This window comes from Artemia sp. Qi Xiang Cuo, chromosome 11 (genome assembly GCF_049724085.1).
Source record: "Artemia sp. Qi Xiang Cuo chromosome 11, ASM4972408v1, whole genome shotgun sequence".
NCBI lineage: Eukaryota > Metazoa > Arthropoda > Branchiopoda > Anostraca > Artemiidae > Artemia > Artemia sp. Qi Xiang Cuo.
Window position 1 is genome coordinate 63266008 of NC_142804.1, and position 144179 is coordinate 63410186.

The window sequence follows — 144179 nt, forward strand, 5'->3', positions numbered from 1 at the left end:
TTTTTATTTACAGTTAGGAAAGGAGGCTGTATCCAAAGACTTGTTTGTAGGGAAACTATAATCGTCTTTAACAACTTTATAAAGAGCTAATAAATTAAATTGAATATTTGGTGTATAATCATATTAATTGCTGAAAGCTAATCAGTTCAAAATGCTACTATAATTTTAATGTTTATTTTCACTTTTAAGTACAAAAGAAAATATTTGTCATAAAATTGGTTTTCAGTAAAGCGCCAATGACGCAAAAATCAAGTATTCATCTAAGTATCAAAACTGACATCAAAGTAACAATACCAAAGTGAAAAAATGGGTTTGTGTCAACCTCGGGGCTTTTATTATCTGATGTTTAAACTATTTTTTAACAGAATTACTATCTCAAAATTTTTATCGGATGGGTTTGGGGGGCGTGGGGGGACTATATTAAGCTTTGGTCTCTTTTGACTCTTTAAAAGTGAACTAGAACTTTCTATTTTCAATCAAATTAGCCCGTTCTGAAGTTTATACGAGCATCCCTTCTGTAAGAACCATATATATCCCCAGAGTATAACTTACAACGCCTGTCCCTGGGCCCTGGGGATTTGTGTCGACCCTGTAGTTTCAATACCTGATGGTTGAACTACTTTTAACAAAATGGTCACCTGAAATTTTTATCGGATGGGTTTGTCCATCCGATACACCCAAGGGCATGGAGGGCGGGAAGGGCTAGTTGCCCTCCGATATTTTTTCACTCTGAGAAAATGAACTTAAATTCCATTCAAATGAACCCTCTCTGAAGTTTATACGAGCATACCTTCCATAAGAACCAAATATGCCCCCAGAGCAATACTTACAAAGCCTGCCCCGGCGCTGGGGGGGGTGTCGACACAGGAGTTTTCTTATCTGACCTTTGAACTATTTTTAACGAAATGACCATACGTAAAGGAGTTTTTGTTATATGATCTTTGAACTATTTTTAACAAAATGGCTACCTCTTATTGGGGAGGCCAGTTGCCCTCTGATCACTTTTGACTCTTAAAAAGGGCATTAGAACTCTCGATTTCAAATCGAATGAGGCTACTTTGAAGTTTATACAACAACTCCTTGTATATGAAGTGTCTCTGGGAAAAAAAATAAATAGAGTGTAACGAGAGGTTAGCTGCCCTCCAATCACTTTTGACTCTTAAAAAGTGAATTACAACTTTCAATTCCAAATCAAATGAGTCCTCTAGGAAGTCTATACGATCATCCCTTCCATAACAACCATATATACCCCCAGGGCATAACTTACACCGCCTACCCCCGGGCTCTGGGGGGCTGTGTCGACACCGGAGTTTTTTCTTAACATAACTTTGAACTATTTTTAACAAAATTTCTATCTCAAAATTTATATCTGATGCATTTAGGGCTTGGTGGAGGGGGGGGGCTAGTTACCCTCCGATCTCTTTTGACTCTCAAAATGTGAACAAGAACTTTCAATTTCCAATCAAATGAGTGCTCTCCGACGTTTATACTAGCATCCCTTCCATAAGAACTATATATGCCCCTAGAGCATTACTCATAACGCCTGCCTCCGGGCCCTGGCGGGTTACGTATTTTTCTTATTTTCGACATAACACCTTTAAATTAGGTGTTGTTTTCCTAGAACACACAACCGTTCTATGACGAACAAATAAACTTTCAAATGGGGATAAATCCATTTATATAGACAGTGAAAAAAACAAAAGTCCAGATATTTCGGTCACATATACATCGACTGTCTTCAGTAGAAATACTAAAATAATAAAATTGAAACTAACATGTTTATATGCAACAAAATAAATAACTTTTCGGGTCATTCACAAAATAATAAAATTTTCGGATTATTCACTAGATTATTTTCAGAGAGAGTTCATTGACATAGTTCATTCAAAGTTCTTGATGTAAATTTTCTTCTTTAATCTTGCCCTAACGTAAAACAGATTTCCAATGAAAGTGGCAAAGCTTTCCATGTCTTCTAATTGCAAACCAAATGTTGAGTTTATAGATGTTTACTGGGTTGGTCTAATTTCCCCATATATACGACGAATTTTCGACATAACACCTTTACATTAGGTGTTGTTTTCTTAGACCACACTGCCCTTCTAAGACGAACAAATAAACTTTCAAATGGGGATAAATCCATTTATTTAGACAGTGAAAAAACAGGTACAAAAGTCCAGATATTTCGGTCACATATACAGCGACTGTCTTCAGTGGAAATACCAAAATAATAAAATTGAAACTAACATATTTATATGTTATATCATATTTATATGTTATATATATATATACATATACATATATATATATATATATATATATATATATATATATATATATATATATATATATATATATATATATATATATATATATATATATATATATATATATATATATATATATATATATATATATATATATATATATATATATATATATATATATATATATATATATATATATATATATATTTTATTGCATGTAAATATGTTAGTTTCAATTTTATTATTTTAGTATTTCTAGAAATGAGACCAACCCAGTAACTTACTTACTTACTTACTCCGAAAAAAATCATTTGGAAATTTTTTGTTACAGAATTTGTCCACGGATTAATTTTGCCAATTTTTAGGATAAATAAATTTCACAGAAATTGATTTTAGTTTGTCATAAGAGAGACTTGTCACAAGGCTGTCAAAAAAAAAGAAAAAAACAAATAAGAAAATTCTTCACCATATTTGAATACTTTGTATATGCGTGTTTAAAATATCAAACTTCTTAGAAACCGTGAGATTCGTCATTAGTGTATTGTTTAGATATAGACTCGCCGACAAAGGAATGGAGGGGAATAAATGATTGGAAACTCTCTTTCTCTCTCATCTATCAATAAAACTTACTCCCTAACTGCTAATAGAGCTATGTAATCCGATATATTTGTCAGAAGTTTTCCAGGGCTCATTCGTTGGCTATTCTTAGAAAAGGTGGAGCCTGGTGCCGTTGCAAAATGTATCAAACAATAGCTATATGTGCTATCAACTGAATCTTGTAATAATGCGCTGTGTCTATAGTAATAAATACGTCTAAATTGAATAACGCCCATATTGAAAGGGAAGGGGCTACTGTTCCCTGCAAAGTCCAAATAGTACATTTTCAATATCAAATTATGTACCAACGGAAATGAATATAACACCCTACTGACAAAAATATTTTTTAACTCTCCATGAAAAATATCCTGTGGTATGCCCCCTCCCCATGGCCGTACCCAGGGGGTTGGAATTTTTAACCCCCTCCCCTGAAATGTCTGTCCGACTCGTAAAAACGTAACAAAAATTCGTACAGACAAATTTTTGAAGCATTTTTTAAACTTGTTTGTATCCACCCCCTCCCCGGAAAAAATCATGGATACAGCCCTGTCCCTCCCTGTTCTTATGAAAATTCCAAGGTTCTGTTAGAACCATACCTAAGGCTAAAAGGAACTTTAGGACGAGCTTTGAAACTCCTCAAAAGCATACCCAATGTTATTATTTTTCACAGTTTCTAAACAATTCTAAATTCTTGACAAAGTGCTTAAATATGTTCCTTAAATGAAAGATTTTCATTCGAAATAGTCCCAAATATTTAACTGAAGTATTTTTTTTTTAACAAATTTGATGCATACCAAAAACTAAAGAGCCTCCATGAGTAGGCCTATACCAAAATTTTGTAAGGAATTTTCCGCAAAAAAAGGAGAGTTCTTGAAATTCAGAATAAATTGAAACTCTTCTAAACGTTTTGTCTCGTCATCTAAACCCCCTCAAAATAATCTCTATTATAGGGTAGCCATTATTTTATTTGTGGGATATTACTTCAGGGATCCATTTTCTAAGAAAACAAGTCAATTCAAACAGAAAAAAAATAATGGGATTGCGTGTAAGTAGTGTCTTTGTGCCAATTTTGGAGAGGAGCCCCTCATATCTGTTATCGTTGCAGAGGTATGCAAATAAATATAGCCAAGGGTGCCCCTTCCCCAATGACTTGGGCAGGTGAGCCTGAAAAAAGTTTGTAATTTTTTTTTTAAATTTATTTGTAAATTTTTGAAATTTTAAAAAATTGTGGACTTTTTCGTATTTTAGGTTTCTCTGCGGGACAGAAAACCCTCTTGGCCTCTTTTTTCTCATTGAATTTAATCTTCCATCTTTGACTCAGTGGCGGATCCAGGGGAGGGGCGAGAGGGGCAGCCCCCCCTAACATAGTCTAAAGTAGGGTAATTTACTTAATTAACGCAAATTTGCGTTAATTCAACTTGCTCCTAACACTATTTTATCGGATCAACCTATTCCCCCCCCCCTAAGAAAATCCTGGATCCGCCACTGGTTTGGCTACAAATATTTCCCAAATAAGAGAAGAACCATCACCACCAATCAGCTCAAAATCTAAGCCGTTAATCAAATTCATTCCTACAAATAAAAGAAGCTTGGATGATTGATGACTTTTGAAAGTTCGACCAGCCCCCTCACTCCAAGAATCTCTTAAGCAAATCTGAAAAAAGAAAAAAGAGAGCCACTTAAATACATATCTACAAATTAAAAAAGCTTGGGCGATTAATCACTTTTGTAGCTTTGACCATAGAGAATGGGGCCAATTTGGTTAAGAATCCTCTTAGCCATATCCGAAAAGCCAAAGAGGAAAATTGAGTCAATTAAATATATTGTTGCAATTTAATAAGTTTTGGGGACTAATTACTTTCGAAACTTCACTCTACCTCTCCACCCCCACCCCCTGAAGAATCCTCAATTAACTCGACAATAAGAGTTCAGGTTTAACCAAATATGAAAAGGGAGATAGCCTACTCTCTTTTTCGTAGAAATGTCAATTCAAAATGTCATAGAATGTCAATTCAAAGAAAATTCATAGGAAAAAATTAGTTGTCGGAGAATATATATAAAAAAAGGTTTTGTGTAGAATAATTTAACAACCCAACTAGGTTCAAATTGTTTGTATTCGACAAAGATCATAAAGGACAGAAATAAATAAACAAATGACAACAAAGGACAACAAAGGATCAACAAAGGACAGAAAGAAATAAAGCAAGATCATTGCCCTATACTTCAGTTTGAAAAAGTCAACTTTAATTCCACCGGCTTATTTTTGTGAAGTCGATTGCCACTGTTTTTAAGCCAATCCAATTATTATTATTACTGAATGCGCTATATATCATAAAAAGAAGCGATTTAACCCTGCCTTTTTTACCTCTTGGTTACGTATTTAATAGTGTGTGGTACTTGTGTCTTAAAGCCACCACACTCAAATTCTCTCGAGATTTTGTATCGCGAACATGAGACAATAACCGGTTTTCATGGTCTTTATATTTATACCGGACAATATTAGTTTCGGCTTGGTGGGAAACTGCATTGTAGCTTTGTTTTAATTAATTATCTAGTTGGTATTTTGGTTTTGTTAGGTTAGTTTAGGTCGTATTTAATGTAATGCGGTCATGGCGTCCTCCCTCCATAATTCTTTATTGTAGTTTACATAATTTTATTACTAAACTATTATATTTTTAGCATATTTTGGTAGCCTATATTTCATTATGATTAACCTAAACTCAATTCTTTAGCTTGTACTAGCTAACAAGGAAGTACCAAATATCACCCCCTGAAACCATCTTAGGGGGTAATTCATACCTAAAAACTGTGATTTTCTGTGATAACCTGTGCTTATTAATTTAACGGCAAAAGGCAAACAAGTGACGGGATAAAAAGATTCGATCTATTGAAAATACAATGAGTATATATGTTTTGGTAAATATTTACCAAATCATACTATTGAGTTAGAAATAAAGTGAATACACCATTCGATGCCTTTTTTATGCTGATTACGAATATAATAACATTTCAGAAATGAATTTCAGCCCCCCCTCTTAACCTAACCTAACCCCCATCCCCATATGTGCAAATACATATCCTGAATTGACATATATATGGGGGGGGGGGGGCTAAATTTCATTTCCGATAGAACTGATTTTTATATTCGTAATCAGCATAAAAAAAAGGCATCGAATGGTGTATTCACTTTATTTGAAACTCAATAATAGGATTTGGTAAATATTTACCTTTGTTTTGGGCTATATACTTGTCTGACAGGGGGGGGGTAATGTTTAGCGGTCCATATTTTGGACTTCTATGAGTAAGTATTTTTAACTGTTTTAATGTAGTTTCCAGAATATTACAGTGTTTCCTTATGGAAGGTGGAAATGCTAAACTAATACCTGAATATTTTTAGTACAATTATTTTCCAGGAATTTATTCCAGAGTACCTGTCCCTCTCTGTATTTATAATATTTCCCTAAATTCTATTTAACACGGATATTTCTCGCTAATACAAAAACAAACTCCTATTGGTCAATTACGTCAGAGGATCAATGATGCTCTTCATAGCCCTGCCTCTTCAAATGAAGCTCCGCCTATATTCCGAAAGCAAGTGACTTCACCATTTAGTCTTCTGTCCGCGAGACAGGTGTAAATATGGTTTTGGAGTAGGATGATGAACGATACTGCTGCACTGTTGTCAAGTATGCTGCCACCCTACGCTGATGCACTTGGATTATATGACCCTAATGCTGGTGTCCCTCATCATCACCACCCTCCTAAACCGGCATTAATGTATAGAGTTCCCAGGGTTGTTGCTGATCAAAAGTCTAAGTTTGAGTCCGATGAATTGTTCCGACGGCTTGGCAGAGAAAGTGAGGTAGGAATATCTTGCTATTAAATGAAATTGGGTAAATTTTTGAAAAGCGGCTCTCTCGAAGGGGACATGCTGAAATGAAAGGCATTTTTAGATTGCGAACTTCATGCTCTTTTTGGTACTTACACATTATATGGGTCCTTCTAAAAAGCAATTTTGGTTAATGCTAACAAAATAAAGTAGGATGAATATATAATAATTTATAAACAAATTTGGGCTATATATTTGCACATCAGGGGGGGGGGGGTAAAGCATAGCATATATTTAATACATAACCTAACCTAGGTACCTCCCCCCCCTAAACCCCAAAAAAGAAAAGTTTAAATATCGTAACCGCAATGAAAACCACGCTTTTGCATTGCATTACTCTATAGCGGTCTCTTGAATTAACCCGTCTGGCGGGTTTTTCGTGACGGTTTCTTGTAAAGGCCCAAATAATGTGTTAATACCCTCTTTTTTAATGGTTAAAGTCGCATTTGTGGTAATCCCTCCTCCCCCCCCCCAATATAGCATTAGACTATATACAAAATTAACGCAAAATAAAAATGCTACCACTAGATTCCTTATTTTATGTCCCTTATTATTCTTTGTCCCTTATTATTCTATCTATTATTCTATGTCCCTAATTATTCATAATATTCTTTATTCTAACAATACACCTTCACCTGATAGATACATATAGCCCTAGTTATCCAAAATAACGTTAACAACGGATATTAGTGGCTCTTCAAGGTAATTTCCTTTAGTTTCCGCTCTTTCCCAATACTATATTCGTGTTTCTGACAAAGCATCCCTACCTCCCTTGATGCAGTAACAGTTCTAAGCCTCCTAAACAGGGGGGGGGGGCAAGGTATACAAAAATTGGTGAATTTTTTATATTGACTTACAAATAAAATAAACATACTACTCGATGCCTTTTTTATGAACTTTCCCAATATAATAATCACTTTTGCCGCAAATGAATTTAACCCCCACCCCTATATATACCAATTCAGGATATGTATTTGCACATTAGGGGAGGGGATGGAAGCAAAGTTCATTTCTGATGCAAATGAGAGGTAAGTTTAAACTGTACCAAGGCAGCTGCCCCTCCTGCCCAGGCCTAGAACCATCACTGCCTTAATGCTCCGAGATATAGCCCAAAATAATATATTTTTCCGCTATTTTGCATCTCTCGATGCTTCGCATTTCTTTGTTAAAAATTTTTGACCTGTCAAAAGTATTTGCCCCATCTACAATTACAGAAGAATTCAAGCTCTGTTATATATCAAATATTATTTAAAAATGATTTTAAGTTGTTATTAAGAATGGAAGAAACATGATAATTAGGAAAAGGAATCAGGAAGTAGGAAGGAAAAATGATTTTAATATATGAATAAGAATGGAAGGAAACGTGACAATCTGATTAATAGAAATGTATTGCGTATTATAAAATAAAAATTTCAAAGTTTTAGCGATTTATTTTAGTTTTGTATATATTCCCAGGTCTATATGGAACCATAAGGGGGGGGGGGAGTGTCCAATGTCTGAAAAGAGACTATGATATTTGGAAAGATAATAAAACAGCGATCTAATGGTACTACTTTTTTCAACATGATTCATTCTGAGGAGCTATTAATATGCCCATTACCAAAATTATGCCATGAGAAGGAAAATTTCAAGCTTCCTATCTCAACTCCTTCCCTATTTCTTAGATTTAAAGAATTGCAAAGAACAGAGAATATAATAAGACTTATTCTTAACTTTACAAAAAAAAACATGTTTTGGCTAAATCTTGGTTGAACCTACTTTTTTTTCCTCTAGCTTTTGAAAACACAATTCCAGTCACTTGAGTAAGATATTGTCATTTAATTGTTTTTAATTTGAGACACACTTTTGCAAATTCTTTAAAACCTTGTAAATCAGGATTTAGCAGAATTGTGAGACTCGAAACCCTTTCTTTAGACCTAATTTGTGCTTAGATCTACTTCTGAAAGTTTGATTATTATGCTACAAAGTTTATTTAAGTTCATCAAAGACTAGGCCCTTCAGAGGGGGCTGAGGTAGATGCTTTAAGAGACCTTTCAAGGACATAATTTAGTCGAATTTAGGCTCTTGGTCCATTCCCTAAAGTTCCTTTCGCCTAATTCAGCTACTTTCTACGATAACAAGAAGCCCCTCATCTAGAACTTCTTTCAGTGTTCGTGACGGGGCTATGTCTGGATATGTTTAACCCATTTGGAGTATGCGTAAAGTGGGTTTTTGTTGTAAATGCCCCTCCTAAGGGAGCGGCATTGATTCCACACAAAAAAAATAATTTTATAACATTGTCCTAGCAATAAAACTAAGGAAAAATACTAGTTCTAGACAAAAGACGAATACATTTTTAATCATAGTTTGCCAAGTTACGCCAGGTACAATTCCTAAACCCATTTTTTTCAAAACTGTAGGACATGGATTCTACTCTCCCCCTCATCTCCTGCTAAAAAGAACAAAGGATTTTTACTAATACTAGACACGATAAACATGCCCTGATTTGGTTGGAATACAAACAAACTAGCCTTTTTGAAGTGAAGGTAAAGAGTCACATCAAAAATTAAGCATAATTATGAATTTCACATAATAGCTGAAATCACCGAGTGTAATCATTCTTTTTTTCATGGCCAATCTAGATCATGCTATTAAGATTAGATGTATAAATTTAACCTTCGTAATGTTTTATAAATTTGGCCACTATATCAAAATAGGATTCCTTTGATTCATATGCTGTTATCAAATTCCCTTGCTTATCGTTCATTTTGATTTAGCTTCAATTACACAAAAAGTGAAAAATTTCCAACGGAGGAAATATATATATATATATATATATATATATATATATATATATATATATATATATATATATATATATATATATATATATATATATATATATAGAGAGAGATTTCAAAAAATATATAAAAGATAATTTCAAAAAAATTCTTTAGGGACATTAAATTACACCAAATATTGTTAAATCAAAAATGAGTCAGACATTCAGCAGTGTCAGATGGATTCGAAATCAATCCACTAAGTACATAATTTACAAAAAGTGTCTGATTTTCACCTGAGCCTGCCGACTACAAATCTGACCCTAATAATCAAATATTAAGTCCAAAATTATAAGACGTCAATATTTTTCAGCAATGGTGGGCAAGTCATGCCTTGCGGGAACCTGAGTCACACAAGGATGTCCGATCTGTATGACCAGTAGTGGTGTCAATTTACGAAAATTTAGGCGGGGGATGGAATGTATTTTCATTATCTGGAGGGATAAATTATCATTTTTTTATCAATGAAAATAACACAACAAGACATTTTCCAACGGAAATACACCAAAAAAGGTAGTTTTCTAAATATACAGGGAGTAAAAAATTTAGGAGGGCCCTAGATCCCCCCCCATTTACGTAACTGATTACTGAACGACCGAAATCAGATCGGTAGACTTATTTCCAACAATCATCTTCAGTCACATTAGCATATAGTGAATCGTATAAGATCATGATGATAGTGATAAATTCAGCAATGTCTGACTGATTAATACTCATTGTCATTGTTAATCTCTGTATAGTCGTATTTTATGTTTAACGGTGGATAATGAGAAGAAACTAATTTCTAACTTAAGGAAAAGTTAGATTTTTTAATATATATTTCGAAAATTGCCTTTATCATATTAATGTACAGCAAAGTTTATGAAGTCATAATGATTGTAAGGAATTTAGAACTGTCAGACGAATTAATTCCAACTCCCCCTTCTCCCTTAATTGACATCATTAGCATCTGAATAATTTTTGCAGTTGTTTTTTACATTTAATGGAAGATTAAATGTAAATGGTAGATAGGAGAAAACAGATATTATAATTTTAAAAAAAAAGTCTAAATATTTGTGTAGGCTAATAATGTTTCTTGATTAGTTGCATCAATTTCATGAATATTTAGGAGGGAGACAAAATCTAGTTTTGATATCTAGAGGGGATAATTTGCAATTGCTTTAATTTTTTTCAGGGAAATACTGAAGACATTTTTCAATGAAAGGGCCCCAAAAATATATTTTGTCAGAATCTAGGGAGCAACTGAAATTAGAGGGCACAGGCCCTTGCGCCCAATTGACGCCACTGATAGTGACTTATTCAGCGCTGTCAGCAGCGGTGTCCATTGGAGGGAGTAGGAGGGAGTTTTTCTATCCCATCGTTTTTGTAAACACACTTTTTTTGTATTTTGATGGAAAAAAACTAAAAAAAAACAACAAAATTGCCGCCACTAGGATTTTGAAAAATATATTTTGCCCTCTCCACTTTCTCTTGAATTGACGCCCCCGACTGTCAGAGTCAGACAGCTATAATTTATGTTAATCCCCTCCCCCCATGACACCACGTTTATCTACAAAATATATATAGTAATTCTTGCGTTTAACAGTAGGCTACATAGTGGGAGCAAATATTTCTAAATTAAAAAACTGTTCAAAAATTTCGTTTTTTTAAGTTCATGAATTATGGTGACTAAAATGTTTGAATTATTTGTTACTATATTTTATAAAAATAAGTAATATCTTGTGATTTCATTCATATGCTTTGTTTACATTGTAACTACAGGAATGTCACAAGGAAAACAAACACATTGGCGCTTGGTGTTTACATTGCAAAAATCGTAAATCAGTGCCGACTACAAACAGGTTGAATACCATCTGGTCCCGTATCCCGTAATGGGGGCTAGTTTTATTGTTTTATAACCACTGAGTGATTTTAAATGACACCATCTAGGATTACGATAAGACCCACCCGGAAGCTTTGTCTTTTAACTGACCATGCGCATACCAATGAAGGGCCGGAGTAGAAAGGAGCCTTTTCATCAAGCGCAGAAAAAAAAAAACAGCGCTCGGAATTTGATCAATTTTAATCACTTTTCCATGGTACCGACTTTCGCAAGGATTTATTTTGGAGGCAAGCCAATATTTCAGAGAATGGTAGGGAGGGGTGGATGATACAAATGTAAGGTGAATTATACAGAAAAAAATGGGAAATTTAAGAGGAATTCGTAAAATATAGATATTTTATGAGACAATGCCCCCAAAAAAATCAAGCCTACGTACTTATCAGTCAAAAGATACAACAATTGGTGCGTATTACACATTAGATATGTAGTGTGGGTTGTCATGTGCGGCATGGAGTGCTGCCATGTGGAAATGTGCCATGCGTGGTGGAATACAGGGTGTTGCAAGAAGTTTACTAGGTGACGAAGATGAGCAGGCCCTTGGTGCCTGTTTCTGAACAAAACTCACATCATTAAGATGTGTGTTTTGTTTATTGTTTTTTGTTTCCTTTGCTTCATATGATATATTTTTAATATAGCTTAATTGTTTTTTTCTTTACGTTGATAAAGGCTTCCGGGCGTAAAGCCGAAATATTCGGATTTCTTTATTATTTAAAGTTTGCTTTTTTTTGTTTTTTTTTCACTGCTTTGTAAAATATTATAGCTTGCCCGTTTTCTCTTTATTTCATTTGTTAAATTCTGTAAATGGAATGGGCGTGGTCTAAAAAATTATTTGCCTGTTCATATAGGCCTGTTTCTGGAAAACATTTAAAAACATTTTTCAAAAAAAGTTTTTTAAGAAGTGTAAATAGCCATGTTAAGACCTAAAAGGAGCAGAAATAAAGTCATGTAATTAATCAAAAACTAAAAGAAATGAATAATTGAAACACAAAACGGACAGAAATTACTATGAATAAGTAAATGTAACCAAAACCGAACATAAATTAAAAGGAATAATCAAGTCAAACTTAAAACGAGCAGAAACTATCACAAATAAGAGTAGGGCTACCCCTTTTAAGCTATCTTAAAGCCATAGCGTCATTTGCGCTTTACTGAAGACGATTTGTATTTCGAAGAGTGTGGTTTTATTTGTCATATGAAACCGCTGTATAAGGATAACATAATTTTATTATTTATATAGAGTGTATGAAACTAATAATAATAATAATAAGAATTTATTTATTAGCCACTATAAAAAAGAAGCGGAGTACATCAAGAACAAAAAAAAAACAAACAAGAAAAAAAAAACAACAAACAAGCAAACTCGCACACTTAACAATTATTTACATAAAACGACGTAAATTATGGTGCGCAGTAAGACCTGCAGATAACGACAGCTTTCCCGCAAGCACAGTCACTTTTTCCCGTAAATCAGGGAGGCCGAATCGCCATATTAGATGTCGGTTCCGGAATCGCGGAGGGAGGCACAAACGGTACCGAGAAAATTTAAAATAATAAGTCAGCCAATGGAAAAGCATGAAGACGAAGAACAAGCAAATAATAAAAAAAAATGAAAATCTAACCTTTCGAAGTTTTTTTTTGTTTTTATTTTTATTTTTTGTTTAGCACTGAGGACAACTTGGTGGAGGTCCTTGTCGAAATATTTGCTTGTTTTTCGTCTTCATGTTTTGCCACTGGCTGACAAAATCCTCGTTTTCTTACCTTTTTTTATTTTATTTTTCATTAATTGTTTTCTTTCCTCTCTTAGTTTCATATGTCATGTATAGCCAGTGTGGTCTTAGAATGTATTTACGTTTTATTAGTCATAACAACGCAGCATTAAAATTATGTGATGAGGCTAATCACAAACAAGGGCTCACAAATAAGGGCTATTGTTAACAAGTATTGTTAACAATAGCCTCCTCCTTAAACCCTTGGATAGGATTGAGTGTCAAAGGCACCCGAAGAAGATTTTTATTTTGAACTGAAGAAGATATTTATTTATTTTGAATAGTTTTGGTTTTGTTTGTCAAAAATCAACAATAACAAAAGAAAGTTACGATAAAAATCCGGATTGCATGAAAGAAAAAATGTTTTTAGAATTAGTACATTTGTGACTTTCAGTTTAATTTTCCTATCACTTTTTTTAGCTTCGTTTTTCTATTTCAGTTGCATGCTCGTTTTCTTTGTTTTCTCCTAAAAAAAATCCTGTTCTATAATTTAAACTTGATGAAACACACGACTGGACTGTTGAACAAATGTAAATAAGCAACTAGAACAAGAGGTCTTAGATTTGAGTTCGAGTCACCAGTTGTCATCACTAAGCGTCCCTTTTTTGCTCATTTCGACACTTCTGCTCCCAGATAATTTTGACAACCCTGCTTTAGACAGTTTCAGAAACATCATTTTTGACATGTCATTTTAAGGTCACGCCAATGAAGTCTGCTTGAAGCAAACGCTATTTCAGAAACCTTTCTATTAAAGGCTCTTATCCGTAAACCCAGACTTGCACAAATGTTAGAGAAGGGAAATCGTAGTTTTAAAAGTTACTTTTCTCGGAATTTACATACGTAAATGAACGGTGCACACTGGTGCTTTTACATGAATAGGATAAGGGTCAGCATAAGGAAAACTTGTAAAATTGTTGATAAAAGCATTTTTTTTAGGCCATTGAAAAACCCCAGCCCCCTCCCCTCAAATCGGAGGATTAGACCTTTGCGGACCTATAGGGTTAAACCTTATAGTAAGCGTAAGAGGGTGGGGGCTCTTTGATATCCCTATGAAGAAACCAAATTATACTAGCTATTGTTCGTTTTGCAACAGAGGTATATTATGGGGCTCTAAGTGTCCATCTCATGGGCTTTGTAATGAATTGGATAAACCAGTTCATGAGCCAGCGACTTGTGCAAGGGAGCTCTCCCTCCCCCCAGAAATTGTAAATTCTCCTAGGTTTCTGGACCTTTTTTATTCAAACTATAAAATAAAAATATTTTGGAGGAGCTACCCGAAAAAATTCTGCTGACATGTCTTCTTTAGCAAATCACAACGCACGTCAAAATCTAGGTTTAAGACACAACTCTGTTTCGTATGATTTCATTGCAACTTTTTCAACCCCTCTTCTCAAAGTATTTTGTCCCTCCGTCTGAACCGGGGCCTCCCGCAGGGGCACTTTCAGCCATTTGCAGAAAAATTAATTCATGGTGACGGTTAGAGTTGAACCTGAGTATAGGGCCATATCCAGATTTTGTTTTTTTTGGGGGGGAGGGGGGGTTGTAGAAAAGGATTTTTTTCGGGGAGGGGCGTCACAAATAAAACAGAAAACGCATCCAAAATTTATTTATATTAATTTTGTCACGTTTTTACGAGTTGGACGAAAATTTTCTTGGGGGGGTCAAATCTCCTCCCCCCCGTCCCCCGCCCCCCGGATATGGTCTTGCCTGAGTGCCATCGAATTAGACGCCTGGTCCGATACACGGGTAAAAAATGGTCTCCTTGCAACCCACGGGGTTGCATTTCGTAAAGCGGGAACAAATTAAGATACGTTTACATTTAAAGCTAAAAAGACAGAAAAATGCAGAGCTAGTCATTCAGTTTGTCCGCCATGATTTTCTTCGACACTAAAAGGAAGAGAAAACAGACAAAACAGAAAAAAAAGAAATATGTAATTCGAAAGAAGTTTTTCAGCCTTTTTGCATAAAATAAAAACTCAATCACAAAAAGTAATGCTGCTATTACTACTACTACCAACTCACTGCAGCATAAAGCAACATAAGCCCAACACATCTGTGAATGCTCTTCCTCCATCCCAATCTATTCAAAGCTTCCCTCTTTCCAGGCGTCCCAAGAGGTCCAGGGGCGGATCTCCAGCATTTTTATTTGAGGGGGGGGGGGGCGAGAAGGTTCCATGTCCGGATATTCAAGGGGCATGGGATATATAATAATTTTTTCTCCACATTATTTGGGGGGGGGGGCAATTACCCCCGACGCCTTAGAAAAAGTCCTAATTTTGTTAAAATCCTTTCTTATGACTTCTTCCCATCCACTGGGGAACGAATGGGGTGGGCAAAAGAGTCCCAAAGGACAAAACCAAAAAGAATCACAGGTAATCATTAAATTTCGGTCGTAAGAAATTTCAACATTGAAGGCAAATCGAGTAGTTTGTTAATTGGATACTAGGAACGCATATGAGATGTCATCTGGCCAGTACCTCCCACCCTCCAAAAGTATCAAGATTTTATAATTTTCCCTATAATTTCTTGCGCAGTAATTTCTACATATTTTACCTCTTTTTGAATTTCTGTCACTCCCCCACCCCTCGAACTAAAAATGAATTTCTTCCTACACACCAGTTAGACATTATTATTGTTTTTACCTTAAATAGCTTATTAGTAGGTATAGTAGATGTGTTACATGTAGCAGATAGCAGATACAGTAGATATATACTCTATAACTAATATTGATTATTTTTAGACTCGGTATGTTGGATTCCGTGATAGGCCCATAGAAGAAAGACAGGCCCGATTCATAAACGGATGTAAAGAAGGACATACAGAGATAGTAAGTTTTATTAACTTCTCAGGGGTGCATGCAAGCTTTAGGGGTACATGCAAAGTTTGGGGTGTAAACCACTCCCGACTCTTCGTGCTACCGTAATTTAAATATGGATAAAACGGGACAGTTTGCCACCTGACGTCGTTTGTCAAAGATTTTGTGGTGCAGTGCCCTTTAAAAATTTATGTCCTACTGAAATATCAGTAAATTAAACCACATTGACCTGCCATAAAAAGACAAATTAAAGAAATGAAGAGCGAGAATTGGTTTTTAAAACCAGCGAAAATACTGGACGAAAAAAGCGAATATTTCGGGAGGACAATATCAGTAGTTGGAATATCAGTAAACAAAGGAGATTTTTTGGTACTGGTGCATTATGCGGGCCCACGAAGAAGTCAAGTTTAGTTAATGCTAATGAAATAAAATAAGATGAATATATAATAGTTTGGAAACAAATTTAGGCTATATTTTTGCACATTAGCCTAGTGGGGGGTGGTGGATAAAACATAGCATTCATTAAATATGTAACCTAACCTAGGTACCTTTTTCCCTCCCTAAAGCCAAAAAAAAAATCGTTTAAATATTGTAACTCATTGAGAAACCACAGCTTTGCAATCATTTATCTATAGCGGTCTCTTGCAAATAGCCCGTTTGACGGGTTTCATGACTGGTTTCCTTGATACAGTCTATAGCGGTGGCCCACATAATTCACCAGTACCGATGTTTCTCTACACTCAAATTCTTGATCAGAACCTCTCGTAGTTGTTTGGAAGTCTCTAAATTCTCGTACGTGGTGTGGGTCGGTCTAGTATTTTTTGAATAAAACAAGCAGGCTTCGATGATTTAATTTAAGTTGGTTCAGACAAAGCAGCTAACAAACCAACTAATTAAATTACTTATTCATTTGGTATCATTTATTGAGTTTGATGGAATTTTAAGCGGCCATATCTGTATTCATTCATCAATCTTCGCACTTACCTTTAATGGTGTACTTACGAACTTATCATTAATTGCTTCATGCTATTGTGTTAACTATGTCTTACATTTGTCGTATTCAAAGTTTAAATTAGGAATAAATATCAAAACACTCCATATACTTAGCTCTAGTGAAGCAGTGGAGGCTCCAGGGGAGCAAGGGGGTTCCCCCCTAACGTCGTCTAAAGTAGTGTAATTTATTTCCACTAATTAAACTTGCTCCTAACGCAAGCTCATCGGATCGACCTATCTTGCGCCCCCCCTCCCATAAAAAAGGTCCGGAATCCGCCCCTGTCGGGAAGGCTTTGATCCTACTAACATGGCCAACCCGAATAAGGGTTTTGGGGAGCAATTTAGGGTGCGACGCAAATATAAGATATAATGAACAGATTACGCAGTTAAAGCTACAAAAAACTCTTCCGTGTCACCAAACCATCTGAACTTACCATTAGGCTAGTTACTTCCAGTCATTTATTTATTATATAATGTGCTTATCGTATTAAAAGTTTACATTAGGTATCGGCAGCACCGTATCTAGACGGGGATGGAAACTCGGTTTGACCCCACCCCACCCCCTCCCCCCCCCCGCCCCAAAATTTGTGTCCGATTTTCTCAGCTTGTATAAAAATAAGAAAAACACGCGTCACTTGTTGCGTTTTTTAAGATTTTTTGGTACCCCTCCTCCCCGCCCCAAAAAATCCCCCCTCTTTGAACGAAAATCCTGAATACGGCCTTGGGTATAAGTATAAAAATACTTCATCACTCAATGTACTTGTGAAAGCGTGATATCACCAATATGCTTGATTAAGTATTTTGCCTTTATAATCAATAACTGGATTTTCTAAATCCAGTATCTGCCTCTTACTGACATAAAAAAAATACTCCAAAGACAACAAATTTTAACATCAGACACCGTTACATCAGTATTGCTAGGGTTGCCAAGACTTTAAACTTCCTAAACCGCAACGAATTCACATGTGTAAAACCGCAAATTTCAAAAGGGCTATTCATTTTTTATCACTGCTATTACCTAAACTTTCCTGAATTTTTGGTGAGAAATACTGTCCTTCTTGTTAAATATCTTACTTTAGCAACTTGGGTGTATCTAAGGGGCGGGGAGTATTGACATTATAGTTTTAAGGGCCCTTAGCAAGGCCGTATCCAGGGGGGGGGGTTACCCGGTTTGAACCCCCTTCCCACGAAACTTTTGACCGAGTCGAAAATTAGTCGAAAATTAGTAAAACCTTAGTAAAAATTTTTATTTTTATTTTAAAAATTTGTATTTTTTATACTTATATCCAAGGCCGTATTCAGGATTTTCGTTCAGAGAGGGGGGATTTTTTAGTGCGGGGATACCAAAAAATCTTAAAAAACGCAACAAGTGACGCGTGTTTTTCTTATTTTTATTTTAAAAATTTGTATTTTTATACTTATATCCAAGGCCGTATTCAGGATTTTCGTTCAAAGAGGGGGGATTTTTTAGGGCGGGGGGGGGGGGGGGTTACCAAAAAATCTTAAAAAACGCAACAAGTGACGCGCGTTTTTCTTATTTTTATACGAGTTGAGAAAATCGGACACAAATTTTGGGGCGGGGGGGGGGGGTCAAACGGAAAATTAGTAAAACCTTAGTAAAAATTAGTAAAATTAGTCAAAAACCGAGTCGAAAATTAGTACCCCCCCCCCCCCCCGAACAAAAATCCTGGATCCGCTCCTGGCCCTTAGTACCTATCTAATGGTATCTTTAACCATTTAACTAGCGCAAATTGTGTATATTTGGTTTCCACGCGGCCAGTGAATTTAGGACAACCATAGTGATGACCTTCGTGTGATGGACCAAAGCAATGTTAACCAAAAAGCAAATTTTTGTGTCTGTTTCATTTTTTACACCCTTCACCAGAACACTCATCTCAAATTTATTTTGGAACATTAATTAGCATATGTTAACCAAGCCCATTTTTTCAATAAGGTACCTATTCATTGTTCATCACGTCTTGAAAGGAGATTAAGTTAAAGTATATAAATTGATCAATTATTCATTTTGGATTGATTAAAGATTCAAAATGGCTCTCTTCCAGCCATTCCAAGCCTTAGAAATACTTAAAAGCTCCTCCCAGAATCTCCCCTTACGTCTACTAAACAATTCCAAGAGATGCGCAGACTTGAAAGATATCGTTACACGAAACTTATTGATCAGGCCTGCTGTTCCGGAACTTTAAGAGGGGGATAACAGCTCCTGAATAGGGGGTATTTAATGATTCCTAGCCCCCTTCAACCCAGGGGTGATGATATGTTTGACAATCTAAAGTTTGATGTTGCTACTTTAGAAAAGGCAACAAGTAGACTCACATCTGGCGTAATGACCCTAATGATGGAAGTGTTTTCACAGTCATCCATGAAAGGATGTTTATATTCGAAGTCGAGCTAATAAATCAGCATTAATTGATGAAGAGGTATTAAAATAAATATATTAAATTAAATTAAATTAAAAATATATATTAAAATAAATAGTAAAGCGATGTAAATGTTTCAAATGAGCATCTTCGGTGATTTATTAGGTTTCATAAGCGGGGGGGGGAATGACACGGAACTATTGTTTGGCCGAGAGGCACTGTAATTCTGAAGGGGGGACGAGTTATTAAGAAGCTTTATTTGAAGAAATTCTAGCATTTTGACAACTATCCTTAAATTTAAAACTCAAAGGGGCGAAACTACTTCTGTGTATTTTGTCCCCTTCAAGTTTTATTTTTCGATGTTCTCGTAAGCTTGAGAGAAAGTACTAAATTTATTCATAAATTAATTTAGTCGTCGCCATCATCACATTCATTAATTTGTTGATAGGTGATGATATTATCAAATAAACATTTTAGATGTTCAGTATATTAGTTAGATAGCCTATAACCTAGAGAACTCATTAATTTAACAATAGCTTAGTGCATCACATCCTTACACAATATTAAATAAAAAAAACAAGTTTTTTAAACTGAAAGTAAGGAGCGACATTAAAAATTAAAACGAAAATAAATTATTCCGTATATTAAATAGGCTGTCCCCTCCTCAACGCCTCTCTCTTTACCCTAAATTTTTTTATTGTTTTAAAAAATTAAGTTATGAGACAGAGTCTAACTGTAACGTAAAGAACAATACGTTGATGAGGGGACAGTCTCTTTTATGTACGGAATAATATCTGTTCGTTTTAAATTTTAATGTTGCTCCTCACTTTCAGTTAAAAAAACTTGTTTTTTTATTTAATTTCTGATCATTTATTAGTTAATGCAGCTTTTATTTTGGCTAACCGTCATTGAATAAGTAAACAAAATTTGCATAAAAATTTTACTTTTCTTTTGCTAAATGGATGTCTTTACAAATTAACTTAATAAACGAACTTCTATATTCGTATATTTTTCTTCTGGCAAAAAATACAAAGTTGCAGATTTTTGTAGATATGAGCTTGAAACCTATGTAATAGGGCTTTCTGATACGCTGAATCTGACGGTGTGATTTTCATTAAAATTCTTTCACTTGTAGGGGATGTTTCCCCCCCCCCTTTCATAGGGGATGGTTCTCCCCTTAGTCAATACCACGCTCTTTACGTTAAAAGTTAAAAAAAAATTTGATTCACAAACCCCTTAATTACAAAGGCCGTTGAATAAGAATAGATAACTGTTTTGAAAGCACTAAAAAAAAATGTAGAATAAAGACCGAGGTATTGACTTGGGGGAGAACCCCCTCAAATGAGTTATAATTTCTGTTCGCTTTAAGTTCTAAAGTTCATTCTTACTTTCAGTTGAAAAAACTTGTTTTTTTTTTTAATTTAATTTCTGATCGTTTTTTAAAAAATGTTTGGAAATCCGGCGCCCTCTTCTTAGAAATGTCCCTTACCCCAAAGAAACATACTCCACAGAAAGATACTCCAGAGTAACCCACTCCTCTAGCCCCCCCCCCCTCCAGAAAAAAATCCTTCCTGAAAATGTCTGTATACTTCCCAATAACCAATAAATAATGCTGGCAAGTCCGGCGCCCCCTTCATGGAAATTTTCCTTCCCCCATGAAAACTTCCTTCATGGACAGATCCTCCAACATAACCCCCAACCCACACTTCCCTCCCACTACCAGAAAAAAAACCCTCCTGAAAACTTCTGTATACTTCCCAATAACCAATACTATATGTTAACATTGGGTAAAGTTCATAACTTTTAGCCCTCTCCCGGGGGTTTCGGGGAATTAAGTCATCCTAAAAGACATATTTATCATATTTTCGACCATGCTGAACCAAATGCCTATCTCAAAATTTTGATCGGGTGACTTTGAGAAAAAAATAAGCGTGGGAGGGGGCCTAGTTGCCCTCCATTCTTTTTGGTCACTTAAAAAGGACACTAGAACTTTTAATTTACGTTCGAATGAGACCTCTCACGATATTCTAGGACCACTGAGTCGATACGATCACCCTTGGGGGAAAAAAAAACAAAACAAATAAACACGCATCCGTGATTTTTCTTCTGGGAAAAAATGCAGAATTCCACATTTTTGCAGATACGTGCTTGAAACCTCTTCACTAGGGTTCTCTGATGCGCTGAATCTAATGGTATGATTTTCATTAAGGTTCTATAGCTTTTAGGGTGTCTTTCTTCCTTTTTTTTGAAAATCAGCCAAATTTTCTTAGGCGCGTAGATTTTGATAGGTAGGACTAAACTTGATGAAAATTATATATTTGAATTCAGCATTGAAATTTGATTCTTTTGATGTATCTATTGGTATCAAAAACCCGTTTTCTAGAGTTTCGGTGACCATTGAGCCCTGTCGCTCCCTACTTAAAGTTCGTTACACGAACTGTTGGATGACAGAAGGGAGATAGAAACCAGAAACCAGAAAAAACAATATTGGATGGCTTTCATATATATATATATATATATATATATATATATATATATATATATATATATATATATATATATATATATATATATATATATATATATATATATATATATATATATATATATATATATATATATATATATATATATATATATATATATATATATATATATATATATATATATATATATATATATATATATATATATATATATATATATATATATATATATATATATATATATATTACTTGAGTAAATATAATTGATAAAAATTAAGGAGAGGATTAGTGGCTACAGTAGACAACTGGTAAGTTGGCTACTAGTTTCTGACTTGCTTGTGCGATTTACAAGTAATATTTGACTAATTTTAAGGAGAAAAGAACTGCCGAAAACTCTAAAAAAGAATGTACCACGATCTTCATCTCTTGAATGATATGGAAAATAGGTTTTTTTAAACCTCTTGAGATAGCCATAAATATATTGCTATCTCAAAATTTTGATTGGATGTGATTGGGGAAATGGTGGGCTTCAGAGGGCGTTAGTTGCCCGCCAATCTCTTTCGACTATTAAAAATGGCGTTAGCAGTAGTATGCGCCTTCTGGATTTGCTTGCGCCCCTAGGAATTTCTACGTTATTCTATAGAAGCTCTACACCTTTTCAAAGAGAGTGACTATCCCCATGTAAATAGGTAATACTTCTACAGGGCATTACACTTTTTCAAAGAGAGCGAGTATAACTTGATAGGTGATTGGGATTTGAATAAAAGGACTAGTTTTCTTTACAATTCATATTAGTAAGAGAATTGAATTCAAAGAGAATAGTTTATTTGAAAAGATATTACTAGAGAAAAATGTGTGGTGCATTTATATTATTGGAGATTATTGATGGATCTGACAACAGCATCAACGATATACGAATACACAATGGGGCTGTGGAAATGACAACTGGTTGTAGACTATGTTTTGAATGGGACGCTATTCACGCTAGATACGTGATATCATTAATCAAACTTAAGCAGGAGGAGCAGCTATGTTGGAAAAGTGAATTTTCTCGATATAAATAAATTTCAATCAGCATTAGATGTCCGTTCAAAATATATTTATGAAAACAGAATGCATCTGTGGTTATTATTATCGTAATCATGATCAATATAACTTTTTCTAAGTCGAAGACATTTTTTTTTCTTTCTACGATAGACTAGCGTATATTTTTTAGAGTAGAAAAAAGAAATTCCGGTTAGTCTGAAGTTGGTTGTGAGAGAGTTAGGACTCTAAAAAATGGATAGATTCGAGAAAGAGTGAATCATGAGGAATCTAGTTCTTATGGAAAAACGTTTGATTCTAGATGACAATTTTCTAGAGCTGTCTATTCATAGGAAGATATTTTCTCGGGGAATGCTTGTCGATATAATGAAAACTGATTCTCCAATAAATAATTCTTATACCTTTTAAAATAGCTTTACGGGGTTTGAGGGACTCTGTTGTTTTATTCTATGTGATTTTTTCTTTACTTGATAGTCATTCAAAAAGCGAGGATTTCTTTTCAAAAAATAATTACTATCAAAATTATCTGGTTCCGATGGTTTATGAGGAACTATAATGATATAGTGCTTTTGATTTTTTCTTTACAGGTTGGTTATCCAAAAATTAAGGATTTCTCCTGAAAGAATAGTTATTATATTCTGTATGTTCTATTTACGGCGAGTATGTCTGTTAAATAAATAATTCTTATACCTTTTAAAATAGATTTACGGGGTTTGAGGGACTCAGTTGTTTTATTCAGTGTGATTTTTTCTTTACTTGGTGTTCATTCAAAAAGCAAGGATTTCTGTTAAATAAATTATTCTTATACCTTTTGAAATAGCTTTACGGGGTTTGAGGGACTCTGTTGTTTTATTCCGTGTGTTTTTTTCTTTACTTGGTGTTCATTCAGAAAGCGAGGATTTCTGTTAAATAAATAATTCTTATACCTTTTAAAATAGCTTTACAGGGTTTGAAGGACTCAGCTGTTTTATTCCTTCTGATTTTTTCTTTACTTGGTGTTCATTCAAAAAGCGAGGATTTATGTTAAATAAATAATTCTTAGACCTTTTAAAATAGCTTTGCGGGGTTTGAGGGACTCTGTTGTTTTATTCCATGTGATTTTTTCTATACTTGGTGTTTATTCAAAAAGCGAGGATTTCTGTTAAATAAATAATTCTTATATTTTTTCCGTTCAATTGAAAGCAAGGATTTCTGTTAAATAAATAATTCTTATACCTTTTAAAATAGCTTTACGGGGTTTGAGGGACTCTGTTGTTTTATTCCGTGTGATTTTTTCTTTACTTGATGTTCATTCAAAAAGCGAGAATTCCTGTTTAACAAATTTTTTTTATACCTATTAAAATTGCTTTACGGGGTTTGAGGTACTCCATTGTTATATTCCTTTTGATGTTTTCTTTAATTGTTGGTCATCCAAAAAGAGAAGATTCCTGTTAAATAAATAATTCTTATATTTTTTCCGTTCAATTGAAAGCAAGGATTTCTGTTAAATAAATAATTCTTATACCTTTTAAAATAGCTTTACGGGGTTTGAGGGACTCTGTTGTTTTATTCGGTGTGATTTTTTTCTTTACTTAGTGTTCATTCAAAAAGCTATGATTTCTGTTAAATAAATAATTCCTATACCTTTTAAAATATATTTATGGGGTTTGAGGGACTCCGTTGTTTTATTCCATGTGATTTTTTCTTTACTTGTTAGTCATTCAAAAAGCAAGGATTTCTGTTAAATAAAGAATTCTTTAACCATTTAAAATGGCTTTATTGGGTTTGAGGGACTCAGTTGTTTTATTCCATGTGATTTTTTCTTTACTTGATGGTCATTCAAAAAGCAAGGATTTCTGTTAAATAAATAAATAATTCTTATACCTTTTAAAATAGCTTTACGGGGTTTGAGGGACTCCGTTGTTTTATTCCATTTGATTTTTTCTTTACTTGGTGTTCATTCAAAAAGCGAGGATTTCTGTTAAATAAATAATTCTTATATTTTTTCCGTTCAATTGAAAGCAAGGATTTCTGTTAAATAAATAATTCTTATACCTTTTAAAATAGCTTTACGGGGTTTGAGGGACTCTGTTGTTTTATTCAGTGTGATTTTTTTCTTTACTTAGTGTTCATTCAAAAAGCGAGGATTTCTGTTAAATAAATAATTCTTATACCTTTTAAAATAGCTTTACGGGGTTTGAGAGACTCCGTTTTTTTATTCCTTGTGATTTTTTGTTTACTTGTTGTTCATTAAAAAAGCGAGGATTTCTATTAAATAAATAATTCTTATACCTTTTAAAATATCTTTTCGGGGTTTGAGGGAATCTGCTTTTTTATTCCATATAATTTTCTCTTTTATTGTTGGTAATTCAAAAAGCGAGGATCTCTGTTAAACAATTATGATTTATACATTTTAAAATATATTTACGGTGCTTGAGGGACTATGATGTTTTATTACATGAGAAGTTTTCTTTACTTGGTGTTCATTCAAAAAGCGAGGATTTCTGTTAAATAAATAATTCTTATATTTTTTCGGTTCAATTGAAAGCAAGGATTTCTGTTAAATAAATAATTCTTATACCTTTTAAAATAGCTTTACGGGGTTTGAGGGACTCTGTTGTTTTATTCCATGTGATTTTTTTCTTTACTTAGTGTTCATTCAAAAAGCGAGGATTTCTGTTAAATAAATAATTTTTATACCTTTTAAAATGGCTTTACGGGGTTTGAGAGACTCTGTTGTTTTAGTCCATGTGATTTTTCTTTACTTGATGGTCATTCAAAAAGCGAGGATTTCTGTTAAATAAATAATTCTTATACCTTTTAAAATAGCTTTACGGGGTTTGAGGGACTCTGTTGTTTTATTCCATGTGATTTTTTCTTTACTTGATAGTAATTCAAAAATCGAGGATTTCTGTTAAATAAATAATTACTACAAATTTTAAAAAATATTTAATGGGTTTGAGTGAGTATGTTGTTTTCTTCCATGTGATTTTTTTTTTACTTGGTGTTCATTCAAAAAGCGAGGATTTCTGTTAAATAAATAATTCTTATATTTTTTGCTTTAATGTGAAAGCGAGGATGTATTTCATATAAATTATTGGTCTACCATATTAAATAGCATGACGTGATTTGATTGTCTAAATTTTTTTAGTACTTTCAATTTTTTTCTTTATTTATTTGTGATAAAAAATCCGAAGATTTATGTAAAAAATATAAAACTAATTAAATTATAAAAAGATTTAAGAGGTTTGAAAGACACTGTTGTTTTCTTCCATGTATTTTTTTCTTTACATGATGGTCATTCAAAAAGCGAGGATTTATGTTAAATAAATAATTCTTATACCTTTTAAAATAGCTTTACGGGGTTTGAGGGACTCTGTTGTTTTACTCTTTGTGATTTTTTCTTTACTTGTTGTTCATTCAAAAAGCGAGGATTTCTGTTAAATAAATAATTCTTATACCTTTTAAGATTGATTTACGGGGTTTGAGGGAGTCTGTTGTTTTATTCCGTGTGATTTTTTCTTTACTTGATAGTCATTCAAAAAGCGAGTATTTCTTTTAAATAAATAATTCTTATACCTTTTAAAATAGCTTTACGGGGTATGAGTGACTCTGTTGTTTTATTCCCTGTGATTTTTTATTTAATTTATGGTCATACAAAAATAGATGATTTCTGTTAAATAAATAATTCTTATACCTTTTAAAATGGCTTTACGGGATTTGAGGGACTCTGTTGTTTTATTCCGTGTTATTTTTTCTTTACTTAGTGTTCATTCAAAAAGCGAGGATTTCTGTTAAATAAATAATTCTTATACCTTTTAAAATAGCTTTACGGGGTTTGAGGGACTCCGTTGTTTTATTCCATGTGATTTTTTCTTTACTTGATGGTCATTCAAAAAGCGAGGATTTCTGTTAAATAAATAATTCTTACACCTTTTAAAATGGCTTATATTTTTTCCGTTCAATTATTTTCAGTGTAAGCCAATATAATGCAAGGGGGAGTCAAAAGGGTAGTTATGTATTACCCGGTAAACAGATGACTTAATATGCTTCATTAGAAGGAGGTTATTGCTAATGATACCTCCTCGAAAGAAATTTTTACGGTTCTAACAATTGTACTCTATGCTTGCCCAGAGACACAATGTGGCTCTCCAGTTATTGTTCTATAGCCAGTTATCGAAACTAACTATTTTATTGCATGTACTAAATCAGTATTTTTTACACAGTGGAACGATAAACACGTAACTAATATCTCTAAAAAAGCGAAGATGAAGCATTTTAAGAAAGTGTGTTCACATGATAGTGTTATTGTAGCATTGAATGCTGACAAGGAGAAGTATTTAAACTATGAAACATGTACAAATGGTAACACTATCGGAAACGTATGCGTGCCTTGTCATGACAGTAAGGAATTAAATTTCTTTGGAGTACCAAAAAAATTCCACTCTTATGATGGTGGATATGTGAGATTGAGATTTCCGGAGATGATTGCACTCAAAGAGAATGCCAACATAAATATAGTAGTTGATAAAGAGGGGTAGCTTCTTGCTAGTGCTTGTGGTAACATGTTACCCAATGTTAAACCATATCGTCAGCTTTCGGGTATTAGCATTCAAATGAAAGCAAAGACGAAAAGAAAGGCCTACTCTTCTACTAATATCATAAACCATATTCTGTCTACATGCCTGTACTGTTACCTGTGTAAAAATAGTGTGATAATAGACAGTGAAATTGCAAGAAAAATAAAAAGGGCATTGACAGAAAATATCACCAAGTAATATAAAAATGAATCGATGAAAAATAAAATACCAGCGAACGTTACTGGCATTGATAAAACAGTCAATGAACCAAATAATATCAAAGACAAAAATTATATTGACCCTGTCGATGAAACACCTATTAAAATTGCGTTTAAGTCAAAATGGAATCACGATCATTCTACTGATTACGAAATAAGAGAAGACAATAGCTATAGTATCAAGAGAGAACATGGTGAACCATTTTATGGAACAGATTCATATTAATAATGTATAATAATATATATTTTTTGTATTAATATTCTACATGACATTATTATATTAAAAATACATTATGCCTTACATTGTTATGTATTCATTATTTTTAGAGTAAGCTAGCATATCGAACGTTTAGAATGTCTATTACAACATCGGAGATGTAAGAAAAGGAATTCACATACATCATATATCGGATAGATAGGTTAACATAGAGAAAATCTAAGTATAAGAATGAATAAATTCTCTATCAACATCTATTGACAGATACTTGGGATAGCATTGACAAAATCAAAGTATCGTAAGTAGCAAACTTTTTCTTGAATTCAACTCATGGGATTTCTCGAATTAAATATCAAAACAATAAAGAGTTTATTACTTACTTGCGATTTTATCATGATTTCTCGAATTAAATATCTGTATTGTGTCCAGGAAGCGAATCCAAGAAAGCGATTGTTACTTACAATTTCTTCACAATTTAATGAAAAGAATAGAACTATTCTAAAGAATAAAGACGGGTTAAGCTTAAAGATATTTATTGCTTAAACGTATTAACAGAATTTTTTTTGATAAAAAAAAAACACAACAACAAATGTTTACATAAAAATAGTACTTAGAGCTCATTCTTAAACATCCACAAACGATGGTCCCATGATATAGAATAGTTTTTACCATGTCTTATGGATTTAACATGACCGGGTATGTTCTTAGGTATCCACTGTGCGAAGAACCTAACCTCGTCTTCAGGACGGTGATAACCCCCTTCAAATTTAGGACACTTAAACTCTTCTAGATTGAAAAGTGGAATCCTAGGGTCACACTTTTGAATTAAAACTTAATCTGTAGGCACATTGCCCTTTACGTAGAGTGCTTCAACCCCGAAAAAACTGCAAATTTCACTTACTTCCTCCTGAACATTTCTCAGTTCCTGACCAGCATTATTATGTGGTGTAATCACTCTATCGTAGAATCCCAGTCTGTTTATATGACGTAATGTAGTACTCCACAAGCTTTTATCATACTCAAACATGTTATAGTTCACTATCCAATGATAACAGTCAATTTCTTCGAGTTCAATAGACAATAATAAAAATGCACATTCAAATATAACACCACAAGATGATTTTTTCAAACTGATTAATTCTGTGTCATACAGTCCTATCATCTTGGAAGTTATTAATGTAGTTGTTAAGTAGAAAAATACTTCATCAAACTTTTATACCTTCGCTCAAGGTTGAATGGAGTTATGGCTAGGGGAATGAGTCATAAAACCATCTGAATTCATTGTGGGGAGGAGTCATAAAACCCTTGGAAGTCATCGTGGGGAGGAGTCATTGAACTATTGATATCTATTGTATGTAAATGAGTCTAGAAATTTCAATAGCAGAACAACTGTTTTTTTTCTCTGTATCACAAACAGTTTTCACTTTGCTAAACGAGGTAGAAATTTAATTCAAGAAATTATAAAAAATTCTCAGTAAGTAACAATTTCTTTCTTGAAGTCAACTCTTGGATACACAATACGGAAATTTCATTCAAGAAATTATGAAAATATTTGTAAGTAAGTAACAAGCTCTTTATTGATTTCACTAATTGAATATACAGTACAGATACTTCATTCAAGAAACGTGATTGAACACGTTTTGAAACTAAATGATATTTGCTTGCCTTTCCATGCCACCTTTCCTAACGAGTGGGGATTCCCCACTGGTTTCTAAACATTGCAAAAAAGCGAGCAGTACGAAAACTCAACGTTTTGAACCAGACTGTTTTTTTTTCTCTTTATCACAAACAATTTTCACTTAGCTACACGATGTAGAAATTTAATTCAAGAAATTATGAAAAAATTCTAAGTAAGTAACAATTTCTTTCTTGACGTCAACTTTTGGATACAAAATACGGAAATTTCATTCAAGAAATTATGAAAATATTTTTAAGTAAGTAACAAGCTCTTTATTGATTTCACCTCTTGAATATACAGTACAGATACTTCATTCAAGAAACGTGATTAAACACGTTTTGAAACTACATGCTAATTGCTTGCCTTTCCTTGGCACCTTTCCAAACGAGCGGGGATTCCCCACTGGTTCCTACACATTGCAAAAAAGTGAGCAGTACGAAAACTCCACGTTTTCAACCAGACTGGTTTTTTAGACAACACCCATTTTTAGGGACCAATCAGAGACAGCGGAGGTTGCTCAATATACAATAACTTGATTGGTGATTGGTTACACACCGCGACGGCGCATACATAGTGAGAGAGACATGCAAAGTCGACATAGCTTTATTTCATTTTTTTTAGCAATAACGGGAAAGCCACATTGTGTCTCTGGGCAAGTATAGTGTACAATTGTTAGAGCCATTAAAATATCTTTCGAGGAGGTATGATTAGCAATAACCTACTTCTAATGAAGCATATCAAGTCATCTGTTTACCGGGTACTAAATAACTACCGTTTTTACTCCCCCTAGCATTATATTGGCTTACATTGAAAATAATTGAATGGAAAAAATATAAGCCATTTTAAAAGGTGTAAGAATTCTTTATTTAACATAAATCCTTACTTTTTTAATGACTATCAAGTAAAGAAAAAATAACATGGAATAAAACAACGGAGTTACACAAACCACTCAAAGGTATTATAAAAGTTATAGGACTTAATTAATTATAATACAACATCACCTTTTGAATGAACAACAATTAAAGGAAAAATCACATTGAATATAACAACAAAGCCCACCAAGTCCCGTATGGACATTTTAAAAGGTATAGCACTTATTTATTTAACGTAGCCCATTTCTTTTTGAGTGATTGACACTAAAAGAAAAAATTATGTGGACTAAAACAACGGACTCTCTCAAACCCCGTAAAGCTATTTTAAGAGGTATAATAATTATTCATTTAACGTAAGTCCTTGATTTTTGAAAGAACAATGAGTAAAGAAAAAATCCAATGGACTAAGACAACAGAGTCCCCCAAACATATTAAAGGTCTATTAAAAGATATAACACTTATTAGTTTATCAGTAAAAATCGGTTACATAGTTAAAATAAATAAAGGAAAAAATAACATGGAATAAAACAACTGAGTCACTCAAACCCCGTAAAGCTATTTTAAAAGTTATAAAAATTATTGATTTAACAGAAATCCTCGCTTTTTGAATGAACACCAAGTAAAGAAAAAATCACACGGAATAAAACAACAGAGTCCCTCAAACCCCGTAAAGCTATTTTAACAGGTATAAGAATTATTTATTTAACAGAAATCCTCGCTTTCGATTGAACGGAAAAAATATAAGAATTATTTATTTAACAGAAATCCTCGCTTTTTAAACGAGCTCGCTTTTTGGATGTGCTCTTTGAATATCCAATCGAATGAGCGGTTTTTGAAGTTTCTACGATAACGCTTCTCTGCTCCCAGGGCATAACTTACAACCCATGCCCTGAGGGCTGTGGGGGAGTTTTATCCTCAAAGACATAATTTCTGGACCTTTCAACTACGTTGAACAAAATGTCTATCTCAAAATTATGATTGAATGTGTTTAGAGAAATGGTGGGTGTGAGGGGGGGGTTGTTAGTTGCCCTCCAATCACTTTCGACTAGTAAAAAACCACTAGCCCTTTGAATTTCCAATGGAATGAACCCTTTTTGAAGTTTTTACGACAACCCTTTCTATAAAAAACCTTATATGCCCCCAGGGCATAACTTATAACTCTTGCCTTGAGGTCTGTGGGGGGAGTCTCCTCGTAAAAAAAAACATAATTTCTAGATGTTTCAACTACGTTGAACAAAATTTTCATCTCAACATTTTGATTGGATGTGCTTGTGGAAATGGTGAGCGTGAGAGGGGGGCTACCTGCCTTCCAATCACTTTTGACCATTAAAAAGGCCAGTAGCCTTTTAAATTTTTGATTGGGTGTGTTTGGGGAAACGGTGGGCGTGAGAAGGGTGCTAGTTACTGTCCAATTACTTTCGACTATTAAAAAGGGCACTAGTCCTTTCAATTTCCAATTGAATGAGCTTTTTTTTGAAGTTTGTACGGCAACGCTTTCTATAAAAACCTTATATGCCCCCAGGGCATAAATTACAACCATAGCCTTAAGGGCTCTGGGGGGTTATCATCCGCAAAGACCTAATTTCCACAACTTTTAACTACGTTGAACAAAATGGATATCTCAAAGTTTTGATTGCACGTGTTTGGGGAAGTGGTGGCCGTCAGAGGGGGTTAAGTTGCCCTCCAAATACGGTCAACTATTCAAAAAGGCACTAGCCCTTTCAATTTCCAAACAAGTGAGCCCTTTTTTGAATTTTTTACCATAACACTTTCTATAAAAACCCTATATGCCCCCAAGGTATAACTTACAACCCTTCCCTAAGGGCTGGAGGGAGTGTCATCCTCAGACATAATTTCCGCACATTTGAACTACGTCGAACAGAATGTCTATCTCAAAATTTTGATTAGATGTGTTTGGGGAAATGGTGGGTGTGACAGGGGGTTTAGTTGCCCTCCAATCACTTTCTACTATTAAAAAGGCCACTAGCCCTTTGAATTTTCAATTGAATGAGCCCTTTTTGAAGTTTCTACGACAAAATTTTCTATAAAAACCTTATCTGCTCCCAGGGCTTAATTTACAACCTTTGCCCTGAGGGCTGTGGGGGGAGTCTCACCCTCAAAGGCGTAATTTTCGGACCTTTCAACTAAGTTGAACAAAATGTATACCTCAAAATTTTCATTGGATGTGTTTGGGGAAATGGTGGGCGTGAGAGGGGGGTTAGATGCCGTCCAATCACTTTCGACTATTAAAAAGGACACTAGCCCTTTGAATTTCCAATCCAATGAGTCCTTTCTAAAGTTTCTGCAACATCGCATTCTATAAAAACCTTATATGCCCCCAGGTCATAACTTAAAACCCTTACCCTGAGGGCTGCGGGGGATTGTCCGCTTCAAAAACATAATTTCTATGTGGAAATCTACTACGCTGAACAAAATGGCTACCTCAAAATTTGTAGTGGATGTGTTTGGGGAAATGGTCGGCGTGGAAGGGGTGTTAATTGCCTTCCAATCACTTTCGACTACTATAAAGGGCACTAGCCACTCCAATTTCCAATCGAATAGGCCCTTTTCAAAGTTTCTACGACAACTCCTTCGATACGAGGTGCCCTGGCCAACCCCGCCCCCCCCCAAAAAAAAAAAACAAAATAATACATTGTGCCAACATCGTTCTTTACTTAGGCAGCGCTATTCCGCTGCCTATGATGAGGCAAAGTTTACGATTTGCATAGGTCAAGAGTCACAAAATTAACTTGAAGGACGTTTGCCGTTTTTTTATATTCTTATCTGAAAACAAAATTCAAGAAACCGGACACAATTTTGAAACTCAAGAAACCGTACACAATTGTCGGGTGGGAGAAGGGCTGGCCCCAAGCCATCTCCTTGGCATACGTCTCTGAAGATATTGCTTGCCGTTTCTTATAAATTCTTATCTGAAAACAAAATTCAAGAAACTGGACACAATTTTGAAAGTTTGTCAAGCTTCAAAAAAACTTCGAAGAATACAGGAAGAATACACTAAGATTAATGCAGTAGAGGCCACAACAATGAATGCCAAAGGGAAGTTTTAGGTAAACAATTGATTAACCTCATTTCGAATAATGAACTGCACAAAATATTGTTTTGGCCCACTTTCTAGGTCTATAATGCAAGAAAGATTCTGGGGGTTAAGTCACGTTTTACAGATGGAGAACAATAGGTAACTAAAAATCAGTATCCTTGGCAATCCTGCCAGGGCCATACAAAAACCATGACATCCTCGAGGACGTGGGACGATATCATTTTACAGTTGAAGAACGATAGGTTACCAAAATACTGTTCCTTGGCAATCCTGCCTGGGCCAAACGAAACCCAGGATATCCTCAACAACGTTGGGAGAGGGCGTTTTACAGTTGAAGAATGATAGGCTGCCAAAACCCCTGTTCCTTGGCAATCCTGCCAGGGCCAAACAAAAATGAGGACGTCCTCAACCACGTCGGACAACATGATTTTAAAGTGAAAGAACGACAGGTTGCAAAAATCATGTTCCTTGTCAATGCTGCCAGGGTCAAACAAAAACCACGACGTTTTCGATAACGTTGCGGTTGACAATGTTTTACAGTTAGTGATAGGTTGCCAAAAATCCTGTTCCTTGGCAATCCTGCCAGAGCCAAAAAAAAACGAGGACGTCCTCGACCACGTCGGACAACATGATTTTATAGTGAAAGAACGATAGGTTGCAAAAAATAAGTTCCTTGTCAATGCTGCCAGGGCCGAACAAAAACCAGGACGTCTGCGACAACGTTGCGGGTGACGACGCTTTACACTTAAAAAAATGATAGGTTGCCAAAAATCCTGTTCCTTAGCAATCCTGCCAGGACCAAACAAAAACCAGGACGACCTAGACCACGTCGGACAACATGATTTTATAATGAAAGAACGATAAGTTGCAAAAATCATGTTCCTTGTCAATGCTGCCAAACAGAACCCAGGACGTCTTCGACAATGTTGCGGGTGACGACGTATTACAGTTGAATAATGATAGGTTGTCAAAAATCATATTCCTTGGCAATCCTGCCAGGGCCAAACAAAACCAGGACATCTTCGACAATGTTGTGGGTGACGACGTTTTACAGTTAAAGAATGATAGGTTGCCAAAAGTCCTGTTCCTCGGGAATCCCGCCAGGGCCAAAACCATGGCATCCTCATGGATGTTGAGGTCCTCGAGGACGTCAGACGATATAGTTTTACAGTTGAAGAACGATAGGTTGCCAAAAATCCTGTTCCTTGACAATTCTGCCAGGGCCAAACAAAAACCAGGATATCTTCGACAATGTTGCGGGTGACGACGTTTTACAGTTAAAGAATGATAGGTTGCCAAAAACCCTGTTCCTTGGCAATCAAGCCAGGGCCAAACAAAAACCAGGATATCTTCGATAACGTTGCGGGTGACGACGTTTTACAGTTAAAGAATGATAGTTTGCTAAAAGTCCTGTTCCTTGGTAATCCCGCCAGGGCCAAAAGCATGACATCCTCGAGGATGTCGGACGATATAATTTTACAGTTGGTGAACGATAGGCTACCAAAAATCCTGTTCCGTGGCAATCTTGCCTGGGTAAAACGAAACCCAGGACATCCATAACAACGTTGGGAGACGACGTTTTACAGTTGAAGAATGATAGGTTACCAAAAATCCTGTTCCTTGGCAATCCTGCCAGGGCCGTACAAAAACCAGGATGTCCTCGACCACGTCGGACAACATGATTTTATAGTGAAAGAACGATATGTTGCAAACCAGGACGTCTTCGACAACGTTGCGGATGACGACGTTTTACAGTTAAAGAATGATAGGTTGCCAAAAATCATGTTTCTTGGCAATCCTATCAGGGTCGGACGAAAACAAGGACGTCTTCGATGACATCGGATGACCTCGTTTCACACTTGGAGAACAATACGTTACCGAAAATCATGTTTCTTGGCAGTCTTGCCCAGCTAAGCCTTCGTTAAGCCTTAAGGAAGACCAATACCTCCTCAAATGGACTCAAGAGGTAACAAAAAAGGATTAAAGGGAGCACAGTCTTCTCGGGAGGGAGCGGAGTAAAGCTTTGTGCAGATTGGGGCTACTGAAAAGCATGTGTAGGTCTGTTAGCCTAAAATGGATTGGTAGTGTGATAAGTTGTCAGTAGTAGCATTAATAGTAACGTAGCTATGAAATTACAGCACCGTGCAAAACTAATCGTCTGTGCTAGGTAAATCATATTAGTGAAAGGAGATTTCGTTTCCTCTGGTGGTGGTGGTGGTGGGGTATATAAGGGGTCTCTCCTCCAATTCGATTAAAAACAACATCTTTAACCTTATCTTCAACATCGTCAATTCTTAAGTATCTTTGGTGAAAATATTGAGAGATATGAAAATAAAAACTGCAAAATTACTTCGTGGCGTGGCAATTTGTCATGCAATGCAAAAGACGTAGTAATTTATGAGCCGGCCAATAACTAAGTTTGTATCTTATATCTGGGTTTTTCATAATTTTTCTTGGCCCCAGGGTGCATCAGGGAGTCTAATAGTCCTTTGCAGATGTCCTAACTAAACAGTTCTCTGATGTTTAATTACTATTACAAAAAAGCTATATCTCATAGATATTGATTGATTTACCTAAGCAAACTTACCTATAAAAAAGCTATTTCTTATAGATATTGATTGAATTACCTAAACAATGCTGAAAGAAAAGTTAGCTTATAGTAATTAGATTTTATTTATCAAAATATTTATTTATTTATTTCTAGGCTGTAGTTGCGACTGGCACAAATTTTCTGGCACAAAATTTCAAAAGTTATCTTATAATGATTAGACTTTATTTATCAAAATATTTATTTATTTATTTCTAGGCCGTAGTTGCGACTGGCACAAATTTTCAACTTGTCTTTTCACCTCTAAGTATTGGCTACTCGTCCAGTGAAAATTTAGATACCTGTGATTTCAGCAAAGAACCAGGAAAGGTAATAGCTAACATTGCAACCTTTTATGTACAACGCTTTGGATTCCTCAAGTGCCCCTCTCCTCTATCTCTCTTCTCCCTTTTTCTCTCGTTCTTTTTTCTCTCTTCCATCCTTTCGCCTCCTCTATACCCGTTTGTTTATTATAATTTTGGTGATTAATTTTTATCTAATCAAATTTTGTAAAATTGAGAACAGATAAGGCAAGGCTAGATCAAGACTGAGATGGACTGGTACTGCCCTGATGTTGAAGAATGTTGGAAATGCAAAACTTCAATTTTGAGCCACGTATCCATGGGCGTCCATATGGGGGGGCTCCAGCCCCCCCTCCCTGTCTGAATGATGCTGCCTTGTATTTTTGTTTTGAGATTTCTATTATACAGCATTGGAAGTGCCTGATTAGACCAGCTAAGTTCCCCTCCCCCCCCCCAATGCATGTATCCCTCCTAACATTTTCTACCACAATCTCGTGGAGTAGCCAAAAGTAAGATGGATGCAACCTTATTACGATATATTATGTAAATATTTAGTCTGTATCAAGAAGTATTTTATAGATATTTTTTTACTACCTAGATTAAGCCAGAGTAGGGATGTACATATTTGTCTTTAATTGCCTGAATATAATTATATTTACTTTTATTTTCTAAATTATTCCCTTTTTTAGCTTCTCATCTTATTATTACTGTTTTTGGTGTCTTGCTGTTTCTGCTTCCGTTCTCCAGGTTCTCACTTACACTGGAGACGCCCTATTTAATGTATTTGCGATATTTTTTGTTCGTTTCTTGTCTTTTTCTTTGGTGTCTAAATTTTGTTAAAATGTTTCTTTTGTTTTCTGCCACCGGACTATAAAAGAAAAACAACAGAGAAACAGAAAGTTTCCTTGTAAAAATACTGTGACTCAAAAGCTTATCCCTTATTTAAATACCAACCCAATTAGTGTTTTAAAAGTGGCAAATTTCCTCTTAAAATTGCAAAATTGAAGGGTTTAGATTTCAAACTTAAAAACGGAAATTGGGGGACAAATTTCAAAAGCCATAACCTCAGATTCTAAGCACTCCATCGCCTGAATTGCTTCGTGAATATGAGCTGTAGCTGTTTTTCTTCGTTGATTGTTTTTTAATTTTTCAATATATCTGAATTTTATGACCTGAAGAGCCGTGCTTCACCAGCAGGATTTCCAGAATCTAGGATTCAACACTATAGTTTGACGTCTTGGATACAGCGCATCTGGAATATAAAGCCTATCCAGTAGTACATCCAAATAATAAAAAAACAGGATTTTTGAACTTATAGGTTTCCGGAATTTTTAATCATACTATGAAAACTAATGAAAAGAAAGAAGAAAATGGAAAAAAGATTGTAGAAATCCTATTGATTATCCTTCTATAGTAAAAATCGATGGTTAATGGTGCGCGTGCGGCGTAGCCGTACGCGCAAAAAAATTTTTTGAGCATTTAGTAAAAACAGATGCGATGTAGTAAATTTTTTCTCTCAGGTTTAGTAAATTTTTGCAGGCCAGGGTGGCAACCCTGTTGGACAACCTAATGTCTTCTTCAACAATCCAATTTCATGACATTAATTCTCATACAGGCAAGTACGCCGATTCTTGGAGGGGGGAGGATAATTAAAAGACGAATTTCATTTGATAATTTGAATAGGAAGTGCCCAAAAATTCAGAAAAATTACATTTCAGGTGGCCAATGCTCCGAGGTCTTCCCCTGTGCACGTTCCTATTTTATCAAAACATTTAACAAGGAACATTATTGATTGCGTCAAATTCAAACAACCTATTTTAGATGTTTAAAATAGTAAATGAACCCGATATCCAATAGGCATAAAAATAAATGTAGACCTACTTTCTCTCGCTAGGGATAAACAATCAGCAAACCTAATTTTGTTATAATTTTGTTATTAGCCATAAAAAACTTCAGTAGTGTCCATTCACGAAATCGTGGGGGGGGGGGGAAGACGTACTAAAAAAGAGATATAACACCGGATTTTTTTTTTCAAATTTAGACAGTTTTATAGAAGGATGTAGCCTACTGCGATTCTTTAATAAGATGTAGTAAAGTATCGCTTGATACTTCAGTGCAGAGGATTTTAGTTTTGGTACTCAAATCTAAATCTTCCATGTGGCACTGTCATAATCACCATGTGGCAGGGTGTTGTACCATCTAATTCTTCCGAAAAAGGGCAGAATTAATTCTTGCGTGGCGTGCGCGACTCCTAATAAATGATTTGCAGCCCACTCTAGTCTCCAGTAAACAGATGAATACCAACCATTGAGAGTTAAATAAGGTCTGAGATAGGTTTGAAGAAATCCCCCCCTCCCGTTAATTTTCGTGCATTTACGAACGTTAGTTTTCGAAGGGGTTTCGGACAACCCAATTCCCTATCACGGAGAGTTGAGTTTCCACAAACAAATTAATTCAATAAAATTCAGGGGGCGGAGCAAATTTCTTTTTTTTTCATTTTTTTTTCAATGAAAATACTAGAAAAGGTCTTTTTCAGTGAAAAATATCCGAATGTTTTCAAAAGCTAGGGAGGCAAAAAATCTATTAGGGGTATTGAATGGTGGCACTCTATTTAATCGTCATTCTTACTCTTGTTTCACTGATATCAGCTTTTTAAATCATAATAAATAGCCATTACTAGGATCTCAAGCCAATTACATTAACGAACAGCCTTTAAACAAAAAAAAATGATTGTTGAAAATCACAAAGTATGAAAAAAAAACAGCATTAGTTTGTGTCACAGTATTATTTCATGAATTACCTCTTCCGAAAAGTCGAACTACCTTAATGAAGGATAATTCAGAACGGAAAATAAAAATCCGACTCAAGTTTTAAGCTACATAAGCACTAGACTAGATGAATCGTTGTTTTGCATGTTTCTAATTGTCGCTTACAGCGATTGGGACACCGAAATTGGGTATGACCGGCGCCTCTTGGGAGTAAACGGTCTATTTTTCAGATTTTCCTTATACATAGATAATTTCTTGCGTTTTCTTGTTTTCAAGTCTATCCATGCCGTCAAAGCTTAATTGCCTTGTCAATTGCTTAAGTTTTACTTTGATGAGTTAAAGAAATAATTTTTTTTTACGTACGTCACCGAAATAACTTTGAAATTTTAATAAAGCGTTGAAGCAAGACTTTGGCAGTTTTTTTTTATTTCTTAGTTTTCTCTGTAATATTTAAACTCAGTTTGCAATAAGCTGATTTTCAAAGTTTCATTAATTTGTGTTTTCTTGTTTTCAATTCTATGCCTTCAAAGCTTAATTGCCTTTTCAATTGCTTAAGTTTTACTTTGGTGAATTCAAGTAGAAGTTTATTTTTTGAGTTTTTAATCGAAATAAGTTTGAAATTTTACTATAGCCATGAAACTGGACTTGGACAGGTATCTTTTCCTTAAAAATTTCTTAGTTTTTTCTCAAAAATTTAAATTCAGTTTGCAACAAGCTGATTTTCAAACTTTCGTTAATTTGTGTTTTATTGTTTTCAATTCTATGCCGTCAAAGCTTAATTGCCTTGTCAAATGGTTAAGTTTTACTTTGGTGAATTCAAGAAGTGGTTTACTTTTTACGTACTTCACCGAAAAAATTTGAAATAATAGTATAACCATGAATCTAGACTTAAACCGTTTTTTTTTCTCCTTAAAAAAGTCTTACTTTTCTCTCTAAGACTTAAATTCAGTTTGCAATAAACTGATTTTCAGATTCTTTCTAATTTGTGTTTTCTTGTTTTCAATTCTGTGCCGCCAAAGCTTAATTGCCTTGTCAGTTGCTTAAGTTTTATTTTGTTAATTTTAAGAAGTGGTTTACTTTTTACGTACTTCACTGATATAACTTTGAAATTTTACTAAAGTCATGAAACTAGACTTGGGCAGTTTCTTCTTTAAAAATTTCTTAGTTTTCTCTCTAAGATTTAAATTCAGTTTGCAATAAGTTGATTTTCAGATTTTTGTTATACATAGACAATTTCTTGTGTTTTTCTTTTTTTAGTCTATCCTTGCTTTCAAATCTTAAATACATTTTCAAGCGTTTAACTTTTACTTTAGTAAATTCTAGAATGGGTTTACATTTTACGCGAGCTAAGAGAGTGGAAACTGTCGACGTCAGATTATATTTGCTAGGGCCGAAGGTATGAGGGAGAAGAGGGGGGTTAGCATTACTAGAATTTGTTATTTCTTTTAGCAAAACTGAGAAAGAAATATAACAGAATGATTATAAATAAAACTATAGGCTTCAAAGAAGATAAAGATTTAACCAGCTGTTACAATGATTAAACTGAAAACGTCAATGACGAAGGTTAGTTTTGGACTGAATTTAAATTTCCAAACGATATCCTGCAACACATAAATAATCCAAACTGTTCCACTGTTTTAACCATGCTTATAGTTAAAGTAATAAAATTATTCTGGTTGATTTACTCCTAATTTAAAATTATTTCAAGTTTCCCCTGTGTGCTTCAAATTACATCCATGAAAATTTTCATTATTCAATGAGAAGTAATTGAGCATATCGGATGAGCTGCTTGCTCTGGAGGAAGTCAAAAGTCTGGGAATTACTTTGATAAGGATTCATGCGACTCTCTTATCTCCCTGTAATTTAATACCGAAACCACAAAAGTGACAAGCTTTCGACTGTTTCTAAAAGATCGTTTTCCAGTAGGAACATTTGCATGGTCCCAGAACTCTGGATCCAAGTAATAAATACTATGCCTCTTAAGTCAAAACACATATCTCGTAAACAAGTTAGTATCTTCATTTCCAAATTTCTATTTAAAAACTACCTACCCCCCAAATTTCGTGCCCTACTCTATGTAAATTGTAGCTTATGTCCCTTTGTACAATCCTGTCCATTTGTGGGAATCTTGGCTTTGTATTTCTTATGGTATCCCCCTTCGAAATTTCTGTCCGACTCGTAAAAACGTAACAAATATGTATACAAACAAACTCTTGATGCATTTTTTTGGGTATGATTTACTCACAACAGATCCATAGACGACCACAACCTACTCCCAAAATATTCTTAATGTAGGCATTTTTATAGATGTTACATATACCTGGTAAAAGGGTGATATCAACACTTCCGCTTGAGAATCTTCTGCCTCCCTTACCTTACAAAATTGTAGGTGTCATTGGTGCCATTGGGCACAATTTGACTAATTTTACAGACAAGGTTGTATCCCCCCCCCCCGAACAAAAAATTCTGCTGAATTGTAAAAAATTAACATAAATGGATATAATCATATTTTTGATGCGTTTTTTAAAGTTTTTGAACACCACCCCCACCCCTGATTGCATATTAGGCAGTGTTTATCTGTAATATAAGTATTACCTGACTAAGACATTTTGGTACTGTTCTATTAGCTGGTACCCACTCGAGAAGTCAAGTTTTGTTAATGCTAATGAAATAAAACAAAATACTATGAAAATATAATAGTTTATAAACCAATTTGGGCTATATATTTACACATAAGGGGGTGGGGATAAAGCTTAGCATATATTAAATGCGTAGCCTAACCTAGGTACCTTTCCCCCCTAAACCCCCCAAAAACAATAGTTTAAATGTTGTAAACGCAATTGCAAACCACGGTTTGTGATCCAATACTCTATTGACAGATTGACCCGTTTGACTAGTTTCCTTTATCATCTTCCTATACAGTATATCCCGTGGGTACCAGCTAATAGAACAGTGCCGAAATTTTTTAAATGATGTATCTAAATAGGATTGGACAGGTCCTATTTGACCTATTAAAAAACGTATCTCTAATGAGGATTGGTACTTTTATATTGGGGGTGCCTCTGGATTGCCATGTTCAGAAAGTTTTTATTTCTAACAGGTGTTATTTTGTCACAACTGGGCATCCATTTCTCTAAGCATCAAACTAATACCCATGATATCAATCTTTTGCTGTTCCAACGATATGTTTGTCCTGAAATTTAGCCAAGGCTAATTTAGCCTTGGTAACCTCTTTCCCCCAACAAAAAGACACTATGTGAACTAGTAAATGACTTTTTTTTAATTTTACTTACAATTACAACAGAATCTTGACCGCTACCACCACCACCACCACCCCCCTGCCACGGCGACTGCGTCAGCTTGCCTGTCCACCTCATTTTTAGTGTCCCTGTCTCGAAGGTCTGTATTTTCTGAAAACTTGCTTTTTGATTTAGGTTATTTTGATACTTGATATGTAAAAAAGAAAAAAATTGTCAAAAGGAAAGCAATCGTTGCGCCTTTTAGCGTTTGAATTATAAATTTTGCATAAAATACTGTTCGATTTTAGATTCTCTTGATATTACTCTAACAAAAGGAAATTTACCAGCTACCTCTGCATACATTGATTTTTAATAAATAAATAATGATTATTTATAAATAAATATAAATATATTTATGAAATGTACATTATTATGAAATATAGGCCTATATTATGAAATAAAATATATAAATATATTATGAAATATTCATGAAATATATATTTATAAATATAAATAAATATAAATATAATAAATAATGACTATTTATAAATATAAATAATAAATCAATAATTGACTTTTAATTAATAAATAATGACTAACTAATTAATTAAAATTCAAGAAATATATACTACTGCAAGTTTGAGGTTTGAAGGGCCTATGGAGGTTTGAGAAGCTACATTTTGTACATGAATAATAGTGCCATCTAATTGGTAGAGGTCTCTCGATGAACTACATAGCAAAATCTCGAAAATAGTGTTAAAAGATGCTAGATGGTTTAAAGAGTGTTAAAGATGGTTTAAAGTTGCACCGCCAAAAAAAGTGCAAGTGCGCCGAAAGCTCCATTTTTCTAGTGAAAATACACCACCGCCAAACGATTTTTCAGTGAAAACGATTTTACCCCCAACAAATGCCCAATTTGAAAATGACAATGCCCAACCGTCTCAAAAATCACCAAAATGGCTTATATGCGCCCCATCTCGCCAATCTGCCCCAAAATAATGCCGGTGCTGCATTGATTACTAGTCATAAAAACGCCAATAAGACAGTACACCTGAAATGATGGCCCTCGGTCAACATGAACATCACCTCACATGGAGCACAGAATTAGATTTTGTTATTTGTGTTTTTCTTTGTTCATGTTACTCTAATGTTTATGTGATGTCAATTCCTTGAAAGTGAATTTTCTTTTTGTTTTGTATTACCATGGCCTTGGTTCTTTTAGCGCAATAAAAATTACTCACAAAAAACTTTAAGAAACCGTCAAAAATATGTTTATACGTATTTCTGTTACGTTTTTATCGAGTCGGACAAACATTTCGGGCGGGAGGTTCAAAAACCCCAACCACCTGGCAGGCACGTACGCAGGAATTTGTTTCGGAGGGGGCCCAAATACTTCAAATCCCTTACTTTTGTGAGAAGTATCAGAAAATTACGGGAAATTAAAAAAATCGTAAGATTTCGGGGGGCGGGCCCAGAGGCCCTCCCTGCGTACATGCCTGGCTTGTGAGGTTTTGCCCTATTAGGTCACCGGTACTGGTACATTATGCGGGCACCGCTATATACTGTATGTGGAATTTCGAACGGGAAATGCTACAGTCAAACGGGAGAGACAGATACCCGGTACTAAAACAGTTGTTAGAGTAAAATTGATCTAATATTAATGTTAAAATTACAATTTGGGATTTGCCAAAGACAAAAAAGAGGCAGTTGAATTTTTACAGGATAAGGGGTTATTGCCCAAGAGAAAAGAGTGTGAAAATGAACACACCATGACTTTATATTTGTATGAGAAGCATATTGGACAATATTGGAGGTGTTGTGTACGGCAATGTAAGCAAAAAGATGGTTTGCCTAACCTAACATTTCACATACAGCATATAGCGGTGCCCGCATAATGTACCAGTACCAGGTCAGTTCTTATTTCAATACTTATCATCGTGCTGATTAGTATTTTAGTTTCTGGCAGAAATATTTATTGCCTTGCTTTATAATCTAATTGGTAGAGGTCTCCCGATGAACTACGTAGCAGCAACCACTAAAACCCCAAATCTAAAATACTGCCTATGCTGCATTGATAACTGATCACAAAAACGTCAATAAGATAATACACCCGAAATGATGACCCCCAGTAACATAAGCATCACCTCACAAAAAGAACAAAATGTAACGTATAGCAGAATTAGAAAGATAAAGATTAACTTCTCTCAGGTATAAAACTACGTCCTTGGCTTCTTCTTATCATGACGGGTATGCATGAAGACCAAATCAATTTGCCTACAATAAAGTCATTGAAGAAACCATATGCCTAAAATATGTTGTGCCGGTATCATAAAAGACATCAGGTTTATGACCATTCTATTTTAAATTCAAGTTTACAACCACCATTGAAGCCCATATAGTTCTGGTAGTTTATATACAAAATTGGCGCGTCGAATAGTGCCTCCTTTGATGGATCTATCTTGAGGCGTCTTTTATTGATGAAGTTTAATAGTTCATCTGCTTTTCTGGAGTTTTGGATTCCCAAGTTAGATCAAACACTGGGCGTAGCTTTGGGGTAGAGGGAGACAGCGCCTCATAGAAAACTTATTCATCCAAGAATATTCTCATAAGCGAGTTTAAATTTACTCTCCCTAGCCATGTGATTAGCATACTAGACTTGAGACCCTTTTTCCTGGAGGACAGGGGTTCAAGTCCTGCTGTTGCTGGTTATTTGGTTTGAACGGGAGTCATTGGCGTAACTCTATAAGCTCTGGTAGAGTCGACCCAGCTCTAAATGAGTACCTTGGGAAACCTGGGGAAGGTAAACAGGAAGGCCGTGCGAAAAAACAGGATGGCTGGCCCCTAGCCCCCTCCCAGTGCACTTCCTGGCTAAAGAGCCATGAAACGGAGATAAGCACCGCCAGTAGTGGTTGTAAATACGGTGCCATATTCTTTACCTTTTTACCTCCTTTCTCTTGCAGGCCAATCCTATTTTAGATCGTTTTTCCAATAGAAAATTCCAAGCTATTTCCATGGGCGCAATCCTGGGAACATTTTCAGTGTTATTTCATTGTCGTTTTAGGTGGCTTAAAGATAAAACTAATAAAAAAAGTGGAATACTCATGGACAACAGGATTGTAAGCAAAAGATTTTGAAGAAGTAAAAGAAACAAAATAGTGAGACTCAGAGTTACCACATAGTTACCTTAGATTTATGCTTAATACAACTAACTATTAATTAGTTAAATAGTTAGCTGTGATAACTTAGAAGACATTATATTACGCAACATGAGAAATTCCAGTATCCCCAAGTTTTTCGGAATTTCTCCGAAATTTCACGAAAAAAATGGGTTTTCGGATATCTCCTCGTAAAATTGAAAATCGTAAATTTACGAAGGGACTGAGTAAAAATCGTTAGTTTTCATTCAACTTAAATTCCGACAGTTTTCAAAGTCAATTATCTTTCGGGACACTGGAATTTGAAGATTCTGAAGCACTGCGCAACATAAACGTCGAAAAATGGAAAAATTTAAAAAGAATTTTAGTGTATTTTTACTGTCACCAGTGGTCAACTACTTGCAAAAATTAGAACAAGGTTCTAATTCAGAACCTTATCACGTCAAAGAATCTTAGAAATATTCCATACAAATTAGGAATAAAATATGCCAAGTAAAAAATTAGAACAAGGTTGTTAAAAATACGGCAAAGCCAATTTGACACTATTAACGTTTTTCTACCGTTTTTGGGAAAAACCTTGATCTAACTTCGCAAAAGCGGCTTATAGCAGAAGAAAGACCAAGGGTGCTTTCAAAATCACATTTTTAAGGGAAATATTGCTTTATGTTTCTTGATCTTCCGCAGCTGAATTCTACTCTTATAATTCAAAATGTGCTATGGAACAGAAGTTTCACAAGAGAGATTAATAATTGGAAATATATAAATAATTGTTTATTTTTTTATTAAGGACCCGGTCTTTATACAGGGAAACATATGTTGAGTATTCAAGATGTGGCTGAAAATTTTTTGGTCCTAATCTCCATCTTCCCAAATATTTCTGTGAATAGGCAAGGAGAACACGACCGATTTTTAAAGAAACACAAACTACTAAGTATCATGACGATAGAATAATATGTATTGGACAGGGGCGGATCTAGAGAAAAATCTAGGGGGGGGTGTGACAAGGGTGCCAATAAGCAAAATCTTAGGGGGGGGACAATGTAACAAGGGCGTCAATAATTGACCAAATTGACAAACTTATTTAAAAAGAGTGAAATACAGAAAAAAAAACAAGGAATGAGGGCGCCATAGGAATATTGGGGGACTGAGGTCTCCCCGAACCCCTTGGTTCCACCACTGATTAGATTATAAAACTGAAACCCTGTGTGTAATTAAAATTAAATTATATCCTTCTCGATTTTAGAATTGCCAAGTAAACGTTATTAAAGATTTATAGCCCTTTTAAAGATATTTCCTTATACAAATAATTTCTAAAACTTGCGCAAAAACAGAACATAAGTTTTTGAATTGATTTTTTGAATTGCTTGAATTAGAATTGCTTATTCACTGATTAAAGATTAAAAACCAAAACTTTTCAATTTTCGGCAAAATTAAAGCATTGCAAACTTTACGCTTAAGCTAACAAGTTCAAACTTTTCCAGGTTATTTTACACCTTAATAGGTCATTTTTTATATTCTTCAGTATGTGTAAAAAAAAAACTGTTTTGCGATAAAAATTAATACTATGCAGAAAATCGTTAAAGTTGTAAAATAATTTAAATAGTAAACATTCATTGTGTTGTAAGCAAAATCATGCTAATCAGCTTAAACTGGTTTATTGTAAATTATCATATTTATTATTTATGTTTAAGCAGAGATAAAATAAAATTCAACTTTCTTCACATTTGATATTCAGCTGAAAAAATGCTTTAGAATGGTTATGTCAGCTTAGAATGTTGCTAAAAGCAGTTGAATTAATAAGAAACGTTAGGACTGTCTATTTCAAATCAGCAGTGTTATTTGGAGGAGGGGACAGGAATGTTCGAGCTCCCAGATGTTTACCCCCCACCTAGGAGTGAAAATTGCTGTTTGAGAGGGGGATAGGGAAATGTTCATTGGAAAATGGCTTCTTTTGGTATTTTAGTTGAATAAATAGAAAAAAACAAATTGCCCCCCCCCCGTAAATTTGAAGAATAAATTTTTCCTCCTCTCCCTGAATCATTGTGAATTTACGCCACTATCTTAAATACCAAAAACACCGTCATGCAACATTTAAACAAAATAATATGCGCCCTACTCCGTTTACTTTTCAAATATTGTCAACACATCATTAAACTTAACAATTCCCTAAAATTTATTTGCGAAAAATGGTTTGGACGGAAGTTTTAAATTGATAATTTTTGGTGGTGTTGTTTAAATGTATACTTCTCCAAAAATCCCAAACTCAATATTGAATTTTCTATATCGTGGGGGGGGGGGAGAGAGGAAGATCCAGAAGATAGACAATCAGCTTCGTTTTTGTCTATTGAAATTTTATAAGTGGCGTCAATTCACGTAAATTAGTGGGGAGGCAAAAATGTATCTTACAAAATCTAGAGGGGATTTTTTTTTAATCAAAGTGCAAAAAGCCATTTTCAATGAAAATACCGAAAAAGGCATTTTCAATATCTACTGGAAAAAATATTGCTGGTAATGATGACCCCTCCCCCCTCAATTGAAGCCCCTAAACTTTATATCTAATCTTTCCTGACCTGATTGAGATACCTGGCGCATTGATGCAAAGTCAGCAGTCCATCTTCTTGTGGAATTATCTCCTTTGTTTATGTTATGGACTTAATTGACCTGAGAACAGCAAAAAATAAGGATTCGTAAAAACAGCAACATATCGGATCAACTCATAGAACATGATAGGGGGCTTAAGAAACTTTAAAACAATTATATTATATTATTTTTTAGTTTTATTAAACAAAGGGTTTTTTCTAACGGCTTCTTTCAAAGGCTCCAAAGTCTTTTTTCCAAAGGCTACGTTAAAAGCACCAACTAGGTGTGTAATTAGGCTAAACTAATTGGGCCATTCATCCAGAAGAGACTGCAACCAAAGAAGATCTCCCAGATGCAAGGCCGTATCCAGGGGGGGATACGACCCGTTTTGACCCCTCCCCCTCGAAATTTTTGCCCGAGTCGAAAATAAGTCGAAAATTAGTAAAAACTAGGTAAAATCAGTAAAATTAGTCGAAAACAGAGTCAAAAATTAGTAACCTCCCCTCCCCCGAAAAAAAAAATCCTTGATCCGCCCTTGCCCAGATGTACCAATTGGAGGAGAGGACAATTATACTCCCCACCATATTTAGGAAAAATATCTTGTCTGTTTTTGTTGAAAAAATTACCCCTGCCCCTTTAAATTTTGATTTTTTTTTTGTATTTACAATGAAAAAAAACGAAATTACCCCCTCTAAATAAAAAAAACCACCTATTTGGTATATCTATTTTTAGAAAAAAGAAAAAGAGTTTTAGTCTCCCCCCTTCCCTACACTTTTGTGAACTGGTGTCCCTGCGATTCTTGAGAAAAATGTCACTGAGTCACGTCAAAGAATCTTAGAAATATTCCATACAAATTAGGAATAAAATATGCCAAGTAAAAATGATAATTAATTTCGTCAATTTAATCTAATTTAATACTTGTTCTTGCCACATACGCATAAGAGGCTGCAATTTCTATAGCGAGACTAATTTTAATCATATTCGTATGTTACGTACCTGTTACAGGCAGACTGCCATTTCACTGGCGCTATCTTATTGGTGTTTTTGATCATTAGTTACTTATAAATTATCGTTAATGTTTTGGGTAGTTTTTATTCGTCAACAGCAGCTGCTTCTCTAAATCAATGAAAGACTCAGTCAACAGGAAACCATAGAAATATTTTTTTAAATCCCTAATAAGGCTTTCGTAGAATACTTGAACAAACTAACCATTTTCTTGTTGAGTTTGCATACTCCAACAAGGTTTACACCTCACAGAGCAAATACTTTTAATATTTTTCCATTCTTAAAAATCAAAAACCTTAAACTTTGAGTTACAGTTCAAGGACTTAGACAGGGCGGGGGGGCTATCCTCCCAAAATTCGAAATTTTTACAAAGTTTTTGCCATTTTTTATTCAAATTATCGAAAAAATTGTTTTTTTTACCATTTGACTCTCCTTCAAAAAAAAGTGTATGTGCCTGTGTCCATTCCACTGGAAATTCAGGAAGCATATACCATTGTGAATTACATCAAATCCTCAACTCCTCTCTGCTAAGTTTAGATAATGTGCCATACTCAATTTAACTAATAATCGAAATCATATAGGATTTGGGGCTTAGAGATGGAATCGGGAAAAAATACGGCAGGAAAATGGATCCTTATAAAGAAAAATCATTGTCCTTTTTCAAAAAAAAAAAATCCAACTTCTAAGTTTTATTGAGCAAACTTTATTCTTGATCGTGTTATAATTTTTTTTAGTTTACCTTTTGTCTCATGTTGTAGCCATGGGTAGTTGCTCAAATCCATCCTTATTCGTTCTAGAATTAGACTTAAGAAGACTTAGAAATGTCTATTTGAAATGTCAACAAAGCCTTCGTGCATCATTTGAACAAAGTAATGTTTTCCTTGTTCAGTTTGCTTACTCGTATTATTCACACCTCACGAAACTAATTATTTTAATGTTTATCTATCCCAGTACTCGTGAGAAATTCCTATGGGAATCAACTGTCGTTTGTAATGACTTTAAATCCAATTTCCTATTGCAATAACTGACCAGTGTATTGTATAATATACTTCTTCAACGTCAGCTAATATACAGAGGAGGTAAATAGTTTTTGCCAGTGACATCACTAGCAACCATGGGCGCCCATAAGCTCAATTCCAGGGGGGGGGGCAAACCTCGTCTAATTGGCACTATTAATGCTATATAATAGAAATCTCAGAACAAAAATATAAAAATAAGGCAGCATCATTCAGCCAGGGAGGGGCGGGCGCCCCCCCCTTATGGGCGTCCATGCTAGCAACAACTTGGGGGGCTTCATAGCCGGGAGTCATCAAGACCCATTGCTTGAGGGACTGAGCCCCCACTGAATAAGCTTGAAAGGGTTCTGCATAATTAAGAAATCCTTAGAGTTAATAGGTTACGGCTTGAACGACATGTAAAGAGGTGTTTCTTAGCCCCTCCTGAAAATAAAAACGTGGCGCATTTGTATCTACATTCAGGAAGGGAATCCCTTCCAAGATCCGTCGGAAGCAGTCCCTTGCAAAGGTGTTGATTTCATGAAGGTCAATTTTACTGTTAACTGGGAGGTTGTGTCACAAAAAATTCACAAAAAAATTGACTGTTATCAAACTTCGGTTTTTTTATATGCGTTTTATATAGTTCCGGTATACACAGTTGCCGAGTGAGTTAGTTATATAAACATTTGTGAAAATTCAATATGTGGTAAAGTATTTTGAGACTCGAAGCCTCACCCTTTTTCCCGCCGACGTCTTGACACTTGCCCTGTTTCCCAGAATATTCTATCTTGTCACAAGAAAGCCAGGGGCGTAGTAAGCGTTTAGCATCAAGGGGCAATGTCAGTCTTATCTTTATAAAACCATCTAACTGGCACCCCAAGACTGCTGCACCCAGGTACAACCCCCCCCCCCTAACACACCTCTAGCTAAACTACTAAAGATTGCCTGTTCTTCCTCAACATGTAAATTTAATGTTGCGTTACGCATTTCAGGCGCTATTTTTTTCGTAAACCACATAGTCAAAACCTAAACTCAAGAACGACAGCAAACAATTCATTCAACTATTGCAAATAGTAATTCTAAAATAATGCTAGCATTAATTCAAATAATACTTTGGTCAACCAAAATTAAAACCCGTCACACGTGTTTTCAATACTTTTGATTCTTATGTGCGACATACTTATCTACACCTTGCATCGATTGATGAAGTCTTAGACACCCAATAAACAGCTATTGACTTTTTTCCTACTTTAAAATCAGGAGGCCAGTAGAAAGGCCTCATGAGCTCGTGTCCCTCACCCCTGCTGCCACCTACAACTTTTTTTTACATAACTTATTCAAGGATTATCGATCGAGTCTAATGGGGGTCAAGGTCAATCAATCTGTTGTTGTTTGGCCACGTGTAATGACATGAGGGTGATTTACATAATCGGCGGGGGAATTATTGATTCACGAAAGGGGAATTAAGAAAACAACATGGCTTCTTTGTTGTTTGGCATAGAGTCCCTAGGGGAGATGGATTTCTGAGAAATTGATTGCGTAATCAAAGTGTGTCAATGACCTAAATTTTCAAGGTCTATTTGTTTGTTGTTCGTCTAGGTGTAATAACTCCGGGACAAAGGTTGCACATGCGCAATGAATTCTAACGGGAACAATTTTATTGATCTAGGACTCGAGGGGGAATTGAATTTCCGAGAACTTGATTGCATAATTGAAGGGAAAATGGATTTCCGAGAACTTGATTGCGTAATCGAGGGGACGTGGATTTATGAGGAATTGATTGCGAAATCGAAGGGGAAGTGGATTTCTGAGAAATTGATCCGATAACGGGAAACAGTTAGATCACGTGCTTTCTTCTCAGCCAATCAGCGAGTCGGATACATCTTCCTTCTCAGCCAATCAGAGGGCTGGTTACAATAATAGCGGCAGAGGGAATATGAGTAAAGTATTTTTACTATAGTTTTATTAGTCTGTGAATAGAATTCAAAGGAGTGAGAACAATTTTGACTTTACTCATTTGGATATATATTTGTGTGTTGATGATGACGAGTGGAATGTTTACACTCCTAGAAGTTGATAGTGGAGTTGAAGGTAATAATAAAAGAGCACCAAACATTGCGGTGGAAATCACGAAAGGATCACGGCTTTGTCTGGAATGGGATGTAGTATATGCAAGATATGTGTTACCCCTTAGCAAATTTAAAATGGAAGATCATTTATGTTTCGCTGCAAAAGTTGATATAGCATATGTTAATTGACGTCAATGTGCTTTAAGTGCATTAGTGAAACATATCGAAGGCAATAAACTGTCTCGATAATTGTACATGCATAATATTATTGATGTCGTAATTATTCAATAAAATTGTTTCGAAATCGAAAATGTTCCCTTTCTTTTCTGGTTAGGTTAGGCTAGCGAATCAGGGTCAGTCTAGAGTCAGCAGTCAGAGTGAAAGGATTGAAAAATGAATAGATTTGAGAAAGAGAGAATTAGATCAAATCTAGTGTTTATGGAAAAACATTTGATTTTGGATGATGATTTTCTCAAGTTATCTCTTCAACGCAGGATATTCTCTTGTCGGGGAACACTTGACAATATAATGAGGAGTGATTCTCCCTCATTGGACTATTGTATGAAACTTTTAAAATGTGATTCAAATGCTTATAGTCAATTTATTGATATATTAATTGGAACAAAGCAGAATCATATCGTGGATATACTTTTGAAAACATTGCCAATGGATTCAATGTAGATGGCTCCCCCGTCATTCGAAAGAAGTAACGTCACAGAGTTACTCCTCTTCCCCATTCCTCCACCTTGAATTTATGGAGTGAGGACGCTTAGTTTCGTTTTAGCTGTGAGTGAGTCAAGTGACATTGGAAACCAAAAAAAAAAAAATGTTCTATATATGCCCATTGTGCATTTACACTCTTGGCAGTTGGAATCAATGTGAGAATTTTACAATTATTTATGAATATATTTAAAAGTGCAAATTATGTAATCCATGTAAATTACATAGAGGCTATGCAGTACAAATTAAAGGATGTAATTCATGTCTTGAGGAGGTGTGTGACTCTCACCCTAGAGGGCACCTGTGCTCCAATTGTCACTATCATAAATGTGATCAGTGGGAGAATACTTACCCCGCTATGATTGGAAACAATCCTAAACGTGATTTCAGTTTATTTCTACGAGATTGGTATCGTTGTGGATTTAAATTATTCCGGGAGGAGGAATCTGGTCTATGATTCAACTGTTGGGCTAACAAGACAATTTGGTTTCTACTTCATCGTTGTGACGACACTGCCTACTATGAGTATAAACCAAGTTAATTTTATTTGGCAGTTAACGAATGTGATTCACCATTTGAAAACACTATATGTGATATTGCTTCAAATAGTTAAATTGAAACTCGTGAATTTCATAATATGAAAGCAAATAGTTTCATTGACTATACAAAGAGAAATGACAAGAGTGAAGTTACATTGTGCTGTAAAAAATGTGACCCTGACTTTGCATTTAGTCAAGATCAATATAAAGTGAATCCAAATGATTTAAAGGCATTAGTGGTTCACGACAGTTGCCTATACACCGAAGAAGAAATCTAAAGTGAAGATTTAAAGACATTGTTGTATATATATGCATTTTATTAATTATCAAATTCACAAACATTTTTTAAGCGCTTTACTCTTACGATATTGAAAACAATACTAAAGAGGCCCGACAGGATATTTTCCACTAGAAAGTCATTCAGACGAGGATTGTCACCATAAATGTGGAATAACTGCTTCTAAGTATAGTTGTGGAAACCGAACATAAAATACATTAGTCAATGGAAACTGAAGCTTTTAGTCGTCAGATCCTGCACCCTCTTCAGATTTTGAATAATAGTTTTCCCACTGCTCTCAATATAGTTGCTGATGTGGTGTGTGTAGAATGTATAGGGTAAGAGACCACTATACATAAATGACTGCAACCTTCCACTTCCGTTCATAATTTCTCAAAGACATAAAAAATTTAAAGTTCAGTTCTAAATTTTTCTGTAGAAGATAGGAAAAGTTATACTATGATTGTGATTATTTTCCAGTGAAGATAAAAAGTTTCACTTTAATTCTAATTTTCTTAAATTCAGTTCCGATTTTTTGCAAAGAGAGGAAAAATTTAAAGTTCTGTTCCAAATTTTTCATAGAAGATATAAAAAGTTATACATTGATTTTGAATCTTCGACATGAAGATAAGGTGCATCACTTTAATTCTGAGTTTTCTCGAAGAGGTTCAAAATGTTCAAGTTCTCTTCTGAATTTTCATAAAGAAGATAAAAAAGTTAGCTCAATTCTGAATTTTACCAATGAAAATGAAAAAAGCTTCCACTTCAGTTCTTAATTTCTCAAAGACATACAAAATTCAAGGTTCTCTTCTAATTTTTCCAAGAAAATAAAAAGGTTCCACTTCAGTTCTGGTTTTTTCTCAAAGAGATGAAAAATTTAAAGTTCTATTCTAATTTTAAATTAAATTTTAGCTCCTTTGTCTTATGGATTTACCCCTCAAATTTTTAAATTAGAAAATGAGTGACTCGTTCTGAATAGGATCGTGGACTGAATGCCCACATAAATTCGAGATGTTTGGACTTTCATCTCTTGTGTGTAAAGTAAACGGTATCCCACTCTACAATCTATCTTTTGATAAATCCTATAGAACATCGTACGACTTGACCATGCAAACCCTAGATCATGAGTCTCAACTATTTGAAAATGGTATAACCGAAGATATGTTTGCTAAAACACATGGTATCACTGTACTGGATTTGTCTGGCACACAGGATATGAGTATAGTACGTACGGGGAGTGTGCGTTTAGATTGTACATTTGCCGATCCATTGGCTGAGAGTATTGCACTAATCTCACTAAATAAATATGAAACCTATTGGGAAATCACTCCCGAAGGCAGTGTTCTACTAGACTTGGCGCCATGAACACCAGCCAAATAATCAATGTATTTAATATGGACCCCTACATGTCCCAGTACAAATCCTATTGACTACCCTCGGACTTTCTAAGAAAAATTCAAAGTGTCAACAATACCTTGATTATTGTTAATTGCAGTCCGTCGACTGTGCTGACGGGTCATTGGCTGTGCATCTTTCAAACAATGAAGACGATTGAATTTTTTGATCCTCTTGGTCTACCCTATACATTTTACACACCTCACATCAACAACTATATTGAAAGCAGTGGGAAAACTATTATTCAAAATCGGAAGAGGGTGCAGGATCTAACGACTAAAAGCTGTGGTTCCATGGACTACTATATTTTGTGTTCCGATGTCGCGACTATACTTACAAGCAGTTTCTCCACATTTATAGTGACAATCCATGTCTGAACAACTTTCTAGTGGAAAATATCCTCTCAGACCTATACAGTATTGATTTCAGTGCCCTAAGAGTAAAGTGCTTAAAAAATGTTTGTGAATTTGATAATTAATAAAATGCTTGTATATACAACAACGCCTTTAAATCTTCACTTTAGATTTCTTCTTCGATATGTAGGCAACTGTCGTGAACCACTAATGCCGGTAAATCATTTGGATTCACTGTATATTGATCTTGATTGACTGCAAATTCAGGGTCACATTTTCTACAGGACAATGTAACTTCACTCTAGTCATATCTCTTTGTATAGTCAATGATACTATTTGCATTCATATTATGAAATTCACGAGTTTCAGTTTGTCTATTTGAAGCAGTATCACATACAGTGTTTTCGAATGGTGAATCACATTCGGTAACTGCCAAATAAAAATCACTTGGTTTATAGTCATAATAGGCAGTGTCGTCACAACGATGACGTAGAAACCAAATTGTCTTGTTAGCCCAACAGTTGAATCGTAGACCAGATTCCTCTTCCCAGAATAATTTAAATCCACAACGATACCAATCTCGTAGAAATAAACTAAAATCACGTTTAGGATTCTTTCCAATCATAGCGGGGTAAGTATTCCCTCACTGATCACATTTATCATAGTGACAATTGGAGAACAGGTGCCCTCTAGGGTGAGAGTCACACACCTCTTCAAGACATGAATTACATCCTTTATTTTGTACTGCATAGGCTCTATTTAATTTACATGGATTACATAATTTGCACTTTTTAATATAGTCATCAATAATTGTAAAGTTCTCACAATGAGTCCAACTGCCAAGAGTGTACAAGCACAATGGGCAAAAATAGAACATTTTTTTTTTTTTTGGTTTCCAATGTCACTTGACTCAATCACAGGTAAAACGAAACTGAGCGTCCTCGCTCCATAAATTCAAGGTGGAGGAATGGAGAAGAGGAGTAACTCTGGGATGTTACTTCTTTCAAATAGCGGGGGAGCCATCTACATTGAATCCATTGGCAATGTTTTCAAAAGTATATCCACGATATGATTCTGGTTTGTTCCAATTAATATATCAATAAATTGACTATAAGCATTTGAATCACATTTTAAAAGTTTCATATAATAGTCCAATGGGGGAGAATCACTCCTCATTATATTGTCAAGTGTTCCCTGACAAGAGAATATCCTGCGTTTAAGAGATAACTTGAGAAAATCGTCATCCAAAATCAAATGTTTTTCCATAAACACTAGATTCGATCTAATTCTCTCTTTCTCAAATCTATTCATTTTTCAATCCTTTCACTCTGACTGCTGACTCTAGACTGACCCTGATTCGCTAGCCTAACCTGACCAGAAAAGAAAGGGAACATTTTCGATTTCGAAACAATTTTATTGAATAATTACAACAACAATACTAAGCATGTACAATTAGCGATAGAGTTTATTGTCTTCGATATGTTTCACCAATGCACTTAAAGCACATTGAAGTCTATTCACATGTGCTATATCAACTTTTGCGGCGAAACATAATTGATCCTCCATTTTAAATTTGCTCAAGGATATCACTTATCTTGCATATACTACATCCCATTCCAGACAAAGCCGTGATCCTTTCGTGATTTCCACCGCAATGTTTGGTGATCTTGTATTATTACCATCAACTCCACTATCAACTTCTAATAGGGTAAACATTCCACTCGTCATCATCAACACCCAAATATATATCCAAATGAGTAAAGTCAAAACTGTTCTCACTCCTTTGAATTCCATTCACAGACTAATAAAACTATAGCAAAAATCCTTTCCTCATATTCCCTCCGCTGCTAATATGTAAGCAGCCCTCTGATTGGCTGAGAAGGAAGATGTATCCGACTCGCTGATTGGCTGAGAAGAAAGCACGTGATCTAACTGTTTCCCGTTATCGGATCAATTTCTCGGAAATCCACTTCCCCTTCGATTTCGCAATCAATTCCTCATAAATCCACTTCCCCTCGATTACGCAATCAAGTTCTCGGAAATCCATTTCCCCTTCGATTACGCAATCAAGTTCTCGAAAATTCAATTCCCCCTCGAGTCCTAGATCAATAATATTGTTCCCGTTAGAATTCATTGCGCATGTGCAACCTTTGTCCCGGAGTTATTACACCTAGACGAACAAAAAACAAATAGACCTTGAAAATTTAGGTCATTGACACACTTTGATTACTCAATCAATTTCTCAGAAATCCATCTCCCCTATGGACTCTATGCCAAACAATGATGAAGCCATGTTTGTTTCTTAAGTCCCCTTTCGTAAATCAATAAGTTCCCCGCCGATTAGGTAAATCACCCTCATGTCATTAGACGCGGCCAAACAACAACAGATGGATTGACCTTGACCCCCATTATACTCGATAGATAATCCTTGAATAAACTATGTAAAAAAAAGCTGTAGGTGGCAGCAGGGGTGAGGGACACGAGCTCATGAGGCCTTTCTACTTAGGCCTATATACAATCACATTCCATGAAACCTTGTTGCTTCAGACTGCTACTCCAAAAACCCTTTTAGAAAGTATAGTAGAAAGTGATTGCCAAAATTTGATGTAAAGACATAGTAAGCGGAAAAAAAGATTAAAGGAAAAGAATTTTAATACAGTTAAACATTTTATATAGTAAGCATTTACATATATAGCAAGTCCTGGTCATCCCCATGGAATGTTTTGGGGCTACAATTCCTGTCAACTCATACGCAAAATCTTGGTATATCACCCTATTTGATTGTGTGTGTGATAACTAGGCTATCTTGTAGTAGTCGAATGTCTCCGCAGTAGAAGTGACCCTAAAGCCCCCACGAGAACACCCTGCTGCCACCTACAACTTTTTTTAATACCATATATGAGCACGAGAACCACGTGGTTTATGGTTTTTTGTCAATGAGAATGAAAAAACAGGAATTTTGTCACATTTATGTATGTTTTCTTGGATGGTTATGTGTGTTGGTCGATTTATTTGATGTTTTTAATGGATGTTTATTGGTTTTTGTCAGTGAGAATGAAAAAACAGGAACTTTGTCACATTTTTGGATGTCAAAAGGCAGTTCATGTCTGGCTTATGGTTTTCTCAGTGAGAATGAAAAAACAGGACTTTTTTCAATTGGGAAAATAGGAATTTTCTCACATTTATGTCTGTTTTTATGGATGGTTATGTGTGTTGTTCGATTTATTTGATGTTTTATCGGATGTCAGCTTCGAATTATGGATGTATTATGGTTTTTGTCGGTGAGAATTTGAAGAACAGGAACTTTCTCACATTTATGTCTGTTTTCATTGATGGTTATGTGTGTTGTTCGATTTATTTGATATTTTTCATGTCTGTTATATGGATGATTTATGTCTGTTCGTTGTCAGTGAGAATGGACATGCTCGACGCGAATGCTATGAGATTGTTTGGATAACCTAACCTGAGAACTTGATTTACATAATCACTAGGGGAAATTATTGATTCACGAAGGGGAGAATTAAGACACATTAAGGCTTCTTTAATCTTAGGTCTGAGGGATAAACGTTCTTTAGGTCAGAGAGAAAAATTAATATTCTATTTTTAAATAGGGCTTCATTGATCTTTAGTGTCAGGAATTATAATTGACATCACTTGTTATCTTGGAATTATGCGGGAGTCTAAAGAGATAGAAATTCTATTTTTAAATACGGCTTCACGGAGCTTTAAGTCGGAGAGATAAATTGATATTCTAACGAAACCCTAATAGTTTAGCTAGGAAAATTTATGAGATGAAGAGATTAACGTAGGAAAGGGTTTCCTAGAAATTTGAAATGCGTTAGCGCAGAGATGCCAAACAAAAGGAACACGCTGAAATTACGTTTAGGGATTATTTGGGCGAAACCGTTTTATCCATTTTATGGGATTATTTCGGCGAAACAGTTAGAGACATTTTGAAAGAAGATTTTAGGAAAGGTTTTAGAAAAGAATTTGAGGGTGAAACTCTGTGATCGTTATAATACACAAGTTCCATTTGAACAGTGTTGTGAGGTCCTCTACCCCAACCCCAAAGGGTTCCGATCCCCCACCACAACCCCGAAGGAAGCCCCCGGGACGCAAAGGTCCCCCCAGCTCCCAAAGAGCCCCCCCCCCCAAACGCCCGCCTCAGACCCTCAAAGGCCCTCCTCTGGTCCTCAAAGGGCCCCCGGACCCCCAATGGGCACCCCGGACCCCAAAGGTCCTCCCCCGGTCCTCAAAGGTCCCCCGGGCTCCCAAAGAGCCACCGGCGCCCCCAAAGGCCCACCCAGACCCCCAAAGGCCATCCCCGGGCCCCCCAAAGGCCCATCGAGCTCCCAAAGGACCAACGGGGTCCGAAAGGCCCTACACCGGTCCTCAAATGTCCCCCAGGCCCCCAACTGTCCCCCCGGACCCCCAAAGGCCCTCCCCCGGCCCCCAAAGGGCCAACCGGCTCCCAAAGGACCAATGGGTCCTCAAGTGTCCCCCAGACTCCCAAAGGCCCCCCTGTGCCCCAAAGGCCCTCCCCCGGTCCCCAAAGGTCCCCCGGGCCAGAGAAGCGCCGCCGGGATGCACCATGGGCCAGGAAAGCGCCACAGGATTTGCCGCAGGGATGCGCCGCGGGTCAGGAAAGCGCCGCGGGGGATGCGCCGCAGGGGGGCACCGCAGGAAAGCGCCGCAGGATGCGCCGCAGGGATGCGCCGCAAAAAAAAAGTAAACTAAAAATTTCAAAATGTTATCCCCAAAACTCCCTCCTCAGACCCCCAAAGGCCCTCCCCTGGTCCTCAAAGGTCCCCCGGGCTCCCAAAGGGCCAACCGGCCCCCCAAGGGTCCCCCAAACCCCCTCCCTGTGCCCCCCCAAGCGTCCCCTCTCCATTTGTTTTAATACTTTTTTATGGCTTTATTATATCTTTTCTGAACAAGTTCCATTCATAATGTCATTCCTAAACCCATTTTCCAACCTCAAAGAGTCCCCTCCCCAATTCATAAATACTTTCTTGAATTTTTTAACATGGTATTTTTCTAACTTTTTTACGCATCTTAAAATGACATGAAATATGCTTACGGCTCTACCAATCGTACTCTGTGCTTGTTCATGGCCACGACACGGCTTTTCCACTGGTACTCTATGGCAGGTTATCGACACTACCGAGTTTATTGCATGCATTAAATCAGTATTTTTTACGCAGTGGAAGGATCAACACACAATTCATATCCGTAAAAAGTGAAGATGAATTATTCAACGAAAGTATGTACACATGAAAAAATCATAGTCGTGTTGAACGCTGACAAGGAGAAATACCTGAACTAAGAAACGAGTGCAAGCGGTAACACTATTTGAAATGTATGCATGCGTTGTCATGACAGCGAGAAGTTAGATTTCTTTGGACTATCGAAATCATTCAAATTTGCTCAAGGTGGATATGCGAGAGTGAGAGCACCAGAGATGATAGTGCTAAAGGAGAATGCCAACTTAAAAATAATTGTCGATGATCGGGGACAACTTCTAGCTAATGGTTCTGGTAGCACGATACCTATTGATATATCCTATTTCCATCGTTCTGGTATTACTATTCAAATGAAAGCAAAGAAGAAAAGAAAGGCCTACTGCTGCACTAGCGTAATAAATCATATCATGTCTACCTGCCAGAACTGCTATCTATGCAAAAATAATGTGAGAATAGACAGTGAAATCGCAGGCAGAATAAAAAGGACATTAGCAGACAATATCATCAATGAATATAAAGATGAATTGACGGAAAGTGAAGCGCAAGCGTACTAATAATGTATAATAATGTATTTAACATATTTTTATATCAATATTCTACATGTCCTTATTTCATTAAAAATATCTTATGCATTATTTTGTTAAGTGTTCACGATTTTTAGGGTATGCTAGAACGTCAAACGTTCAGAATATCTATTAAAAAGGTCAGAGATGTAAGAAAAAGAATTTTAGAGATAATAATACTACTAGCAGGCTCAATGTTTCATAGAAGATAGAAAAGTTCAAGATCTCTTCTAAATTTTATCAAAGAACACAATTCAATCCTAATTTCACCAGAGAAAATAAAAATCTTTCACTTAAGTTCATTATTTCACAAAGACATAAAGAATTTAAAGTTCACTTCTAATTTTTTACGTAGAAGATAGGAAAAGTTATACTATGATAGTGATTATTTTCCATGGAGATAAAAAGTTTCACTTTAATTCTAAATTTTCTTAAATTCAATTCCAACCTTTCTCAAAGAGTCAAATTTAAAGTTCTATTCCAAATATTGTCCCCGGGACAAGAATAGTCCCAAGACATAAAAAATTTAAAGTTCACTTCTAAATTTTTCCGTAGAAGATATGAAAAGCTATACTATGATTTTGATTATTTTCTATGAAGATAAAAAATTTCGCTTTAATTTTAAATTTTCATAAATTCAGTTCTGACCATTCTCAAAGAGATGAAAAAATTTAAAGTTCTATTCCATATATTTCCCCGGAAGAAGAAAAGTTCAACTTCGATTCTGAATTTTCTCAATGAAAATGAAATAGGTTATTGATCAATTCTATTTTCCCAAAATAAGATAAAATTTACCACTTCAATTCAGATTTTTTTCTCAAAGAGATGAAAAAATTTAAAATATTGTTCCAAATTTTTCTTAGAAGATAGAAAAGATCAAGTTCTAATCTGAATTTTACCAGAGAACACACTTCAATTCTAATTTATCCAGAGTAAATAAAAAGCTTCCACTTCAGTTTTAAGTTTACCAATACATTAAAAAATTTAAAATTCAGTTCTAAATTTTTCCTTAGAAGATAGGAATAGTTATAATTTGTTTGTGATTATTTTCTATGAAGATAAAAAGTTTCACTTTAATTCTAAATTTTCTTAAATTCAGTTCCGACCTTTCTCAAAGAGATGAAAAAATTTAAAGTTCTGTTCAATATATTTTCTCGGAAGAAGAAAAGTTCAACTTCGATTCTGAATTTTCTCATTGAAAATTAAATAAGCTATTGATCAATTCTATTTTCACAAAATAATATAAAAATTTTCCACTTCACTTCGGATTTTTCTCAAAGAGATGAAAAATTAAAAATACTATTCCAAATTTTTCATAGAAGATAGAAAAGTTCAAGTTCTCTTCTGAATTTTACCAACAAACACAATTCAATTCCAATTTCTACAGAGAAAATAAAAAGCTACCACTTCAGTTTTAAGTTCACCATGACATAAAAAATTTAAAGTTCTGTTCTAAATTTTTCTGTAGAAAATAGGAAAAGTTATACTATGCTAGTGATTATTTTCCATGAAGATAAAAAGTTTCACTTTAATTGTAAATTTTCTTAAATTCAGTTCCGACCTTTCTCAAAGAGATGAAAAAAATTTAAAGTTCTGATCCAAATTTTTCATAGAATATTGGAAAAGTTATACTTTGATCGTGAATATTCAAGTTCTCTTCTGAATTTCACCAAAGAACACACTTCAATTCTAATTTCTCAAGAGAAAACAAAAATCTTCCACTTCAGTTCATTATTTCACAAAGACATAAAGAAATTTAAAGTTCAATTCTAATTTTTCAGTGGAAGATGGAAAAAGTAATACCATACTTGTGAATATTTTCACGGAAGATAAAAAGTTCTAGTTCAATTTAAAATTTTCTCAACGAAGTCAAGGAAAGTTCAAGTTCTCTTCTGAATTTTCTCAATGAAAAAGAAATTAGTCATTGATCAATTCTATTTTTTTCAAAATAATATAAAAATTTTCCACTTTAGTTCAGATCTGTCTCGAAGAGATGAAAAATTTAAATACTGTTCCAAATTTTTCACAAAAGATAAAAAAGTTCAAGTTCTCGTCGGAATTTTAGCAAAGAACACACTTCAATTCTAATTTCTCCAGAGAAAATAAAAATCTTCCACTTCAGTTCTTTATTTCACAAAGACATAAAGAAATTTAAAGTTCAATTCTAATTTTTCGGTGGAAGATAGAAAAAGTAATAGCATACTTGTGAATATTTTCCTGGAAGATAAAAAGTTCTAGCTCAATTTAAAATTTTCTCAACGAAGTGAAGAAAAGTTCAAGTTCTCTTCTGAACTTTACCAAAGAACACTCTTCAATTCTAATTTCTCCAGAGAAAACAAAAATCTTCCACTTCAGTTCTTTATTTCACAAAAACATAAAGAAATTTAAAGTTCAATTCTAATTTTTCAGTGGAAGATAGAAAAATTAATAACATACTTGTGAATATTTTCACGGAAGATAAAAAGTTCTAGTTGAATTTAAAATTTTCTCAAAGAAGTCAAGGAAAGTTCAAGTTCTCTTCTGAACTTTACCAAAGAACACACGTCAATTCTAATTTCTCCAGAGAAAACAAAATCTTCCACTTCAGTTCTTTATTTCACAAAGACATACAGAAATTTAAAGTTGAATTCTAAATTTTTCAGTAGAAGATAGAAAAATTAATTCCATACTTGTGATTATTTTCACGGAAGATAAAAAGTTCTAGTTCAATTTTAAATTTTCTCAATGAAGTGAAGAAAAGTTCATGTTCTTTACTGAATTTTACCAAAGAACACAATTCAATTCTAATTTCTACAGAGAAAATAAAAATCTCCCACTTAAGTTCTTTATTTCACAAATACATAATGAAATTTAAAGTTCAATTGTAAATTTTTCGGTGGAAGATAAAAAAAGTAATACCGTACTTGTGAATATTTTCCCGGAAGATAAAAAGTTCTAGTTCAACTTAAAATATTCTCAACAAAGTGAAGAAAATTCCAAGTTCTCTCCTGAATTTTACTAAGGAACAAACTTCTATTATAATTTCACCAGATACAATAAAAATTTAAAACTTCAGTTCTTTATTTCCCAATAGACATTAGGAAATTTCAAGTACAATTATAAATTTTTCGGTAGAAGATAGAAAAAGTAATATCATACTTGTGAATATTTTAAAATAAGATAAGAAGTTCTAATTCAATTTAAAATGTTCTCAACTAAGTGAAGAAAAGTTCAAGTTCTCTTCTGAACTTTACAAAAGAACACACTTCAATTCTAATTTCTCCAGAAAAAATAAAAATCTTCCACTTCAGTTTTAAGTTCCCCAATGATATAAAGAAATTGAAAGTTTTACTCTAAATTTTTAGACGGAAGATAGAAAAAGTAATGGAATGACAGCGATTGTTTTCCATGAAGATCAAAAGTTTCACTTTATTTATAATTTTTCTTAAATTCAGTTATGATTTTTCTCAAAGAGATTAAAAATTTAAATTTCATTTCTAAATTTTTCTCTAGAAGATATGAAAAGTTATACTACGAGTGTGATTATTTTTCAGTGAAGATAAAAAGTTTCACTTTAATTCTAATTTTCTTAAGTTCACTTTCCGATTTTTTGCAAAGAGATGAAAAATTTAAAGTTCTGTTCCAAATTTTTCATAGAAGATAGAAAAAGTTATACATTGATTTGAATATTTGACATGAAGATAAGGAGCATCACTTTAATTCTGATTCTTCTCGAAGAAGTGCAAAATGTTCATGTTCTCTCCTGAATTTTCTTAAAGAAGTAAAAAAATTTAGGTAAATTCTGAATTTTACCAATGAAAATTAAAAAAAGCTTCCACTTCAGGTTTTAAGTCCACAAAGACATAAAAAATTCAATGTTCTTTTCTGAATTTTACCAAAAAATATAATTAAATTATAATTTCTCCAGAGAAAATAAAAAGCTTCCACGTCAGTTTTAAGTTCACCAAGACATAAAAAATTTAAAGTTCAGTTCTAAATTTTTCCATAGAAGATAAGAAAAGTTATACTATGATTTTGATTATTTTCATGAAGATAAAAAGTTTCACTTTAATTCTAAATTTTCTTAAATTCAATTCTGACCTTTCTCAAAGAGATGAAAAAATTTAAAGTTCTGTTCCAAATATTTTTTCGGAAGAAGAAAAGTTCAATTTCGATTCTGAATTTTCTCAATGAAAATGAAATAAGTTATTGATCAATTTTATTTTCCTAAAATAATATAAAATTTTCCAATTCAATTCAGAGTTTTCTCAAATAGATGAAAAAATTTAAAACATTGTTACAAATCTTTCATAGAAGATAGGAAAAGTTATACTTTGATTGTGAATATTCTTCATGAAGATATGGAGCTCCACTTTAATTCTGAGTTTTCTCGAAGAAGTGCAAAATGTACAAGTTCTCTTCTGAATTTTCTTAGAGAAGAGAAAAAAGTTAGCTCAATTCTGAAATTTACCATTGAAAAGGAAAAGCTTCCATTTCAGTTCCTAATTTCTCAAAGACATAAGAAATTTAAAGTTAAATTCTAAATTTTTCCATATAAGATAGGAATGGATATACAATGATTGTGACTATTTACCATGAAGATAAAAAGTTTCACTTTATTTCTAATTTTTCTTAAATTTAGTTCATTCATCTAACCACCAAAAACAATAGGTTAGATTAGGTTAGGTATAAATAAATATTAATAAATAATTAGAAACATTTCTCCATGTTTAAGTTAGGTTAGGTTAGGTAAACTTATCACGAGCGCTCATGATAAGCTAACCTAACCTAACTTAAACATGGTAAAAAGATTAAATTAGGTTAGGCTAGATTAAGTTAGGTTAGGTTAAGTTAGGTTAGGTTAGCCTACGTACGCGCGCGTACGTAGGCTAAACTAACCTAACCTAACTTAACCTAACCTAACTTAATCTAGCCTAACCTAACCTAATTTAATCTTTTTACCATGTTTAAGTTAGGTTAGGTTAGCTTATCATGAGCACTCGTGATAAGTTTACCTAACCTAACCTAACTTAAACATGGAGAAATGTTTCTAATTATTTATTAATATTTATTTATACCTAACCTAACCTATTGTTTTTGGTGGTTAGATGAATGAACTGAATTTAAGAAAAATTAGAAATAAAGTGAAACTTTTTATCTTCATGGTAAATAGTCACAATCATAGTATAGCCATTCCTATCTTCTATGGAAAAATTTAGAATTGAACTTTAAATTTTTTATGTCTTTGAGAAATTAGGAACTGAAATGGAAGCTTTTTCATTTTCAATGGTAATTTTCAGAATTGAGCTAACTTTTTTTTTTCTTCTCTAAGAAAATTCAGAAGAGAACTTGTACATTTTGCACTTCTTCGAGAAAACTCAGAATTAAAGTGGAGTTCCATATCTTCATGAAGAATATTCACAATCAAAGTATAACTTTTCCTATATTCTATGAAAAATTTGGAACAATGTTTTAAATTTTTTCATCTCTTTGAGAAAAATCTGAATTGAAGTGGAAAATTTTATATTATTTTAGGAAAATAGAATTGATCAATAACTTATTTCATTTTCATTGAGAAAATTCAGAATCAAAATTGAACTTTTCTTCTTCCAGAAAAATATTTGGAACAGAACTTTAAATTTTTTCATCTCTTTGAGACAGGTCGGACTTGAGTTTAAGAAAATTTATAATTAAAGTGAAACTTTTCATCTTCATGAAAATAATCACAATCATAGTATAACTTTTCTTATCTTCTATGGAAAAATTTAGAAGTGAACTTTAAATTTTTTATGTCTTGGTGAACTTAAAACTGACGTGGAAGCTTTTTATTTTCTCTGGAGAAATTAGAATTGAATTATGTTCTTTGGTAAAATTCAGAAGAGAACTTTGAATTTGTATGTATTTTATGAATTAAGAACTGAAGGTGAAGCTTTTCTTTGTTTTCATTTTTCAAAAACATAATTGATCCAACTTTTTTTACTTCTTTAAGAAAATTTAGAAGAGAGCTTGAATATCTTTCCATTATTCGAGATAACGCAGAATTAAATTGATCGGATTATCTTCATGTCGAATATTCAAATCAATGTATAACTTTTTCTATCTTCTATGAAAAATTTGGAACAGAACTTTAAATTTTTCATCTCTTTGCAAAAAATCGGAAAGTGAACTTAAGAAAATTAGAATTAAAGTGAAACTTTTTATCTTCACTGAAAAATAATCACAATCGTAGTATAACTTTTCCTATCTTCTAGAGAAAAATTTAGAAATGAAATTTAAATTTTTCATCTCTTTGAGAAAAATCAGTACTGAATTTAAGAAAAATTATAAATAAAGTGAAACTTTTGATCTTCATGGAAAACAATCGCTGTCATTCCATTACTTTTTCTATCTTCCGTCTAAAAATTTAGAGTAGAACTTTCAATTTCTTTATTTCATTGGGGAAATTAAAACTGAAGTGGAAGATTTTTATTTTTTCTGGAGAAATTAGAATTGTATTGTGTTCTGTAGTAAAATTCAGTAGAGAACTTGAACTTTCCTTAACTTCGTTGAGAAAATTTTAAATTGAACTAGAACTTTTTATCTTCCGTGAAAATATTCACAAGTATGGTATTACTTTTTCTATCTACCACCGAATAATTGGAATTGAACTTTAAATTTCTTTATGTCTTTGTGAAATAAAGAACCGAAGTGGAAGATTTTTGTTTTCTCTGGAGAAATTAGAATTGAAGTGTGTTCTTTGGTAAAGTTCAGAAGAGAACTTGAACTTTTCTTCACTTCGTTGAGAAAATTTTAAATTGAACTAGAACTTTTTATCTATCTTCCAGGAAAATATTCACAAGTTTGCTATTACTTTTTCTATCTTCCACCGAAAAATTAGAATTGAACTTTAAATTTCTTTATGTCTTTGTGAAATAAAGAACTGAAGTGGAAGATTTTTATTTTCTCTGGAGAAATTAGAATTGAAGTGTGTTCTTTTATAAAATTCAGAAGAGAATTTTAACTTTTTTATCTTCTGTGAAAAATTTGGAACAGTAATTAAATTTTTCCTATCTTCGAGACATATCTGAACTAAAGTGGAAAATTTTTATATTATTTGGAAAAAAATAGAAATGATCAATGACTAATTTCTTTTTCATTGAGAAAATTCATAAGAGAACTTGAACTTTCCTTTACTTCGTTGATAAAATTTTAAATTGAACTAGAACTTTTTATGTTCCGTGAAAATATTCACAAGTATGGTATTACTTTTTCCATCTTCCCCCGAAAAATTAGAATTGAACTTTAAATTTCTTTATTTCTTTGGGAAATAATGAAGTGAAATGGAAGATTTTTGTTTTCTCTGGAGAAATTAGAATTGAAGTGTGTTCTTTGGTAAAATTCAGAAGAGAACTTGAATATTCACGATCAAAGTATAACTTTTCCAATATTCTATGAAAAATTTGGAATAGAACTTTAAATTTTTTTCATCTCTATGTGAAAAGTCGGAACTGAATTTAAGACAATTTAGAATTAAAGTGAAACTTTTTATCTTCATGGAAAATAAACACTAACATAGTATAACTTTTCCTATTTTCTACAGAAAAATATAGAACAGAACTTTACATTTTTTATGTCATTGTGAACTTAAAACTGAAGTGTTAGCTTTTTATCTTCTCCGGAGAAATTAGAACTGAAGTGTGTTTGTTGGTAAAATTCAGAAAAGAACTTGAACTTTTCTATCTTCTATGAAAAATTTGGAATAGTATTTTAAATTTTTCATCTCTTTGAGAAAAATTTGAAGTGAAGTGGAAAATTTTTATATTATTTTGGGAAAATAGAATTGATCAATAAATTATTTCATTTTCAATGAGAAAATTCAGAATCGAAGTTGAAATTTTCTTCTTCCGAGAAAATATATTGTACAGAACTTTAAATTTTTTCATCTCTTTGAGAAAGGTCGGAACTGAATTTAAGAAAATTTAGAATTAAAGTGAAAATTTTTATCTTCATAGAAAATAATCACAAACAAAGTATAACTATTCCTATCTTCTAAGGAAAAATTTAGAACTGAACTTCAAATTTTGTAATGTCTTGGTAAACTTCACACTGAAGTGGAAGCTTTTTATTTCCTCTGGAGAAATTAGAATTGAATTGTGTTCTTTGGTAAAATTCAGATTAGAACTTGATCTTTTCTATCTTCTAAGAAAAATTTGGAACAATATTTTAAATTTTTTCATCTCTTTGAGAAAAATCTGAATTGAAGTGGTAAATTTTATATTATTTTGGGAAAATAGAATTGATCAATAACCTATTTCATTTTCATTGAGAAAATTCAGAATTGAAGTGGAACTTTTCTTCTTCCGGAGAAATATATGGTATAGAACTTTAAATTTTTTCATCTCTTTGAGAATGGTCAGAACAGAATTTAAGAAAATTTAAAATGAAAGCGGAACTTTGTATCTTCATGTGAAATAATCAATATCATAGAATAGCTTTTCATATATTCTAATTTCAAATTTGGAAGTGAGCTAGGAATTTCTTATGTCTAGGTACTTTTCTTGTTCCGGTGGCACTATTTGGTAAAGAACTTTAAATTTGTATCTTTGAGACCGGTCGAACTTGAATTTAAGAAAATTTAGTATTAAAGTGAAACTTTTTATCTCCATGGAAAATAATCACTATCATAGCATAACTTTTCCTATCTTCTACGGAAAAATTTAGAAGTGAACTTTAAATTCTTTATGTCTTTGTGAAATAAGGAACTTAAGTGGAAGATTTTTATTTTCTCTGGTGTAATTAGAATTGAATTGTGTTCTTTGGTAAAATTCAGAAGAGATCTTGAACTTTTCTATCTTCTATTAAACATTGAGCCTGCTAGTAGTATCCTTATCTCTAAAATTCTTTTTCTTACATCTCTGACCTTTTTAATAGATATTCTGAACGTTTGACGTTCTAGCATACCCTAAAAATAGTGAACACTTAACAAAATAATGTATAAGATATCTTTAATGAAATAAGGACATGTAGAATATTGATATAAAAATATGTTCAATACATTATTATACATTATTAGTACACTTGCGCTTCACTTTCCGTCAATTCATCTTTATATTCATTGATGATATTGTCTGCTAATGTCCTTTTATTCTGCCTGCGATTTCATTGTCTAGTCTCACATTATTTTTACTTAGATAGCAGTTCTGGCAGGTAGACATGATACGATTTATTACACTAGTGCAGCAGTAGGCCTTTCTTTTCTTCTTTGATTTCATTTGAATTGTAATACAAGAAAGATGGGAAAAGGATCTATCAATAGGTATTGTGCTACCAGAACCATTAGCTAGAAGTTGTCCCCGATCATCGACAATTATTTTTAAGTTGGCATTCTCCTTTAGCACTATCATCTCTGGTGCTCTCACTCTCGCATATCCACCTTGAGCAATTTTCAATGATTTCGATAGTCCAAAGAAATCTAACTTCTCGCTGTCATGACAACGCATGCATACATTTCCAATGGTGTTACCGCTTGCACTCGTTTCATAGTTCAGGTATTTCTCCTTGTCAGCGTTCAACACGACAATGATTTTTTCATTTGCACATACTTTCGTTGAATAATTCATCTTCACTTTTTACAGATATGAATTGTGTGTTGATCCTTCCACTGCGTAAAAAATACTGATTTAATGCATGCAATAAACTCGGTAGTGTCGATAACCTGCCATAGAGTACCAGTGAAAAAGCCACGTCGTGTCCATGAACAAGCACAGAGTAGGCCTACGATTGGTAGAGCCGTTAGCATATTTCATGTCATTTTAAGATACGTAAAAAAGTTAGAAAAATACCATGTTAAAAAATTCAAGAAAGTATTTATGAATTGGGGAGGGGACTCTTTGAGGTTGGAAAGTGGGTTTAGGAATGACATTATGAATGGAACTTGTTCAGAAAAGATATAATAAAGCCATAAAAAGTATTTAAAAAAAATGGAGCGGGTACTCTTTGGGGGCCCAGGGAGTGGGTTGGGGGGACCCTTGGGGGGCAGTTGGCCCGGGGGGAGCCGGGGGGCCCTGTGCGGACCAGGGGAGGGCCTTTGGGGGTCTGAGGAGGAAGTTTTGGGGGATAACATTTCGAAATTTTTACTTTTTAGTTTACTTTTTTTTTGCGGCGCATCCCTGCGGCGCATCCTGCGGCGCTTTTTTGCGGTGCCTCCCTGCAGTGCATCCCCCGCGGCGCTTTCCTGACCCGCGGAGCATCCCGGTGGCACCGCCGGCGGTACGGGTCGGATCCCGGGTGCAGCCTGGCGGCACGTGGGGCGCCGAGAGGACCGGGGTGAATCGGAGAAGAGCAGGGTAGACCAATGGAGGGCCGGGTAGAGTGTGGGGAACTTGTAAGGGCTAATTGGTCGTTGGGGAGCCAATTGGCCCGTTGGGGGCGTGGGAAGGGCCTTTGGGGGTCCGGGGGGACAGTTGGGGTCCTGGGGGACATTTGGGGACCGGTGTAGGGCCTTTGGGACCCCGTTGGTCCGTTGGGAGCTCGATGGGCCTTTGAGGGGCCCGGGGATGGCCTTTGGGGGTCTGGGTGGGCCTTTGGGGGCGCCGGTGTCTCTTTGGGAGCCTGGGGGACCTTTGAGGACCGGGGGAGGGCCTTTGGGGTCCGGGGTGCCCTTTGGGGGTCCGGGGGCCCTTTGAGGACCAGAGGAGGGCCTTTGAGGGTCTGAGGAGGGCGTTTGGGGGGGGGGGCTCTATGGGAGCTTGGGGGACCTTTGAGTACCGGGGGCTTCCTTCGGGGTTGTGGTGGGGGATCGGAACCCTTTGGGGTTGGGGTAGAGGACCTCACAACACTGTTCAAATGGAACTTGTGTATTATAACGATCACAGAGTTTCACCCTCAAATTCTCTTCTAAAACCTTTCCTAAAATCTTCTTTCAAAATGTCTCTTAACTGTTTCGCCGAAATAATCCCATAAAATGGATAAAACGGTTTCGCCCAAATAATCCCTAAACGTAATTTCAGCGTGTTCCTTTTGTTTGGCATCTCTGCGCTAACGCATTTCAAATTTCTAGGAAACCCTTTCCTACGTTAATCTCTTCATCTCATAAATTTTCCTAGCTAAACTATTAGGGTTTCGTTAGAATATCAATTTATCTCTCCGACTTAAAGCTCCGTGAAGCCGTATTTAAAAATGAATTTCTATCTCTTTAGACTCCCGCATAATTCTAAGATAACAAGTGATGTCAATTATAATTCCTGACACTAAAGATCAATGAAGCCCTATTTAAAAATAGAATAATAATTTTTCTCTCTGACCTAAAGAACGTTTATCCCTCAGACCTAAGATTAAAGAAGCCTTAATGTTTCTTAATTCTCCCCTTCGTGAATCAATAATTTCCCCTAGTGATTATGTAAATCAAGTTCTCAGGTTAGGTTATCCAAACAATCTCATAACATTCGCGTCGAGCATGTCCATTCTCACTGACAACGAACAGACATAAATCATCCATATAACAGACATGAAAAACATCAAATAAATCGAACAACACACATAACCATCCATGAAAACAGACATAAATGTGAGAAAGTTCATGTTTTTCAAATTCTCACTGACAAAAACCATAATACATTAATAATTCGATGTTGACATCCGAGAAAACATCAAACAAATCAAACAACACACATAACCATCCATTAAAACAGACATAAATGTAAGAAAATTCCTATTTTCCCAATTGAAAAAAGTCCTGTTTTTTCATTCTCACTGAGAAAACCATATACCAGACATGAATTGCCTGTTTACATCCAAAAATGTGACAAAGTTCCTTTTTTTTCATTCTCACTGACAAAAACCATTAAACATCCATGAAAAACATCAAATAAATCGACCAACACACATAACCATCCAAGAAAACATACATAAATGTGACAAAATTCCTGTTTTTTCATTCTCATTGACAAAAAACCATAAACCACGTGGTTCTCGTGCTCATATATGGTGTTAAAAAAAGTTGTAGGTGGCAGCAGGGTGTTCTCGTGGGGGCTTTAGGGTCACTTCTACTCTCCGCTCATCGTTTTCGTGACCCTGTCCATGGGTGAAGGCCATGGTTATGTCCTATAAGGGCAATTTTTGGGAGGCGGTTTGGCTTCATTCACTTGACGCGCTGTTGATGCTTTTTTGATTTTGTTGAGAATGGTTTCAGTAGACTGGAACCTTCAGGGCATTTTGATATTCATGATGCGGTCACTGTATTTGATTCTCGCAATGCGGCCAGGGCATCTCATCTCGAATTCTAGGATTTTTTTTTCGTCATCGGGTTTGAGTATCCGTGTTTTGTATCAATAGTATGGTGGTGAATAGCAAAGTATAATCACCTACGGAAAAAGTACTGACAAAACCTATCCTCTCCACACAAAAAAGTGACCCTTTGTATACCTATGCGAACCTGGCAACTAAATAGCGTAGTTACACAATTCAATACAACTTTCCCGGTCACTCGTCGCCTGAATCACGCTCTAGCATAATTTATTGGCTGGGAGCAAAGTACTTTCGCTCGGAGCGATTAAGTAGTACAACATTTTGCATCTAGAGGCGCTGAGGTACGCGGGGTCACTTTTGGAGAGTTTTGTCAGTACTTGTTCCGTAGGTGATTATACTTTGGTGGATAGGCTATGGAATAGAAGCGATTTGTGCTTGTTGGAAAGATGGTTGATTTTCCAGAGGTTGGCTAGTCTTTGGAATCTAGAGCTAGCAAGTGCAAGTCGTCATTTATCTCAGAGCTATGGCTGTTAGGAGAGTAGGCTACCCAAGTTCAAGAACTGGTCCGCCATTTCAAGTTGTCCGAGTGTGGGGACGAATCAAAAAAATAAGAATGAGCTTTTTCTATTTACACTGCAACAAACAAATTCTTGACATGATTGTCACCCAAACAATTTTCGCAGAATAGCAGAAGGCGGGTAAAGTCGTGATTTATGAGTGGCAGTTTGGATTAAAAGATAATCAAACGCCTATATAAAAGGGTATTCCATTAAGCAAAAAAATATGTACTCAGTAAAGTTTCTTTAGGACAAGATGTTTAAATGAGTTACTAATTTCCTTTCCGCTCAATTTGTCCTAAATTGGTGTCTACAAACTTGCAAGGGAGTGCAATTTCTCACTGATAATTAATGAAACTGATAATTAAATAAACTATTTAAATTAATGAATCTTGTGCTGTTAATGAAACAATTATTGAATTTTTTCAATTAATAGAAAACTAATTTTGTTTCATAATTTGAATAAGAAGTGTCCAGGCCTATTCAGGAAAACTTAGGATTTTGGGGGAATTCTGCTGCCCCAAGTATGACTATAACTTACATTTTATGATAATTAATAAAATGAGGGTAAAAATTCCATTTCAGGGATATAAATGTCAAACCTTGGATTTTATACTGTTCAAGTTTAAAAGTTATTTCCCTGTAGTCCCCCCCCCCCGTTTTCATGCTTCAGTCACCTATTTTGCTTTATGTGATTTTGATGCTTTTTTTGATTTTGTTGAGAATGGCAGGGTTGCCACCCTGACCTGGAAGAATTTATTAAATCGGAAAGGAAAATTTACTAGATCGCATCTGTTTTTACTAAATGCTCAAAAAAAAATTTGCACGTGCGGCTATGCCGCACGCGCAAAATTTCCATCAACCATCAAGCATCGATTTTTACTATAGGAGGATATTCAATACAATTTTCACAATCTTTTTTCCTTTTTTTCTTCTTTTTTTCTCTTTTCCTCTTTTCTTTCGTATTCATAGTATGATTGAATATATATATATATATATATATATATATATATATATATATATATATATATATATATATATATATATATATATATATATATATATATATATATATATATATATATATATATATATATATATATATAATGTTACATTTCTACTTACTTTTAATTTCTCTCAGCAGGCTCCTCAGTTTAAAAATAAAAATTTTTAAACTGAGAAGATTCACCTAATCACCTTGGGTGGTTGGCTTTTGTTTTGATTCCAATAGATTCGCAATCATCACAAATACAAGTGTCATTATAGCTTCATTTTTAGTTGGTAAGATTTGATACACAGAAAGCTGATTTTGTCGACCTTTAGACGTCGGAAGTGAATTGTCTGTTTATGAAAATAGGTGACCATTTTGCCATCACTCGATACCTGGGACTCAGGTTTATTCGTCTATCGAATTACATTTAAAAAAAATTACTTTATATTACCTTTTTATGACTAATACTTTAAAAATATGTCAGAAACATACAAAAATAAGCAAAATTCCACATTTCTTTAGAAAGATCATTTTTACAGATTAATCTTTAAGAAAAAGTTTGAGCAATATTATAGTTTTGGTTCGTTGAATGATATATTTGAAACTGAAGAATCCAACGATATAAGTATCTAGTTCTTTCAGTGCCAGCTACATATGTAGACTTGTCGCAAAATCGCATGTTTCACAGGGAGCATTAAATTTGAAAGCACATTGATTTTTAACAGCATTTGCCTTCTCCTTGTTTGATTATTTGGAAAGTCCATGCCTTGTGACAGCCTAAATTGAACCCCAGGTCCTTTGTTTCCAGGCAGAGATCAATCCACTCTGTCACCAAAGGGGTTTGAAAGAGTCTCTTAGCCACCGCACTGAGGTAACTATCATTTTTGGCATTATGCTCTCATAATGGTACTTGTCGGTTATTGGAAACATATTCAAGAATTACGCTTAGGTTACATCTCAGAAAACCGGTTTCATAGCTACAAGAACAAGTGATGGATGATAAAATGCATTGGATTTAGACATATGAAACAAAGAAAAGAGAGGATATAAATAAATGAAAAATCAAATAGGCGAGTATAAGAATTATATAATTTGGGCTATATATTTGCAAATTAGAGGGGATCGGGGTTATATTAGGTTACGTTAGGTTTCCATAATTTCGTTTCTAAGGTATTATTTTATCTTCATGTTTAGTTATTTTTCACTAGGATTAATCTAACTTTACTTTTTGGGTGTGTTTCCGATAACCAACAAGTACCGAATATTCCATTAAAAAAAAAAACAATCAAAATGTTATTAACCCAGGCTCAACACGTCACCCATGTTCCATACTATGGTATCTGCCAAAAATCGGACCTTGGATTTATTTACTTTTAAATAGAAATTTTCATAATTCTGAGAATACCTCTGAGAATCTGAATGCTTCATTCTGATAATGCCTACCTAAATGACTTTAATATGTATTTTTATTTTATTCAGAATAGAGAAAACCGATATCGGATTCTTGGCAGATCCGATAGTGTGGAAGATGGACAAGGATTAGGAGTTAACGCCAGCGTGCATGAGTTACAGCGTTTTGAATTTTGAACATAAAGGGTTTTGATTTTGAACACCCAACTATCACAAGATATTAACCTTTAAGATTAATACTTCCAGTAAATAGTAAACGAATTATAGAGTATTTTCACACCAAACACTAGCTTATTCAATAGCAGACACCAAAACTACTTAGCGATAAATTCACACGATGCTCTATTAACTTCTGTGGGTTTGAATATTGTAATGAAGGCAGGAAGGCAATTTTGCGTAATCAAGCCTCCTCAACGACCCATAATTAGTCTTATTTGGGCACAAGACTTCCGCTTTTTTATCAGCCTTGTTGTTAATAGTTGCACTTGGGGTATGGGGGCATGTGCCTCTAACGTTGCGTGTAGCATGCAGGAAAAAGTCTACTTGATAATCTTGATATTTACGCCATACAGTTCCGTTAGCATTTACCGTTTTAATGATGATAGTTTTTAAATGAAGTCACTATGAAACTACCTCGGTTCCTTTGAATCAGGAGGTATTATGAACATCACTGAACATTGCTAGAACATCTTTATAGAAAAATGAAAAACAGAAAAAGGACTTGGGCTTCTTTCTCGTTTTCCTTTTATACAATTTTTTCTTTCTTCGAGGGGTTCACAACCACTGATAACACAGGTTCACAGCCAAAAATAACTTAGGTATGAATCCCTTGATCTTTCAAATATTTCTGTAAGTGAGAAAAAGGGAACAAATTTTTGAAAAAATTATACATCTCAGTATCTTGAAAGACACAGAGAAGGTACCAGACTACAAAAAGTGGTACTGTTGCGCAAGGCCGTATCCAGGGGGGGGGTTACCCAGTTTGTACCCCCCCCCCCCTGAAATTTTTGACCGACTCGAAAATAAGTCGAAAATTAGTAAAACCTAGGTAAAAATCAGTAAAATTAGTCAAAAACTGAGTCAAAAATTAGTAAACTCCCCCCCCCCCAAAAAAAGTCAAAAATTAGTAAAATCCTCCCTGAACAAAAATCCTGGATACGGCCCTGCTGTTGCGCTTAATGATGCACACGAAAGAAGTCAAGTTTGGTTAATGCTAATAAAAAAATAGGATGAATATATAATAGTTTAGAAACAAATTTGGGCTATATATTTGCACATTAGGGGGTGGGGGTAAAGCAAAGGATATATTAAATACCTAACCTAACATAGGTACTCTCCCCCCTAAACCCCAAGAAATAAAAGTTTAAATATTGTGAATTCAATGAGAAACCACGCTCTTCGATCAATTTAGATAGCAATTACCCGCTTTACGGGTCTCCATCACTACAGTCCTTCAACAGTCTATAGAGCTGTGTACCATTAAGCGCAACTGTACCCAAAAAGTAGCAATAGATGGCTGGGCTTAGTTAATGCACTGGAATATTAGTCTCAACTATAATGAAAATGTAACGACCCTTTTGAATTAACACAATTACTGCATTAGAACATTTCCATACGAACTTTGCCTTATGCTTTCTTTCTCTCCCTCCCCCCTCTCTCTCTCTCTCTTTCTCTTTCTATCGTTGTTTCTCCTAAAAGAGCCAAAAAAATTTATTTAAATCTTAGGTTGGTCTTAATAAGGGACTTAAATAATCTTTTAGCCCCCCCCCTCCTGAAAAATCTTTTGGTCTCCTAGTACAAAAATTATTTTGGCACTTTCCCCTTTACCGAACAAAATCCTGGATATAGACCTGACATCAGGTCGCTGATTCTAAACGAAAATCAAAACATGGCAAGGATCTAAAAACATAACTATCGAGACTTTCATGTATCTTGAAATCAACATTTTTCCAGGGAATCACCCCCCTCTGAATTTAAATGCCACAAATTAAATCATACTCATTTGAAACTAGTAACAGCACGCGTTTTATAATAAAATCCTGACATATTTCAGTCATATTTCACCTGCCTGACTTTGTTAAAATAGGAAAAAATTCTATGAATTTCAAATAAGTTACATGCCCCTTTACTAAATTTTACACATGACTCCTAAATTTCAAAATTCAGTGTCAAGATTTAACACGGCTGGTACACCCCGCCGAGTCTTTGTTGCAATCTTTCACGGTAATTCACAAATTGAATTCAATGTGTCAACCCTTTCAGCTTCTGCTACCGTTGTGATATTTCATTCACATAATTATCAATATAGAAGGCACGAGACGTATTTTTAAAAGGCTTTTTCATGTAACTTCACGCCAAAACGTCAACCAGTGAAATTTAAAACACAGTTTTTAAGTGTGATTTTTGATCTAGATATCAATCGATTCATTAACTTTAATGTATATATATATATATATATATATATATATATATATATATATATATATATATATATATATATATATATATATATATATATATATATATATATATATATATATGATATATATATAGTATATATATATATATATATTATATGTATATACGCAAGAAGTGAAGTTTGGTTAATGCTAATGAATAAAACAAAATGGGATGAAAATACAATAGCTTAGAAACAAATTTGGGGTATATATTTGCACATTATGGGGATGGGGGGTAAAGCATAGCATATATTAAATACCTAACCCAGGTAAATTTTTTCATATAGACTAACAGGGTACCCCGTAAGGCTCTAAGGGTGGAAAATGATGTAAAGGGCAACTTACAGCATATCCGTAAGTATCTCCTGATTAAAAATTTTTGATAATATAAAACATTAATTTTTTGATTATTTTGAGAGAAATATTATTCTAATCATTGACTGGGGTACAGGATAATTCTGTGCAGTTAATAGTTTCCACTGTCATTCACGCAGATACGTCCAGCAATAAAAAAAAGTAATCACAATTTCAGCCTACGAGTGCATCGCGTAAAAAGCTGGAGAATGGAAAAAATTCCAGCCTATGAATCGATCAAACAAAGAAAAAAGTAGAAAAAAGTCCATCTATCTTAAACGTCTAAAAATTTAGAAAAAATGATTTTTCTTATTGTTTTCTGTTGGATAATCCGCCTCATGTCTATACCACTCGTCCCTTTTCTTCAAATTTCACATGTGACTAAAAATACGGTACTGACCGACGACGCAGGGATCTTTGCAGTTATTAAATAAAAAAAACAAGTTTTTTTTAGCTGAAAGTAAGGAGCTACATTAAAACTTAAAATGAACAGAAATTGTTCCGTATATGAAAGGGGCTGTCCCCTCCTCAATGCCTCGCTCTTTACGCTAAATATTTTTATTGTTTTAAAAAATAAAGTTGTGTGACAGAGTCAAGCTTTAGCGTAAAGAGCGAGGCATTGAGAAGGGGACAGCCCTTTCATATACGGAATAATTTCTGTTCATTTTAAGTTTTAATGTCGCTCCTTACTTTCAGTTAAAAAAAACTTGTTTTTTTAATTTAATTTCTGAACATTTTTGAAAATGCAGCTTTGATTTTGGCTCACCGTATATGAATAATTAAAACAAAATTTGCAAATTAATTTTACTTTTTTGGCTAAATGACTTTCCCGAAATTTTGTTCTAACGTAACTTACAAATTAACTTACGTACCGAATTTCTACGTTCTTATGTTTTATTACGTTTATTACGGAGTCTGCCCCCTAGTCAATACCTCGCTCTTTACGCTGAAATTCGAATTTTGTTCGCATCACAAACCCCTGAATCACAAAGGCCGGTTAATTAGAATAGATAGCTCTTTTGAAAGTATTAAAAAAAAACTTTAGCGAAAAGGGCAAGGTATTGACTAGGAGGCGAACCTCATATACGTAATAATTTCTGTTTGTTTTAAGTTTAAATGTTGCTCCTTACTTTTAGTTGAAAAAACTAGTTTTTTTTAAATTTAATTTCTGATTGTTTTTTAAATAATGCTGGGAAATCCGGCGCCCCTTTCATAGAAATGTCCCTTCCCCCATGGAAGGATCCTCCCCCGTAATCCCCTCCTCCGACACCCCGCATCAGAAAAAAATCCTTCCTGAAACGCCTTTATACTTCCCATTATCCAATACTATATGTAAACAACGGGCAAAGTTCATAACTTCCAGCCCTTCCCCTGGGAACTGTGGGGGATTAAGTCATCCTCAAAGACCTATTTATTGGATTTTCGACTATGCTGAACAAAATGGCTATCTCAAAATTTTGATCGGGTGACTTTGGGAAAAAATGAGCGTGGGAGGAACCCTACTGTTGAGGTTTCAAGCTCCTATGAACAAAAAAGTGGAATTTTTGCATCTTCTGCCACAAGAAAGATCACGCATGCGTGTTTATTTGTTTATTCGTTTGTTTTCCTTGGGGGTGATCGTACCGAACCAGTGATAGTAGAAGATCGGGAGAGGGCTCATTTGATCAGAAATGAAAAGTTCTAGTGCCCCTTTTGGGTGACCAAAAATATTGGAGGGCTGCTAGCCCCCCTCCTACGCTCATTTTCCCCAAAGTCGCCCCATCAAAATTTTAAGATAGGCTTTTTTTCAGCTTAGTTGAAAAATCTAATAACTATATCTTTGAGGATGACTTGACCCTCCACAATCCCTGGGGGAAGGCCTGAAAGCTATGAACTTTGCTCATTGCTTACATTTACCATTGGTTATTGGGAAGTATACAGACGTTTTTCAGGGGGGAATTTTTCTAGGGTAGGGTGAGGGAGGGTTTTATGGGAGGATCTTTCCCTGGAGGAATTTTGCGTGGGAGAAGGGAATTTTTCATGGAGGGGGAGCCAGGCTTCAAAGCATTATTTAAAAAGACGATCAGAAATAAATAAAAAAAAACAAGTTTTTTTCAACTGAAAGTAAGGAGAAGCATTAAAACTTAAAACGAACAGAAATTATTAAGTATATGAGGGGGGTTGTCCCCTTCTCAATACCTTGCTCTTTACGCTACAGTTTTTTTAGAACTTTTTAGAAATCTTTAAATGAGCTTGTCAAACAGTTCATGGTAACGGGTCAATAGTAAGCAAGACTCTAAAAATGTAGTTTAGTATAAATAAGCATCAAACGAATTAGCTTATTATGCTAATTTCAACTATATAAGATTCGTTAAGTTCAGTATTACCCATCAAAGGTTTCGACCCTGAGAAAATTTTCCCGATTTTTCAAAAAGGGGGAAAACATCCCCTAAAAATCAAGGAATTTTAATAAAGACTATATCATCAGATTAAGCGTATCAGAAAACCCTACTGTAATGGTTTCAAGCTCTCATCTGCAAAAATGTGGAATTTTGTATTTATTGCCAAAAGAACGATCACGAATGTGTGTTTATTTGTTTGTTTTTTGTTTTTTGCGATTTCCTCCTAGGGGTGATGGCATCGAACCAATAGCCCTAAAATATCGGTAAAGAGCTCATTCGGACGTGCATTAGAAGTTTTAGTGCCCTTCATAAGTGACCAAACAGATTGGAGGGCAACCAGCCCCTCTCCCATCATCCTTTTATCCTCAAAGCCGTCCGATCAAAATTTTGAGATAGTCATTTTGTTCAGCATAGTTGAAAAGTCCAGTAACTACGCGTTTAGGGGTAAAATGACTCCCTACAGACCCTGAGTTGAGGTCTGTAAGTCATGAAATTTGTCCATTGCTTGCGCATAGTATTTGTTACTGGGAAGTATACAGACATTTCTTGGGGGGGGATTAACTTTATGCTGTGGGGATTTTGTGCGAGGAAGGAATTTTGCGGGAGGGGGTGAACTTTTCAGAGAAAATTTTACATTGGGGGATTTGCCCAGAATTACAGAATGCCATCTCCTAAATACCTTGCTCTTTACGCTAACGTTTGACTGTTTGTCCCAATTTTTTAAAAACGGCTCCTAAAACGCAGGGGCTTTTAATTAAAATAGAAAATTTCTTAAATGATCAAACCTTTAGAGTAAAGAGCAAAGTATTGAGGAGAGGGGCAACCCCTTCATATATGGATTAATTTCTGTTCTTTTTCAGCTTTATTGTTGCTCCTTACTTTCAGCTGAAAAAACTTTTTTTTTTTTTTAATTTAATTCATAGGCAAGACCCAAGGTTATAAATATGCTTTCACTGCTGAAAAATTGTCTTGCATGCGTAGTAGAGCGTTCGCTTTGCTGAAAACATAAAATATGAAGTCAAAAATTTTGACCATGATTGAAGAATTCAAATATTTTGGCAAAACTTTTGGAGAATTTACCGAAAGTCATTTAAAAGAGCAGAAAATTAGGAGAAACATGGTAATCGAGTAGGCTATATTTCGACTGTCATTTTTTTTCCATTTTCTGAATTCAAATATTTAAATTTTTATAGTTATAATTTTCCTCAAACAGAACTCATGCCAAAAAATATAATTTGAATACTAGTGAGATATGTTTATTTTCTATAAATCTGCCGGACGATTTAGCGTCAGAAGATATCGGAAGGACATGAATATGAATGACCGATACTTTGTTAAATATATGAAAATTCTGGCTTTGGATTTGACATAAATGATTGAAGGTCAGCAAACCGATTTATTTGTCTTCTGTGTTTTCAGTGAAGTGCTCAATCTCCCAAAAAGTAAGAAAGCGTTTGGCATGTACAATTCAATAAACATATTCTATTAGCTTTGGGTAACTTCTATGTGCATTTAGATTTACTTTTGTTCTTTCAGTCAAGAATTTTTGTTTCATGCAATGTGGCTACAGGACTGTATTGAATATTTGAACATCTTTCTTTCTTTCTTTTTTACAATATGGGAAAAGATTTAAAGGACCTAACTGAAATGCAGAAACAAGAATTATTATTATTCCTGAATTCCTTTTCAAGTGTGAATCGCTTTCATTTTCTCGGTCATTTCGGAAAAACGGAGCGACAAATTTGTAAATTCAAATCCCTCACTCGAACAAGAGAACTCATAATACGGAACATTGAACTTCAGCTAAGGATGCATCTTCTTAATGAGAAAGATACAAAAGATCATGCTGCGAGACACGCAGGAGACTTTTTAAAAGCATCTGTTCAAGTTCAGATGAGTGTAAAATAGTGATGGCACACGTACCAGTATAATGGGTGGTCCATTCGGGTATGGAATTCAGTGATTTGAAACGACAAGACCCTGTGCTATGATTACTTCGCTTGACTGGTAATCTCTCTAATCGACTCAATTTGTTGCTTGCCTTTTTGTTAGGTTTCATCTTGCCCCTGAAGTTTCCAAGTACGTATGTAACACATTTCAATAGTTCTGGGTTGATTGATATCAACATAGGTCCGTATGCAGACAAGCCCCCCCCCCCTAGAAAAATATCTCTAGATGTTTGTTCTTTTCTCCGCAAAAGCGTGAATTTGGCATGTAAATTTCCTTTTTCCATTGTATTTACACCGCACCTCTAAGAAATTTACCCCCCCCCCAAACAAATATCCCACATACGCGCTCGGACCACCGTATTAGAAAAGAAGCTGAACTGAATGGTATGAATGCAGGAAAGTCTAGCTGGCCAATGCAGGATAATCAAACGGTTGAAATACGTATTAAATACTTTATTCCCTTCTCGAATGATTGATACCAGCATAGTTGCGCTCGTAGGAAGAGGAAAATCCCTTTCTTCAACTCCAGATTATTCACATCAGTTTCCCTCATAATTTCCTATATTTATCATGTACTTTGCCCGTATCTGCTATTTCTAGATTCAGCCCATCCCCCCCCCCCGGTTCAGCAAAAAATATCCAGCACATGAACCTATATCGTCATATTACAAAGTAAGCTGACCTGAATGGTATATATAAGATTTTATGCCAACTATATTAATAATAAAGGAATAAACAATAAGATTTATTGGGAAAAAATGGTCCCTTTAAAATTGTTCTGGGTCTTATTGGACAAATAGCTTTAAGAGCTTTTGAACAGCAAATTTTTAGCAAACAAAAGGTCCACCAAGCAAATATTGCACAAAGAGAGAAGAAATAGAGTACAGATTGAACGATTCAATATTCTGACTGCGTTAAGGTAAAAAATAAGGTAAATCAATAAGGTAAGAAATACGGCATTGGACTTTACAGTCCCTTGCGACGGTGCTGATTTCCGTTTACTGGCCCTTTCAACCAGGAAGCGTAATAGGAGGGTCGGGGGCAGCCATACTGTGCTTTCGCACACCCTTCCTATTTACCTTCTCTAGATTTCTCCAGGTACCCATTTAAGGCTGGTTCGACTCTGGCTGAGCTTGCAGAGTCCCGCAACTGACCCCCGTTCCAAATCATATAACCAGCGGCACCAGAAGTCTATCGTGCTAACCACTCGGCTACCCATTGCTATGGCCCACTGAATAGTAACTTGCATATGTTGTTTCAATGAATAGAATAGATTGAAAAATGTTTTTTAAAGATCTAGAAGGGAAATTTTGTTCGTTTTTTTTTCTATTTTTTTTTACCATTCTAGCCTTACCCCAAATAGATTGCTTTCCCTCCGCGAACGCATTACGTGAATTGCTTGCCGGAAAAACAGTTTTGATTATTCTAAAAAAAAATATTTGAACTAGGTGAATAAAACATTATTTGCCAAGAGATAATTTTTATAAAACACAAGGTTCCAAAATGAGATAAATTGGTGGAAAATACAAAATAGCAAGCAATCCATACAGAAATCTAGACAAATTAGTAAAAAAAATCGTTAAGTCGAAGAATTTTTTTTATGCATGCACCGTTCCTTCCTTCCCCACTCCCAGCCCCAATGCCCGTGAGCAGGGTTGCCACCCTGACCTGGAAGAATTTACTAAATCGGAGAGGGAAAATTTACTAGATCGCATCTGTTTTTACTAAATGCTCAAAACCATCACCATCGCACCATCAAGTATCGATTTTTACTATAGGAGGATAATCAGTACGATTTTAACAATCCTTTTATCCTTTTTTCTTCTTTTTTTCTCTTTTCTTTCGTTTGCATAGTGTGATTGAAAATTCCGGAAACCTGCAAGTTCAAAAATCTTTTTTTTTGAATATTTGGATATACTACTGGATAGGCTTCATATTCCAGATGCGGTGTATGCAAGACGTCAAACACTAGTCTGGAATATTGGATTCTGGAAATTCTGCTGGTGGAGCCCGGCTTTTAATTTATCAATGTCCTTCAGGTCATAAAATTCAGATATATTGAAAAACTAAAAAACAATCAACGAAGACAAACAACTACAACTCATCACGAAGCAATTCAGGTGATGAAGTGCTAAGAATCTGAGGTGTGTTTGAAAGTGACGGCTTTTGAAATTTGTCCCCTAGTTTCCGTTTTTAGGTTAGAAATCTAAACCTTTCAATTTTACATTTTTAGGAGGAAATTTGCCAGTTTTAAAACACTAATTGGGCTGGTCTTTAAATTCGGGATAAGCTGCTTACAAAGATGTCTGGCAGATTTTAAAGCAATTAATTTATGATTATTTTTTTAATTTATTTTTTCTGGATTATTTCTCGTTCGTATTCTAGGGAATCAAAACCCGATTTAATCTATGTCACTTCAAAACGGAAACGACGTAATCGGCTACCGGTTTAGTTGTAAAATTATGTAAGTTAAAAAGTACATCTGAAATTAGACTAGGGCTGCCAAGAAAAAGATAACTTATATAACATACAATAATTAGTTGAAAAAAATACCATTTTGTCAATAGTCTTCAGGTCAGGTGAATCATACAAATTTAATAGTAAAAAGAAAAACATGTAGTCATAATTAAAAAAGTCGCACTTAAAAGGCTTTACTCGTCCTCGTCCTCATCCGAATTTAAAGCATCGACTATTGTCGAATTCTGACTCAAGGGGTCCACCTGTTTCCATTTCTTGGTAGCCCGAGTCAAATCGCTGGGGATCACCCTGTCATGGACTCCTCTTGACGACCTGAGGAAAGTTGTTTTGTTTTCAAAAGGGCCGAAACAGTTGAGATATTTAGCTTATTCCGATTTTTGGTTTTTATGACGGACAAAATCGAGAACTGTGTCTCTGCTCCAGCACTTGAATGGGGCAAGCTGCAGAGAGTCAGAAAGAACTTTGGCAAGTATTGAAACAGTTCATTTCCAGCAGCGTCTTTAAAAAGGGACAAAGCTTTCCAAAATTTGCATGGATTTTCGAGGTCCAACTGTGAAACGTGACGGAGAATCGTTTTCCTCCGAGATCGTTTTCCTCCGTTTTCCTCCGTTTAATTAACGCAAATTCAAGTTTGCGTCAATTAAACTTGCTCATAACGCAAGTTTATCGGATCAACCTATTTTGCCCCCCCCCTAATTTTTTTTTTTCGGATCCATCTATTTTGCCCCCCCCCCCCATAAAAAAATTCTGGATCCACCCCTGTGCTGACTGAAACCATATGTCATCTCACTCTGAAGAGAAGAAGCACTCAAATTCACGGCATTCACCTAACACAGTGGCCAGCAGCCATTTTAGTTAAGAGACTCAAATATAAACAATGGAATGATTATTTAATATCTGACAACAATAAATGTTTGTTAATGTATCAAACCTATATCATAGCATTAGACCTTGACTAAATTACGAGTGCCCCACCCGCAATTGCCCCCACCCACAAATATTGCTATTTACGTTAGTTCTACCCTATGATTAAAGGACGATAAACTTTTTTTCTACAAGTAAAATGAATCATTTTCTGCAATTCTGAAAAAAAAGATAACTTTCACTGCTTTCAAAGTTTGGTAACTACATTTTTTTGGCATATTATGGAGTGATAACTGTTTCTTAACACGTATATATATTATGTGGTTGGCTTTTGTTTTGATTCCAATAGATTCCCAATCATCACAAATCCAAGTGTAATTACAGCTTCATTTTTAGTTGGTAAGATTGATACACAGAAAGATGATTTTGTCAACCTTTAGACGCCGGAAGTGAAGTGTCAGTTTATGAAACTAGGTGACTGCTTGTCTGTCTCTTTAAGAGACAGAAAAGCAAAAATTGTAAATTGTCATATATTTACGATATTGTTTTTCCCTGAATTCATTGAAAATAAAAAAAAGTTTTGTTTACTATAAATCATGACTTTTTACTAGTTTTTACTAGATTTCGGGAAATTTACTAGATCCTCTAAATTTACTAGATTTTTTTTTATTAGATCTAGTAAAATCCTACTGACGGTGGCAACCTTGTCCGTGAGACTAATTGTATCGACTACGGGGCATCAACTAAAAACAGAACTATGTTTTAGGTCCATTTCCGATCACGTTTCATTTTGAACGGAGTTTGTGTTCGATGGCGTGGATGGATCGACCAGGATAGACTAGATGGCGTAGGCTGCTTAGAGTTTGACGAAGATTCGGCTAAGGTAAATTTTTATATACGAAATTCTTTTTTAGACTTGGTCACAAGCACCCTATTTTATATTCAAAAAATTATCTGTTGCGTAGAATTCAAGATTGGTTAAAACAAGTTTATAACAAATTGCTGATTTTTTGTTCAACTTTTTTTAAGTAGGCTCCAATTTACGCTTTTACCATTGAATCTGAAATAACCGCTGCTAATTTAATTATAACCAAACTACAAAAAGCGTTATTTGGGGAAGCATAGCGCATGCTGCACATGCTTCTTGTTTTCGAGAGATGACAGGAGAACCCTGAAAGTACCAAAGACATTGAAATAAAAACATTTCAGCCCCACCCCCTGAACCTATCTTAGGTCCATCTAAAAATTTTCCGGTTGTCCTTTCAAAATTATAAAGTTTTTAGTGCAGTATTATATTTCGTGAGTGTTGTGACCTTAAACCGTGGATATAAATAAGCAATACAAATAAGTACACAGTTAAAAAGTCTAGAACTGTGTGCTTGGTTGTAAGTTGTTTTGGCCAAGTATTGAATTTTATTTGTAATTGGGAGCTGGTTTATCATAAATATCTGGCTAGACAAAAGTTTGGATATTAATTTCTGACTAGACCTGCAAGTAAACGCCACTCTAAGTAAAATAGTATTCAAATGCAGGTCTGGCAACACTTCCATGCCTGAACATGCATGTCTTGTCAATCACTTGCTTAGGAACGAAATTCCAGCCAGACATGTGTTTGAACGCCAATCTTAAACATAAATGATAAATGTATTGCCAAAACGAACTTTCTGATTGGTCGAATTGAAAATTCTGGGTGCAGAGTTCTGGATTTTAGAGCTGGATACTAAGCTTGTTGCAGCCAAGCACCAAATTTTACATATAAAAGGGAACTTCCTGGGTATTTATGTCTTGATAGAAACAGCTCTAGACTTGTAGTCTAATTACTCTGGAAACCTGGAATTCCAGTCAGACACACATCTGAAGGGCAGTCTTGAGCGCAGATGATAAATGTAGTGAAAAAGAAGCTTCATGATTAGCACAATTTGAATCTCCTGACAAAAAATGTTCAACAAATATTCAAAAGCAGGCCCAGCAAGACTTCCATGTCTGGACATGCATGTATGACTAAACAGTTGCTCAGGCATGGAATTTCTGCAAAACACACATGTGAACGACAATCTTAAACACACATGATAAATACATGCCAAAACAAGCTTTCTTGCTTGTCGAATTTGAATTTCTTAATAGAGAGTTCTACACTTAAGAACTGGATGAGCTTGTTGTAGCCAAGCAGCAAAATTTACATATGAACTTGTCCTGGGAATTGGGAATTGCCTGTATATTGATGTCTGGATAGAAACACCTCTAGAACTGGAGTCTAACGAGACACGCATGTGAACACCGTTTAATTTAATAGAGTTTGAATTAGCCGCGATTGATTAGTATCTCTTATTCGTAAAACAGCGTTCACATCCATGTTTACTTAGACTTCAATGCCTTGACGTGTGTCCAACTAAATGTCCAGGCAGCTCTCATTTACACATAGAATTTGTGTTAGGCCGTGTAAAATAAAGTCAAGTATTCAGTTCTAGGGTTTAAAACTCTCAAGTTCTAGTTCTAGGGTCTATTTCCAGTTCTAGGGTCTGTATATGATTGTTTTCCAAAATCCCTTTTTCCTGGGTTTTACAGAAATGCTATTATCGCTCTAACAGCTTTCCCCTGAGTGCAAAAATTCATTTCTTGTGAATTCTTATAAGCTGGCTAGCCTGCCAAATTAATCGGCTTTCCAAACCACAGAGCAAAAATTGTACTTGTCCTTTTTTTCCTAAGCTGTTTGGTATTTTAATTTGTGTTGCTTTGTAATCCGCATCTATGTGACAGGGTAGGAGGTGGAGAAAGGATTGGTAGCAAGACAGAGAGCAAGAAAATGTGGTTCAGCAAGACAGCCAAGAGGAAACTTTTCCAAAGGGGGGAGAGTATCAGTGGTTTGGTTTTTACCAGGATTTTAATGGGAGTGGTTCTTGTATCAATTCTTTTTATAATTAAAAAGTAAATTCTTGTTTCTCCTGGAGCTATCATCCCCCTCGCCCCTGCTCGGTGGTACTATGCTGAAGATGCAGTGTTTTGCGCAGGTGGATGGTCTGACCAAATCAATGTACCAAACTCAATGCAAACCACATTTTTGATCGAGCATTTAACATCTAAACTAGTATAAAGTAGTTGAAATGGAGAGCTTGCAAGGAATTCTAGTCTGTGAGAAAAAACAGGATTCAGGATTCCCCTACAATTTAAATTTGGCATCTTTTTTTTAATTACTTCAATTTTAAAAAAGTTGTTTGTGATGTGCCATTCCTAAAGAATCAAGCCTAAACGAAATTAACTTTGCCCGTTTTGCCCAAATAGGTCGAAGACACATATCGACGAGACCAAGTGGAAAGGTTTAATCAGAGATTGAGAGAATTTGAGGAAGAACAGAGAGCCTTTCGAGCAGCGCATCATGGGCATATTCTTGGAGATAGAGGAGACCCTCATGCTGAAATGGATGTGAGTTTAAATGTATTTTTTTTTCATAAATTTCTCTATTGAATCATAAAAGACACTCAATAGTCACTTACAATATATATATATTTATCCCCACAGAACACTATATTTATGTAGAGGAGGTGACAATGTCCCCCTCCTCTAAATTTTTGCCCCTCCCTTTCCCCTCTATTTTGGAAAATTATTTGTTTTCTGTTATTGAAAAACATTTTTGGGTGATTCCCCCTCCCCCTGGATTGAAAAAAAAATTCTGCCCACACTCCACCCTCCTTCCTACATTTCCGTGATTTGGCACTCCTGTTTTTACTGACTAATCAGCAATTTGATAATTTTTCCTGCATCTCGTAAAATAGTGTGTGACTTTGTTAGTCCTTTTTGGCTCATTTCATAAAATATAGCCAAAATATAGATATCATAAATATAGAATCATAAAATATAGACTTTGTTAGTCCTTTTTGGCTCATTTCATAAAATATAGCCAAAATATAGATACCATAAATATAGAATCATAAAATATAGACTTTATTAGTCCTTTTTGGCTCATTTCATAAAATATAGCCAAAATATAGATATCATAAATATAGAATCATAAAATATAGACTTTGTTAGTCCTTTTTCGCTCATTTCATAAAATATAGCCAAATATCTCCGTCATATACGTCGTGTTTTTTTGTAAAATAATTTTAAATATTTTTTCGTGAAATTACTTGCAATTCGATTTCATTTTTTATGCTTTCTTTTTTGTCTTAATTATGTAGTCTAGATTATAATGTTTTTACGTACGATTGTTTTTCCCATAAAAATCTTTAAAGTATATGTTTTAGGATATGCGGTGTTTTTTAAGGTTTTTTGACTAACTAGCAAGGTTTTTGTCTCTCGGGACTTGGCAGTGCTCTTCTGGAACAACTTCTTATACTGAAATTAAAATTGAAGTCGGAATTTCCCTATTTCTCATAGTTACCATTCCCTTTTTAATTTTTATAAATTTACCTAAAAGTCCATATTATGAAAAAAAATGAAATTAGCAAGAACTGAGGAGAGTTGAAAAATTATGGCAAAGTTTTAAAATTAAGCATGAAAATGTGTTAGAAAGTGCAATAAATATTCTTGATAGAAAAAAAAATTCGGAAAAAAAGGTGTAAGGTGCCAAAACTTCTGCCAAAAAAGAAACACCACAAAATTGGTTGGGGGTCATTTTTTTTTTTTTAATTGATTCAAAAAAGTTAGATTGGTAAAGCCTTGCGAATGCAACTAAACTGCCGACTCTATGCAAAAAAATTGGGTGCCATTATATATATAGAATAGCCAACATGCTTAAAGATCTTCAACTGAGCCAGTATGAAACGTTACAGTTGGAGAAATCTTGCTAAGAAATTGTAAATTTTTCCGGAATTGATTGTTCTTGTGGTCCTTTTATTTTCCACGTGTACGTGATTTCATCCAGGAGATATAGAAAATAGAAATATAATGAGACGAGAGGCACAAACACAACGGGGGAGGTATTATAATAAATCTAAATATTACCAATCATTGAAAAATATTAAAATAGACAGTGATTTTATTTATTACATTATTGCAGTCTGTGGTGACACATTGGACTTTCTCTGTTTGGCAATAAGGGCCCGGGGTTCAATAGCTGCTGCTGCAGCACCGACAGAATGGCCTTTGCAGAAATTGCCCCGCCGTGTTTTTGAAAAATACTTTTTTGGTATTTTCATTTTTATACTGCTCTCTCCTTTTTATATTTTGAAACAAACGATTTTTAATGTTTATAAAAAAAAGGATCGTTGCCCCCACCCCCCTACATTTTTGTGAATTGGTGCCCTTTAGCACACATTTACAGTTGCAAGAATGATAAAGGAGTATATATATATATGGTTCAGTTATAGGGATTGTAAAGGTGGAATCTAAAGGTCCAGACAATATCATTCATAAATATAAACAGTCTGATAAGGATATCTTTATTAGAAGTTGAGAAAACTATTATAAAGTCTCGTGCGGACTTGACTTATCCAATTACTTTTGATAAAATTGTAGGATGTTCGTACTTGGTAATAAGATTGTCCATAACAAGACGTGTAACCTATTAGAACTATTTTCAGGTTTAAGAACAATTGGGATGAACTCAACCAGGGACACCAATTTGTGCCCTTCAGTTTTTGGAAGATACTTTTTTCGTATTTTCATTTAAAAAAATCAAAAATAGCGGAATACCACGATTGCAATCACAAAAGAATACTCCGGTACGGGAGTTCATGAGTCTTTTTTAGAAGAGAGAGAGGGGGGTGGGTGGGGGGGTGGTGGTAAATGTAAGTTCCAAATCAAAGGAGGAGGAGGCAAGTGAGTTTTCAAAATGCAGATCGGGGCCAAACTTGTCGCTTTGAATTTTTTCAATAGAAATACCAAAAAAAGGCATTAATCAAAGAAAGCACACCAAAAAAGTTATCCCTTAACATATTGAGGGGAGGAATAAAATCTAGGGGGTCCACAATTGACGCCGCTGCTCCTCGTAGTGACAAGAAGTTGGATTGCACATATTTTTTTCTTTTTCTTTTTTTTTTATAACTCCTCAGTATAAAGATGGCAATGTATGGAGACATCTTAGTGAACAGCAGTGCCGTGGATTCATTTATTTCTTCTTGGAACATCATCTGATCACTGTGACGATAACCGTCATCATTATAATTTTGAACATCATGCTGTATGATGCAACATCTTACTACATGGTGCAAAAAGGATGGTAGATGTCATCAACACCGTCATAAAATAGTCTTCAGACTATCGGAATTATAACCATCATCGTAGTAATCAATTATTAGTGCTAAATAATGCATGTCAAACAAACGAAAAATAAATGATTTCTGACTTACCCCCTTCAGCGGCAATAAGTGGGATACCCCTTTTGATAACTGCTCTGTATAAAGATGTCAATGTATGAAATAATCTTTTTGAACAACAATGCCGTATAGAAACTTAATCAGTTAGTTCACCCCTTGATCCCATAAGGGGGATAATCGGCATAAAATTGCCAACTTTATCCGATTAAACTCTCTGATTGAAATGGGGCACTTCTTTCTCAGCGGATGCATTTGGATAGAATTGACCTCCCAGGAGATACATTTCCGAAATGAAAAAAATGTAAATAAAATTCTATATCTTTTAGGAAAAATAAAGTTCCGAAAGGGGTTTATAATTTAAAGACGACAATCATAAAATGGTCCTTGCGTGCGCACCTCGTATGTAGAAAAACTACTATTTTTCAGGATAAGAAAAAAAATCGTTAACTTTTTATGGATATGAATGAGGCATGGGAAAAAATAAAAACTTTGTTCACAAATATGTCTTTTTAAAGATGAATACAAAAAAGTAGACGATTTGTGAGCAATATCTTGCAACATTTCAAATGTTGCGTCAATTTATGGAAATTTAGGGGGAACCGACACAGTTTTTTTTTCTGCGATTTTCTTTTGTAATGACGATACAAAAATAGGAATCGTTTTCAACATCTGGGATGATCAGAATTTTTTTTTTTCATTAAATGTAACTATAAAAAAATACATGACATTATTTTCGAAAATACTAAATACATTATTTTTCTTTAAAAACATTTGAGAAAACTAAAAGAACTCTGTAAGCATTAAGCTGTGTAGCTGAATAGTCTGAACCAAATATAATTTGATAAAAAAAACTATGATGTTGGTTCAATCCAATAATGATTGGATTGAATATCATTCAATCCAAGTAATCCTTTCAGTTTGCAGTAATGTATTAAGTTTTGAGCAAAATTAAACAAAAAAAGCTCGTCCCCTTTGATGAATCTGAGAGCAATGGTAAAATCATATAAGCTATATTATATTAGTTTTAAGTTTTGAATTAAGTAAAAAAAAAGTTTTTTTCAAGTGAAAGTAAGGAGCAACATTAAAACTTATAACGAACAGAAATTATTCTGCGTATGAGAAGGGTCGCCCCTCCTCAATACCTCGCTCTTTACGCAGTGGCGGATCCAGAGCGGGGACGAGGGGGGCTAAAGGAGTGTAATTTACTCAATCAACTCAAGTTGCGTTAGTTAAACTTGCTCCTAACGCAAGTTTGGCGCCCCTCCCCCCTAAAAAAATCCTGGATCCGCCCCTGTCTTTACGCTAGAGTTGTTTAGAACTTTTAAGAAAGCTATTTGTTCTAATTAAACGGCCCATATGTTTCAGAAGTCGTTCTTAAAGAATTGGGACAAAAAGTCAAACTTTATGTAAAGACCGAGGTATTGAGGAGGAAGCGACCCTTTTAATATAGAGAACAATTCCTCTTTGTTTTAAGTTTTAATGCTGCTCCTCACTTTTACTTGAAAAAATGCATTTTTTTTATTTAATTTCTTATTGTTCTTCAAATAATGCCGAGAAATCCGGCTCCTTTTCAAAGAAAATTCCTTTCCTCCACGGAAAATTCCTCCAAGTGAAGTTCCTATTGCGTATACCCCCCTCCCCAGAAAGTTCCCCTGGATAATTTCCTCCTCGCTGAAAATTATCCCCGGGAAACTCCTTGCGGACGCTTCCACCTGAAAAATTCTGTTTAGAATTCTTTCATTTGAAATAGTTCTGATCGGTTTTCAAATTATGCCGGAAATCCCCCCTGCGTGAACAATTTTTCCCAGACCCACCCCTAGTGGAAAGTTGTTCCCGCTGGAAGTTTCCCCAGAATATCCCCACATGTAAAATTTTGTCGGCAAAGACAAAGTAAAACAAAATGAATTCCGTATAGGAATTCTGGCAAATTCCCCCAGTGTAAAATTTTCCCAGGAAATTTCACCAACGGAAACCTTCCTCCCCACAGAAAATTATCCCCATGGAAAATCCCCCCAAGCTGAAAATTTACCCCCCTCCAAAAAATTTATGTATTCTATAATAAATACAACATATAAACAATGGGGTGATTTCTTAACTTACAGCACTTTCCCCAGCAGCTCTGGGGGGGGGGGGCAGGGTCATGTTATTCCCAAAGGCATAGTTATTGGACCTTTCATTTATCTTGAACAAAATGGCAATCTCAAATTGTGATTGGATGATTTTGGGGAAAAAAGGGCGTGAGAGGGGGATTAGTTGCCCTCCAATGTTTTCAGTCACTTAAAAAGGGCGCTAGAACTTTTGCTTTTGGTTAGAATGAGATCCCGATATTCTAGGACAATTTTTTCGATCGCCCCTGGGCAAAAAAACAAATACGCATCTGTGATATTTCTTTTAGCCAAAAAAAAAAAAAAAAAAAAAAAAATGCAAAACCTTGGTGAATGTTCCACATTGTTGAATATAGGACCTTGAAATCTCAACAGTAGGGTTATTTGATATGCTGAATCTGATTGTGGCATTTTCATTGAGACCCCGATACTTTTTTGGAAACTTTCCCCCTTTATAAAAAATAAGGCAAATTTCCTCAGGCTCATAATTTTTAATGGGTAGTATTAAACTTAATGAACTTTATATAATTGGAATCAGCATAAACATTTGATTATTTTTATCAAAATTCTGTTCTTTAAAGTTTTGATTATTACTGAGCCGCGTTGCTCCTTACTTACAGTTCGTTACCACGAACTGTTTGACTCACTTATCAAGTTTTGTCGATCAATTTGCCTTTTTAATTTAATTAATCAAAAAAACTTTTTGCACAAAATAAGTTTTTCAAAAGAAAGTAAAGAACTCCATTAAACCAAAAATGAACAAAATAGAATCAAATAATCTAGCAAACATACAGCTACCACAAATTAGTATCATTAAATAAATTAAACCCAAAACAAACAGAAATTAAAATAAGTCAAACTCAAAACGAGCAGAAAGCAGGGTTCTAAACCCTATGGTTTCTAAAAGCTAAAATATAATTTGTACTTTTCTTAAATAGCTTCAAAATAGTTTAATGAAAAAAAAAGCATCTTCAATTTAATACGAATGTGCTGATATTCATTACTTAAGATATTAATTTCATTTTTATTTCTTAAAGTTATAAAAGTGAAAAAAAAAAAAAAATTCAGTAAAGTCAAATTATATTCTGGCTTTTAGAAGGCATAGGGTTTAGAACCCTACTCAGATTAATTTCTGCTCGTTTTGAGTTTGACTTATTTTAATTTCTGTTGGGTTTGGGTTTCATTTATTTATTGGTACTGAAACCTTCGAAGTTTTCGAAGTTTCTATGACAACGATCTCTATAAAAACCTTATATGCCCCCAGGGGCATAACTTCCAACCCTTGCCCTGAGGGGTGTGTGTGTGGGGGGGGTATCATCCTCAAAGACATAATATCCAGAACTTTCAACTACGTTGAAAAAAATCTAAAAGTTTATATTGGATGTGTTTGGAAAAGTGGTGGGTATGAGAGGGGGGTTAGTGCCCTCCAATCAGTTTCAACTAGACTATTAAAAAGGGCATTAGTCCTTTAGATTTCCAATTGAATGAACCTTTTTTGAAGTTTCTTCGACAACAGTTTCTATAAAAAAAAAACAACCTTATATTCCCCAAGGAAGCCCTTTTTGAAGTCTCTACGAAAACGCTTTCTATAAGAACCTTATATGCCCCCAGGGCATAACCTACAGCCCTTGCCCTGAGGGATTTGGGGGTTTTGTCATCCTTTAAGACATAATTTCTAGAATTTTCAACTACGTTGAAGAAAATGTCTATCTCAAAATTTTAACTCGATGTGTTTCGGGAAATGGTGGGCGTGGAAGGGGTGTTTGTTCCCTTCTAATCACTTAACCCTTAAAAAGCGTACTAGAACTCTCGATTTCCAATCAAACGAGTCCTCTTTGAAGTTTCTACGACAACACGTTCTATAAAAACCTTATATGCCCCCAGGGCATAACTTACAACCCTTGCCCTGAGGGCTCTGAGTTATCAAACTCAAACACCTAATTTACAGAACTTTTAACTGCGTTGAACTAAATGAATATCTCAAAATTTTGATTGCATGTGTTTGGGGAAATGGCGGTGTGAGAGGGGGTTTAGTTGCCCTACAATTACTTTCAACTATTAAAAAGGGCACTAGTATTTTCAATTTCCCATCGAGTGAGCCCTTTTTGAAGCTTTTACGACACCGCTTTCTAAATAAACCTTATATGCTCCCAGGGCATAACTTACAGCCCTTGCTCTGAGGGCTGTAGGGGGAGTTTCATCCTCAAAGACATATTTTCCGGATCTTTCAACTACGTTGAACAAAATGTCTATCTCAAAATTTTGATTGGATGTGTTTGGAAAAATGGTGGGAATTGAAGGGAGGATAAATACCCTCCAATCATTTTCGACTATTAAGAAGACCACTAACCCAATGAATTTCCAATCGAATGAGCCCTTTTTGGGGTTATCATCGTCAAAGACCTAATTTCCAGGACTTTTAACTACGTTGAATAAAAGGGATATCTCAAAATTTTGATTGCGCGTGTTTGGGGAAATGGTGGGCCTGAGAGGGGGGTTAGTTGCCCTCCATTTACTTTCAACTATTAAATAGGGCACTAGTCCTTTCAATATCCAACCGAGTGAGCCCTTTTTGAAGTTTCTACGACAACACTTTCTATAAAAACCTTATATGCCCCCAGGGCATAACTTACAACCCCTGCCCTGAGGGGTTTGGGGGGTTCGTCATCCTTAAAGACCTAATTTCTAAAACTTTCAACTACGTTGAACAAAATGTCTGTCTCAAAATTTTAATTCGATGTGTTTCGGGAAATGGTGGGCGTGGAAGGGGTGTTCGTTGCCTTCCAATCACTTTTGTCCCTTAAAAAGGGAACTAAAACGCGATTTCCAATCGAATGAGTCCTCTTTGAAGTTTCTACGACAACAATTTCTAGAAAAACCTTATATGCCCCCAGGGCATAACTTACAACCCTTGCCCTGAGGGCTCTGAGTTATCATCCTCAGAGACCTAATTTACAGAATTTTTAACTGTGTTGAACTAAATGAATATCTCAAAGTTTTGGTTGCATATGTTTGGGGAAAAGGTGGCGTGAGAGGGGGGTTAGTTGCCCTCCAATTACTTTCAACTATTAAAAAGGGCACTAGATTTTAATTTCCAATCGAGTGAGCCCTTTTTGAAGTTTTTAGGACAACGCTTTCTACAAAAACCTTATATGCCCCCAGGGCATGACTTTTAGCCCTTGCCCTGAGGGCTGTAGGGGGAGTTTCATCCTCAAAGACATAATTTCGGGACCTTTTGGCTACGTTGAACAAAATGTCTATCTCAAAATTTTGATTGGATGTGTTTGGGAAAATGTTCGGCATTAAAGGGAGGATAAATGCCCTCCAATCACTTTCGACTATTAAAAAGACCACTAACCTATTGAATTTCCAATCGCATGAGACCTTTTTGAGGTTATCATCGTCAAAGACTTAATTTCCAGAACTTTTAACTACGTTGAATAAAAGGGCTATCTCAAAATTTTGATTGCGCGTGTTTGGGGAAATGGTGGGCGTGAGAGGGGGGTTAGTTGCCCTCCAATTACTTTCAACCATTAAAAAGGGCACTAGTCCTTTCAATATCCAACCGAGTGAGCCCTTTTTGAAGTTTTTTCGACAGCGCTTTCTATAAAAACCTCATATGCCCCCAGGGCATAACTTACAACCCTTGCCCTGAGGGCTGTCGGGGGAGTATTGTTCTCAAAAATATAATTTCCAAATCTTTCAACTACGTCAAACAAAATGTCTATCTCAAAATTTTGATTGGATGTGTTTGGGGAATTGGTGGGCGTGAGAGGGGGATAGTTGCTCTCCAAATCATTTTTTACTATTAAAAGGCCACTAGCCCTTTGAATTTCCAATTGAATGAGCCCATTTTGAAGTTTCTATGACAACGCTTTCTATAAAAAACCTTATATGCCCCCAGGGCATAACTTACAACAGTTACCCAGAGAGCTGTGGGGGAGTTTCCTCAAAAACATAATTTCCATGTGAAATCAACTACATTGAACAAAATAGCTATCTCAAAATTTTGATTGGATGAGTTTGGGAAAATGGTGGGCGGTGGAGGGGGGTTAATTACCCTCCAATCACTTTCGACTATTAAAAAGGGCACTAGCCCTTTGAATTTCCAATCGAATGAGCCTTTCTTGAAGTGTCTACGACAACGCCCTCTACAAAAACCTTATATGCCCCCAGTGTACAGCCTAAAACCCTTGCCCCGAGGGTTGTAGGGGAGTGTCCTGCTCAAAAACATATTTTCTATCTGGAAATCAACTACGCTGAACAAAATGGCTGTCTCAAAATTTTGATTGGATGTGTTTGGGGGAATGATGGGCGCGGGGGGGGGGCCTAGTTGCCCTTTACGCTAAAGTTTATTCCATTTATTTAAGAATGACTTCTGAAATACAAGGGCCGTTTAACTAAAATAACACGCTTTTTTAAAAGTTCTAAAAAAAAACCTTTAGCGTAAAGAGCGAGGTATTGAGGAGGGGAAATCCTCACATATACGTAATAATTTCTGTTCGTTTTAAGCTATTTGGAATCAGCATAAACATTTGATTCTTTTGATGTATCTATTTTTATCAAAATTCTACGCTTAAGTTTGTTCCATTTATTTAAGAATGACTCCACAAACATAAGGGCCGTTTAATTAAAATAATAAGCTTTTTTAAAAGTTCTAAAAAAAAACTTTAGCGTAAGCAGTGAGGTATATAGGAGGGAGAAACCACCCTCATACATGTAATAATTTCTGTTGGTTTTAAGTTTTAATGTTGCTCTTTACTTTCAGTTGAAAAAACTTGTTTTTTCTACTTAATTTCTGACCGTTTTTTTTAATTTTGCCGGGAAACCCACACCCTCAAAGGAAAATTCCCCTCCCTTACGAAAACTTCCTCCATGGAAAGATCCTCCTGCGTACCTTTCCACCAGAAAAATTCCCCGCGTCCGAAAAATGTTGCATGTTTCTCAATAACCAACACTATATGTAAACAATAGGCGCAGTTCATAGCTTGCAGCCCTTCCCCCAGGAACTGTGGGGGGAGGGGGGAGGGTCAAGTCGTCTTCAAAGACATAGTTATTATATATTTTGACTATGCTGAACAAAATAGTTATCTCCAAATTTTAATTAGGTGACTTAGGGAAAAAAAAGGGCCATGGGAGTGGGGCTAGCTGCCCTCCAGTATTTTTGGTCACTTGAACCAAGGGTAGAAGGGCACTTGAACTTTTGATTTCCGATCAAATGAGCCCTTTCTACTATTCCACTCGATCTTCTCCACTCAATGAGCCCACTCGATGTTCTACTATCACTGGTTCGATACGATCACCCCCCCCCCCGGGGAAAATAAGTGAAAAAACAAACAAAAACGGATGTCTGATCTTTCTTGTTGTAGAAAATGCAAAATTCCACATTTTTGTTCATAAGAGTTTGAAAGCTCTGTAGTAGGATTATGTGCTATGTTGAGTCAGATGGTGTGATTCTCATTAACATGACTGGATGTTTTGGGAGTGTTTCCCCCCTATTTGAAAAATTGAGCAAATTTTCTCATGTTCGTTGATTTTGATGGGTAAGACTTAACTTGATAAATTTTATATATTTTGAATAAGCATCAAAATCAGATTTTGTTTATGCATCCATGGTTATAGAGACTCTGTCTCTTAGAGTTTCTGTTACTATTGAGCAGCATAGCTTCTTACTTACAATTGACCATGGTTGCAGCGGTAGCTGCAATCTAGTAAAGAGCGAACCACAGCCCATAGTAACCCTAAGTTAAAAAATATGTTTAGAAGAAAACTACCTATTGAAAAAATGCCATCTGACACTGATTTAGGAACGGTAACTATTATTTCGGTTCGTTTTAAAAGAAAAGTATATTGCGAAAAGAAATTTATGGTGATTTCTAAAAGGTCTGAAACTCCTCAAAATGACGTAAGATCAAAATTAAAAGTCTACCATTGGAATCAGCACGGTCGAAAACTTAGTAATGGGAAATTACAACCCCCCTCCTTGAACAACAAGGAAAATGGCTTTTTTGCATGGGTAGCACTAATCTGTCTCCCGTTTTCTAGAGGGTGACCAAAACATCATAGAGAGATGTGCGATAGCTTATTCAAACAGAAATTAAATTTGCTAGTGCCCCTTTTAATTGACCAAAAAGATTGGAGGGCAAATAGCCCCCTCCTTAAAGGCCCCTCCCCCTAAAGTCACCAATCGCAATTTTGAGATAGCTATAATGTTCATTATAGTTCAAAAATCAGATATCTTTGGATTTGGGGACGATATGACCCTCCGAAGTCCCTGGGGAAAGAGCTGCACACTGTATCGGTACCGGAGTTATTGATATTACGCGTATCGGTACTGGCGTATTGCTATTGGGCGTGCTGGTATTGCAGGTATCAAGACAGATTTTTAATAGCTCATATAAAAGATATTGCTCATATCTACGTCCTTCCTATAAATTCAACCATTAGCAAGTTCCAAATGGCAGTAAAAACGGCACTTTTGGTGCCATGTGTCAAATAGAAAAGCTGGGGCTAGTGGGCTACCAGAACTTTATAGAGTGTCGTTTAATGGTTCATTTGAAAGCTATTGCTCATAAGACGTGATGTTTATCAATTCTACCATCTGTAAGTGCGATATAGTACTAAAAACAACACTTTTGATGTCACTTCTTAAGCAGAAAAGCTTGGAAGTATAAAACGAAATCGTCATTGTAACAATTATTGTTCAAAACCCGTAATTGGAGGTTTGCAAGAACCCCTCTCGTATGTTTCTTCTCCAAGCCCCCTTAATAAGCTACGCAATTAAGGTACAAACACTAATATATCGAATTCAATTATTAGAGACGTGGTTCTGTCAGCACAGCGTTCGATTTTGAATTAGGATGTCTTGCTTTCGAATCCTGCTTGGGTGTTTTTTTCAATCGTGGTTTTCTCCCTTCTATACAATCATTTTCAGATAATTCCACTGTTTTTGTATATGTGATGCACACATTCTTTAAAGTATGTCCCAGGAAGGTATTTGGTAAAGCATTTTGATTCGAAAGGGAATAGAGGTCATCCAGTTCATGGTTTGCAACAAAATTATGAGTAGATCACTAAATCCATACCCCAACGAATGGCTTAATTTGTCAAAATCCTGTGGGGGGGGGAGTCAAAGTTGGAGCCAATTTTCCCTTAGGCGTCAAAGATACAGTAAACAATATTTCGACATCAAGTGCTCCATTTTTTACCTATCTACGAGCGACGAAAGTAAAAGAAGATATAATTCCTGGTGCGTCTTTCCCTAAATTTTTCAGGTTTTTCACAAATTTTCCGAACAAAAGTTGAGTCCGCCTAAATCTGCCCAAAAATCAACGTTCCTAAATACATGGAAGTTAACATGAGACACAAATCATTTAATTCTTGATTATCATAAATTTCGGAAGATTTTGGAGAACCCTATTTTCTTACTATCTTCTACTTATCTTCCTACTGTGCGTTGTATTCCCTTCTTCACTCCTAAAAATAGCAAATTGAGCAAACTTTCTGACAAAGAAATTTTTCAAGGACGCAATAGGCTTTAGACTTTATAGTTAGGGAACGGGGTAGTAGCCAAACTTTTGTTTTTGGTGATTTTCGTTTATTTTAAGATTGATTTGCATATGCAATTTAAGCTTTAAGATGCATTGAATCATTTTTATTAGTACCTGTTGTATGTTGGTTGGGTATGATTTTTATTTAATTTCTGTTCGATTTGGGTTTCATTTATTCTTGGAAAGTAATTTCTGGTCATTTTGAGTTTGAATTATTTTAGGAATTCACTTCTTCTGATCTTAAGTTTAAGATAATCAGAAGTAAATGCTGATCAAAGTTTCAAGTTTGTCGACATTCCCCATTTCAAAATCGATTTTTTTTTCTTTTTTTTTCACCATCAGTTTTTTATCGAAGTAGTAAAGGAAAAATATCAAAGTAAGCAAAGTATCAAACTAACAATAAGCAACTGGCATAACTTACAGCCCTTACCCTGTAAATCAACTTTTCCCCTTAAGTCAGTAAATCAAAGTATTAAAGTAATAAAAAGCAACTTGCATAACTTACAGCCTTTATACTGGGGCCTGGGGGTGTTTCAATCCCGGAACCATAGTTATTTGGCCTTTGGAGTATGTTGAACAAAATGGTTATTTCAAAGTTTTGACCGAATGCATTTGGGGAAAGTGTGGGGGGGGGGAGGCTGGTCGCCCTTTAATTACTTTTGACTCTTAAAAAGGAACTAGAACCTTCAATTTCTAATCTAATAAGCCCCTCCAAAGCTTATACAACCACTCCTTCCATAAAAATTATATCTTAACCATGCGCAAATAGCATAACCTATAGCCCTTGTCCCAATGGCTGGGGGGGGGGCATCAAACCTGAATCTATGGTTATTTGACATTTGGAATATTTTGAACAAAATGGCTATCTCAAAATTTAAATTGGATACATTTGAGAAAAATAGGGCATGGGAGGTATAGTTGCCCTTCGTTCATCACGACCACACTTCGCATAAAAATCTTATATGCCCCTGGTTTATAATTTACAACCCTTGCCCCTGGGGTCTGGGGAGTTGTATAAATCCCTCAGGCATTGTTATATGATCCTTGGACAATTTTGAATAAAATGGCTATCGCAAAACTTCGATCAGATACATTTGGGGAAAAGAGGGCGTAGAGAGGAAGGGGGCTACTTGCATTCTGATCAGTTTTGACTCTTAAGAAGGGAACGAAAACTTTCAAGTTCCAATCAAATTAGCCTCCTCCAAAGTTTATATGACCACCCCTTCCAAAAAACCTTATATGGCCTCGGGTCATAACTTAGTCGTTACTCCCGGGCTTTGGGGAGTTGTGTCAACCATGAAGGCATTGTAATATAGTCTTTTTACTATAGAGGCAACTCTATAGCGATGCCTATAGTAAAGACCTTAAGGCTTCAGTGTCTTATTATGTTTTCCAAAGGCACTTCATATGGAAGGGATGATCGTATAAACCTCGGAGGGGGTTCGTTCAATCGGAAATCGGGAGTTCTAGTGCCCTTTTTAAGAGTCAAAAGTAATCGGAGGACACCTTGCCCCCTCTCCAAACCCTTTCTTCCTCATACACATCCGATCCGAATTTCCGAAAAAGGGGTGAGATACCCCTTTTGTTCAAAATAGTCCAAAGATAAGATAACAAACACTTTGGGGTCGACACAACTCCCCAGAGCACAGGGGCAAGTGTTGTGAATTATGCCCGGGGACATATAAGGTCTTTATGAAATTGGTGGTCGTATAAACGTTGGAGGAGGCTCATTTGATTCGAAAACAAATTGGCTGGGGGAACTTTCAATTGAGGATGGAATTGTCCGGGGGGATTTCGCGTAAGAGGAATTTCTCTATTTAAGGTTGTTTTGGTGGACAAGGAATTTTTCACGGAGGTGGAGCCAGATTTCCTGGCATTATTTGAAAAAATGATCAGAAATTCAATTTTTCAAAACTGTTGAAAAAAATGTGTTTTCAACTGAAAGTAGAAGCAACATTAAAATTTAAAACGAACAGAAATTATTCCATATATTAGGAAGGCTCCCCCTCCTATATACCTTGCTCTTTATGGTAAAGTATGATTTTTGGCCTAATTCCTTAAGAGTGACTCCTTAAACACAAGGACCGTTTAATTAGAATAAGATTTTTTTTTTAATGCTAAAAACTTTAGAGTGAAGAGCGAGATATTGAGGAGAGGAAACCCCCTCATATACAGAATAACTTATGGTCGTTTTAAGTTTCCCTTTGATCACTGTGACACTGTAAGTGTCTTAGTCACCGGTCTTTACTAAGTTAGAAGGGAAGTCAAATTCTGCTTCGGCAGCCGGATATCACGTCATTGAAAAGTCACGTCATATCACGTCACGATATCACGTCATCGTTACTCTGCTAGCATCTTACGATAATATGGAATAAATAAAAACCGTTATCACCATGCGAAGCTAAGTTCGAAAGGAAGTCAAATTCTACTTCAGCAGCCATTTTGCTATTATTGAATGAAGCTATAGGATTGATAGAACCGTTATCACTGTACAAAACTAAGATCGAATAAGAGTCAAATTCACTTCTGATGCCCAATATCGTGTCACCCTATGAGTTCACTTCTCTTTTTGATCAAAGTTTGCGAGCTGTGGTTATGTGCCATTAACATAAAAGAATACGGGATTGATAAGATTCATTGTCACTGAGTAAAGCTAAGTTACTACTGGGATCAAATTTTGCTTTGGCAGCCGGGTTGCACGTCACCGAGTGAGATCGTTTCCTTTTTCTATCAGAGTTGAAATGTTGCTGTTGTTGTACTCTTACTGTATGAGAATATGGGATTAATAAGAGCCGTTAAAGCTGTATAAATCCAAGTAGGAACTGAAGTCGAACATCACTTCTGGAGTCGGATTCCATGTCGCCCAATGAGTTCGCTTCCTTTTTTGAATCGGAGTTTTGAACGCTGTTGTCATTGGGAACAGTCATTGTCACCTGGAACTTGGACCCCAAACACGATCATCCGCCAACAATGTGACCAGAAGTATGACATCACAACTATCATTCGACGCCGTGGCTTGTCCTGGTTCAGCCTGTTTTTCCGAAGACCGGCCGAGACTCTTACAAATCAAAGCCTACGCTGCAAACCACCATCTGATTGGAGGAAACGACGTGGAGGACAAGCAAAACTTGGCTCAACACTGTCAAATTTGACCTCAAGTCGATCGGCAGGTTCCGGAGACATGGTCGCAGATGGGACCCTTCATGGCTCGAAATTGTTGCTTCATTAACCCAAGACTGTAACCAGAGGAATTCAGTGACCTGCCTGATTCTGTCGCCAGAGAGAGCTACATAGCTTGGATCCAAGTGCAGGTGAGTGAGTACCTGGAAGGGTGTGCGTGTAACTGAACCCCGTGTAACTGAACCCCAAGCAACTGAACCCGAGTAACTGAACCCCCGTGCATCTGAACCCCCGTGCAACTGAACCCCCGTACAACTGAACCCTCGTGCTACTGAACCCTCATGCAACTGAACCCCCTTTAACTGAACCCTTGTGCAACTCAACCCCGTTTAACTAAACCCCCGTGTAACTGAACCCCCATGTAACTGAGCCCCCATGCAAGTGAACCCCCGTATAACTGAACCCCCGTGCAATTGAACCCCCGTGCAACTGAACCCTCGTGCTACTGAACCCTCGTACAACTCAACCACCGTACTTACGTTAGGCAAAACACAATAGGGTTATGAACCATAGTTATTTAAATATGATATAGTTATTTAACGTTTAACTGTTTTAAATAAAATGGCCGTCCCAAAACTTAGATCGGATGTATTTGGGGGAAAAATTGGGTGGGGTGGAAGCCCTCCGATCACTTTTAACTCTGGAATATGCACTGGAAATTTTGATTTCCAATTGAATAACCCCCCCCCCCCCAAAGTACCTACGAATTTTTTTTTCTACAAAAACCTTAGGTGTGAGCAATGTGCATAACTTACAGCCCTTGCCCCAGATGCTGCTGGTGGGGTTTTTAACCCCAAAGGCATGGTTATTTGACCTTCAGACTATTTTGAACAAAATGTTTATTTTTATTTTGATCGGATGTATTTATTTATTTTTTTTTTGGGGGGGGGGTTGTCGGTTGAGAGGGAAAGGCTGATTGTCTTGTGATTACCTTTGATTCTTCGAAATTGAACTTGAACTTTCAATTTCCAATCGAATGAGCCTCCTTCAAAGTTTTTACGATCATCCCTTCTATAAATTAAATAAAAAAAACAAGTTTTTCTAACTGAAAGTAAGGAACGCCGTTAAAACTTAAAATGAACAGGAATTATTACGTATATGAAAGGGGATGTCCCCTCCTCAACGCCTTGCTCTTTACGCTAGAGTTTGACTTTCTCACAACTCTATTTTTTTAAACAATAAAAAACTTTAGCGTAAAGAGCAAGGCGTTGAGGAGGGACAGCCCCTATCATATACGGAATAATTTCTGTTCGTTTTAAGTTTTAATATCGCTCCTTACTTTCAGTTAAAAAAACTTGTTTTTTTTAATTTAATTTTTGAACGTTTTCAATAAATGCAGGTTTTGATCTTGGCTCACAGTATATGAATAATTAAAACAAAATTTTCATATTAATTTACTTTTATTTGGTTAAATGGCTTTCTCGAAACTTGTTTCATTTTATTTACGAATGTTTTTATTAGTAATAAATATACGTAACTTACGAATTAATTTACGTAACGAACTTCTATATTCATATATTCTTAATACATATATTAGGGGGTTTTCCCCCTAGTCAATACCTTGCTCTTTAAGCGAAAGTTTGAATTTTGTTCCAATTCTTTAAAACTGACCGCTTAATCACAAAGGCCGGTAATTAGAATAAATGTCTCTTATGAAAGTACTAAAAAAATCTCTGGCTTAAAGATTGAGGTATTGACTAGGGGGTGAACCCAATCATATATGTAATATTTTCTGTTCGTTTAAAGTTTTGATGTTTCTGCTGTTGCAGTTGAAAAACTTGTTTTTTTATATTTAATTTCTGATCTTTTTTTAAATAATGCTTGGAAGTCCGGCATCCCCTTCATAGCAATGTCCCTTCCCCCATGAAAACTTCCCTCATGGAAAGATCCTCCCGCATAACCCCCGACCCCCCCCCCCACTACCAGGAAAAGTCTCCCCTGAAAACGTCTGTACTGTATACTTCCCAATAACCAATACTATATGTTAACATTGGGTAAAGTTCAAAACTTTCAGCCCTTCCCCCGGGAAGTTCGGGGGATCAAGTCATCCTAAAAGACATACTTATAATATGTTCGAACATGCTGAACAAAATGGCTATCTCAAAATTTATATCAGGTGACTTTGGGAAAAAAATGAGCGCGGGAGGGGACCTAGTTGCCCTCCATTTCTTTTTGTCACTTAAAAAGGGCACTAGAACTTTTAATTTCCATTCCAATGAGCCCTCCCACGATATTCTAGGACCACTGGGTCGATATGATCACCCCTGGGAAAAAAAACAAACACGCACCCGTGATCTTTCTTCTGGCAAAAAATGCAAAATTCCACATTTTTGTAGATAGGAGCTTGAAACATCCACAGTAGGGTTCTCTGATACGCGGAATATGATGTTGTGATTTTCATTAAGGTTCTATAACTTTTAGGGGGTCTTTCCCCCTTTTTTCGAAAATCAACCAAATTTTCTCGCGTAGCTTTTGATGGGTAGGATTAAACTTGATGAAACTTATATATTTGAAATCAGCAGTAAAATCCGATTCTTTTGATGTATCTATTTGTATCAAAATACAGTTTTCTAGAGTCTCGGCTACCATTGAGCCGGGTTCAAATAACCAATACTATATGTTAACATTGGGTAAAGTTCATAACTTTCAGCCCTCCCCCTGGGGGCTTCGAGGGATTAAGTCATCCTAAAAGACATAATTATAATATTTTCGACCATGCTGAACAAAATTTCTATCTCAAAATTTTGATCGGGTGACTTTGGGAAAAAAACGAGCGTGGGAGGGGGCCTAGTTGCCCTCAATTTTTTTTGTCACTGAAAAAGGGCACTAGAACTTTTGATTTACGTTCAAATGAGCCCTCCCGCGATATTCTAGGACCACTTGGTCAATACTATCACCCCTGAAAAAAAAAATAAATAAAAAATAAAAAATAAACACGCATCCGTGATATTTATTCTGGCAAAAAATGGAAAATTCCACATTTTTGTAGATAGGAGCTTGAAACCTCTACAGTAGGGTTCTCTGATACGCTGAATATGATGGTGTGATTTTCATTAAGGTTCTATATCTTTTAGGGGGTCTTTCCCCCTTTTTTCGAAAATCATCCAAATTCTCTCAGGCCCGTAATTTTTGATAGGTAAGATTAAACTTGATGAAACTTATATATTTGAAATCAAAATTAAAATCTGATTCTTTTGATGTATCTATTTGTATCAAAATACCGTTTTTTAGAGTTTTGGTTACCATTGAGCCGGGTCGCTCCTTACTTACAGTTCGTTACCACGAACTGTTTAAAACCTTGAATTTTAACAATTGGTAAATCGTAATAATATACAGATTGCTGATACAGGTCTATAAGCATTTTTTTTTTTTTGGAAAAGCTTAGCGTATCAATATGAAACTTATGGGGCATATACCTGTTACTACTGCTATCAATAATACTACTACTATTACTAATTCAAGACTATTATTAATTCTACTGCTCCTACTACGACCTTTGCTATTATTAAACTAGCACTATTAAGGCTACGCATATCAAGTTGAAAATTTGACAGAATGAGGCATTTGAGGTGAAACTTGAACTAAATCTAAAGACACTATGTGTATGCAGATTTTCAAAATGGCATATCTCAAAAAGGGATTTGTGTATTAAGTTGGAACTTTCAGAGAATGCTTAAAGGGAAAGTTAATTCACCAAAAGGAAATATGTGCACGCTCAGGCCTGGATTTACCACTAGTTCCCTAGGCCAGGATTTAGAAGCGCATAATGCCAGGGGGGGGGCAATAAATTATCACTGTGTATTTTTTTCCTGACAAAAACTGGACTGATGTGATTTATCGTCGCCAGGTACACTCTGCCGCCACGCTGCCTATTCACAGAAAAGTGATTTCAAAACAACACAGGAATTCCATGATCACTTATAAACTGTCAGATGTCCATGAATGGTAGCTGAGTGTTCGGTATTACCCCTCTCTTGCATCACTTTTTGCTCATCAGTTGTGTTCTGTTAACACACAGTTACATGGTTACATGGTTACACACAGTTACAGTTACATGGGATTCAGTTACACAGGGGTTTAGTTAAATGGATTGAGTTGCACGGGGGTTGAGTTGCACGATGGTTGAGTTAAAGGGGGTTCAGTTGCATTAGGGTTAAGTAGCATGAGGGTTCAGTTGCACGGGGGTTCAGTTGCAAGGGGGTTCAGTTGCACGGTGGTTCGGTTATACGGGGGTTCAGTTGCCCGGGCGTTCAGTTACATGGGGGGTTCAGTTCCACGGGGGTTGAGTTAAATGGGGTTGAGTTGCACGGGGGTTGAGTTGTACGAGGGTTCAGTTAAAGGGGGTTCAGTTGCATTAGGGTTCAGTAGCACGAGGGTTCAGTTGCCCGGGGTTCAGTTGTAAGGGGGTTCGGTTATACGAGGGTTCAGTTGCACAGGAGTTCAGTTGCACGGGGGTTTAGTTACAGGGGTTCAGTTGCTTGGGGTTCAGTTACACGTGGGTTCAGTTACAATGGAACCACCTGGAAGTGATTATATCCGTAAAAAACTAGGTTTGGAAGGAAGTTGAATTTTGCTTCGGCAGCCAGATTACAGGTTGCTCAGTGAGTTCACTTCTGTTTTCATTCGGAGTCATGAGTGTTATTGCTCCGTGAGAATATGGAACTGATAAGAAACGTTATCTCTGCACAAAGCAGCACGAGTTCTTTTGTACACAGTGCCTTCACTTCCGTTTTTGGCTAGTAAAGTTTTAATTTATCAAATAAATGTCTTTCGCATGAAAAGTATACCATTCAGTGTACATAATGTAAAACTTATATTTCTTTTTACATAAGTATTCAAAAGAGCTATATTTGTGGGAAGAGTTTGGTGAATTTCGTTTTTAATCTGCGATACCAGCCAAAATTCAGGTACTTTTGCATTAGCCAGTACACACTCGAGAAGTGAAGTTGGGTTAATCATAATGAAATGTACCAAAATATAATGAAAATAAAATACTTTAGTTACAAAACTTTGGGAACTACAACAAAGAATTACGGTAGGGCGTGGCACAGAACGCATTATATTAAATACCTAAAATAACATAACCTAACTCAACCAAAACACCATCTTTATATATTAAATATTTAATTAAAGAATACCCACAAGGTAGATTTCAACTGAGCCTAAGCTAATTGTCTGTATATAAACAGCAATAAATCGGTTACTGTCTGATCTTGCAGACCCAAATTCTCGAGTGTGTAATGGCTAATGCAGAAATACTGAAATTTCAGTTGCCAGCGTTGTCACTTGGTCATTTTCAGTTAACAAAATTTTTCAGAAGTTGGGTTCTTTTTATGCATACCTTATCACCAAGTTCACCCTTTTTTATCTCTTCCAGGCACGTAAGAAGATGCATGAAATGGCACATCATTTAGCCCACTGAACTGTTTCCTCCGCTTTCTAGTATACGTAAGCCGTTATGAAGCCATTATAGTTTGCAAGTTGGCGAACTAGTCTGCCGAACGATGGGAGGTCAAGCGCGAGATGATTTACGTTATTGTCGTTTCTGTCGTACAAAAAGAGTGTCGCATTTCTCTGTTTTGATTATATTGTATGTTAAAATAAAGTCTTTTCTTTCATTATACTTTACTCCTAAAAACTTGTTATTTGAAGCAGGCCCTGCATAGAAATCCTTAGAAATGTAATTATTAAGGAAATATTTTAATCGTTAAGCAAGTTATAAATTCTAATCTTTAATTATGATTTAGTTAAAATTTAATTCATTTAGCACCTAAAAAATGAAATCTTTAAGGTAATGATTTATGTGAGGGGCAATGGCTAGTTTATGGTTTAATGATATTCCATTATGGCATATATTAAAACATCGCCTGTTTTCTGCTTGCCACCAAAAAGGGCTAAAACAGCCCACTTATAAATTGCCAAGTCCTTAGAGAAGAAAGACGATTAATGACAAGCGCGAAAGACTTTGTGTTTGCGTAATTTGTATTACGAAATTTCGATGAAACCTCTTGTACACTAGTGCCTGTTTTCTGTTAGCCCCCCCCCCCCAAAAAGGCTAAACTAGCCCATTTAGCAATTACCAAGCCCTTACAGAAGAAAGACAAGCACGAGATGATTTACGTTTTTATCATTTCTATGGTTTTGGAAGTGCCGTATTTCTCTGCTTTTTTTATATAGTAGGCTAAATCAAAATAATTTCTTTCTTTGCACTTTTCTCCTAAAAATAGAGTATTAAAGTACGCATTGTGCAGAAATCTTAAGAAATGACTTGTCTTATGAAGGAACAGTTGATCCACTTTTGCCACATACAGAACTACTTTTAGTGCTTTTTGATCTTACTAGTACTTTCTTAATACTATTTTACGAAAGTAGTAATTTTTGTCCTAAAATGGTACTATTAAAATAATTTTTCAAATCAACTCTAAACTTTTTTATGTCCTAATTGATTTTTCAACTTTTCGCTTAATTTTGCATTAACTATTAGAATCGTACAGTCTTCTCCACAATCTCAAACCTGGGAGGAGTTTCGAATGTATTAAATGTGATATGACCGGCAAATATTTTCAAACGTTTTTCAAATAAATGAGCAACACATCTGGCTGTGTGACAGCCAACTGCTACGCAATCACCGTTCGAGTAAAGTTATACACATTACCTCGTTCTTAAGTTTGTGCTTTATGAGTACTATCTGTAAAATAAAATCGTACTTGTTTTCACTTGATACTTGCAGATCTAATCTTACTGATTACCAATATTGTATAGAGCCGTGCACAATTGTGCTAATAAAGCACATAAGTAAAAGCTTACAAACTATTAGGAAATGTAAAGGACACTCTTGCTGAATTGGCAAAGAATTATATCTAAAATAAACCTTTGTCTATCCATTCAGTCTTTGAACTGAATTTTTCAAACCCGAGGAAATTAGCTGAATTTGAGCTCTTCGGAATTGATAAGATAAAAACTCGGAAGAAATCAGAAAGCAGGAACAGTTGAATTCGAAACTGGACAGCTTAAATTTGGCAATGTAGAAGATGAATAGAATAATTTTACGAAAATAGTTTCTGAAGTCGCTAATGGTGTCTTGAGAAGAAAGTTAGGAACACAGCTAGAAAATTCGTTATGTTTAATAGACATGAGGAGGGGCTTGAACAAGAATTACTCGATAAAATAAAACAAAGAGGAATGTAAAGAAAGTGGAATAGCATTAGAGCTTGCACTAAGAAGGAGTGAATTGGAGGCCATGGATAAAATTCCAGAAGATCTGGAAGATGCAGCCAGACGGCATAATATTAAAATATTGTACAGACATGCTAATAAATTGAGAGGCAAAAGCCAATCTGGACTTGTTCCAGTTAAAGATAGGAACAGGGCCACAATTAGTGATAAGGAAAGAGTCAAAGAGAGACGGGTAGAACATTTGAGAATATGCTAAACAGTGATAGAGTTACAGGAAAAGATATAGAGAAAAATGAAAGTTTGTGACACCTTGGATGTGAAGAAACAGTTGTTTTTTTTTTATGATGAAGAATCAGTGACAGTACTTAAAGGATTAAAAAATAATTAGGCCCCAGGTGCTGATAGTTTTGTAAATGTTTCTTTTTTAATATGATGGTTATGAGGTTAGAAATAAGTTGCTGAAGATTATGAGTATGATCTTTTAAAACAGGGAAGTGCTTAATAATTTTACGAAAACTCTAATTAAACCCCTCTATAAGAAAAGTGATAAGAGTGAGTGTCTTAATTATAGAGGCATTAGCCTGGTTTCTGTACGTGACAAATTACTTAGTATGACAAAACTTTTTAGACTTAAGGCTTTAAGATAAGGACAGCGAGGTTTTAGGAATGGTAGAGGATGCGTCGAACAAATTTTCACTCTTAGATTATTAATTGAGAAGTGCCTGAGTCATCAGACGCCTTTTGTCCTTAGTTTTATAGATTATGAGTAAGCGTTTGATTCAGCAGAAAGAAGAGATTTAGATAAGGTCTTATCCTCATTGTACACCAGACAAGTGCTATATACGAGAATAAGATTGCTGCGGTTAAGGTAGGAAATGAGTTTCGTATTTGGTGGTTCTGTGCTAAATCAGGAGTTAAGCAGGGTTGTGGTCTATAGCCATTTGTACGGATAATTTTGACGGATTTTGTCTTAAGGAGCTCAGCAAAGGCGATGGGAGAACAAGGAATCAAATGGGGAAGTAAAATACTCTTGGACTCAGATTTAGCTAATGATTTGAGCATCCTAGATGAAAGTGTTAGCAAATTGAATGAACTTTCAGAGGTTTTGCGAGTTCATGGTGCAAGAATATGTTGGAAAATTAATCTGGCCCAGTGTGTTTTCACAGTTGAAAAAAGTTTGGAATAACTGGAAGATAAGTCTGCAAACCAAGATTAGGATACTGGAAGATACAGCGATGAAAGTGATCAAGTATGGTTCTGAAGCATGGGGCTGAGGATATACTATATATTTTTCAGAGAAATTGCGTACAGATTGTTTTGGGTACCCGACTGAATAACCGTATCTCAAACAGTAGGCTATAAGAACAGTGGTGTTCAATCCCGCTTTCTAGGGCTATAAGGAGGGAAAGGTAGAGATGGCTAGGGAACTTTCTACCGATGTAGGATGACAGACTGTCAAGAATTGTACCTTTTGGCAAACCGTCTAGGGTCAAACAAAAAGCAGGTCGTCCTCGGTCAGGGTGAGAGGATGTTGTAAGGAAACATTAAAGGGAAATAGGAACTTCCTTGGAGGGTGTAAAGAGAGGGGCTTTAAATAGATTGTGATGGAGGAGGAGCGTGCGTAGCTGTGTTGGCCTCTTGTGGCTTGGTACTGCAGTGAGTTGTTAGAAGTAATGCCAGTATATTGTCTTTTCCATAACGTAACATAAGCTTGCGTAGCGTAAAATCATGGCCGCAGCCGTATCGGCAACCTGTGGGCCATATGGAGGGTCTAGGGACCTTCCATAGTCCCTGGATAAAAGGTTGTAAGCTACGTAATTTGCCCACATTGTTCACATATAGTATTTGTTATGTGGAAATATACGGAAATTTTTCGGGGTGATTTTCTGCGGGGAGGGGGTATTTTCCACGGGATAATTTTCTGTGGGGATGAAAGTTTACTGGGGATATTCCAGGAGGAATGTTACACTGAGGAAGAGGGTTTCCTGGCATGATTTGAAAAACAGTCAGAAACTAAACTATAAAAACAAGTGTTTTCAACTGAAAGTAAGGAGCAACAGAAGTTATACTTTATATTAGGAGGGGGGGGTTCTAGGTCCTCAGCCCTCACTCTTTGCGCTAAAATTTTATTTTTGTCGTGGTTCTTTAGGAAAGACTACTCAGAACACAAGGGCTCTGGATTTTGAAGGGTAATTATTTTTAAATAGCTTTAATCCTTTAGCGTGAAGAATGAGTTTTGAGGAAGGGGTAGCCCTCCCTTCCCTAATATACAGAATAATCTATTTTCATTTAAGTTTTAAAATTGCTCCTTACTTTCAGTTGAAAAAATCTTTTTTTTTTCGTTTAATTACATTCAGGATCATATCTTCTCTCCAAACATTCCCTTAAAGGGGTAAGAGAAAGTTCAAGAATACGCCCCTATTTGGGCGTGATGAAATTTACTCATGGTCGATGGAGTTTCTTTTTGAGGCCTTGAAAGCAGTGGCCATGAAGAGGCGGGGATGGATATGGACACATTGAGTGACTCATTGTTGGAAAGTTTCAATCATAGCCTCAAAATAAGTTCTGGTACTCAAACACTTCGTGGTAATAAACTGTAAGTAAGGGGGCAAATCGGCTCAATAGTAACCGAAACTCTAAAAAACGGAATTTTGACATTAATAAATACATCAAAAGAATTGACTTATTATGCTGATTAATTAAAAAAAATCAACAAAACAAGTTTTTTTTAAGTAAAGAACTCCATTAAACCAAAATGAACAAAAATAGAATCAAATCATCTACCAAGAATACAACTACCATAAATCAGTACCAATAAATAAATTAAACCCAAAACAAACAGAAATTAAAATAAATAACAAAGTCAATCTCAAAACGAGCAATAATATGAGTAGGATCCTAAGCCACTATGCTTTCTAAAAGCCAGAATATAATTTGTACTTTACTGAAAAAAATGTGCGTTGTCAGTTTAATATACATATGCTGATATTTATTCTTTAAAATCTTGATCGATTTTTGATTTCTTAAAGTTAGAAAAGTGAAAATATTTAAACGAATTTTTTTTCAGTAAAGTACAAATTATATTCTGGCTTTTAGAAAGCCTGGGGTTTAGAACCCTACTCATAATAATTTCTGCTCGTTTTGAGTTTGACTCTTTATTTATTTTAATTTCTGTTTATTTTGGGTTTCATTTATTTATTGATACTGATTTGTGGTGGTTGTATTCATGGTTGATGATTTGATTCTATTTTTGTTCATTTTGGTTTAATGGAGTTCTTTACTTAAAAGAAAACCTTATTTTGTTGAAAGTTTTTTTTTTATTAATTTTTGTTCGTTTTATATTGACATAGTCTTTTTCAGGGAGAAAGACGGTTGTTTCTAAAGTTAAACAACCATCCCTTCCATAAAAACCTTAAATACCCCCTGGGCATAACTTACAACCCTTACCCCCAATCTCTGGGGTTTGTTAAAACCCCAAAGGCCTTGTTATTTGATATTTAGACTATTTTGAATAGAATGGCTATCTCAAAATTTCTATTAGAGGCATTTCGCGACAATACGACATGTGTGTGTGTGGGGGGGAGGGGGTAGCTGCCCTCCGATCACTTTGACTCTTAAAAAGAGCACTAGAGCGTCTGATTACCAATCCAATAAGTCCCCTTTGAAGTTTATATGGCCACACTTTCTATAAAAACCTTATATGTCCCCAGGGCATAACTTACAACCCTTGCCCTGAGGGATGTTATCCTTGTTATCCTCTAAGACATAATTACCAGACCGTTCTGATACGCTGAACAAAATGGCAATCTCAAAATTTTGATGGGAAGTGTCTTGAGAAATTATTGGCGTGAGGGGGGGGGGCATTTGGCCTCTGATCAATTTTTACTAATAAAAAAGGCATTAGTCCTTTTAATTTCCAATCGAATGAGTCCTTTTTGAAGCTTCTACGACAAAGCTTTCTGTAAAAACATTATATGCCCGAAGGGCATAACTTACGATCCTTGTCCTGAGGGTTATTGGAGGAGGGTTGTCATCCTCTAAGAAATAATTTCCAGACCTTTCAACTACGTTGAACAAAATGGCTATCTCAAAATTCATTTAAGTGTTTTATGATGATCGCTGATCAAAGTTTATGCGATTTGTGCCTTTCATTTATGTTATTTTACTATGTTCATGGCCGTATAGTTTGGCTTTAAAATACACTTCTCTATTTATCAATCTAATATGCAGAATAATAGTACCGAACACATTTTGCATGTAGACCCGCTATGTCCCCCCCCCTAATAGGCAAATCTATAGCCCAAATTTATTTCTAAAGTAACGAAAAAACTAAAGAAAAAACTGGTGTGTTCTCGAATTTTAGTACCCAAATTCGTTCCCCCTGCGGAAATAAAAAGAAAACAAAACTCAAATAAAATTCTCAAATTTGGAAAGCCTTAAATTCCACGGGGGGTATTTTCTGGGAGGAAATCGACGGGGGGGGGGGCAAACCAAATTTGTCTGTCAAAAAGTATAAGTCGATACGATAGTCATTTTTTAGCGTCGTAACATTCCAAATTGTAATTTTCACGTTCTTTAAACCATTCATGGCCTCAGGAAAAACAATAGTTCAAAAACCAGTGCAGGACGGGGACTAATACATCTTCTCAAGTCTAAACGAAGCGCTTAAGCCTCCTTAGAAGCGGAGAGCAAGACTTTCACACAGTGTCATGAATTGGAGGTGGCGGGAATGGTAGTTCCACACCCCTTAAATTTTTGTTCCTCTCGATAGATTTTGAAAAATATTTTTGGGGATATTTTCATCGAAAATGCCTTTTTGGTGTTTTCATTGGGAAAAAAACAAGAAACTTACCTCCCTCTAGATTTCGAAAATCCCCCCTCAAAGTGTCGTGAATTGACGCAACTGAATTCACATTGAGTGTAATAAAAACTAAAATCTCCTAGTGCTACCAGAAGTACCATTTTACGGCACCACTAAGTGCAGCTTAGTGTATTTAGCAGTGTATTAGTGCAGCTTAGTGCAGCTTAGAGCAGCTTAGTATTAATTTCTGTTCACTGAAAATTTCTATTAAGGTTCTAAGGCTCCGAATCAAATATTCTTTACGTAAGCAGATTATTTTGTTTTAAAACAAAACAAATGAATAACGTTATTCGCGGATTCACGATAATGCGGTACTGTAAAAACCAGTGGCGCGATAATTATATAATAGCGTAAGTAAGTCATAGAGACGAAAACTTGTGTCTTCCGTTCGTTGTTGGTAATTTTGGCACTAGACTTTTTGAACTCAAACTAGACTTCATAAACTCAAACTTGAATATTTATTGGGTTGCCTCCTTATTGGCTTTGACAGAAGGATGTGTTAAAATAAACCCACTTACAATAGATAACGAGGTCTTAGCATAAGGCTTTTTTTAACTACGCACATAACAATGATAACAAAACAATGATGTCAATCGACCCCCCCCCCATCCTACACTTTTTTCCAAATATAATATTTGCTGTAGTGACGATTGGAAAACATCATACGGTTTCAGGGAGGCGGGAATACAGCCCGTACCCCCTGAAATCCTGGATTTTTTCAACTTTCTGGGCACTATAAAACATAGAAAACGAGGACAATTAATTCCGGGCACTTTTTATTCAACTTAACAAACACTGTTGTATTCAAGGGGGGTTACCGGGTTTGACCCCCCCCCCCCCTCCCCGCTAATAAAAAAACGGATGGATTGTAAAAATGTATATTAATAATTTTTAATGCAATTTTTGAAGTTTTGTGGAAAACGCCCCCCCCCCCCCCCAAAAAAATATACTCCTCCCAACTAAATCCTGGATACGCCCTTCTTATCAAATAATTTTTTTTTCATCAAATTTTCAAATTTGACGAAAAGTATTTTTCCCCTTCTCCCATCAATTTTACATACGCATTAAAATAATAATCGAGAAAATATATACCAAAAAAGTAATATTCATTAATTAGCTATTTCCAAACAAAGAAAAGTCTGTTTTATATTCTTTTCCGGTATTTAAGTTGATTAAACAAAATAGATGCTTAACGATCCACTAAAATATTCACCGCAAGCTCCCAAGCGTCAAAAGTAGCTATAGTTTCCTACAATTATTAGATACCCAACTGAGACCTCCATTACTAACCTTTCGTTTAAATTACCTTTAATAATCGTTCATTGTCCCCGTGCAAAAGACAAAATAACGTTTTTTGAATATAAAATATCCTTTTGAATTTCTACTTTGACTCCCTGGGTCGAAAAAATTGGGGAAAATGCATAAGCCATACATCACAGTATGTGACAGGACGAGGGGCATACAGCCCCTGATTTGAAAAGACCTGTCATCAGATGCGAGAAACTTAGCAGGGGTCATTTAGATAATAATAATACAAGTCAAGGGGCTTTTTGACACCCATTTTGACATCTATTTTCTGAAACAGGACTTTTGTCAAAATTCTGTCGACCGTTGAAAATGCGATCTGAGCAATTTAAGTGCCTTGCTTTGAAAACCTGTTGATATTTGATATATTTACACTACCTTCTTCTATGGAATTCGATTGTAATTGATATGATAGAATTCCCTCTCAGTTTATGTAAGTAGTCAACTGAAAGAAATTGCCGGAAAAAAGACAAGCCTACCATCTGCATCAGTGAAACTTTTATTTTGGAGGCAAACCTATCGAATTTTGAAAAAAAAAGTGTCTCTCCTCACTACCACCACCAGAGCAATTCACGAACAAAAACAGCAATTGCGGCATGCATTTATTATGCCATATCATATGGGATGTAGAAGAAATAGATGACAAAATAGCAATTTTCAATATGTGATATACTTAGGCTACACTCGCATCCTTCAGGGATGGATCCAAGGGTGCAGGGGGACCAGGGGATCCCAAGATTTGTTTGTCACCCTCGTTAGTTTTTTACTCTTTTTTAAAAAACTTGTAAATTTGGTCAACTATTCGCGCCCTTGTCACATTGCCCCTCCCCCCAAAAATTTTGCTCTAGATCTGCCTTTGCCATCCTTCAAGGGATTTAGAATTTTATCTCAGTTTATGTAAGTATTCAACAGAAAGAAATTGCCTGAAAAAAAAGGTTAGACTGTTATTGACATCAGTGGTTGTCAAGCCTTTCATTTCCGGGGCATACCTAAAGGATTTGAAAATTTTGTGGCACACCAAGCCAACCAAGCCAACATGATACTGTTAGTACAAGAACTCAATTGCAAAAAAGCAGGTTTATTAAATAACCAGTGAACATAAAATTAAATTTCAAATGTTAAAAATGAATTAACTACAGATAAGGGTATATACAAATTTGTCTGGAATGGTATTTGCAAGAAAGGCAAAAATGTGAATATCTGCTTGTTTGCAAAAGTTTTAATATTGAGGGTGAATGTTAAAACTTTTGACTGCCAACTCTTATACCAGAAAGTATGCAGTAAGTTTGGAAGTGGTCGTTGCTTTGGTTTTGACCAGATTCATTTGAATCATGATTATGACGCATTCAAAAAACGTTTTAATAATGCCGGAATGAATTCTCGTCAACTGTCAAACTCTCTCCCGTGTATTATCACTACGACCGTTGATCAGCTAAAAAACAAAGTTCGCCAAACCAGCCCTCAAAACCAACATGAACTCCAATTATCAACGGCACCAGACAAACCCATTCAGACCTCCAGGTTACGTTCCAGCTCCCTCTCATTTCAATTGCCGAATCAGTCCCTCTTCTCAGTCCCGTTATTTGCATTAAATGAATCGAAGAATCTACAACAAGTATCCAATAGCAAATCAAGAAACCCTGGTATGATACATCGCTCTCACTCCTATTCATTTCCCCGAATCCTTCTTACGAATGTAAGGTCACTGGTAAATAAAATGGATGAACTACAAATAAGTCTTGACAAACACCAGATTGATATTTCTTACCTTATCGAAACATGGCCTGCTACTGAAGATTTTTGCTCGATTCCAAATTAGGACTCCCATTTTAAGCCCTGATTGGTCAAAGATGGTATTCCTTTATCTCATGGTGGAGGAGTGGCTATTTTTGGTCGGTATACCCTTCCAAATCGGATTCTTTAATTTTCTTAAATAGAGAACAACTCCAAAACCGAAGTTCTATGGCTCTGGACCAAACCTCAAAACCTCCCAAAAATAGCATCTTGCATGATTTTTGTACAATTTTTTACCCTCCTCGTAGTGGATTTAAGAAGGAGCTGACGGCATATCTGCAACTTTATACTGACAGAATTCGCTGCAACTATCCCTATGCTGCAATTACATTATGTGGTGATTTTAATGAGCTAGACCAAAAGTAGATTAGCTCTGCTCTTAGCCTTGATCAAGTGGTCAAGTCGCCTACACAAGGTGATAAAACCCTAGACTTGATTTATACCAACCTTGATGATTACTTCTGTGCCCCCAAACTAGCCCCTCCATTAGGAGAAAGTGACTATCTATGCATCTTTTGGACCCCTTTATCATCCTTTCCCCCAAAACAATTGATCAGTTATTTATATAGACCCATTACTGACGACAAGGTCGCCCGTTTCAAAGTAAAACTTAGATACAAATCTTGGGCCAATATCCTATGTCTTACCAATGGTATTGAAATGGCTTCTAAGTTTTCATCTGAACTTTTCCAGTTATATTGTGAAACCTTTCCAGGGAAGAACGTTACTCGCAAATCTAACTGCAAACCGTGGATAAATAAGAAAAATTTGTGCCTAATAAATGAGCGTGATAGACTCTTTAAGGAAGGATTTTTCCAAGAATCTCGGAAATTTCAAAACATTGTTGTTAGTGAAATCCGTAAACCAAGAAAGGAGCATGGTGCTCAATAAGTTATTGTATTCTGACCCTAAGAAATTTCACAAAAATGCCAAGATCCCTGGGAGAGGTATCTGCAAAGTTTTCCTTACTGGATAGTAATGGTTACCCAGTGAGTGTGGATATCTTAAATGTTCATTTTGTTTCAATTTGTAAAATTCACCCGCCACTCCAACATATACCGGCCAACAGTACGGTGAGTGAAATCCCTGTGATTGAAATACATCAGACCCAACTTAAACTCGAAAATCTTGACACAAATAAGTCAGTGTACCCAGGTGATATCCCTACCAAATTGATTGTGGAATGTGCCCAGTATTTAAGTGTACCTCTAACTGCTATTTTTAACCAATGTTTTGTAGATGGTATTTTTCCAGTGTGTTTTAAACGAGATATTATATCGCCTATACCGAAAACTAAGACTCCAAATGTTCCCTCTGACTTCAGACGAACATCAAAAGCCTCCATTTTCTCTAGAATTTTTGAAATTTTTCTTAAAATAAATTAGGTCCTTTAGCCTTTTTAATTGTTTTTAATAATGTTTTACCAAGTTTTAACAACTCTTTTAAATTTGCGGATGATTTGATACTACTTAACCTTTGTCAAACCTCTACTACTTCGGACGTTACACTTGACTCACACATTACAATTTAAAGAAGGATCTTGACAATGTTAAACTCAACTTTTCTCCTTTCATGCTATTCTCCTTTTTATATAATCAATAAGTACCTTTGTATACCAAATTTAAATACGGTTAAGCTGCTTTGTGTGCAGTTGCACAGTGACCTTAAATGGAAGTCCCACACTCCCCACTTATTGAAATCTGGTAGTTTTCTCCTTAAATCTTTCTCCCTTCTCAAACGGTTCTCCATATCAATCCAGAACCTTAAAATTATTTATTTTTCTTATATAAGACCATGTCTGGAATATGCTTGCCCTGTCTGGCACCCTGGGTTGACTAAAGACTAATGTTCTAAAATTAAAAGTATTCAAAAACAAGCAATAAAAATTATACTGGGGACGTCCTGACTATCATCGACGTTTTTTCCCCTCCCACCGTTAGCAAAAATCCACAAATCCTTCCAAATGTAAGACTCAATGCTCGTAGAGCTCCAAATACCCAACTTGACTTGTAAGAAAAAAGTAGGAAGAGTGAATGAGTTTGGTTTATGATGAAAGATTGTGCGACGCTGTTCAAGCCACAATAGTGGCTTAATAAAGCGTCACAGGTTCTTACCATTTTCTACGTTTGATTAATAATACTATTTAAAAAATGTGGTAAGTGCCAGTTAAATATGATGTAATTATTAGTTGAAAATAAAACCCATCTCATCGCTGTCCCCAAATGTTGACCATGAGGTACAAAAAGTCTTTTATCCCCTATTTTGTTTCCCATTTTAATAATTGATTTAATTTTTGTTCTATGTTTATCCCCTAACATCTGTTTCGTAATTGTAATTGTTCTGACGTGCTTATGCTAGCTTTTGTACTAGTTTAGCCAATAAATAGTATTTTATTCTATTTCTTTTTTAATATTACATAGTTTCACTTCCTTTTTGCTTTTAACTTGGGAAGAGCAGACATTCTAATATCGCAAGTGTATGAAGTGGAAATCACTGTTAAGACTCTAAAACAGTAGTAAAACTTCTAGTTAATTTGGAGATATATAAAGTCGTTTTCTAACACTTATTAAACAAAAAAACAAGTTTTATTTTAACTGAAAGTAAAGAGCAACATTAAAACTTAAAACGAACAGAAATTGTTCTGTATATGAAAGGGGCTGTCCCCTTCTCAACGCCTCACTCTTTACGCTAAAGTTTTTTATTGTTTTAAAAAATAGAGTTGTGAGAAAGAGTCAACTTTAGCGTTGAGAGCGTTGAGGCGTTGAGAAGGTGACAGTCCCTTTCATATACGGAATAATTTCTGTTCGTTTTAAGTTTTAAAGTTGCTATTTACTTTCAGTTAAAAAACTTGTTTTTTTTTATTTAATAAGTGTTAGAAAACGACTGTATATATCTCCAAATTAACTAGAAGTTTTACTACTGTTTTAGAGTCTTAACAATGTTTTCCACTTCATACACTTGCGATATTGGAATGTCTGCTCTTCCCAAGTTAAAAGCAAAAAGGAAGTGAAACTACGTAATATTCAAAAAGAAATAAAAAAACTAGTTTTTTTTTAATTTAATTTTTGAACGTTTTTGAATTAATGGACGTTTTAATTTTGGCTCACCATACATGAATAATTAAATAAAAATTGCATATTAATTTTACTTTTATTTGGTTAAATGGCTTTCTCGAAAGTTGTTTAATTTTATTTACGAACGTTTTTATTAGTAATAAATATACGTAGCTTAAGAATTAACTTACGTAACGAACTTCTATATCCATATATTTTTAATACGTATATTAGGGGTTCACCCCTAGTCAGTATCTCGCTCTTTTCGCTAAACTCCGAAGTTTGTTCCAATTCTTTAAAAATTACCACTTAATCACAAAGGCCGTTAATTAGAATAAATAGGTCTTATGAAAGTACTGAAAAATCTTTGGCTTAAAGAGCGAGGTATTGCCTAGGGGGCGAACCCAATCATATACTTAATAATTTCTACTCGTTTCAAGTTTTGATGTAGCTCCTTACTTTCAGTTGAAAAACATGTTTAATTTTTAATTTAATTTCTGATCGTTTTTTAAATAATGCTGGGAATTCCGGCACGCCCTTCATAGCAATGTCTCTTCCCCCATGAAAACTTGCTCCATGGAAAGATCCTACCACATAACCACCGACCCCCCCTCCTTCCACAACCAGAAAAAAAATCCCCCTTGAAAACGTCTGTATATTTTCTAATAACCAATACTATATGTAAACATTGGGCAAAGTTCATAACTTTCAGCCCTTCCCCCGGGGTCTTTGGGGAATCTAGTCATCCCAAAAGACATATTTATTATATTTTCGACCATGCTGAACAAAATGGCTATCTCATAATTTTGATCGGGTGACTTTGGGAAAAAAGTGAGTGCGGGAGGGGGCTTAATTGCCCTCAATGTTTTGGTCTATTAAAAAGGGCACCAGAACTTTTAATTTCCGTTAGAATGAGCCCTCCCACTACATTCTAGGACCACTGGGTCGATCCCTGGGGAAAAAACAACAAAAAAACAAAAACAAAACACGCATCCGTGTTCTATCTTCTGGAAAAAAACACAAAATTCCACTTTTTTGCAGATAGGAGCTTGAAACCTCTACAGTAAGGTTCTCTGATACGCGGAATCTGATGGTGTGATTTTCATGAAGGTTGTATTGCTTGCAGGGGGTCTTTCGCCCTTTTTTCGAAAATCAGCCAGATTTTCTCAGGCACTTAACTTTTGATGGGTAGGACTAAACTTGATGAAACTTGTATATTTGAAATCAGTATTGAAATCTGTTTTTTTTATGTATCTATTGGGATCAAAATCCCCTTTTTTAGAGTTTTGGTCACTATTGAGCCGGGTCGCTCCTTACTTACAGTTCGTTACCACGAACTGTTTGGTAAAGGCTTAGACAAAACTCATAGAATCACAAAATGTATGCTTGCAAAATAAGTTTTTCTTCACTTCCAAATTATCGAAAAAAGATTATTCTTTTTTACATAACTTCTTACAGCTTTATCACGGTTTATTTCATTCCAAATGTTTCCTTCTGGTGATAGAGATGGGAGGGGGGTGGGGGTAGATAGAGATGGATGACTATCAAAAGAACTGGCTTATTATGCTGATTCAAAATATATAATATTCATTAAGTTTTGTGTTACCCATCAAAGGCTACGAGCCTGAGAGGGAAAACCCCACAAATAGACACAATTTCACAAATAGAGGGAAAACCCCATAAAAGTCAAAGAATATTAATGAAAATCAGACCGTCAGATTCAGCGTATCAGAAAACCCTACTGTAGAGGTTCCATGCTCCTCTCTTCAAAAAAAGGATTTTTTTTGCCACAACAAAGATCAGGGATGCGTGCTTATTTGTTGGTTTGTTTTTTTGTTGTTTTTTCAGGGGTGATCATATCCAACCATTGATCCTAGAATATGGCAAGAAGGCTAATTCAAAAGGAAATTAATGGTTCTAGTGCCCTTATTAAGTGACAACAAAATGGAGGGCACTAGCACCCTCCCATGCCTTTTTTCCCAAAAGTCGTCTCATCAAAATTATGATAGCCAAATTGTTCAGTATAGTTGAAAGGTACAATAACTATGTCTTTGGAGATGACATGACTCCCCAGAACCACCGAAGGAAAAACCGCAAGTTATTAAATGTGTCGATTGTTTACATATAGTACAAGTTATAGGGAAGTATACTGACATTTTCAGGGGATTTATTTTCTACAGGGGAAATTTTCCATTGGGAGGAAAGTTTCCTAGGTGAACTTTCCAGGGAACATTTTGCATGGAGGGGATTTGCCAGAATACGTATGCGGAATTCGTTTTATTTGTCTTACCTTCCCGTTGGTGACCCCATTTTACATGAGATGCATTAGGGGGTATTGTCCGGGGGAAATTTTTAGTGAGCTGGAATTCCCTGGGGGATTTTGCGCGTTGGGGGATTTCCCATGGGAGAAAATCTGCATGTGAGCAATTATCACCAGGAGAAAATCTCTGGGGGGGGATTTCTGCAGGAGAAACTTTCCATTGGGGGGGGGGATTTCAGAAGATATTTTCCACCCAGGGAGGATTCCCCCGTGACCTTAAAAAGGATCATAAATTAAATAAAAATAAGCCTTTCTTCAAATAAAAGTGTGCTAAGGAGTATTTTTTCAGGCAGAATCGTAAGTAAGAAATTTTCCGGGGGAAATTCGCAGCGAGGATGGAATTGTCCGGGGGTAATTTCCCATCAGAAGGATTTTGCATGGGAGTAACTTTCTATGGAGAAATTTTTCGTGGTGGAATATTCTCCACGGAGGAAGGGAGATTTCTTGAGTTATTTGAAAAGCGATCAGAAATTAAATTTTAAAAACGAGTTTTTTTTCTACTGAAAAAGGAGCAACATTAAATCTTAAGACGAATAGGAATTATTCTGCGTAGGCCTATGAGTTGGACTATCTCTTGCTCAATACACTGCTCTTTGCCCTAAAGTTTGACCTTTTGTCTCAATCCTTTAAGAACGATTCCTGATACCCAAGGGCCGTTTAGTTAGAATCAGAACCTTTTTTAGAAGTTCTTTGAAAACTTTAACATGAAGAGAGGGGTAAAATTCAAACTGAAAACGAATAGAAATTACTATCAATAAATAAGTGAAAGCCAAAACGGACACTGGTAGACTGTGCAATACGCAGTGCTTTTTTGCGCCATTAATGACACGCTTCTTGCCACACATGGTGCACTTTGCGCCAGAGGTGACCCATTTCCGCCACGCGTGGCAAGTTCCATCGGTTGTAATCAATTTTTTATTCAAAAGTAAGCACCCCCCGTGTTTTTTTTTCGTTTTTTTCTTACAGTCATTACGTACCTTTAGTTTGGGATAGTCAAACATCCGACTTTCAATTTTAAATTCAAGCGGCCTATACCCGTGAATAATTAGATAAAAGATCATTGAGGCGTTAAATAATTGAAGCCCAGATTATTAGTAACAAAATTAATAAAGCACCATCAAACAAACTACAAAGGGAGTACTTCCTGAATATCATGAGAACCGTACAAAAAGGTCACAAGTTCAAAATAATCTTTCATTACTCATAACAACTACGCTGAAAGCATGAATGGTAAAAAGGCATCTTTTCAATTCTACCGAAACGGTTAGTTCCGGGTTATTATTCTCATTAGGTGCAATTACAGCGGAGGGGTGAATTGGTTTCGAGACGCCCTCAATTTGTAGATGAATGAGCTAAAACGTGTTGTATTTTTTAGAAAAATGTCATCCAAAAATGGTGATCTGTGTCAGTCACCTGATTGTGCTGTTTTTGAAATCTTATCTGGTATAATAATTTGCATTATCAAATAACTGAAATTTGGGTGTTTTCTTTCTACTTGAAAGCACCATAGAAAGGAAATAAAACACCAGCCACTGAATAGATTCTAGATAACAAAAAGGGAGGTTAGTTTGGAAGGTAGCACTATTATTTAAAACCAATTTAGTTTGAAATTGGATATTTAATGGAGTGTAATTTTTTTATGATTTAGCGTTGGTTCTTGATGTCGCTAACAAAATGAGATTTGTTTTTGGTGTTAGGTGATGTGGAGATCGGTTGTCTTCTTGTGAGCATTCTTATGAGCAGCAATTCTTATTTATTTTTGTCTAGGCCTAGTTCAGTAGCCTTCAAATCTTTAATATGTAGCGTTTATTTTTTCCCCAGTTAACGGGCCTCTGGGCCCTTTGGAAATTTTTTGGATTGTAGAGTTTTTTATATTTATTGAATAAAAGAACTTGAATTTTTTTTTGAATTTATGAATTTAGAAAGAACTTTCATTTTTTTTTCTCTCTCTCTTTCATATAGAGACCCAATTCGCAGCACAGAAGAAAGACTAGCCTAAGAGGTTATTACTATTATTATTAGCATCAGGAAATCGAGCTTTATTTGGTGAAAAGAAATACAGTTTTCTTAGAAATAAAATTTCATTGTGTTTATCCGGCAAACCTTTTTGCGCATTTGTACCGACAAATTATTCTATACAATCCACAAGCAATTTAAATTGAAATGGGCTTTTTGAAATATATAGCACAGGCACTCGTCTTCAGCAAAGTTCATTGTAACCATTTCAAGTACGTATTTGTGACATTATTTATATGAAATTGGATAAGAAAAACAGTTTTTTCGACTAAAAGTAAGGAACAACTAATGAGCATATGAAAAAAACATACGAGCTATATGACACAAATAGCCCGTAGCAGGGACGAACCCAAGAAGTAAGGCCTAAGGAAAGAAAGTAAAGATACCCATCTCCCATTCTCTGATTTAAGAATTGGATTTCTGATTTTTTTTTTTTTCTTTTTTTTAGTGTGTATATAGTCGAGTAACTTTCCACTTAAGCAGCCCAAACAAGTAGATTTAATTTTTAATGTCCTTGGTACTTTAAAATTTTTCTGCTCGAGGAAAGTAGGAAATGCCTTTTAGGTGTTTATTCCTTATTTATGTTTTTCGTTATTTAAATTTTAATTAATATCCCACATGACTGGTTTTACATTCTTTATACATCCTCAAATAAAAGTTCAAATAAGGATAAGCCCTTTTACTTGACAGTGAAAAACAGAAAAAAAAAGTTCTGGATATTTCGACTGCATGTGTCGGTGATATGTCAGATAACTGTCATATGTCAGTGAATGTCAATCTGTCCTAGCCGAGTGGATTGGTGTGCTGGATTCTCTGTCCGAGAGGGCGAGGGTTCGAATCCTAGCGTGTCCAATTATTTGGTTTGGGACGGGGAACAGTGGCGTGACTCTGTAAGCTCAGCCAGAGTCGACCCAGCTCTAAATGGGTACCTGGAGAAATCTGAAGAAAGTAAACAGGAAATTCTTTAATATTGCCTAAATGTAAATTGAAATTTTAATGAAGGTGGCCTTAATTCTTCTTCTTCTAATTGCAAAAGAAATGTTGCTGGATTTACAGTTATGCATTTGCAAAAATACCTACACACATCATCATATCACTCTATCTTGCCCAAGACTGTGTCCAGGATTTTTGTTTGGGGACGGGGGAGGATATCAAAAGGATTTTTATTCGGGGTTAACCAAAGAGCGAAGAAGAAGGGCTGTAACTCCTGAGGACTTTAATAAATGGTCATAAATAAGGTTTTTTCCTACATTTTTAAGACCATTTTACGAGTCGGAGAAACATTTTTAGAAAGAAATTGTTTTTTATCTGCATTTCACAACCAATTTACCAGTCAAAGAAACATTTGGGAGGGGGAGAAAACTGGGTATCCCCTCTGCTCTTTAAGGGTCTCTTATCTTGCCCTATTACAAATAGTAATTTAAATAAAATCGATGAACAGGGCCAGTGGTGCAATTACAGATTTCAACTGGATGGTATTCTATGAGCTATAAATGTAATGAGGGGGTAAATGACCATCTAGGGTAGCATTTACGGTATTTATTTTACTGTCAAAACTTAACTTTAAGTTCAATTTTAAGGGTTTTCAAGAGGGCAGTGAGTTTCCTCGGGTGATAACTATCCGCAAAATTCTTCCACTTGAGAGGAATTTTGTTCTACGAAAATTACACTAAAAGCTCTATTCTACTTTTAGACAAAATTTTGCTACAAAATTAGGAACTTTTTTTTATTGTAAATGGGTATTTGTGAAACATTCTTGCGAGAACTTTTTTTTTATTGACAAAATTGTAAATAAACTACAACTAAATGAAAACTACAAAAGCAAGAAAACCCATCTTCTAAATTAAGTTCAGCCTTTCATTTCGGACCGGATTTCTGCGTATACCTTAAAGATAATCATCATAGAATTTTTGAACATGCACTCCCCTTTAATTATTTCCATCTTCAATCTCCATTCGCCTCCTTTCCATCTCCCCTTCAATTATTTCTTTCTCCTAAAAATCTAGGAAAATATTACATCGTGCCTTTTTTCCAGATGATGGTACTATATCAATGACAAAGTCTCTCTACTCCATATTCGTAATTAGATCGAAGGATTCTTTTGAAAAGAATTGTTCCTACAAAATAGGAAACGTATTATTAAATAAAATTAAAAGTTCTTAGTTTTGACCTCTTAAACACGTTTTGTCCAGCCCCAATATAGGGAGTCCCATCTGTCTTAATTGCACATAATTATATACTTGTGCTATCCTTGGCTTTGAAGTGGATAATTTTAGTGTCCTCAGAAAGTAAATACTGATAAATTGATTATTTCAAAATACCACCATTACTTGGATGGTAAAGGATTTAATTATGTCTTATGTAATTGCGATCATGAGCAAAAAGACGATGGTACCAGGAATGAACGCAGGAGAAAAGGGCTTTGAGGTCTCCCTCCCCGAAATACTGAGCTCTTTTGAATTTCTGGAAACTTCTTATTCATAATATCAAATAAATTTTTATTTATTACTACATATCCTCCCCCAACGAATTTATTTTGCTATTGACCGCGCCCCAAAAAAATCCTGGGTACGGGCCTAGATGCTACGTAAAGTTAAGATTGATAAAAACTTTTTTTTTGAATGAAAGTAAAGAGCAATTTTGAAACTTAAAATTAACAGAAACTGTCCCACATATAATATAGGCTGCAAGTCCTTTAGCTCCCCCCCCCTTATGCGAAAGTTTGACAAGTGCTTCTCTGAAAGCAATTTAGAATGTAATAGATTTAGCTAGTTCTGTAATGCAAGCTCTTTACTTATATTATAAAAATTGACTTTAAAATTAATTTTAATAAAGCGTTTTTGCTTCAAGCAAAAACGGCTAAATAAGGCAATACATTTTTTGAGTTTTTTGGAATTTTTTGAAAGAGAATTCATTTTTATAAAGTTTTTTGAACTTTTTGAAAGGCAATTCATTTTGTGATGGAAACTTCAATCACTTTGTTCTTGTCTTTGGCCCATTCACTTTTGAAGTATTGAGATTACATAAAAATTTAACTTTGTCACAAATAGTAGAGGTTTTAGGGGGTAATGGCAACTTCCCTAATGTATAGAATAGCTTATGTCTGTTTTAAATGTTATTGTCTTGTTTAAATGTTATTTGTTTTAAATGTATTTACTTTAATTCGAAAAAAAAGATTCGTTTTCCACTTAGTTTATGTTCGATTATAATTTTATATTCAGGATTATCCAAAATAAAAAGGGATGCCCCGTCCCAGCCCCCCTTTTCTATCTTAGTCCAAAGTTTAACATTTGTGTACAAGTTCTTTGAGAACTGTTAGGGGGCCAGATACCCACAGTTTTTTTTTCACATCTGACATTAAAATCCTTTTATTTTACATCTTTACACTCCTATTGTAGACCCCCCCCCCCCCGGATTATGACGCCTAAAACAGCCACTGTTTGGGCCTAGCTAAAGAAAGAGAGGCGCCTCAATTAGTGAAAAAGAAAGTGTTAAAGAGAGATGGACGGAAGTAGAGATGCCATAATATCTCCGGGACGACACCCCTGCTGCCACCTATAACTTTTTTGCACCCCAAATATGGGCATAGCTTCCCTAGGGAGAACACGTGGTTAATGGGGTCAATGACCTAAATTTCCAAGGTCGATGTTGTTGTTGTTGTTGTTTTGGCCATGTGCATAGAGTCATTAGCGAGAACACGTGGTTAATTAAAGCGATTGGGAATTTGGAACACCTGTGCTGTCGACCTCAATTCACCTATCGTGAATCAATAATTCCCCTTAGAAACAACAAATTAATTCCCTTTCTTGACAGATCAATCAACCAATGACATCATCTGTCAGACTTTAAAAATTTTCGCCTAGAAACGATTCTCCAGGAATAGATCCAAGTCATTAATGTCTTTGCCTCGGAAACAACTCTTTTGGTCGAACTCCAAAAGATATTAATAACCAAACGCCATGGAACCAATTCTCCATGAAACATCTTAGCGATGAACTGTTTTAGCGCGGGAATCAGGTTTCTTATTAATTTGAAATGCATTAGTGCAGAGATGCCAAAAACAAAAGGAACACGCTGAATTACGTTTAGGGATTATTTGGGCGAAACTGTTTTAGACAGGTTATGGAATTATTTCGGCGAAACAGATAGAGACATTTTAAAAGAAGATTTTAGGATAGGTTTTAGAAGAGAATTTGAGGGTGAAACTCTGTGGTCGTTATAATACACAAGTTCCATTTGAACAGTGTTGTGAGGTCCTCTACCCCAACCCCAAAGGGTTCCAATCCCCCTACCCCAACCCCGAAGGAAGCCCCCAGTCCTCAAAGGTCCCCCGGGCTCCCAAAGAACCACCCAGTCCTCAAGGTTCCCCCAGACCCCCCCCCCCCGGGGCCCAAAGGGCCCCCCTTTGACCCCCCCAAAGGGGCCCCTCTCCCTCCATCTTCCTCCCCTCCTCCTCCCATCCCCCTCCCCTCTTCCCCTCCCCTCCTCCTCCTCCCCTCCTCCTCATCCCTCCTCCTCCTCCTCCCACCTCCTCCTCCTCCCCTCCTCCCCTCCCCTTCCCTCCCCCATTTTTTATACTTTTTTTGTGCATTGAGACACAGAACGACCCCCTCCCCCGCCCCCTCCCCCTCCCATTTTTCAAAGTTCATTTTGAATTTCCTTCGTTGAAATGCAGGAGTTGGATTATTTCAGTAGTGTTTTGTCGTGATTTACTTTATCACAATTACATTCTCTTGATTTTTCAAAGATCATTTTCGATTTCTTTCGTTGAAATGCAAGAGTTGGAATATTTCAGTAGTGTTTTGTAGTGGTTTACCTTGTCACATTTACATTCTCTTGATTTTTCTAAGTTAATTTTGAATTTCTTTCATTGAAATGCAAGAGTTGGAATATTTCAGTAGTGTTTTGTTGTGGTTTACCTTGTCACAGTTACATTCTCTAGATTTTTCAAAGTTCATATTGAATTTCTTTCGTTGAAATGAAAGAGTTGGAATATTTCAGTAGTGTTTTGTCATGGTTTACCTTGTCACAGTTACATTCTCTCGATTTTTCAAAGTTCATTTGAATTTCTTTCGTTGAAATGCAAGAGTTGGATTATTTCAGTAGTGTTATGTTGTGGTTTACCGTGTCACAGATACATTCTCTTGATTTTTCAAAGTTCATTTTGAATTTCTTTCATTGAAATGCAAGAGTTTGAATATTTCAATAGTGTTTTGTTGTGGTTTACCTTGTCACAGTTACATTCTCTCGATTCAAAGTTCATTTTGAATTTCTTTCGTTGAAATGCAAGAGTTGGATTATTTCAGTAGTGTTTTGTCAGGGTTTACCTTGTCACAGTTACATTCTCTTGATTTTTCAAAGTTCATTTTGAATTTATTTCGTGAAATGCAAGAGTTGGATTATTTCAGTTTTCGTAGTTTACCATGTCACAGTTACATTCTATTGATTTTTCGAAGTTCTTTTGAATTTCTTTCGTTGAAATGCAGGAGGTGGATTATTTCAGTAGTGTTTTGTCGTGGTTTACTTTATCAGAATTACATTCTATTGATTCTTCATAGTTAATTTTTAATTTCTTTCGTTGAAATGCAGGAGTTGGAATATTTCAGTAGTCTTTTGTCCTGGTTTACCTTATCAAAGTTACATTCTTTTAATTATAAAATAAAATATGTAATTTCTTTAGTTTAAATGCAATATTTGGTATATTACAGTACTGGGTTTTCTTGGTTTAATTTGTATCAGTTACATTCTATTAATTTTTAAATTTTAATTTTGAATTTCTTTCGTTGAAATGCAAGAGTTGGATTATTTCAGTACTGGCTTGTTGTGGTTTACTTTGTCACAGTTACATTCTCTCGATTTTTCAAAGTTCATTTTGAATTTCTTTCATTGAAATGCAAGAGTTGGATTATTTCAGTACTGGTTTGTCGTGGTTTACCATTTCACAGTTACATTCTCTTGTTTTTTCAAAATTCATTTTGAATTTCTTTCATTGAAATGCAAGAGTTGGAATATTTCAGTAGTGTTTTGTCGTGGTTTACCTTATCACAGTTACATTCTCTTGATTTTTGAAAGTTCATTTTGAATTTCATTCATTGAAATGCAAGAGTTGGAATATTTCAGTACTGTTATGTCGTGGTTTACTTTGCCACAGTTACATTCTCTTGATTTTTCAAAGTTCATTTGAATTTCTTTACTTGAAATGCAAGGGTTGGAATACTTCAGTAGTGTTTTGTTGCGGCTTACCTAGTCACAGTTACATTCTCTTGATTTTTCGAAGTTCATTTTGAATTTCTTTCGTTGAAATGCAAGAGTTGGATTATTTCACTAGTGTTTTGTCGTGGTTTACCTTGTCACAGATACATTCTCTTGATTTTTCAAAGTTCATTTTGAATTTCTTTCATTTAAATGCAAGAGTTGGATTATTTCAGTAGTGTTTTGTTGTGGTTTACCGTATCACAGTTACATTCTCTTGATTTTTCAAAGTTCATTTTGAATTTCGTTCATTTAAATGCAAGAGTTGGAATATTTCAGTAGGGTTTTGTTGTGGCTTACTTTGTCACAGTTACATTCTCTTGATTTTTCAAAGTTCATTTTGAATTTCTTTCGTTGAAATGCAAGAGTTGGAATATTTCAGTAGTGTTTTATTGTGGATTACCTTGTCACAGTTACATTTTCTTGATATTTCAAAGTTCATTTTGAATTTCTTTAGTTGAAATGCAAGAGTTGGAATATTTAAGTAGTGTTTTGTAGTGGTTTACAGTGTCACAGTTAAATTCTCTTGATTTTTCAAAGTTCATTTTGAATTTCTTTCATTGAAATGCAAGAGTTAGAATATTTCAGTAGTGTTTTGTCGTGGTTTACCTTATCACAGTTACATTCTCTTGACTTTTCAAAGTTCATTTTGAATTTCATTCGTTGAAATGCAAGAGTTGGAATATTTCAGTAGTGTTATGTCATGGTTTACTTTGTCAAAGTTACATTCTCTTGATTTTTCAAAGTTCATTTTGAATTTCTTTCCGTTAAATTCAAGGGTTGGAATATTTCACTAGTGTTGTGTTGCGGCTTACCTAGTCACAGTTACATTCTCTTGATTTTTCGAAGTTCATTTTGAATTTCTTTCGTTGAAATGCAAGAGTTGGATTATTTCACTAGTGTTTTGTCGTGGTTTACCTTGTCACAGATACATTTTCTTGATTTTTCAAAGTTCATTTTGAATTTCTTTCGCTGAAATGCAAGAGTTGGATTATTTCAGTATTGTTTTGTTGTGGTTTACCGTGTCACAGTTACATTCTCTTGATTTTTCAAAGTTCATTTTGAATTTCATTCATTTAAATGCAAGAGTTGGAATATTTCAGTAGTGTTTTGTTGTGGCTTACTTTGTCACAGTTACTTTCTCTTGATTTTTCAAAGTTCATTTTGAATTTCTTTCTTTGAAATGCAAGAGTTGGAATATTTCAGTAGTGTTTTGTCGTGGTTTACTTTGTCACAGTTACATTCTCTTGATTTTTCAAAGTTCATTTTGAATTTCTTTCATTGAAATGCAAGAGTTGGAATATTTCAGTAGGGTTTTGTTGTGGTTTACCTTGTCACAGTTACATTCTCTCGATTTTTCAAAGTTCATTTTGAATTTCTTTCATTGAAATGCAAGAGTTTGAATTTTTCAAAAGTGTTTTGTTGTGGTTTACCTTATCACAGTTACATTCTATCGATTTTTCAAAGTTCATTTTGAATTTCTTTCGTTGAAATCCAAGAGTTGGATTATTTCACTAGTGGTTTGTCGGGGTTTACCATTTCACAGTTACATTCTCTTGATTTTTCAAAGTTCATTTTGAATTTCTTTCATTGAAATGCAAGAGTTGGAATATTTCACTAGGGGTTTGTTGTGACTTACCTTGTCACAGTTACATTCTCTTGATTTTTCAAAGTTCATTTTGAATTTCATTCGTTGAAATGCAAGAGTTGGAATATTTCAGTAGTGTTATGTAGTGGTTTACTTTGTCAAAGTTACATTCTTTTGTTTTTTCAAAGTTCATTTCTAATTTATTTCATTGAAATGCAAGGGTTGGAATATTTAAGTAATGTTTTGTTGCGGCTTACCTAATCACAGTTACATTCTCTTGATTTTTCAAAGTTCATTTTGAATTTCTTTCGTTGAAATGCAAGAGTTGGAATATTTCAGTAGCGTTTCGTTGTGGTTTACCTGGTTACTGTTAAATTCGCTTGATTTTTCAAAGTTCATTTTGGATTTCTTTCGTTGAAATGTAAGAGTTGGAATATTTCAGAAGCGTTTTGTCGTGGTTTACCTTGTCACAGTTACATTCTCTTGATTTTTCAAATTCATTTTCGATTTCTTTCATTGAAATGCAAGAGTTGGAATATTTCAATAGTGTTTTGTTGTGGTTTACCTTATCACAGTTAAATTCTCTTTATTTTTCAAAGTTCATTTTGAATTTCTTTCATTGAAATCCAAGAGTTGGAATATTTCAGTAGTGTTTTGTTGAGGTATACCTTGTCACAGTTAAATTCTCTTGATTTTTCAAAGTTCATTTTCGATTTCTTTCATTGAAATGCAAGAGTTGGAATATTTCAATAGTGGCTTGTTGTGGCTTACCTTGTCACAGTTACATTCTCTTAATTTTTCAAAGTTCTTTTTTGAATTTCATTCGTTGAAATGCAAGAGCTGGATTATTTCAGTAGGGTTATGTAGTGGTTTACTTTGTCACAGTTACATTCTTTTGTTTTTTCAAAGTTTATTTTTAATTTATTTCATTGAAATGCAAGAGTTGGAATGTTTCAGTAATGTTTTGTTGCGGCTTACCTAATCACAGTTACATTCTCTTGATTTTTCAAAGTTCACTTTGAATTTCTTTCGTTGAAATGCAAGAGTTGGAATATTTCAGTAGCGTTTCATTGTGGTTTACCTGGTTACAGTTAAATTCGCTTGATTTTTTAAAGTTCATTTGGGATTTCTTTCGTTGAAATTTAAGAGTTGGAATATTTCAGAAGAGTTTTTTAGTGGTTTACCTTGTCACTGTTATATTCTCTTGATTTTTCAAATTAATTTTCGATTTCTTTAGTTGAAATGCAAGAGTTGGAATATTTCAGTAGTGTTATGTCGTGGTTTACCTTGTCACAGTTACATTCTCTTGATTTTTCAAAGTTCATTTTGAATTTCTTTCAGTGAAATGCAAGAGTTGGAACATTTCAGTAGTGTTTTGTCATGGTTTACCATGTCACAGTTACATTCTATTGATTTTTCAAAGTTCATTTTGAATTTCTTTCATTGAAATTCAAAAGTTGGATTATTTCAGTAGTGTTATGTCGTGGTTTACCTTGTCACAGTTACATTCTCAGGATTTTTCAAAGTTCATTTGAATTTCTTTACTTGAAATGCAAGAGTTTGAATATTTCAGTAGTGTTTTGTCGTGGTTTACCTTTTAACATTTACATTTTCTTGATTTTTAAAAGTTCATTTTGTATTTCTTTCTTTGAAATGCAAGAGTTTGAATATTTCAGTAGTGTTTTGTCGTGATTTACCTTGTCACAGTTACATTATCTTAACTTTTCAAAGTTCATTTTAGATTTATATCTGTGAAATGCAAGAGTTGGATTATTTCAGTAGTGTTTTGTCGTGGTTTACCGTGTCACAGTTACATTCTCTTGATTTTTCTAAGTTCATTTTAGATTTCTTTCCTTGAAATGCAAGAGTTGGAATATTTCAGTAGAGTTTTGTCATGGTTTACCATGTCACAGCTACATTCTCTTAATTTTTCAAAGTTCCTTTTGAATTTCTTTCGTTGAAAAGCAAGAGTTGGAATATTTCAATAGTGTTTTGTCGTGGTTTACCTTGTCAAAGTTACATTCTCTTGATTTTTCAAAGTTCTTTTTGAATTTCTTTCGTTGAAATGCAAGAGTTGAAATATTTCAGTAGTGTTTGGTTATGGTTTACCTTGTCACAGTTATATTCTCTTGATTTTTCAAAGTTCATTTCGAATTTCTTTCATTGAAATGCAAGAGTTGGAATATTTCAGTAGTGTTTTGTCATGGTGTACCTTGTCACAGTTACACCCTATTGATTTTTCAAAGTTTATTTTGAATTTTTTTCATTTAAATGCAAGAAATGGATTATTTCAGTAGTGTTTTGTCGTGGTTTACCTTGTTAAAGTTGCATTTTATTAATTTTTCAAAGTTCATTTGAATTTCTTTCATTGAAATGCAAGAGTTGGAATATTTCAGTAGTGTTTGGCTATGGTTTACCTTGTCATAGTTACATTCTCTTGATTTTTCAAAGTTCCTTTTGGATTTCTTTAATTGAAATGCAAGAGATGGATTATTTCAGTAGTGTTTTGTCGTGGTTTACCTTGTTAAAGTTACATTTTCTTAATTTTTCAAAGTTCATTTGAATTTCTTTCATTGAAATGCAAGAGTTGGAATATTTCAGTAGTGTTTGGTTATGGTTTACCTTGTCATAGTTACATTCTCTTGATTTTTCAAAGTTCCTTTTGGATTTCTTTAATTGAAATGCAAGAGTTAAAATATTTCAATAGTGTTTTCTCGTGGTTTACCTTACCACACTTACATTCTCTTGATTTTTCAAAGATCATTTTGGATTTCTTTCATTGAAATGCAAGAGTTGGAATATTTCAGTAGTGTTTTGCCGTGGTTTACTTTGTCAAAGTTACATTCACTTAATTTTTCAAAGTTCATTTTGGATTTCGTTCGTTGAAATGCAAGAGTTGGAATATTTCAGTAGTGTTTTGTCATGGTTTACTATGTCACAGTTACATTCTCTTGATTTTTCAAAGTTCATTTCTTTCGTTGAAATATGTTTTGTTGTGCTTTACCTTGACACAGTTACATTTTCTTGATTTTTGTTAGGTTAGGTTAGGTTAGGCTAGATCAAGTTAGGTTAGGTTAGGTTAAGTTAGGTTAAGTTAGGTTAGGTTAGGTTAGCCTACGTACGCGCGCGTACGTACATGCGCGCGTACGTACGCGCGCGTACGCGCGTACGTACAACTGTGACAAGGTAAGTCACAACAAACCACTAGTGAAATATTCCAACTCTTGCATTTCAATGAAAGAAATTCAAAATGAACTTTGAAAAATCAAGAGAATGTAACTGTGAAATGGTAAACCACGACAAACCACTAGTGAAATAATCCAACTCTTGGATTTCAACGAAAGAAATTCAAAATGAACTTTGAAAAATCGAGAGAATGTAACTGTGATAAGGTAAACCACAACAAAACACTATTGAAAAATTCAAAACTCTTGCATTTCAATGAAAGAAATTCAAAATGAACTTTGAAAAATCGAGAGAATGTAACTGTGACAAGGTAAATCACAACAAAACCCTACTGAAATATTCCAACTCTTGCATTTCAATGAAAGAAATTCAAAATGAACTTTGAAAAATCAAGAGAATGTAACTGTGACAAAGTAAACCACGACAAAACACTACTGAAATATTCCAACTCTTGCATTTCAAGGAAAGAAATTCAAAATGAACTTTGAAAAATCAAGAGAATGTAACTGTGACAAAGTAAGCCACAACAAAACACTACTGAAATATTCCAACTCTTGCATTTAAATGAACGAAATTCAAAATGAACTTTGAAAAATCAAGAAAATGTAACTGTGACACGGTAAACCATAACAAAACACTACTGAAATAATCCAACTCTTGCATTTCAGCGAAAGAAATTCAAAATGAACTTTGAAAAATCAAGAGAATGTATCTGTGACAAGGTAAACCACGACAAAACACTAGCGAAATAATCCAACTCTTGCATTTCAACGAAAGAAATTCAAAATGAACTTCGAAAAATCAAGAGAATGTAACTGTGACTAGGTAAGCCGCAACAAAACACTACTGAAATAATCTAACCCTTGCATTTCATGAAAAGAAATTCAAATGAACTTTGAAAAATCAAGAGAATGTAACTGTGACAAAGTAAACCACGACATAACACTACTGAAATAATCCAACTCTTGCATTTCAATGAATGAAATTCAAAATGAACTTTGAAAAATCAAGAGAATGTAACTTTGATAAGGTAAACCACTACATAACACAACTGAAATATTCAAAATCTTTCAATTAAATGAAAGAAATCAATAATAAACTTTGAAAAAACAAGACAATGTAACTGTAATAAGGTAAAGCACAATAAACCACTAATGAAGTAATCTAACCCTTGCATTTCAATGAACGAAATTCGAAATGAATTTTGGAAAATCAATAGAATGTAACTTTGACAAGGTAAACCACAACAAAACACTACTGAAATATTCCAACTCTCGCATTTCAAGGAAAGAAATTTAAAATGAACTTTGAAAAATCAAGAGAATGTAACTGTGACAATGTAAGCCACAACAAAACACTACTGAAATATTCCAACTCTTGCATTTAAATGAACGAAATTCAAAATAAACTTTGAAAAATCAAGAGAATGTAACTGTGACACGGTAAACCACAACAAAACACTACTGAAATAATCCAAGTCTTGCATTTCAGAGAAAGAAATTCAAAATGAATTTTGAAAAATCAAGAGAATGTATCTGTGACAAGGTAAACCACGACAAAACACTAGTGAAATAATCCAACTCATGCATTTCAACGAAAGAAATTCAAAATGAACTTTGAAAATCAAGAGAATGTAACTGTGACTAGGTAAGGCGCAACAAAACACTACTGAAATATTCCAACCCTTGCATTTCAAGGAAAGAAATTCAAATGAACTTTGAAAAATTAAGAGAATGTAACTGTGACAATGTAAAGCACAACAAAACACTACTGAAATATTCCAACTCTTGCATTTCAATGAATGAAATTCAAAATGAACTTTCAAAAATCACGAGAATATAACTGTGACATGGTAAACCACGACAAAACACTACTGAAATATTCCAACTCTTGCATTTCAACGAAAGAAATTCAAAATGAACTTTGAAAAATCAAGAGAATGTAACTGTGAAATGGTAAACCACGACAAACCAGTACTGCAATAATCCAACTCTTGCATTTCAATGAAAGAAATTCAAAATGAACTTTGAAAAATCGAGAGAATGTAACTGTGACAAAGTAAACCACAACAAACCAGTACTGAAATAATCCAACTCTTGCATTTCAACGAAAGAAATTCAAAATGAACTCTGAAAAATTAAGAGAATGTAACTGTGACAAGGTAAACCACGATAAACCACTACTGAAATATTCCAACTCTTGCATTTCAATGAAAGAAATTCAATATGAACTTTGAAAAATCAAGAGAATGTAATTGTGATAAAGTAAATCACGACAAAACACTACTGAAATAATCCAACTCCTGCATTTCAACGAAAGAAATTCAAATGAACTTTGAAAAATCAATAGAATGTAACTGTGACATGGTAAACCGCTAAAACTTAAATAATTCAACTCTTGCATTTCACGAAACAAATTCAAAATGAACTTTGAAAAATCAAGATAATGTAACTGTGACAAGGTAAACCATGACAAAACACTACTGAAAGATTCCAACTCTTGCATTTCAACGAAAGAAATTCAAAATAAACTTTTAAAAATCAAGAGAATGTAACTGTGACAAGGTAAAGCACAACAAAACACTATTGAAATATTCCAAATCTTGCATTTCAACGAAAGAAATCCAAAATGCACTTTGAAAAATCAAGAAAATGTAACTGTGACAAGGTAAACCACAACATAACACTACTGAAATAATCCAACTCTTGCATTTCAACGAAAGAAATTCAAATGAACTTTGAAAAATCGAGAGAATGTAACTGTGACAAGGTAAACCATGACAAAACACTACTGAAATATTCCAACTCTTGCATTTCAACGAAAGAAATTCAAAATGAACTTTGAAAAATCGAGAGAATGTAACTGTGACAAGGTAAAGCACAACAAAACACTACTGAAATATTCTAACTCTTGCATTTCAATGAAAGAAATTCAAAATGAACTTTGAAAAATCAAGAGAATGTAGCTGTTACAAGGCAAACCATAACAAAACACTAGTGAAATATTCCAACTCCTGCATTTCAACGAAAGAAATCGAAAATGATCTTTGAAAAATCAAGAGAATGTAATTGTGATAAAGTAAATCACGACAAAACACTACTGAAATAATCCAACTCCTGCATTTCAACAAAGGAAATTCAAAATGAACTTCGAAAAATGGGAAGGGGGGGGGGGGGGGGGTGGGGGTTCGTTCTGTGTCTCAATGCACAAAAAAAGTATAAAAAATGGGGGAGGGAAGGGGAGGGGAGGAGGGGAGGGGAGGAGGAGGTGGGAGGAGGAGGAGGAGGATGGGAGGAGGAGGAGGGGAGGGGAGGAGGGGAGGGGGAGGGGAGGTTGAGGGAGGAAGATGGAGGGAGAGGGGCCCCTTTGGGGGGTCAAAGGGGGGCCCTTTGGGCCCGGGGGTGGGGGGGTCTGGGGGACCCTTGAGGGCCGGGTGGTCCTTTGGGAGCCCGGGGGACCTTTGAGGACCGGGGGCTTCCTTCGCGGTTGGGGTAGGGGGATTGGAACCCTTTGGGGTTGGGGTAGAGGACCTCACAACACTGTTCAAATGGAACTTGTGTATTTTAACGACCACAGAGTTTCACCCTTAAATTCTCTTCTAAAACATATCCTAAAATCATCTTTTAAAATGTCTCTATCTGTTTCGCCGAAATAATTCCATAACCTGTCTAAGACACTTTCGCCCAAATAATCCCTAAACGCAATTCAGCATGTTCCTTTTGTTTTTGGCATCTCTGCGCCAATGTATTTCAAATTAATAAGAAAGATGATTCCCGCGCTAAAACAATTCATCGCTAAGATGTTTCATGGAGAATTGTTTCCATGGCGTTTGGTTATTAATATCTTTTGGAGTTCGACCAAAAGAGTTGTTTCCGAGGCAAAGACATTAATGACTTTGATCTATTCCTGGAGAATCGTTTCTAGGTGAAAATTTTTAAAGTCTGACAGATGATGTCATTGGTTGATTGATCTGTCAAGAAAGGGAATTAATTTGTTGTTTTTAAGGGGAATTATTGATTCACGATAGGTGAATTGAGGTTGACAGCACAGGTGTTCCAAATTCCCAATCGCTTTAATTAACCACGTGTTCTCGCTAATGACTCTATGCACATGGCCAAAACAACAACAACAACAACATCGACCTTGGAAATTTAGGTCATTGACCCCATTAACCACGTGTTCTCCCTAGGGAGGCTATGCCCATATTTGGGGTGCAAAAAAGTTATAGGTGGCAGCAGGGGTGTCGTCCCGGAGATATTATGGCATCTCTACTGACGGAGCTTCTTAAGAATGTGTTAAACAGTGGTAAAGCCGAATGGTATAGAAGAGAATGAAAAGGCTTTTGGCAATTTGAAAGTGAAAGAAGGTTTATTTTACGAGGGGGTGGGGAGCTAAAGACAGTACAAAAAAGATTTTAAAATGATAAATTCTCAGGTGCTGATTGCTTTTTTGAAATATAGTGGTAACGAAGTTAGAGACAAATTACTAAAAATCACAGTATGCTTTTCGAAGAAGGGGGAGTACCTAGTGATTTTAGAAAAAAAACTTTAATTAAACCCCTTTATAA

At 35.2% G+C, this 144179-nt stretch overlaps 1 protein-coding gene across 1 annotated transcript; it reads left to right on the plus strand.

Moving 5' to 3' along the window:
• Nucleotides 1–6471: 6471 nt before the first annotated feature.
• LOC148947227 (protein big brother-like) lies at nucleotides 6472–111684 on the plus strand. The gene is made up of 6 exons (XM_089097329.1): nucleotides 6472–6723; nucleotides 15958–16044; nucleotides 36342–36452; nucleotides 87739–87855; nucleotides 90252–90392; nucleotides 111439–111684. Exons 1-6 carry the CDS (start codon nucleotides 6517–6519, stop codon nucleotides 111481–111483), a joined length of 708 nt encoding a protein of 235 aa, XP_088953455.1. The 5' UTR covers nucleotides 6472–6516; the 3' UTR covers nucleotides 111484–111684.
• Nucleotides 111685–144179: the final 32495 nt, after the last annotated feature.

Bases quoted from the DNA above. Each gene is read 5' to 3' on its own strand.
- LOC148947227 (XM_089097329.1), top strand. From the start codon at position 6,517: ATGATGAACGATACTGCTGCACTGTTGTCAAGTATGCTGCCACCCTAC. The intron at 6,724-15,957 runs GTAGGAATATCT...GATTATTTTTAG, and splicing joins GGCTTGGCAGAGAAAGTGAG to ACTCGGTATGTTGGATTCCG. The intron at 90,393-111,438 runs GTGAGTTTAAAT...TATCTCTTCCAG, and splicing joins ACCCTCATGCTGAAATGGAT to GCACGTAAGAAGATGCATGA.